At 43.2% G+C, this 118,481-nt stretch overlaps 3 protein-coding genes across 5 annotated transcripts; 1 reads left to right on the top strand and 2 right to left on the bottom strand.

Annotated features, from left to right (window-relative positions):
• The first annotated feature begins 16,034 nt into the window (after positions 1-16,034).
• On the top strand, positions 16,035-29,790 carry LOC115169642 (insulin-like growth factor-binding protein 3). Its single transcript, XM_029725465.1, has 4 exons — positions 16,035-16,464; positions 17,923-18,179; positions 19,547-19,666; positions 28,935-29,790. The coding sequence occupies exons 1-4, from the start codon at positions 16,101-16,103 to the stop codon at positions 29,058-29,060; spliced, it is 867 nt and encodes a 288-aa protein (XP_029581325.1). The 5' UTR covers positions 16,035-16,100; the 3' UTR covers positions 29,061-29,790.
• Positions 29,791-35,758: 5,968 nt separating this feature from the next.
• LOC115169641 (insulin-like growth factor-binding protein 1) lies at positions 35,759-38,995 on the bottom strand. The gene is made up of 4 exons (XM_029725464.1): positions 38,278-38,995; positions 37,796-37,935; positions 37,103-37,231; positions 35,759-36,872 (listed from the first exon to the last, which is right to left on the bottom strand). Exons 1-4 carry the CDS (start codon positions 38,624-38,626, stop codon positions 36,747-36,749), a joined length of 744 nt encoding a protein of 247 aa, XP_029581324.1. The 5' UTR covers positions 38,627-38,995; the 3' UTR covers positions 35,759-36,746.
• A 4,952-nt stretch (positions 38,996-43,947) lies between these two features.
• Positions 43,948-117,360, bottom strand: LOC115169640 (adenylate cyclase type 1-like). Of its 3 annotated transcripts, XM_029725461.1 has the most exons (19): positions 116,427-117,360; positions 107,476-107,625; positions 107,004-107,122; positions 99,175-99,286; positions 82,869-82,996; positions 77,260-77,418; positions 76,953-77,094; positions 65,038-65,193; positions 63,087-63,281; positions 62,832-62,929; positions 62,367-62,451; positions 61,672-61,761; positions 61,239-61,504; positions 51,698-51,827; positions 50,650-50,766; positions 47,768-47,914; positions 47,579-47,677; positions 47,200-47,439; positions 43,948-46,179 (listed from the first exon to the last, which is right to left on the bottom strand). In XM_029725461.1, exons 1-19 carry the CDS (start codon positions 117,033-117,035, stop codon positions 45,772-45,774), a joined length of 3,450 nt encoding a protein of 1,149 aa, XP_029581321.1. In that variant the 5' UTR covers positions 117,036-117,360; the 3' UTR covers positions 43,948-45,771. The 3 variants fall into 3 exon arrangements, with proteins under 3 accessions (XP_029581321.1, XP_029581322.1, XP_029581323.1); XM_029725462.1 differs by lacking the exons at positions 62,367-62,451; positions 62,832-62,929; XM_029725463.1 differs by lacking the exons at positions 43,948-46,179; positions 47,200-47,439; positions 47,579-47,677; ... (2 more) ...; positions 51,698-51,827; positions 62,367-62,451 and having other exon boundaries at positions 61,415-61,504.
• Between the last annotated feature and the right edge of the window lie 1,121 nt (positions 117,361-118,481).

Genomic DNA, 118,481 nt, shown 5'->3' with positions numbered 1-118,481 from the left:
TAATGTTGTATTATCCTGTAGAATACGATAGTAAATACTACAGTATTATCTCCCAAAACACCACAGTCCGCAAAAACACTTTTTTTTTACTTTAGTAAATACTACAGTATTTAATTAGCATATACACATTCCCCTCCCCTATATCCCAATTCGTGCCACCCATAAGTGAGAAACCTATATGCCATGTATAGACCATGTTGTGTTCCATAAAGGTTACATAAAAGAGCATCAGCGCTGAACTAACCGCTGAACTACCTATCTAGTATTCACTGCTGTGTTTTTGCGGACTAAAGTATTTATTCCATAATATACCACAGTATTTTTTTCATGTGGGGAGTCTCAACCGGGGCAGGGCATAAACGCTGCAACTGTCCGATGTTTTCTGATCTGCTCAAGGGCCCGTAACAGACACTGATTAGGGCTGTCACACGTACAGTAATAATAAACTCAGCTCTGCCAAACAATTTCACAAGTTCACACAAGGCTGTTTTGAGTAGGAGCTCTTCAAGTCTGGATTGGCCGGTGGTGGCCCTTGGCCAGCCACTAGAGTGTCAGGAACAATGTTCGAATGAAAGGCTTCGGCCATCAGAGGCAAGCTTCTCTATAGGACTCTACTCTTGCCTGCTCCCCTCCTCCCTCCCTCCCTCCCTCCCTCCATTCACTTGTTGTTTAATTAGGGAGGAGAGGAGGGGATGAGGAGGGAGGGGAGGGGAGGGGAGGGGAGATGAGATCCCATTTTGGAGGAAGAACAAAGGTAGGGGCGCAGAAATAGAAAGTTCAATTTTTGGATCGCTGCACAATGCCACGCACTGTTTGATTTTGGGCCGTCTTTGCCACCCAGCGCCTACATAAATACCTTGGTAGGGTTACTGGAGGCCATTTACCCTACTCTGCAGCAGCTACAGTATATTAGTAGTAGCCCCATTTATACCTGGTGGTAACTTGCGTCCTTTGTCCTGATATTGTCTGATTATACATGACCCTACATACTAGAGGTTGTATGGATGTAAAAGGGCAGGGTGCAGATCAGAAGCTTTAACTAATCATATACAACCAATAACCATGCCCCCAAAAATGACCTAGATTCCATTTTTACCATTACATATGAAACCCATATGATGTTTCATCAGTACCCTGCCGACCTGCCTACAGAACAACAAGGATCAACAGTTCCAACATATAGCAGGTTAGGAAGGAGGGAGGTGGCTGGGATGGTATCTGATGGATTGCGGTCATTTGAAGGTGAGGCACTACAGTTCTGCAGGCCTGCTGCTGTGTAACACTTGACTGTGCTAAAAGTGGAGGAGGTGACCCATTTAGACTGACTGTATGCATGTGTTACAGGCCAGACAACAGAGACTGCTAATCACTACCAGTCTCTCGCTCTAACTCACACGCCACCTCAACAACACTGTTTTTGCATCCCAGATGGCACCCTATTCCCTTCGTTGCGCACTCATTTCGACCAGGGCCTATAGGGAATAGGGTGCATTTGGGACCAACCCTGTATGGACTTGAGTGACTGCCCTCTGGGTCACAACAAGGCCAGGCCACTATTATATAGACCAGCTCAGCCATGACTGAGCTTACATTAAGTGGACACTGCAGGAATAGCAGAGCAGTGCACTGAAGGGTGTTGGAGTTTGATTGTGTGTGTGTGTGTGTGTGTGTGTGTGTGTGTGTGTGTGTGTACATGCATGTGAATGAGTGTGTGTGTGTGTGTACGTATGTAAGTGTGTAGAGATTCTAGCTCCCTCCCAAAGGATAGAACTCTCCACTACTATCAGAGGTAGTGTGGTGGTTGTACCATTTAACCCGGATGTGCACTCTCTCTGTGTCTTCTGCCTCCCTTTCTAAACTCCAACGTTTCCTTGGTGTTTAAGCTCCGTCTCCTGACTAAGTTACCGTTCCCTTTCCACAGTAGCTTTAGCAGTTTATGTCACATAACAAAAGCCATACAAAACATGAGCTGGCGCACATCCAGAAAAATGTGTTTGTGTGGAGGTGCTGACAAACGGCGAATAAACTATAAGGTATCAAAATAAAGAGAGTCGCACAATCCATATATAAACTCCCAGTAATGTTCGGCATCACTGTGCATAACAAAAGCCAGTCATAGGAATATTTGATGTGAACAGAGTCCCTATAGAAAATAAGCTCAACAAATTAGCGGATCGCCGAAGCGGTCAAAGATGACTTTAACTCTCTTTATGAAACTCTCAGCTCCCCACTGAGATTACTCTATAACTCTGGTTCTTTCCTTTCCACGTAGGCAATACACCACATCTCGCCACATACCACCAACACATCTAAAATAAGTGAACCATTGACTGGCCTACGACTGCCAAGTGGAGTTATTCCATCCACCACCTATGATTTGCATGGGGCCTGACATGTCATTGTCCACCAGCAGAGCACTGTCTTTGTGTGTCTGTGTGAAAACTGTACGTGTGTGGTTGCATGTATTGCAAGTCACCAACAGAACAAAGGCTACGCACATGAAGCTATGAATTAATTTGCATTAGTATGAGTGTGTGTGTGTGTGTGTGTGTGTGTGTGTGTGTGTGTGTGTGTGTGTGTGTGTGTGTGTGAGTGAGTTGATTATTCCTGCAAAAATACGTATGTGTGCGCATGAATGTTTGCATACATGCATGCAAAGTACACATACTGTAAGTGTAAACGACATATCTAGGCTACCGTAAGTGTTCAGTGCACGTGTGTGCATACATGGGTGCATGTACAGTACATATGAAGACGGGGCAGCTGGTCGGCACCACTCTCGGCTCACTTCCTTGCAGCTCTGCAATACATCACGTAGGGTCCTGAGAGCTGCTCCCTCTATTCCCCATCTTCCCATATCGCTCACACACACACACACACACAACACAACACAACACAACACAACACACACACACACACACACACACACACAACACAACACAACAACACACACGCACACACACACACACACAAATGCTCTCCTCCGTCTTCCCCCATCACTTTGGGCTAATTGAAGCCTTGGGCTGGGCTTCCATCCTGGCCTGGGCCTGGGCTGGCCTCCTAGAGGGGCGAACGACTACAACAGACTACTGTAACTACACCAGGACACGGCAGGCTTGCAGGGTCCCTGTTCCTCGCACAACTCGAATGGACTGCTCCAAAAATGAGACGGGAGGGAAGGGAGAGCCTCCCGAAATAGATGTATGTCGTCTGTCTGTTTGTTTTCCGTCTTCGGACTGGGCTGATGATTGGATATTGTTGCAGCTGGATTGAATATTGAGACTAGTAGTGTGTCTGAGATTGAAATGAAAGGGAATGGTTGGCTGGATGAAAAATCTGCAATGAAATACAGTAACATTATAACATATGATGTAGGAATGTAGGAATCAAGGAAAGAGCCAACACCAACCTATTAACAGTTTCTATCTTCTTCTGCAGTTTTGTACTGTACAGTTGTAAGAGAGATATACATTTTGTTCACTTAAGAGAGAGAATTTCAAAGGCACTCAGACAGAGTAAATTATCCTATGTCTGAGACCGTCACGAGATTGGTCCGGGAAAAAGAATAACAGAGAGTACCAGACATGTCATGTGATCTACCGTCTCCTTTCTGCAGGACAACCCCCACCCCACACACACACGCACACACACACACACACACACACACACACACACACACACACACACACATATACTAACTACCCTTTCCTGGGTAAACTCAGACACGTTTGGCTCAGTCGACCTCTAGCTGATTTAACTATGTGCTTTCCTCTCTGTGAGCTTTGGCGCACCTTGCAAATTCCTGGGATTTTACTGTCTCTGCAGTAATCCCATACAGCACCCAGCACAACACCACACTCGTTCCAGGACTGTCCATATTATATCTTCAGACAAGCAGAGTCAGGCACCTATCAAAGACTCATTGTTTGAATCAAGAATTTATTATGGAAATTGTACGCCTAAGGATGACACTGTTGTTGGTGATGATGATGATGGTACCGACTGACAGCAGTAGTCCTTAGTAGGCTATAGCTGTCTCTCCTACAGCAATAGCAATTTTATGCTTTGTAAACAACAGGTGCCAGTAATACGAGGTAAATGAGGAAGCTACAGTTGAAGTTGGAAGTTTACATACACCTTAGCCAAATACTTTAACTTTGTTGCCCTTAAGCCATTTTGCCATACTTCCAAAGTTGTGGCAAAATGGCTTAAGGACAACAAAGTCAAGGTATTTGAGTGGCCATCACAAAACCCTGACCTCAATCCCATAGAATATTTGTGGGCAGAACTGAAAAAGTGTGTGCGAGCAAGGAGCCTTACAAACCTGACTCAGTTACACCAGCTCTGTCAGGAGGAATGGGACAAAATTCACCCAACTTACTGTGGGAAGCTTGTGGAAGGCTAGCTGAAACATTTGACCCAAGTTAAACAATTTAAGGGCAATGCTACCAAATACTAATTGAGTGTATGTAAACTTCTGACCCACTGGAAATGTGATGAAATAAATAAAAGCTGAAACAAATCATTCTCTGTACTATTATACTGACATTTCACATTCTTAAAATAAAGTGGTGATCCTAACTGACCTAAGACAGTGAATTTATACTAGGATCAAATATCAGGAATTGTGAAAAACTGAGTTTAAATGTATTTGGCTAAGGTGTATGTAAACTGGTGTAACTAACATCAACTGTAGGTAGGATTAAAGTAATTAGGGAACAGGATAGATAATAGACAGTAGCAGCAGCAGGTAGTCATTTGATTTGCAATTTAGCAGTCTTGTTTAGCAGTCATGGCTTGGGGGAAGAAGCTGTTCAGGATCCTGTTGGTTCCAGACTTGGTGCACTGGTAGCAGAGAGAACAATCTCTGGCTTGGGTGGCTGGAGTCTTTGACAATTTTTTGGGCCTTCCTCTGACAACACCTGGTATAGAAGTCCTGGATGGCAGGGAGCACGACCCTAGTGATGTACTGGGCTGTACCCACCACTCTCTGTAGCGCCTTGCGGTCGGGGGCCTTGCAGTTGCCATGCCAAGCGGTGATGCAGCCAGTCAAGGTGATCTCAATGGGGCAGCTGTATATATTTTTGAGGATCTGAGGGCCCATGTCAAATCTTTTCAGCCTCCTGAGGGGGAAAAGGTGCTGTCGTGCCTCTTCACAACTGTGTGGGTGTGTGTGGATCAAGTTAATTCCTTAGTGATGTGGACACTGAGGAACTTCGAGCTCTCGACCCGCTCCACTACAGCCCCATCGATGTGTATGGGGGCGTGCTCACCCCTTTGTTTCCTGTAGTCCACGATTAGCTCCTTTGTTTTACTGACAATGAGGGAGAGGTTGTTGTCCTGGCACAACACTGACAGGTCTCTGACCTCCTCTCTGTAGGCTGCCTCATCATCAACAGTGATCAGTCATTGTGTCATCAGCAAACTTGACGATGGTGTTGGAGTTGTGCGAGGCCACACAGTCGTGGGTGAACAGGGAGTACAGCAGGGGACTCAGCACACACACTTGAGGGGTCCCCGTGTTGATGATCAGTGTGGTGGTTGTGTTGTTTCTTACCCTCACTGCCTGGGTGCGGCTCGTCAGGAAGTCCAAAATCCCAGTTGCAGAGGGAGGTGTTCAGTCCCAGAGTCTTGAGCTTGGAGGGGACTATGGCGTTGAATGCTGAGCTGTAGTCAATGAACAGCATTCTTACATAGGTTCCTTTTTTCTTACATCATTCCTTTTGGCCAGGTGGGTGAGGGCAGTGTGGAGTGTAATAGAGATTGCGTCATCTGTGGATTTGTTGGAGCGGTATGCAAATTGGAGTGGGTCCAGGGTGTCTGGGATGATGGTGTTGATGTGCGCCATGACCAGCCTTTCAGAGCATTTCATGGCTATAGATGTGTGCTACGGAGCGATAGTCATTAGACAAGTTACCTTGGTGTTCTTGGGCACGGGTCAGGGATAGGTTGAAAATGTCAGTGAAAACACTTGCCAGCTGGTCAGTGCATGCTTTGAGTACGTGTCCTGGTATTCCATCTAACCCCGTGGCCTTGCGAATGTTAACCTGTTTAAAGGCCTTTCTCACATTAGCTATGGAAAGTGAAATCCCACATTCGTCCGGAACGACTGGTGCACTCATGGATGGCTCAGTGTTGAATGCATTGAGGCGAACATTGAAGGCATTAAGCTTGTCTGGTAGGCTAACGTCACTGGGCAGTTCGCAGCTGGATTTCCCTTTGCAATACGTGATAGTTTTCAAGCTTGACCACATCCGTAGGGCATCAGAGCCAGCGTAGTAGGATTCGATCTTAGTCCTGTGTTGACGCTTTGCTCATTTGATGACTCATCGGAGATCATAGCAGGATTTCTTATAAGCGTTGAAAGCTGCAACTCTAACCTTTATCTCAGTGCAGATGTTGCCTGTAATCCATGGCTTCTGGTTGGTGTACGTGCTGTCACTGTGGGGATGACGTCGTCGATGCACTTATTGTTGAAGCCAGTGACTGACGTGGTAAACTCCTCAATGTTATCAGATGAATCCTGGAACATATTCTATTCTGTGCTAGTGAAACAGTCCTGTAGCTTAGCATCCACTTCATCGGACCACTTCCGTATTGAACGCGTCACTGGTACTTCCTGTTAGAGTTTTTGCTTGTCAGAAGGAATCAGGGGGATAGAGTTATGGTCTGATTTGCCAAAGGGAAGGTGAGGGAGGGCCTTGTATGCATTTTTGTGTGTGGCATAAAGTTGATCTAGAGCTTTTTCACCTATTGTTGCACAACACAAATGCTGGTAAAAATGAGGTAAAACGGATTTCAGTTTACCCGCATTACAATCACCGGCCACGAGAAACGCCACCTCTGAATGTGCATTTTCTTGTTTGCTTATGGCCCTATACAGCTCGTTGAGTGTGGTTTTAGTGCCATCGTTTGTTGTGGTAAATAGACAGTTACGAAAAATATATCTTGGTTAATAGTATGGTATGCAGCTTATCATCAGGAATTCTAACTCAGGCAAACAAAAACTTGAGACTTCCTTAGCATTAAAGATTGTGCACCAGCTGTTGTTAACAAAGAGACACACCCCTCCTCCCTTTGTCTTACTCAAGTCTGCCGTCCGGTCTTGACGATGCATAGAATAACCAGTGAGATGTATATCCATGTCCTTGTTCAGCCACGTCTCTGAGCAACATAGGATGACAGTTTTTCAGGTCCCGTTGATAGGACAGTCTTGAACGGACTTCATCCAGTTTGTTCTCCAGTGATTGCACATTCGCCAATAGAACTGAGGGCAATGGCATTCTATTTTCTCGCCGACATAGTCTTATCAGGATGCCGCTTGCCTGCCTCTCTTTTGCCACCGCTTCCCCTTTTAGTCCTGAGGAATAGTGCCTGGTCCAGAGTAAGCAGAACATCCAGAGCTGCCGACTCATTGAAGTATACATTTTCGTCCAAATTGAGGTTAGTGATTGCTCTTCTGATGTCCAGAAGCTGTTTTCAATCATAGGAAATGATGGTGGAGACATTGGCTTTGTCCCAATCAACAAGGATGGTGGTTTTTGAGGCACTCAGCCATGTAAAATTCATAGATTAGGGCCTAATAAATGTATTTCAATTGACTGATTTCCTTATATGAACAGTAACTCAGTTAAAATCGTTGAAATTATTGCATGTTGCGTTTATATTTTTGTTCAGTATACAATGCTGTATTCATTTAATTTAATATATATATATATATATATTCCTGTTTGATATGCATTTATACAATACATGACCAAAAGTACGTGGACACCTGCTCGTCGAACATCTCATTCCAAAATCATGGGCATTAATATGGAGTTGGTAACCCCTTTGCTGCTATAACAGCCTCCAGTCTTCTGGGAAGGCTTTCCACTAGGTGTTGGAATATTTATGTGGGGACTTGCTTCCACTCAGCCACAAGAGCATTAGTGAGGTTGGTCACTGATGTTGGGCGATTAGGCCTGGCTCACAGTCGGCGTTCCAATTCATCCCAAAGGTATTCAATGGATTTGTGGTCAGGGCTCTATGCAGGCCAGTCACGTTCTTCCACACAGATCTCGACAAACCATTTCTGTATGGACCTCGCTTTGTGCACAGGGCATTGTCATGCTGAAACAGGAAAGGGCCTTCCCCAAACTGTTGCCACAAAGTTGGAAGCACAGAATCGTCTAGAATGTCATTGTATGCTGTAGATTGAAGATTTCCCTTCACTGAAACTAAGGGGCCTAGCTCGAATCATGAAAAACAGCCCCAGACCATTATTCCCTCCTCCACCAAACTTTACAGTTGGCACTATGCATTCGGGCAGGTAGTGTTCTCAGATTCGTCCGTCAGACTGCCAGATGGTGAAGTGTGAGTCATCACTCCAGAGAACGGGTTTCCACTGCTCCAGAGTTCAATGGTGGCAAGCTTTACACCACTCCAGCTTGACATTGCGCATGGTGATCTTAGGCTTGCATTTCATGAAGCTCCCAACGAACAGTTCTTGTGCTGCTGTTGCTTCCAGTGGCAGTTTGAAACTCGGTAGTGAGTGTTGAATTCGAGGACAGACGATTTTTATGCACAACGCGCTTCAGCCTACCACTTTGCGGCTGAGCCATTGTTGCTCCTCTACGTTTCCTCTTCACAATACCAGCACTTACAGTTAACCAGTGCAGATCTAGCAGGGCAGAAATGTGACCAACTGACTTGTTGGAAAAATGGCATCCTATGATGGTGCCATGTTGAAAGTCACTGAGCTTTCCAGTAAGGCCATTCGACTGCCAATGTTTGTCTATGGAGATTGCATGGCTGTGTCCTTGATTTTATACACCTGTCAGCAACGGGTGTGGCTGAAATAGCCGAATCCACTAATTTGAAGGGGTGCCCACATACTTTTGTATACATAGGATATAATTATTTTGGACATGTTATCCTTTATCACACTCCAGTATTTGTATCCAATGCATGTAGCTTACATTAGGATGAAGTAGCATAGGCCTTCTTATACTGTAGATTGAATCATATCACCTTTCAATATTAGTTATCAACGAATATAAAGCCATGTTATCACGATCATCAGTGTCATTTATGCCCGGGCATGAGAGTTGTATAAATTAATCACAATGTAAGGCTACTCATAGAAAAACCATTCGGCTTTTATGCAATATTAGCTTCACAGTAAAACCCCACTATTCTGGATATGAATCATTCTTAAACAGTCTGTAAAATATCTTATTTAGTCACTTCAAAAATGTTTATCCTGTATCATGCATGCAAGGCTTCTTGTCTATCCACATCGATGGAGCTGCAGACCAAGCAACATGTAAGAGGACCGTATACTGTAGGATAATTATTCTGGTCGGTGTCAACTTTATTCATGAACTGGCACTGGGTAGATCGATTCTGTTGCTTGTTAAATTGTTATTTATATCAGATATTTCAATTTTGGGATAGTTGTTCACTGAATTGCTAGCACTAGTTGATCATGCTGCTGCAGTGGCTACAATGTAAACAAATGTCTCCCGCTCGGTGGAATGCATTGTCATGTGATGCTGCCTTCGAATCCCGTCCCAAATGGCAATTACCTACTGTTAAAGTGCTGCCTATTAAGGTAATGTGCCTATGGAGGCAGGTAGGCAGCATGCAGCTGCCTTTGGATTGGGACACATCCATTAAGTGCAGAAAAAGTTAAGATAGCAGAATTGGTCAGGAGCCCATGAGATGGCTGCTATCCACTGCAGTGCCATCTTCTGTTGCTAGTAGTGGTTCCAGTAGGAAATGGGGGCAATTCTGCTGTAGGCCTTGTGCTCTAAAAACCATAGACGGAATCATCCAAATCGTTTTAAAACGGTGGAAAATTGCTTGGGATTAGGATTTGACCGACTGTTGTGGTTGGTAGACACTGCTTCTGAAAGCGGGGTATGTTAAATACATGTACAGTAATATCCTGTGTCGGTAAAAAAGCGCATTCTTCACACGCCATCTTTATTGAGTGGCTGGCTGCGGGACTACATTCCACCGGTAAGCCTCTAACAGCATACTTCCCATGCCCAACGCTCTCCTCCTGCGCTATGCAGACTATGTGCAGGTGCTTGAGAGACCCCCTTCCAAAAAAAACTCTGACTGGGTAAAGAGGAGGAAAATCAGCACTCTTTCTTCAGCATATGAAACAAGTGTTTGGCATTCCACTGCACTGTGCTCTGCTGTAGACTGTCTGTAAACTATTGGTGTGAGGCCACATCTTGTTCGCCATGTTTGTTATTCTCACAGTGTAAGTTCAGTTTGTGGATGTTGATCCACAACACTAGTACCTCATAGTCCAATTTGTGCAACAGGTCTATTTGGAAGTTCTGGAAGCTTGGGTAGAACCTGCCAGGTGTCAAAGCAAACACCTTCTTTTCAAGAAGCGCACTTACTGTACTATATAGTTGATGTCCTCAGATCTACTTGAGATTGAGTGTTTTCCAGACTCTGGCTTCATCTCCCAGTCTTTATCAAATCGCTGCATGAGGTCTGTCTGCTCTCCAATGGTCCTGCTGATTTTCTGTGCCATGTTAAACTGGAGATTGGCCCCTTGATGTTGGGTGAGGTCTTTTGTGGGGTGCACATGATGTGTTCGTAGTTCAAGTCCAACGCTATGTTGTTTCCTGATCCACCCTCTGTATTCACTGTGCGGTTCCACCGGAGTCTAAGAGACACACTGAGGCTTTGTAGGGCTAGATCAAACTGCACTTTCAGACCCTCTAGGCTGTATTTTGTTCTCCCGGCTTGTCACAAATGTAGCATTTTTGAATTTCCACAGCCTGCAGGTTCTCTCTCCTTCACCCTCATGTATAGAATCTAGAAAGTTATTTTCCAGGAGTGACACTTTCAGCAGGCCACTGTGATAACTGAAAAGTGCATCAACTGTGTTTTCAGTGTTTCTTTTAAAGTTGGCTTAAATTTTAGCTTGATTATCGACAATTGATATATTGTGTTCTTTTTGCTCATGGTGACTCAGTTGTTTCTGACTTCGGAAGGCCGGATGGCTACCGCCAGGATAGTGACAGGTCAACGACTGTGGTTGTTTGCCCCGTGTTTGGCTTTTCTCCACTAGGCTGGCGGTGGACATCTCTGTGTCATCGTTCATGACATAGGTGTCTACTATGGCAAACATCTGAGCATCAACTACTTCTGTTTTCTTTCGGTGGCAGATGTGAACATTTTCTGGTGGACTATGTCTGTGTATTGTGTCCTGCACTGAAGCCGTGCCAAAGTAACGGAGTGTAGCTGTGATGATGGAGGCATCTGTTACATCTTTAAAAAATTCTGAACATGGCCTGTAATTGTCTCCAACTGCACTTTAGATAACATTTATTCTGTTCACCATGTTCCTTAATTGGTAGAGTTCCCATATTCTCCATTGGATGTTGTCTTGTAGATCTCCCTGTATATAAGCTCAGTGAAGTTCATTGCATAGTGGAAGTCTGCAACAGCAGGCAGTAAGGACATTTTTCAAATATCCAATTGCCTCATCTGCATTTTGTCTTGTCAATTAATCAGCTGTAAATGTCAACTTCACAAGCGGGGTCTGAACAGTCTTACCATCGACTTCTATTGAAAAATATGGGACATAACATTCATTAAGTACTTTGATCATCCCCATCATGTCTTTTGACTGTCATCCAGTAGCCCTAAAATAATGATATCAGATTTCCTTGCCATTATATCAGAGTGAGGTAAGTGCCGTTTAACAAATTGTGGTAAATGTCTCACAACGACACATCCCACAAGCTCTTTGAATTCGTTCCTGAGATATTGTTTGTCTTCAGTGTTTGGCACAAATATGGATATAGGAAATTCAAGGACTGATCTGGAGACCTGTTGTGGGAGGTGATCTGCACCAACACGTCCTGAGACGCAACCATTATGATCCAGTGGTAGCTCTTTTTTATGTCTGGTGAAATTATGTGAGGTGTAATGCTTCTGTCAAATATTTCAATTGTAAGTTGATATGGATTTCTCCATGCACAGGCCTATGAAAGGAGCCCAGCAACAGGTTAATTCATTCAAATGTTGCTTATTCCCTCGAATGCCCAGTATCAGCCTAATCTAGCTGCATTTTACACCCAAAAAGGATAGTTCATGGTTTCGGAAGTTATGTAATTCATACCATTTGATCACTGTTCAGTTGAGAGGGTCTCTCCTCGGATCCAGGTGATGGGTTGTCAGGAAGAGCTTCAATCTCTGCTAGCTGGACCTGTTCACTCTCAAACATGCCTTGTGGATTGTAAACAGTTACAGAGGTCATAACAAGTTATACTGTAGGCGATTACGTGGACGCAGCTACCATACACAGCCATATATTTAATATAACAGAGGTATTTAAAGTATTTACTTATAGTGTCATCCCTGAACAAAAAAAGGAACAAACTGTGTTTAGATTCCGTGTGCAGAAATGGAGGTAGCGCAGTTCATTATCAGTTAATTGTCAGTTAATTTTCCACCCCTAGCAGAGCCTCGGCTAAACACCCTCCACAGGCCCTCCCGTTCCATAAAGTCCCCCTGTTGAAATGCATTTCTCCATATCAAGCACCACAAGAAACATACATAAAAAAATAACTGATGCTTAAGTGTCATTGTCAAAATGACTACATTGTTGCTATTCATTCAAAAAAGGACATTCAGATTTAAATTTTTATGTCAAATCGGATTAGATTTCCATTCTCGTAAACATATTGGGCCTGTATTGCTTTATTACTGTTACAAGCGATTATTACCGTGTGCAAGCTTTATGAGTCAGGTAGGCCCTGCTAATCGGTTGTTGGGGTAGGTAGCAACCAATCAGAGCTGTAGCCACCTAATATATTTTATAAAGGACAGCTACTGTGAGTTGCCATGTACTGTACAACACGAATCCAGGGGATGGGCTCTCAGCAAGAGCTTCAATCCCTAGTAGTTGGACCTGTTCACTCTCAAACATTGGATTATAGATACTGGCAGAGATCATTACAGGTTTATATATTAAATTAATACAGCAATACTGACGTTGTGGCTTAGCGGTAACGCACCTGTCATGACTTCCAACCGAAGTCGGCTCCTCTCCTTGTGCGGGCGGCGTTCGGCGGTCGACGTCACCGGCTTTCTAGCCATCGCAGCTCCATTTTTCCTGTATCCATTTGTTTTGTCTTGTTCCCTGCACACCTGGTTTTCATTCTATCATTCAATCAATCTACATGTATTTATTCCTCTGTTCCCCATCATGTCTTTGTGTAAGATTGTTTGTGTTACGTGTATTTTGTCTATTGGAAATGTTGTTACGCGCCAGACATTTGTCTATGTTCCGTGTTTTGGGCACGTTGTTTGTGCTTTTGCTATTTTACCGGAATAAAGTGTGCGCCTGTTCACTTCACTCTGCTCTCCTGCACCTGACTTCGCCTCCAGTACACATCCAGTGACAGCACCAGATATCAAGGCATGTGCGATTAACGCTACCCAAGGACCTGTCACTCATTTCCTACTGCTTTGTTAATTGTCAAAAATCCCAATAAAAATAATCCAAAAAATAATAATAAAATGCAAACATATACATGATATCTACAAAAGTATGTGGACACCCCTTGAAATTACTGGATTCGGCTATTTCAGCCACACCCATTGCCAAGGGCGCAACTTGACACAACTGTGAGAAGCATTGGATCCAACATGGGCCAGCATCCCTGTGGAACGCTTTCAACACCTTGTAGAGTCCATGTCCAGACGAATTGAAGTTGTTCTGAGGGCAACTCAATATTAGGAAGGTGTTCTTAACGTTTTGTACACTCAGTGTACAGCCACGTATAATACTCTAGTTTGTTGTTAAAATGGTTGTATATAAAATGAACATAAACCATCAACACATTTCAATAGCTATATACATACCATTCGATCATCGTTGTGTTGTGTTGTCAGGACAAACTACATTCCCTGCAGTCTGGAGCTGGACACACTCCCTATCTCTCTTCCACTGGAGACCTTTCTCATCCCATGACTCGCCAATCTGTTTCAATTTTGTCATTGTACTCTTCCTGGACACACAGACACCGAGCCTGGATAGCTGGTCCAAAGTATCTCATTTTGGCCCTACCATGATTCATGACAAGTGCATTATGAAACATTGGTGCACACTTACATTTTGAACGTGCCCTTAAAAGGGTGGCACCTGCCATGGCCACTGTGCACTACTTAGCACAGTCTGAAGGCCTCTTCTTTGTTCCTGTAGCCACAGTCACACATTGCAAAAATTAAAGAAATCTTGGGACTTTGTCCACTTATTTCCAATTAATACACAATTGTACATGTGTGAAATAGGACAAAAACAAACACCCACCTGTCACGACTTCCTCCGAAGTCGGTCCCTCTCCTTGTTCGGGCGACGTTCGGCGGTCGACGTCACCAGTCTTCCAGCCATCGCCAATCCACCTTTCATTTTCCATTTGTTTTGTCTTGTCTTCCCACACACCTGGTTTCAATTCCATCAATTACATGTTGTGTATTTAACCCTCTGTTCCCCCCATGTCCTTGTCCGGTATTGTTTATTGTAAGTGTTTGTGCACGTTATGTCTGGTGTGCGTCGGGTTTTGTACCCATTTATTGATTGTTCTGTTTTCCGGTGGTTTTTATTATTAAACTGCGCCGTTGGAAACACAGTTTTTGCTCTCCTGCATCTGACTTCTCTGCTGCCAGTACGCACCCCTTACACCACCAAATTATTAAGTTGGTCACCGATCAGGGTTTTAAAAAACATCAGCAATTTGGTAGCATATGCGCCAAAATATATTGCTGTGTTACTATGAAAAACAGGGCTTTGTTATAGGTTACAGCTTCCCCTGATTACCGTATTAACCCCTCGTTCCATGTGTCTCTCCTCAGGCCGGTGGTGGCTGGCCCGCTCCAGGAGTCTGAGGTGCGGGAGGTTCCTCCGCCCCCTCTGGACATCGAAGGGGTCCCGGCGTACTCCGTTCGCTCCATACTCCATACTATCCTAGATAATAATTGTTGTAATAATAAGGCTTCACTGTACCATTGTTTCCAAGTGGCCTAAAGAAACTAACAACCTGGTAACTTTACTAGCATATCCAAACATTTGGGGACACAGGTGCCATCCCACTGGGCACACACTGGTTGAACCAACATGAAATAGACATTGAATTGAAGTGTCCAATGGGATCAGACTTTTAGCTCTAACTTTGGAATGCTATGGGCTATCAACTCAGTTCCAACTGCATCAGAAACATCAGACTCTCCACTTGGTATAAACATTAACTGGAAGCTAAATATGTATTTACATTCTTTTTGTTATTAGGGGTTAAACCTCTTCCACTGAGGTTGATTTAGCCACTTTTTATTTGTCTTTCAGGCAAGTGTTCTAGCAATTTCCTTGGCGTAAGGTTTTTTATTCTTGTTAAAACTGGTATTCTATGAAATTCACGTAAAATACCCTGACTGAAATCAAGAGCCCTTAGAACAGCATCAAACATCTTCTTATATTTTGTTATGTTCATCCAATGTAAGTTTGTAGAGATTTCATAAAATTAAAATGAAGCTAGTTATTGTGCTGGCATACCTAGAGAAAATCCAAAACAATCTGTTTGAGAGTAATTAGCTGTTCAATCACCTCCCTATTCTTCTACATTTGCACACACTGTACATAGATTTTTCTATTTTTCTTTTCTTTTGTGTTATTGACTGTATGTTTGTTTATGTGTAACTCGGTGTTGTTGTTTTTGTCGCACTGCTTTGCTTTATCTTGGCCAAGTCGCAGTTGTAAATGAGAACTTGTTTTCAACTGGCCTACCTGGTTAAATAAAGGTGAAATATATATTTTTTTTAATCAGATGGATTGTTTCCTATTTGGATTGCTTATTTGATCAATTATTTTGCCCACACATTTTTTTTAAGGACGTTTTTTCAGAAAATATCAGAGTAGAAGTTAAAGCAATCCCTCCAATCCCTCACTTAGGCAACTCAGAGGGGGTGTGACTTTGCAGTGGATGGCTGTATATATTGAGACGTTAAGTCCAAAGTGGCTTCATTTGTATGAAATGCAGAGTTAAATTCAGGACAATACGCACCAAGACCCTTCTGATATCATCACCATGGAGACGTGTTTTCGCAGACTTTGGCTGACAGTTGTTCTGGCATCGATTTTGCGGAGATCAGTCGCGGTAGGGCCGGTTATCCGGTGCGAACCATGTGATGCTGGAGCCCGGCTCCTGTGCAAGCCGTTGCCCAAGGACTGCGCGGAGAAAGTTCGCGAACCGGGCTGCGGGTGCTGCATGACTTGCGCGCTGGCCTTTGGAAAGCCGTGCGGAGTGTACACCGGGAGATGTGGCTCCGGGATGACATGCCAGCACCAGCCCGGCGAGAAGAAACCTCTCCAAGCTCTGCTAGAAGGACGAGGACAGTGTGCAAACGCGACCATTAAAAGAACTGTTGCCACTATAATCAATGAGAGACAAGGTAAATGCCAAGATGATGACGCAGTTTGGAACATTTTTTAAGAATGCTTTGCCAACTGATTATTACATTATTATGATGATGTGAGCTGTAAAAAGATCGATACTTTTTTTGCTTGTCATCTGAAACATCTGGATGTAAGGCAGCCTAAAGTATAATTTATTACCTTGAGCTATCCGGTAGGATTAAGCCAGTCTGCGCGTAATATGTCCAATATTTACACAATTGGATTGACAAACAATTATACTGTGTAACCCATTATCTGGCTGATATTGATGTTTGACCTTGTAATTTAACTGTATCACTGCTGTTTAGACTATTATAATTGTCACTTTGTGGAATTGTAAAACTGTGATACAAGGGTTTCATGGAGATTATTGATGGGATGAGTCTTATTTGACAGATGTCAATATTTATTTCAACCATCTATATTGTAGTTTCTAATTGTAAATCAAAACTGCTTTTCAATTTTGTAATCTTTAAAGAATATCTGACCATCAAACTCTCCTCTCTACCCTCCTTTCTTCATTAGTAATTAATGTGCAACTACACTGAACAAAAATATAAATGCAACATGTACAGTGTTGGTCCCATGTTTCATGAGTTGAAATAAAATATCCCAGAAATGTTCCATATTCACAAAAAGCTTATTTCTCTCATATTTTGTGCACAAATTTGTTACATCCCTGTTAGTGAGCATTTCTCCTTTGCCAAGATCTACCTAAAAGGTCACTCTAAAATGTGCAGTTTTATCACACAACACAATCCTACAGATGTCTCAAGTTTTGAGGAAGCATTCAAGTGGTATGCTGGCTGTAGGAATGTCCACCAGAGCTGTTGCCAGAGAATTGAATGTTCATTTCTCTACCATAAACCGCCTCCCCGTGGTGGGGTTATGGTATGGGCAGGCATAAGCTACGGACAACAAACACAATTGCATTTTATCAATGGCAATTTGAATGCACAGAAATACTGTCACGAGGTCCTGAGGCCCATTGTGAGGCCATTTTAATTTTTTATATATATTTTCTTAAGGTATCTGTGAACTACAAATGCATATCTGTATTCCCAGTCATGTTTAATCCATAGATTAGGGCCTAATGAATTTATTTAAACTGACTGATTTCCTGTAAAATCTTTGAAATTGTTACGTGTGTGTTTATATTTTTGTTCAGTATATTATTAGCTTGGCTGAACATCAAGGGATTGTCAAAAAAATGCCTGAACCAGCACATCTAGACCATTCACATGATTCTTGTGATCCATTAGAATTATTATATATGAATAATTTACTGTATGTTTTTTTTTACATTTCTTAAGGACTCTTGGAAGATGAGCCCTTGCTGGGCTAAACAAAATACAAACATTTGAATAAAAAAATATTAAGTATTGGGAATGCTTCCAAATATGCCACAACATAAACTCACAAACAAAATAATCCCCCCTCTCTGTTTTTGGCAGAAAATGATGGTGGTATTCAGGAGGAGGTGCGAAACACCACCGCCCCAGTGCTCCAAGCCTCCTTCAGCACCAGCAGACCTCCTGTAGGCTACCCCAGAATCCCCCATCACCCCCCTCTCCTCCACCCTGTCAAGGCAGAGGTCATCCGCAGGGAGCAGCTGAAGAGGGCCCAGAGTTACAAGATGGAGGAAGTCCCTGGAGCTCTCAGCACAGACCAACAGAACTTCTCCCTGGAAGCCAAGCAGGACCCAGAGTATGTAAGTGCCAGGTCCACTGTTTTCCTTTCTAGGAACATTCTGTTAGGGAATGTTCTCCCCCTCTTCCTCCTTTGCTCTGTGTTATGTTTTCATCCTCATTTGCTCTGTGTTTTGGTGTTTTTCTCCCCCTTTCTCATCCTTTCTCCCTCTTTCTTCCCCCTTTCCTCAGTGTTTTGGTGTTTTTCTCCATCCGTCTGCAGGTGATAATGTTCTGGTTATGGTTGCTGACTGCTGGTGGGGGCGCATTGGTGGTGGCGGGAGATTGGCGTGGCGCAAATTTGGACATGGTAGCTCTGCCTCTGCAGCTGACTTCAGGTCAGGCTGTTTCGCCGCAAGGCGTCCGCGTGCCGCCCAGGGGCACGGAGGGGAGCATTGGCGGGCTGGAGGGGAGCGCAGAGCCTCAGAACAAGCTGATGATGGATTGGGCCTCTGCGTGTGCCTGTTTGGACCCTCCCTCCCTCTTTCTATTTTTTATCCTGCCTTTGACCCGGCGGCAGGAAAACAAGTGCAGCACGAGGAATGAGCTTTGCTTTGCCTTGCTTTGATCAGCGACTGGAGCTGGACTTGAGGACAAGACCTGTCGGCTCCTTTCTAGGACCTCTTTGATTGCGCGGTTATCCCCTGGCCTATCCCTTTGTGTAAAGTATTAGAGTTTTTAAGCGGCTTACAGCAAAGCGTAAGCCCTCACAAGGTGGTCAGATGAATTAATTTCCTATTAGTTGCCTCTTTTTTCTTATCTCTAGTACCACCAGTGTTTGCGTACTACTGAAGGGTAGTGCTGTAGGCTACAGATGGAGTTTGGTGTTGCCTTATACCAACAATAGCATCCCTGTCTATGTTCCTAGAGCATTCTGATTGAATTACAGTACCATGTAAGCACACTGTTGGGGTTTGTGTTAGCACACTGTTTGAATTGGATAGAGTAATGCCATTAGATAACTACTTTTGGTATTTTATTAGGATCCCCATTAGCTGTTGCAAAAACAGCAGCTACTCTTCCTGGGGTCCACACAAAACATGAGACATGACATAATACAGAAGATTAATAGAAAACAGCTCAAGGACAGAACTACATAAATACATTTTTTACAAAAGGCACAAGTAGCCTACATATCAATACATACATACAAACTATCTAGGTCAAATAGGTGAGAGGCGTTGTACCGTGAGGTGTTGCTTTATCTGTTTTCTGAAACCAGGTTTGCTGTTCACGTGAGCAATATGAGATGGAACGGAGTTACATGCAGTAATGGCTCTATAATTATCTGACATAATGACATAATTATCTGAGCTGTAGTGGGCAGAGTGCTTTGGAAGGAGTAATACGGGTCATTATAGTCTGTGCTTGTGTCGTCTTGTGTGTTTAGGGTCCCTGTCGAAGAGAGATGGAGAGTATCCTCAATGGACTGAAGATCACAGACATCCTCAACCCCAGAGGCTTCCGCATCCCAAACTGTGACAAGAAGGGCTTCTACAAGAAAAAACAGGTATGGAAATCGTACAAACACACTGTAGGGAAAACGATGCAATTTTATGAGTCAGCCACCCCAGGCTACTTCGCATTACTGAATGTGTCACAATCATGCTTTCACCAAGGAAGACCAGCCCAGATACCAGACCCACCTATTTGAACAGTGTTACAAAGGCCAGGACGATCACCCCCATTAGAACATTGTAACTACTATAATTTCTGATCATCTTGCCACTTAGTCTTTCTTCATCAATGAAGACTCCAAAATCAGTGACTGACTCATGCATACAATATTCATATCTGGAGTGGATCCGTTCCTCTAGCGCTGCTGCAGTCGTCTTTCACTAGTTATTAGAGCCTCATCACTGCTCAGCCACACCAGTTGGGGTATACCATAGAGACAGACGGTTGGCGCTGTAGACCTGGAACCACAGACCCCTAAACCACAGCAAGCGTCCTGCACGGCTCAAAAGACGGCCATTTAACGTGAACCCTCCCAGGGAGACAGGCGTCAAGGTGGCCGCCGGCACCCGCCACTACCCGCCGCTCGCTCTCCATAATTGTCAGACTTTTTAAAAAGCAGTGCAGAAAATAGAAGCTTCAGCCATTTCCCACATTTGCGTGGTCCTGGTCCGCCCACAATCTGTTTATAATAAATGAGTGTCCCTGACGCATTCATATGGAGGCACTTAGTCCACTAGTGCCATCATGGCATCCACCAAAAGCAAAGCAACATTTATATTACACACCACGGCACTGAGTCTCATACCTAAAGGACATGCCTCCATTTGACAGTCATCTCGTAACCAGCCTTACCAAAATGCCAGGCTCATTGTCTTTATTTAAAATGTACGTATGTGTATCGTCAGAGATGGCAGGCAGGGAGGGAGTGGCAGACATTCCCATGAGTCTCAGACCCAACATTTCTTATTAACTATAAATGTATACATAGTTTCAAGGATTAAGTAACTTATTTTTTAACTTATTTTGTGCATAATGTTGCTGCTACCGTCTCTTATGACCGAAAATAACTTCTAGACATCAGAACAGCGATTACTCACCTCGAACTGGAAGAAGCTTTTTCCTTTAACGAGTCCGACGTGAAGGATATACTGCTTTCCCGGGAACAGACCCAAATCCCGTCATTTGCATGAAGAAAAGACGGAGAAAGAGGGGGGCGGCGGTTGGGCTGCCTTCTGAGAATTCGTAGGCGAGCAAGTAATCTCCCACTGCCATCCGTTCTATTTGTCAACGTACAATCATTGGAAAATAAAATCGATAACCTAGGATCAAGATTTTTCTACCAACGAGACATTAAAAACTGTAATACCTTATGTTTCCCCATGTCGTGGCTGAACTGTAGAACAGGTGAAGCTACGTCTGGTAAGACAAGTGTCTATTTGTCAATAACCTCCCTGGGCAAGGTGGGACGTTTGCGTCCCACCTAGTCAACAGCCAGTGGAATCGCGTCGCGCGAAATACAAATACCTCATAAATGCTATAACTTCAATTTCTCAAACATATGACTATTTTACACAATTGTATAGATACACTTCTCCTGAATCGACCACGTTGTCCGATTTCAAAAAGGCTTTACAGCGAAAGCAAAACATTAGATTGTTAGGAGAGTACCCTGCCAAAAATAATCACACAGCCATTTTCAAAGCAACTAGCATGCATCACAAATACCCAAAACAGAGCTAAATGCAGCACTAACCTTTGACGATCTTCATCAGATGACACTCCTAGGACATCATGTTACAAAATACATGCATTTTCTGTTCGATAAAGTTCATATTTATATATAAAAACAGCATTTTACATCGGCGTGTGACATTCAGAAAATATTTTCCCTCAAATACTGCCGGTGAATCAGCGCCACAATTTACAAAAATACTTGTCATAAACATTGATACAAAATTAAACTGTCATTCAAAGAATTATAGATGAACATCTCCTTTATGCAAACGATATGAAAGATTTCAAAAAAGCTTCACGAGGAAAGCACTCTGCAATAATCTGAGTACTGAGCTCAGAAAAATACACTAGGCTATACAGATAGCCGCCATCTTGGAGTCATCTAAAATCATACATTGCATTAGAAATATTCCCTTACCTTTGATCATCTTCATCAGAAGGCACTTCCAGGCATCCCAGGTCCACAACAAATGTTGTTTTGTTCGATAAAGTCCATAATTTATGTCCAAATAACTCCTTGTCGTTCGTGCGTCCAGTAAGCTACTACAAGTGTAGAAAGCGCGCGGACGATGTCGTGACGAAAAGTTAAAAAAAGTTGTATTTACGTTTGTTCAAACATGTCAAACGTTGTAAAACATCAATCTTTAGGGCCTTCAGAACGTGAAGATTCAATAATATTTCAACCGGACGGATCCTGTGTCTTGAAAAAGGTTTTGGAACGGGAGGATCCACCCTCGTGAACGCGCCCCAAGAAGTGATGTCACCCCCTGCCTCAACAACTTCCCCTCCTTCTCATTCGGTCTCTGTTTATCGTAGAAGCTTCAAACAACTTTGTAAAGACTGTTGACATCTAGTGGAAGCCGTAGGAAGTGCACAATTATTACTACGTCACTGTGTATTCAATAGGAAACGACTTGAAGAGAGCCCATGCATCCAGATTTCCACTTCCTGGTAGGATTTCTCTCAGGTTTTTGCTTGACATATGAGTTCACAGACACCATTCAAACGGTTTTAGAAACTTCAGTGTTTTCTATCCAAATCTACTAATAATATGCATATCCTAGCTTCTGAGTTTGAGTAGGAGGCAGTTTAATATGGGCACATATTTTTTCCGAAATTGTCAATACTGCCCCCTAGCCCCAACAGGATAACAGCTGGTGCGCAATGTCTAATATTAAAGAAGTCTCGAGGTATTGCTCACCTGAGGTAGAGCACCTTATGATAAGCTGTAGACCACATTATCTACCAAGAGAGTTCTCATCTATATTATTCGTAGCCGTCTATTTACCACCACAATCTGATGCTGGCACTAAGACCGCACTCAACCAACTCTATAAGGCCATAAGTAAACAAGAAAATGCTCATCCAGAAGCGGCGCTCCTAGTGGCCGGGGACTTTAATGCAGGCAAACTTAAATCCGTTTTACCTCATTTCTACCAGCATGTCACATGTGCAACCAGAGGGAAAAAACTTTAGACCACCTTTACTCCACACACAGAGATGCATACAAAGCTCTCCCTCGCCCTCCATTTGGCAAATCTGACCATAATTCTATCCTCCTCATTCCTGCCTACAAGCAAAAACTAAAGCAGGAAGTGAAGTGACTCGCTCAATACGGAAGTGGTCAGATGACGCAGATGCTACGCTACAGGACTGTTTTGCTAGCACAGACTACAATATGTTCCGGGATTCATCCAATGGCATTGAAGAGTATACGACCTCAGTCATCGGCTTCATCAATAAGTGCATCGACAACGTCGTCCCCACCGTGACTGTACGTACATATCCCAAACAGAAGCCAAGGATTACAGGCAATATTCGCGTCGAGCTAAAGGCTAGAGCTGCCGCTTTCAAGGAGCGGGACACTAATCCGGACGCTAATAAGAACTCCCGCTATGCCACCAAACAAGCAAAGCATCAATACAGGATTAAGATTGAATCCTACTACACCGGCTCTGACGCTCGTCGGATGTGGCAAGGCTTGAAAACCATTACGGACTACAAAGGGAAACCCAGACGCGAGCTGCCCAGTGACGTGAGCCTACCAGATGAGCTAAATGCCTTTTATGTTTGCTTCAAGGCAAGCAACACTGAAGCATGCACAAGAGCACCAGCTGTTCTGGACAACTGTGTGATAACGCTCTCGGTAGCCGATGTGAGCAAGACCTTTAAACAGGTCAACATTCACAAAGACGCGGGGCCAAACGGATTACCAGGATGTGTACTAAAAGCATGCATGGACCAACTGGCACGTGTCTTCACTGACATTTTCAACCTCTCCCTAACCGAGTCTGTAATACCTACATGTTTCAAGCAGACCACCATAGTCCCTGTGCCCAAGGAAGTGAAGGTAACCTGCCTAAATGATTACCGCCCCGTTGCACTCACGTCGGTAGCCATGAAGTGCTTTGAAAGGCTGGTCATGGCTCACATCAACAGCATCCTCCCGGATACCCTAGACCCACTCCAATTCGCATACTGCCCCAACAGATACACAGATGATGCAATCACAATCGCACGACACACTGCCCTTTACCACCTGTACAAAAGGAACACCAGAATGCTGTTCCTTGACAGTGCTCAACACCATAGTGCCCATGAAGCTCATTACTGGGGTGGCAAGTAGCCTAGTGGTTAGCGCGTTAGACTAGTAACCAAAAGGTTGCACGATCAAATCACCGAGCTGACAAGGTAAAAATCTGTCGTTCTGCCCCTGAACAAGGCAGTTAACCCACTGTTCCTAGGCCATCATTGAAAATAAGAATTTGTTCTTAACTGGCTTTCCTAGTTAAATAAAGGTATAAAAAAATACCAAGGATCCTGGGACTAAACACCTCCCTCTGCAACTAGATCCTGGACTTCCTGATGGGCTGCCCCCAGGTGGTAAGGGTAGGCAACAACAGGTCTGCCATGCTGATCCTCAACACTGGGGCCCCTCAGAGGTGTGTACTTAGTCCCCTCCTGTACTCCCTGTTCACCCATGCTGCATGGACAAACATGACTCCAACACCATCATTAATTTTGCTGATGACAATGATGAGACAGCCTATAGGGAGGAGGTCAAAGACCTGGCAGTGTGGTGCCAGGACAACAACCTCTCCCTCAATGTGAGCAAGACAAAGGAGCTGATCGTGGACTACAGGAAAAGGCGGGCCGAACAGGCCCGCAAAACAACAGTGCAGTGCAGTATCCGGGAGGATGCTATCATCGACGGAGCTGATTGAGAGTTTCAAGTTCCTTGGTGTCCACATTACCAATGAACTATCATGGTGCAAACACACCAAGACAGTCATGAAGAGGGCCCGACAACACCTTTTCCCCCTCAGGAGACTGAAAAAGTTCTACAGCTGCACCATCGAGAGCATCCTGACCGGTTGCATCACCGCCTGGTATGGCAACTGCTTGTCATCTGACCGCAACGCACAATGGAGGGTACTGCATACGGCCCAGGCCAAGCCTCCTGCCATCCAGGACCTATATAATAGGCCAATAGAATGTTTTTTTCTGCTACCGCACGACAAGCGGTACCGGAGCGCCAAGTCTAAGACCAAAAGGCTCCTTAACTGCTTCTACCCCCACGCCATATGACTGATGAACATTAATCAAATGGCCACCGGACTATTTCCATTGACCCCCCCCGCCCCTCCTCCATTTGTTTTGCGCTCTGCTACTACTCGCTATTTATTATCTATGTATAGTCACTTCACCCCTACCTACATGTACAAATTACCTTGACTAACTTGTATCCCCGCAAATTGACTCGGTACCGGTACCCCCTGTATATAGCCTTGTTATTGTTATTTTATTGTCTTACTTTATATTATTTTTTGCTTAGTTTATTTGGTAAATATTTTCTTAACTCTTCTTGAACTGCACTGTTGTTTAAGGGCTTGTAAGTAAGCATTCCACTGTAAGGTCTACACTTGTATTCAGCACATGTGACAAATAAAGTTGGATTTGAGTTTACGTGCAGCCTTTGAAGCTAGATGACAGAAATGGAAAAGTGATTATGTATGAGAGGTGCTTTTAAAGCAGCTTTTAAATGCATTTTTTTCTGGCTTTTGTCTTCTTTTTATTACTTTTATTAGATTCCAAGCTACTGTTAATTAAGTGGAGTCATTCTTTGACTCCAAGTCCATCTTTTTAATTACTCTGCCTTGAAAATATACATTTTTTACCTTTATTTAACGAGGCAAGTCAGTTAAGAACAAATTCTTATTTTCAATGACGGCCTAGGAACAGTGGGTTAACTGCCTGGTCCAGGGGCAGAGCAACAGATTTTTACCTTGTCAGCTCGGGGATTCGATCTTGCTATCGGTTACTAGTCCGCTCTAAACACTAGGCTACCTGCCGCCCCGTAGTACCCATAAATAATATGACCGCACCTCTCAGCATGTGGAGTTGACTAAAATGATATTACTTGATGGTTTGTATAGATAAAATTCTCATCAAACATCATTTGTTTTAGTCCAATACATACACTTTACTGTACCCTGTCACTCTTACAGGGTTGAGATTAACTTATGCTCTCTGGGGTCAGATACCAAGGCAAATGTAATATCAAGCAGAGAAAGGGTTGACTTCCATTCTGATCTACTCTTTTACAGAGTGATGCCGTTTGTTCTCCTGCCTTTCAAATGAATTCCTGCATGTTTTACTAGAGAGGACTGTGACCTTCAGTAAAATTGGCACTAAAATAACAGCACTTGGGTTGCTCCAGAGACTCTGTAAGTCATGTGTAGTACCCATAATTTGGAGCTGTGGGGTATAATCAGCAACAGATGATTTGTACTGGCCACCGGCTCACTGAAAATAGATCTTGGGTCTCAGTTGTTCACAAACGGGCCTAAGCAAATATTTGACCAGGTTTCTGTTTACCTTAAAGCTCTCTATATGTGTGTGGAACTGGAGGTAGACCGTAAAAGCAGCTGAAAATACCACCAGCATGCGTCCCATGGCCAAGTCTCCTCCGCTCCTCAGTGCAAAATGGACATTAATGTCCTTAACCATTTATTGTCCCACTTCCTTTGCATCCTTTTTTTATTGCCATTGTGCTAGATCAGTGGTTCCCAAACTTTTTATAGTCCATTACCCCTGCAAACATTCAACCTCCAGCTGCGTACCCCTTCTAGCACCAGGGTCAGCACACTCTCAAATGTTTTTTTGCCATCATTGTAAACCTGCCACACACACACACTATACAATACATTTATTAAACATAAGAATGAGTGAGATTTTGTCACAACCCGGCTCGTGGGAAGTGACAAAGAGCTCTTATAGGACCAGGGCACAAATAATAATATAATAATCAATCATTTTGCTCTTTATTTAACCATCTTACATATAAAACCTTATTTGTTAATCGAAAGCTGTGAATAACTCACCACAGGTTAATGAGAAGAGTGTGCTTGAAAGGATACACATAACTCTGCAATGTTGGGTTGTATTGGAGAGAGTCTCAGTCTTAAATCCTTTTCCACACACAGTCTGTGCCTGTATTTAGTGTTCATGCTAGTGAGGGCCGAGAATCCACTCTCACATAGGTATGTGGTTGCAAAGGTTCATCAGTCTTAACAGCGTGATTTGCCAAGGCAGGATACTCTGAGCGCAGCCCAAACCAGAAATCTGTCAGTGGCTTCTGATTAAATTCAATTTTCACAGAAACGCTTGGTGCAATTTCGATGAGGCTTTCTTGTTCAGATATCAGTAAGTGGACTGGAGGCAGGGCATGAAAGGGATAATGAATCCAGTTGTTTGTGTCATCCGTTTCAGGAAATTACCTGCATAATTGCGCACCCAACTCACTCAGGTGCTTCGCTATATCACATTTGACATTGTCCATAAGCTTGAGTTCATTTGCACACAAGAAATCATACAATGATGGAAAGATCTGTGTTTTCCTTGTTAACACAGACAGAGAAGAGCTCCAACTTCTTAATCCTAACCTCAATGTTGTCCAGCACATTGAATATAGTTGAGGAGAGTACCTGTAATCCTAGATTCAGATCATTCAGGTGACAAAAAACATCACCCAGATGGGCCAGTCGTGTGAGAAACCCGTCATCACGCAAGCGGTCAGACTAGTGAAAATTATGGTCAGTAAAGACAACTTTAAGCTCGTCTCTCAATAAAAAAAAACATGTCAATACTTTGCCCCTTGATAACCAGCGCATTTCTGTATATTGTAAAAGCGTTACATGGTCGCTGCCCATATCATTGCATAATGCAGAAAATACACGAGAGTTCAGGGGCCTTGCTTTAACAAAGTTAACCATTTTCACTGTCGTGTCAAAAACATCTTTCAAGCTGTCAGGCATTCCCTTGGCAGCAAGAGCCTCTCGGTGGATGCTGCAGTGTACCCAAGTGGCATCAAGAGCAACTGCTTGCACGCGCGTTACCACTCCACTATGTCTCCCTGTCATGGCTTTTGCGCCATCAGTACAGCTACCAACACATCTTGACCACCAAAGTCCATTTGATGTCACAAAGCTGTCCATTCTTAAAAAATATCCTCTCCTGTTGTCCTGGTTTCCAGTGGATTGCAGAAGAGGATGTCTTCCTTAATTGACCATAAACGTAACGGACATATACCAGGAGCTGTGCCAGGCTCGCCACGTCTGTTGACTCATCCAGCTGTAATGCATAGAATTATGAATTTATGCTTCGCTTGTATGCGAAGCATAAAACATCTCCTGCCATGTCACTGATGTATCGTGAAATAGTGTTGTTTGATGAAGGTATTGTCTGTATAGTTTTTTTTTGCCTTTTCGCCAGCATTATCCCAGCCATATCTGCGACAGCAGGAAGAACTAAGTCCTCCACAATAGTATGGGGCTTGCCTGTCCTAGCCACTCGGTAGCTCACCATATAAGACGCTTCTAGCCCCTTCTTATTAATGGTATCTGTTTCTTTTATACATGTCTTACTCAAAAGTCGTCTTAATTCTCGCTCAAAAACTCCCGTGGCTTATTTTTCAAATTGGCATGTTTTGTTTCTAAATGTCTGCTCAAAAGTGACGGTTTCATCAAGTTGTGAGATAGTACTTTTGCACATATAACACACTGTGGCTGAGGAAAGGCACTATTCACAATATAAGTGAACCCCAAATCAATGTAGTTCTCATATTTGCACCTCTTCGATGGTCCAATGTCCCTGTCTGATGTTCGGTGCTTTCCCGGGTAAGGGGGCAGTAGATCTCTGGCTGCATCAGATTCACAACTGTCAGTGTCCATGCTAGCTGGGCTAGCAACAAATGTAGAAATACTGATGCTAGCATTGGATGTGCTTGTGGAAGCAGAACAACTTGTGTCATCGACAGGTGCAGGTGTAGTACTGCTGGTAGTAGCAGTACTACCAGTAGAGCTGGTATGAGTCTCGATGAACGCGGGCCTTACTAAATGGACTGTTTGAAAATGTGAAGATTCTTTGGCATTTAAAAAAAAAGTTTTTAAAATGTGAATAACATTTGTATTTGGCATACCCCCGACGGCATTGGGAATACCTGGAGATGATCTCCGGTGTCTATTTAATAGTCTAAATCTTTTTCTAATATGTTCTCTCCCTGTATGTCTCTCTTTCTCACACAGTGTCGTCCATCCAAGGGCAGAAAGCGAGGGTTTTGCTGGTGTGTCGATAAGTATGGGCAGCCATTGCCAGGTTTCGACGGGAAGGAGAGAGGAGATGCTCAGTGCTACAACTCAGAGAGCCAATAAGACAAGAGCAGCGAGAAAGAAAGAGAGAGAAAGAGAGGGTGAGAGAAAGAAAAAGGACCCATGAATACACAGAGAAACTGAAGATATCGGGATTCAAAAGATTCCAAAATGGCTGGGCCTGGACATGTGTTGGCTGGCATTGATGACTCTTTGGCCCATGGGACCTTATGGAGGGCAGAGCAGGGGGAGTGGCTTGAGACGAAGACAGGACTCATCCAATCACACTCCTTGTGTCCAGCAAACTCCCCCTTATGCAATGTGCTGCTCCTATGTACTGTAAACAGTGTGTGGATGGATTCTCCATAGACTGAAAGGGCAGACCAGACTTGGTATATGTAACTCTAAGGACACATGAGATGTAATCATTCATTCCATAGCACAGGGCTAGCTTTGATGATTACAGACTTGACGACAGAGGATCATATACAGTGCTCGTCTCGACCCTCAATGAGAGGCGTACACCAACGCACAGCTAGGTGGCACTATACTCGTGTGTGCGTGTTTGTATGGCTGCATGATATGATTATATTTGTATGTGTGTTGTTCTGTATGTTTGATATGTTACTGTATGTATTTGTTTAAATGTGTGTGTTTGTATGTGTCTGTGTGTACAGTACAATTGTCTATCCGTGTAACCGTATGCTATGGGGTGCTGGTGTGCGACCAACCTGTGGCACAGTACAATGTCATAAAATGCTTTCCCACTTTGTGCCGGAGGGTACATAACTCAGATTTTAGTCCATTCAGTATCTCTCTGTAGGATCACTGTCTTCTCCTCAGGACCCTTTAAGGGAGTTGACTATAAAGCTTGGATGTTGTTCTCATCTTTCTTTTGCAACTCATATACACTGTGTACCAAACTTTAGGAATACCTGCTCGTTCCATGATGTGGACTGACCAGGTGAATCCAGGTGAAAGCTATGATCCGTTATTGATGTTACTTCCATCAGTGTAGATGAAGGGGAGGAGATGGGTTAAAGAAGGATTTTGTAGTCTTGAGACAATAAAATAAACTATATTAGTCACATGCGCCGAATACAGCAGTGAAATGCTTACTTACGAGCCCTAACCAACAATGCAGTTTAAAAAAAGAATAAGAAATAAAAGTAACAAGTAATTAAAGAGCAGCAGTAAAATAACAATAGTGACACTATATACAGTGGGGTACTGGTACAGTGTCTATGTGCGGGGGGGACTGGTTTAGGTGAGGCAATATGTACATGTAGGTAGAGTTATTAAAGTGACTATGCATAGATTATAACAACAGAGAGTAGCAGCGGTGTAAAAGGGGGGGCAATGCAAATAGTCTGGGTGGCCATTTTATTAGATGTTCAGGAGTCTTATGGCTAGGGGGTAGAACTTGTTAAGAAGCCTCTTTGACAATTTTTAGGGCATTCCTCTGACAACGCCAGGTATAGAGGTCCTGAATGGCAGGAAGCTTGGCCCCAGTGATGTGCAGGGCCATACGCACTACCCTCTGTAGACACCTGCGGTTGGAGGCTGAGCAGTTGCCATACCAGGCAGTGACTCAACCAGTCAGGATGCTCTCGATGGTGCAGCTGTAGAACCTTTTGAGGATCTGAGTACCCATTTGAAATCTTTTCAGTCTCCTGAGGGGGAATAGGTTTTGTCGTGCCCTCTTCACGTCTGTTTTGGGTTGCTTGGACCATGTTAGTTTATTGGTGATGTGGACACCAAGGAACTTGAAGCTCTGAACCTGCTCCACTACAGCCCAGTCGATGAGAATGGGGGCGTGATCGGCCCGCCTTTTCCTGTAGTCCACGATCAGCTCCTTTGTCTTGCTCACATTGAGGGAGAGGTTGTTGTCCTGGCACCACACGGCCAGGTCTCTGACCTCCTCCCTATAGGCTGTCTTGTCGGTGATCATGCCTACAACTGTTGTGTCATCTGCAAACTTAATGATGGTGTTGGAGTCATGCCTGGCCGTGCAGTCATGAGTGAACAGGGAGTACAGGAGGGGACTGAGCACGCACCCCTAAGGGGCCCCTGCATTGAGGATAAGTGTGGCGGGTGTGTTGTTACCTACCCTTACCACCTGGGCGGCACGTCAGGAAGACAAGGATCCAGTTGCAGAGGGAGGTGTTTAGTCCCAGGGTCTTTATCTTATTGATGAGCTTTGAGGGCACGATGGTGTTGAACGCTGAGCTGTAGTCAATAAATAGCATTCTCACATAGGCGTTCCTTTTGTCCAGGTGGGAAAGGGCAGTGTGGAGTCCAATAGAGATCATCTGTGGATCTGTTAGGGCAGTATGCAAATTGGAGTGGGTCTAGGGTTTCTAGATAATGGTGTTGATTTGAGCCATGACCAGCCTTTCAAAGCACTTCATGGCTACAGATGTGAGTGCTACGGGTTGGTAATCATTTAGGCAGGTTACCTTAGTTTTCTTGGGCACAAGGACTATGGTGGTCTGCTTAAAACATGTTGCTATTACAGACTCGGACAGGGAGAGGTTGAAAATGTCAGTGAAGACACTTGCCAGTTGGTCAGCGCATGCTCGCAGTACACGTCCTGGTAATCTGTCTGGCCCTGCAGCCTTATGAATGTTGACCTGTTTAAAGGTCTTACTCACATTGGCTGCGGATGCTCACACAGTATTCCGGAACAGCTGGTATTCCCATGCATGTTTAGTGTTATTTGGCTCGAAGTGAGCATAGAAGTAGTGTAGCTCGTCTGGTAGGCTGTGTCACTGGGCAGCTCTCGGCTGTGCTTCCCTTTGTAGTCTGTAATGGTTTGCAAGCCCTGCCACATCCGACGAGTGTCAGAGCCGGTGTAGTACGATTCAATCTTAGTCCTGTATTGACGCTTTGCCTGTTTGATTGTTCGTCGGAGGGCATAGCGGGATTTCTTATAAGCTTCCGGGTTAGAGTCCCGCTATTTAAAAATGGCAGCTTTAGCCTTAAGCTCAGTGTGGATGTTGCCTGTAATCCAAGACTTCTGGTTGTGGTATGTACGGTCAGTCACTGTGGGGACGACGGTCGCTGTGGGGACGACATCATCGATGCACTTATTGATGAAGCCAATGATTGATGTGGTGTACTCCTCAATGCCATCGGAGGAATCTGTACTAGAAAAACAGTCCTGTAGCTTAGCATCTGCTTCATCTGATCACTATTTTATAGATCGAGTCACTGGTGCTTCCTGCTTGAATATTTGCTTGTAAACAGGAATCAGGAGGATAGAATTATGTTCAGATTTGTCAAATGGAGGGTGATGGAGAGCTTTGCATGTGTCTTTGTGTGTGGAGTAAAGGTGGTCCAGAGTATTTTTCCCTCTGGTTGCACATTTAACATGCTGATAGAAATTTGGTAAGACAGATTTAAGTTTGCCTGCATTAAATTTCCTGTTTACTTATGGCGAAATACATCTCATTTGGTGCGGTCTTAGTGCCAGCATCAGTCTGTGGTGGTATGTAGACAGCTACAAAAAATACAGATGAAAACTCTCTAGGTAGATAGTGTAGTCTACAGCTTATCATGAGATACTCTACCACAGGCAAGCAATACCTCGAGACTTCCTTAGATATCGTGCACCAGCTGTTATTTACAAAAAATCATAGTCCGCCGCCCCTTGTCTTACCAGACACCGCTGTTCTATCCTGTCGATACAGCGTATAGCCATGATAATGTCGTCGTTCAGCCACGACTCCGTGAAGCATAAGATATTACAGTTTTGAATGTCCCGTTGGTAGTTTAATTTTCCGCATAGGTCGCCAATTGTATTTTCCAAAGATTGCACGTTTGCTAGCAGAATGGAAGGAAGTGGGGGTTTATTCGATCACCTACGAATTCTCAGAAGGCAGCCCACCCTCTGGCCCCTTTTTCTCTGCCTTCTCTTCACGCAAATGACGGGGATCTGGGCCTGTTCCCGAGAAAGCAGTATATCATTCACATCGGGCTTTCCTTGTGTATCAAGAATTGTCTACCAGCCAAAGGATATCCAGCCGACTTATCACAGCTGTGGGAAGCATTGGAGACAACACGGGCCAGCATCCCTGTGGAACACTTTCGACGCCTTGTAGAGTCCATGCCCTGACGAATTGAGGCTGTTCTGAGGGCAAAAGGTGGTGCAACACAATATTAGGAAGGCGTTCCAAATGTTTAGTACACAATCTAAGTTCATTCCCTACACATCTACCAGAAGAACATATTTCTGCTGGATTTCAATGTACAGAGAGAGGGGAGGGGTATTCCCCACAGTCAATGGTCTGGTCGTTCTTCCTCCTCTCTGTCAGTTTGCATAAGCTGGTTACTGGGATAAAGTCTTTCACGACTGTGTGCATGTGTATTTGTGTGTGTGCCCACATGTTTTTGAGCCTGTTCTTCTGTTTTTAAGAGATACATTTTCACCATTTAGCTGTGTCTAGGTTCATGCTGTATACAAATAAATGCATTAAAGCTGACACCAGCTTCAATTGCTATGTGATTTATATTTGTGTGTTGTCTGAATTTCTAAATGTCCATGATTGTTATTAATGAAGCTGAGATTCTGAATAGTTTTTTTACAAACTAACTTGATGATAACCCTCAATTTTGCCACGAGAGATTCTGTTGAGGGTGAATGTCTTTGTTAGAGGAAGTTGGAGATATTAGCATGTTGCTAGCTCTGGAAGTGTTTTGGGTTCAAACAAGGGATCTGTCAATTTTTACCCTATTCAGTATGCAGTGTTCCACTTTTGACCAGGTCTATAGTAGCACACTATAGATAATATGGTACTATTCTAGACTCAGGATCTTGTAAGTTTTTTATAATAATTTGTTGAGAAACAACTGTTCTCCTTGCCTTGGGGTTAAAGCCAGGGGATATATAAGGACCTCTGGTATGGGGGAGAGGGATTTTGTACATTTCCTCACTTCAAATAAATACTTAATTTTATGAAGCTATTGGCATTGGTGTCTTCATTCAACTCTCCCCACATTTGCCGTATCCTTACATGTCCTATGTTACCGAAACATGTACACAATAACCATTGAGGTTAACATGTTTAATGAAAGCACAGAATTACAACAGAGTAACTAACATAGCCCTTACAAAAAAAAGATTGCAGTTTTGAAACTGCAGTAAAAGTGCAGTAACTGCAGACGGCTGTGGTATTTTGGATGAAGTAATTGCAGAATGACTGCAGTGTACTGCACTTTAACTGCAGTTACACTGCAAACTTACTGCAATCCTTTTTCGTAAGGGAGGCTATACATGATTTGTAAAAAAGCAAACAAAGTATTAGCAGCATATCTCGTAACATAAACTCAGCAAAAAAAGAAACGTCCTTTTTCAGGAACCTGTCTTTCAAAGATAATTCGTAAAAATCCAAATACTTCACAGATCTTCATTGTAAAGGGTTTAAACACTGTTTCCCACGCTTGTTCAACAAACCATAAACAATTCATGAACATGCACCTGTGGAACCATCGTTAAGACACTAACAGCTTACAGACGGTAGGCAATTAAGGTTACAGTTATGAAAACATAGGACACTAATGAGGCCTTTCTACTGACTCTGCTAAACACCAAAACAAAGATGCCCAGGGTCCCTGCTCATCTGCGTGAGCGTGCCTTAAGCATGCTGCAAGGAGGCATGAGGACTGCAGATGTGGCCAGGGCAATAAATTGCAATGTCTGTACTGTGAGACGCATAAGACAGCGCTACAGGGAGACAGGATGGAGAGCTGATCATCCTCACAGTGGCAGAACACATGTAACAACACCTGCACAGGATTGGTACATCCGAACAGCACACCTGCGGGACAGGTACAGGATGGCAACAACAACTACAGGAACACCAGGAACGCACAATCCCTCCATCAGTGCTCAGACTGTCCGCAATAGGCTGAGAGAGGCTGGAATGAGGGCTTGTAGGCCTGTTGTAAGGCAGGTCCTCACCAGACATCACCGGCAACAACGTCGCCTATGGGCACAAACCCACCGTCGCTGGACCAGACAGGACTGGCAAAAAGTGCTCTTCACTGACGAGTCGCGGTTTTGTCTCACCAGGGGTGATGGTCGGGTTCGCGTTTATCGTTGAAGGAATGAGCGTTACACCGAGGCCTGTACTCTGGAGCGGGATTGATTTGGAGGTGGAGGGTCCGTCGTGGTCTGGGGCGGTGTGTCACAGCATCATCGGATTAAGCTTGTTGTCATTGCAGGCAATCTCAACGCTGTGCATTACAGGGAAGACATCCTCCTCCCTCATGTGGTACCCGTCCTGCAGGCTCATGCTGACATGACCCTCCAGCATGACAATGCCACCAGCCATACTGCTCGTTCTGTGCGTGATTTCCTGCAAGACAGGAATGTCAGTGTTCTGCCATTGCCAGTGAAGAGCCCGGATCTCAATCCCTTTGAGCACGTCTGGGACCTGTTGGATTGGAGGGTGAGGGCAGGGCCATTCCCCCCAGAAATGTTCAGGAACTTGCAGGTGCCTTGGTGGAAGAGTGAGGTAACATCGCACAGCAAGAACTGGCAAATTCAGTGCAGTCCATGAAGAGGAGATGCACTGCAGTACTTAACGCAGCTGGTGGCTGCATTACTGCAGATACTGGCTGTTACTTTTTTCTGTTAGTCACATGTCTGTGGAACTTGTTCAGTTTTATGTCTCAGTTGTTGCATCTTGTTACGTTCATACAAATATTAACACATGTTAAGTTTGCTGAAAATAATCGCAGTTGACAGTGAGAGGGCATTTCTTTTTTTTTGCTGAGTTTATTTCTGACTCACTGTCAGGAACAGGGGCTTGACAGATAATAAATAGACATTTAATCATGGCATCAAATGAAACAAAAGAGATAAGACGTCATTTCAGACAAGCAAAACAATGACTTTACATGAGGAATCTGTGTATGTGCCGACAAGTTTCACAACAAACCTCTGCTAAACCAGAAGACCTGCACAGACCAGTAGAGGTAGATAAAGACTAAACAGGGGCTTGGATGAGCAGTGACATGTTTGTGCCTGGCCAGCAGATGCATACTTGTGGCACTTTAAGTATTTCCCCGATGCCCATTGAGAAAATATCAATGGGAATACATTCCAACACTGTCAACATGTTGACTGAATGAATGGTTGTGTTGTTTCATTTACAGTGCACAAGTCCACCGGGTTGAATGAATCAAAAACAGATTCTGAAGACCCTGAACTGGGTTTGGCAGAGCTGGAGACCTGTGGTCTTCAGAGATGGAGTTATTTAGTCAGAAACACAAATGTATACACTGTTGCCCTATTTACAATCAGAAAATAGACAAACATATAAATAATCTAAAAATTACAAATGGTTCATACTAGTAAGCACAGACACGTTTTGAATAAATAAGGCGTGATACGTCATGTAAATAAATTAAGAGTAATTTCTATATTTAAAAAAAAATTAAATGTTATGTTGTGTGCTCATGTGAATGAGAGTGTTTTTGTACGGATTTGTAGAAAGAAAGTCAGTATATTTGGTGGATGTTGATGTGTGTAGGTATGTGTTAAGTAGTGTTTAAGCTGAGTAAAAAAATGACACAGTGTATGTCCATACGCGTGTGTCCATGCGTGCGTACGTGTGTGTGTGCATTCATGGGACTGTGCTTGCGTAGGTGCAGGGGTATGTGAGTGTGAGTGTGTGTTTGTGCAAATGCTTGTATGTGCCTGATTATATGAATACTGTAAATGTATGTCGGAGCGTCCATGCTTTAGTGAGTGAGCTCCTGCTGACACTCTGAGTCCCCTAGTAGGTCATTTGACCCCGGGATCTTCTTCCCATTCCAGGAGGATACACACCAACACCTGGCAGGGGGTCCCACCAGAGACGACTCACACTAAAACAAAACAGAAGAGGGGGGGGGGGGAAGAGAGAGAAAGATGTTAAACGACATGGATCAACTTAACTGCGTTGCTATTTTTGATTGAACTCTCAACTAGGAACCAGAGTCTTCCTGATCAGATCACCTGGTCCTACTATCAACCACTAATGAGGAAATGCTATTGCTAAACACACCAACCCCTCTCTATTGAGGCAGCTCCAGAAGTAGACGCATAGGCTGCTTACCTGCTTAGCCTTGTGGAAGCCATGTTTGTCACAGTTGGGGAGGTAGAAGGTGGTGAACTTCTCTCCTAGTTCCTGCTGAGAGCTGGCTATCCTGTCGAGGGCTGCATGCAGCTCAATGTGGCAGGGCCCCTAGCGGTAGAACAGAGAGAGGGCAATGAACATCTAACACATATAATACACACATAAATATGGACACAGAATACATATGAAATAAGTAGTTATATCTGACTGAAACAGATTAAATCACCACGTGATTAAATTCAAAGCAAATCTAATCTCAAGGCAATAACACTTTCTCACTGAGGCTTGGTGGTTTTTTGTTAAAATGGCAACAGCTTCCTCTGGTGGCTAGGAGCTAAATTGACCTGAACTGTAAATCAGGTTTTAGAGGCCCTTTGCTGCATTAAGCTAAAGGTAAAGATGAAGAAAGTAAGTCAGGGCCGTATAAAGCAACTGATTTAGGATCAGTTCAGGCTTTTAGATCGCAATTAATAATATTACATGGAGAGGGGGAGACCTGATCCTAGATCAAAACTCCTACTCTGAGAAGCTTTATACAATAGTCCCCAGTGGTATGTTGTCCCCACCTGTTCCACCATTACAGTCCGATTACCTAGCTACAGTAAGTCCTACCTAACTCTAACAGTAAGTCACCTAACTAACTCTAAAAGTCAGATTGAATACTGTGCGTACCTGTTTCACCAGTTTCTTGCGGATGGCATTGACCTTGGCATTGATGCTCTCCTGATCCCCCTCATCTCTGGGGTCAAAGGGGGTGTTAAGTCCCAGGAGGTAGGGCAGGGAGCTGTGGTCTGTCAACCACTCTACTTCCTCTGTGGATTAGAGAGAGAACTGAGTGGGTAAGTATAGAATTTGTAGCATTAGTTGACATGATATATTTTGTATTATGTTGTCAAAAAGGTTGAATTTGTGAGTTGGAAAGAAGGAAGGAAGTTATTGTTATTCATTGTGTATTTATTCCTTGTGTTATTAACTTTCTATTATTTTTCCATTTTTCTCTCTGAATTGTTGGGAAGGGCCCGTAAGTAAGCATTTCACTGTTAGTCTACACCTGTTGTTTATGAAGCATGTGACAAATATATATATATTGTATCAATTCATCAATGAATGAATTATTTAGAAACTAAAACACAACAACAAAAAGCTGAGTCTACCTTGTCCCTCGTCCTCGGTGCAGATAGCCTGTCCCCTGGTGAGAGAGTAGAGAGGTCTGGGGTCTCCAGATCTAGGGCTGCATTTTAACCCCTCAGCACAGTGGGCCGTGTACACCCCACAGGAGGCCCCCTTCGCCAGGGCACATGCTAAGCAGCAGCCACATCTCGGCTCCTTTAGAACCTGCTTACAGTCTGGGGAGATGACCGGGCATTCATCCAGTTTCTCCTGGGTACAGGAGGCACAGCGGATAGGCTCTGGACCCACCACGGGGGAAGACAGGGCCAGAGAGGCCAGGAGGGACAATGACACTGCTGCCAGCAGGGTCAACTTCTCAAATAATCCAAGCATCTTGAATCTGAAATCTTCAGGTGTAGGAAGAATCTTCAAGTATAGTTTTTGCTTAATTTTCGAGTTATTTTTGACTAGCACAATATACTGTAGATAGGTAGTTCTAGGTTTCCTTCTATCCTTCTGCGCTGAATTCTCCAAACAGAAGAGCTGCAGTATTTATACAGAACTCTGACCCTCAGGGAGGTTAATGTTTGAACCAGTCACTCCAGATATTAAATATTTTGGACGGACAGAGCAGCAGCAGCAGCAGCAGCTGTATTGGGTTGGAGGGTGGATGGATGGGTGGTTTGACCTCTGGTAGAGTGTGTAGATCTGAACTGAGGTTCACTGGAGCTGCCTGCCTGCCCTGTCGTCAATATTTACTCTAGGACAAGGAGTACAGTAATTGTACAAGTTGATGTTGGAAAACATTTGTGTGTGTGTGTGTGTGTGTGTGTGTGTGTGTGTGTGTGTGTGTGTGTGTGTGTGTGTGTGTGTGTGTGTGTGTGTGTGTGTGTGTGTGTGTGTGTGTGTGTTTTGACCCCTAGACGGTTATTCGTGGTCTTATCTTATGACCTGTGTCATAATGAAGATGCAAGAATATATTTAAGAAGGGTATCTATTGAAATGTAATGACAAATACATACTGTATGATGTGGTAGACAAACTAATGAGGGATTGATGATGTTGTGCATTGAGATTCATTCTTCGGTACATGATAGGGTCAGAAGTTATAGGTGAGTCATGAACTGGCTATGACTTGATTCTTAAACATATTTGTTGGTCAGTCCATGTGGTTGAAATAGGGGTCATCTGTGGGTCACATAAACACAATCATCCCCTCAATTGCATAACCATGCAACCATAACATGTTTGTCTGGAGAAAGCCTTTTGTAAATGGTCATTTCCTGGTGAAGTATTAGTTCATCACACTTTATCTAAGGTAAACATTAAACACCTCTACACCCCTTCCCCATACACACATGCACACACACATGCACACACACTTGCACACACACTTGCACACACACTTTGTCTCTCTCTCTCCCTCTGTGCCTCTATGAGATACCCCATGCTTTTCATCACGTAATGAAGCATTGTGACTTTTTGTGTAATAACTGAACTATTGGTCAGTGTGTCACGTCACACCAACTGAAGCTACCATGTCATATGTAGACGTTGACAAACACAATAGGTTGGTTAGGAGTGTCACCTGCTCTTAGTGTCCTAGTTCATGGTCATGAATCAACATTATTCATTGTGTATTAGTGGCACAGTCTTTTTTGTCTTGCAATGTTGCAATGTACCTTTTTCAAATCTACTCAACAACCAGCTCATATGTTGTAGCCTCCTCAATGCATAAGATTCACCAGACGTTGTGGGAAAGGATCATCCTAGGAAGATAAATTGAAAAAAGTATCATGGACAGATTATCAAAATGTGTGTTTGATCACTATAATTGAATTATTCAATCTCTATAAACACATTTACTGTCTGGAGGGAAATGTACATTTGATATATTTTGTTTGTCCAGACCATCATGACTACAGGCTTATTATTGGTACTTAGTGCAGTTGGTACCTTTCTCTGTCCTCTAGCCCCTCTTTTCTTCTGTGGTGGTGGTAGCTCGTCCTTCCCTCTCCTCTTCTGTGGTCGTTGTGGTGTAGTTGGTTGCTCTTCATCTGACGATCTGACGATGACCAGGAGAGTCTCCTCCTTGTGCAATGTGTTTGTTTCCCTCTCCTGTTGATGGGTAGCTGAGGCTGGAATAAATTGAAATACTTGCACCGAACGTCGACAAAAAATGTAAAGTGAAAAGAGGGCTGGGGACAGCAGCGTACTTACCTCTTCTTCCAGCTGAGCTCCATCCTCTTCCCCATTAGCCTCTCTGCTTCCCAGGGAGGTCCCCTGTTGTCTGGGTAGTAGTTGGATATGGTAGGCCTATCGAGAGATAGTCGATCTCCACTTAGGCAGCACTACTTTGGTCCAGAGAACTGGAGTCCCGACAAGGCCTCCGCACCTGAAGACTCTTCCTCTTCATCCTCCTCCTCCTTCCTGGATAGATTCTAGCTGCTGTATCATTAGTTTTTCATGAGCTGATTAATTTTAGCAAATAGATCATGTGAACCGGATTAACTGAACAGGGCAATATACACTGCTCAAAAAAATAAAGGGAACACTTAAACAACACAATGTAACTCCAAGTCAATCACACTTCTGTGAAATCAAACTGTCCACTTAGGAAGCAACACTGATTGACAATAAATTTCACATGCTGTTGTGCAAATGGAATAGACAACAGGTGGAAATTATAGGCAATTAGCAAGACACCCCCAATAAAGGAGTGGTTCTGCAGGTGGAGACCACAGACCACTTCTCAGTTCCTATGCTTCCTGGCTGATGTTTTGGTGACTTTTGAATGCTGGCGGTGCTTTCACTCTAGTGGTAGCATGAGACGGAGTCTACAACCCACACAAGTGGCTCAGGTAGTGCAGCTCGTCCAGGATGGCACATCAATGCGAGCTGTGGCAAGAAGGTTTGCTGTGTCTGTCAGCGTAGTGTCCAGAGCATGGAGGCGCTACCAGGAGACAGGCCAGTACATTAGGAGACGTGGAGGAGGCCGTAGGAGGGCAACAACCCAGCAGCAGGACCGCTACCTCCGCCTTTGTGCAAGCAGGAGGAGCACTGCCAGAGCCCTGCAAAATGACCTCCAGCAGGCCACAAATGTGCATGTGTCTGCTCAAACGGTCAGAAACAGACTCCATGAGGGTGGTATGAGGGCCCGACGTCCACAGGTGGGTGTTGTGCTTACAGTCCAACACCGTGCAGGACGTTTGGCATTTGCCAGAGAACACCAAGATTGGCAAATTCGCCACTGGCGCCCTGTGCTCTTCACAGATGAAAGCAGGTTCACACTGAGCACGTGACAGACGTGACAGAGTCTGGAGATGCCGTGGAGAACGTTCTGCTGCCTGCAACATCCTCCAGCATGACCGGTTTGGCGGTGGGTCAGTCATGGTGTGGGGTGGCATTTCTTTGGGTGGGCCGCACAGCCCTCCATGTGCTCGCCAGAGGTAGCCTGACTGCCATTAGGTACCGAGATGAGATCCTCAGACCCCTTGTGAGACCATATGCTGGTGCGGTTGGCCCTGGGTTCCTCCTAATGCAAGACAACGCTAGACCTCATGTGGCTGGAGTGTGTCAGCAGTTCCTGCAAGAGGAAGGCATTGATGCTATGGACTGGCCCGCCCGTTCCCCAGACCTGAATCCAACTGAGCACATCTGGGACATCATGTCTCGCTCCATCCACCAACGCCACGTTGCACCACAGACTGTCCAGGAGTTGGCGGATGCTTTAGTCCAGGTATGGGAGGAGATCCCTCAGGAGACCATCCGCCACCTCATCAGGAGCATGCCCAGGCGTTGTAGGGAGGTCATACAGGCACGTGGAGGCCACACACACTACTGAGCCTCATTTTGACTTGTTTTAAGGACATTAAATCAAAGTTGGATCAGCCTGTAGTGTGGTTTTCCACTTTAATTTTGAGTGTGACTCCAAATCCAGACCTCCATGGGTTGATAAATTGGATTTCCATTGATTATTTTTGTGTGATTTTGTTGTCAGCACATTCAACTATGTAAAGAAAAAAGTATTTAATAAGATTATTTCTTTCATTCAGATCTAGGATGTGTTGTTTAAGTGTTCCCTTTATTTTTTTTAGCAGTATATAATATATAGGATTCTTGTATTATTTGTGATGACTCTGAAGCTAGCAAAATCTCTGATCATTTCAATAGCACACATTATAATGACAAGGCAGCAGCACCAACAGTAGAATTTGCATACTTCCTATTCAAAATCAAGGTTTCTGGAGACATTTTTGGTTGGAGATATACCTTTTAACTTACATATTGCTGTCGAGTCTCTATAACATCAATTAACTGAGGATAAGAAGGAAAGTTTGTGCAGTTCAACACCATCTGGTTTATCTTACATTCCCTTTCTTGCTTAATCGTAACCTTAGAGACATTGATTGATTGATGGGGCACACTAAAACGCCATCATAACAACAGCAGCTGGTCAGTTTGGTTTGCCCTTATTTGTGTCAGACAAGTCCGCCTTTGCATAAACTACAGAAAATTGTGCCAGTCATGGTTATGGCAGTACAAACCGTGACACCAATCCTGGTTTGGTAGAGCCAGCATCGGCCCATAGAGACAGATGAGATTATAAAAACGTTCTCATTCATAAAATGTTCTAAATTTGGCTCAATGTTCAATTTTCTAGGACCAGCAAATATTACAATCTCGTTATCTTAATGAACCTAAAATAATCTGTTTTGGTTCAAATGTAAAATGTTTGGTCATTTAGCAGACAATCTTATCCAGAGCGACTTACAGGAGCAATTAGGGTTAAATGTCTTGCTCAAGGGCACATCAACAGATTTTTCACCTAGTCGGGTTGGAGTTTCGAACCAACAAGCTTTCGGTTACTGGCCCAATGTTCCTAACCGCTAGGCTACCTGCCGCAAATATTCAACATTCACTCTGTCAATGCTACCCAGTTACTTACAGTATGTAGCCAGTGTTTTTACCTTGGGAATCCTACAGGCACAGATCCATATAAGCAGAGCTGTGAGTGACTGACACACAACAGGATTTACTAATGAGTTCGATAGTATTATCAACTACGGTTAGAGTAACCCCCGAAAAGGCTAGTCATCCTCCAATATAACAGAACACCACAACAGACTGGGTAAACCAGGGAGTACTGTTGACCAGGCCAACTCTGTATTGACTTAACTGTTATACTGATTGAGCCCCTGGAAAACCACAAAACACTGGGAAAACATTGGAAAGCATTGGCCGCCACTCAACATTTGGGATATTTCTAGGTTTATCTGTGGAAAGTAACACAGACAGACTCAATCAATTTGCCATTGTCAGTGACTTTGGGCAGCTGAAGCTTTGCAGGGAAGTTGTTATTGTAAGAACCATGTTGGTTCAGAGGTTAACAAATGGAGCTGGAAAACCCTATTGAACATATACACTGAGTATACAAAACATAAAAACATCTGCTATTTCCATGACATAGACTGACCAGGTGAATCGTGGTGAAAGCTATGATCCCTTATCGATGTCCCTTGTTAAATCCACTTGAATTAGTGTAGATGGAACTCAATATTAGGAAGGTGATTTGATGCTTAACGAGGACTAACCTCATCAAGGACATGACTCGGCATCCCAGGACGCCAGCATTCCAGAATCTTGACCTAATTCCTAATTTCATTCCTACACACACACATTACATCAAGAAACTTAAGATTGGAGTCTTCAGATCATGTATTTTGTACATCAATAAATGTGTTTATTACAAAATCTGAGATAACTGTACAAGATACGTTGTTTATAGCCGTAGTAATCTATTTACAAAAGTACCATTGTCTGTGTATCAAAGTGATGAGCTAAAAAGGCATGTTTCAATCACTGTAAGCTTTCATAGAAGTAAGGCAAAATACTTGAAACTGGATGTACATTTTTGCAGATCAAGTGAAAGTTGTCACCTACTGTATCGAACTTATGGTCAGGCTTAATCTACGGTATGGGAGCTGGAAACTGTGATTCTACAGCTCCTACGTAGGTTGCTAAGTCTGTACTTATTTGCAGAATAAGTGTGTGTGTGTGTGTGTGGGGGGGGGTTGTTTAAAAGCATGTGTGAAGGTGCGAGCTTGTGTATGTCGCTGGATGTGTGTGTGTGTAAGACATACAGAAGGTGTGTAAACTTACTGTTAACACTAACGCGGCCGCACCAGGTTTGGCATTCACTAGAGTTCTACAGCGCATGTCAGTCGGACTCAGGGATAACGGCATCCTTATCGCTCTGTGGGTCAAAGCCAATGTACCTTACCCAATACCTCTCGTACCGACCTCACTTTCAAAGCCTTGGCCACAGCCTGCTGCATGTGTAGCCGACACAGGACACACACTCCCACACATAATCCTTATCAGAGCAGAGCAATGGACAAATAACAAGCCATGATCAATACACGAGCTCAACAAGGTCACAGAAGCAAACAAAGTGTGTGTATTTCTCCCGGTTGCCTACATTAGACATAATACTATATTACTTACCCTCATCCGATACATGTTTGTTTGGATCCATGAGCCGTAAAAAAAGTCAAATGCAGTAAACCATATATCCTGCCTATTGAGTGTTTCTGATTTTCTTTTTGCCTGAATGACTTTTTCCGTCGTTGTCCTAGAAATCCAGAGACCTAGATGGCATTTGTGCTCCTGTTGTGAAGGACGATGTACTAAACCACAGGATCTTAAAGGAGCTCATTGCTTTGGTGTGCGCTCGACGGGGAACCAGACCAGTCAATCTATCCTAGCAGTATGAGCAGCACTAACAGCTCATGAACTGCCGAAAACCTTTCAAAAGCCTTTGGAGATTTTGAGAACTCTGTGAATGTATAAAAACATATTTGTGCTAATTCGTTTAAGATTTAAGAACACCCACATGCATACACACATATAAATATTTGTGTAGAAATACACACTTGCATGCATACCATACGTACAGTACACAGATTGTATTTACACTGTGAAGGATGGAATGTATCCTTGGCATAATCAGAGAAGAAGACATAGAAAAGCATTAATAACATGATCCGTCCTCTTATATGTGGATAATACTGGGTTGTGTGTGCATGACCCCTTGTTGGGACTGTGCACACACATAGGGACGACACACTGTCACCTGGCTGCCACCCTTAAGTCATCAGGAGCATGGCGCTCCATTCCTGGAAGCTGGAATTCTTCAGTTGATTGTATGTGGTTCCAAACGGTAGCAAGTCACAACTACTGTCACAAAAACTTACACAAACCCAATCAAGTACGCAGGTTGATTGCAATCGGGATTTTATACTTGGTGTGATTGTCCAGATATCCAATCTGACCATCCTCAGAACCAGGTAGCTCCTGGAGGAGCATCCCTCCATTGTGCAGTGGACTGTCCCACTATCCCAGTGTTCCAGTTACCCACAGGAGACCTTGGTTCATTCTGTAGTGGTACCTCAGTGGATCTAGTCCTGATGGATGTTATAGCCCAGGACCCTGGAGCTCAAGTTTACAATAGTGCAGCGCTTCTTCTCTCCACCTACCTACACAGCCACTCCTCCCACATCTACCTCTGTCTCCTCTTCTTCCTCCTCCTCTCCCAGAGTAGGCACGCAGTGCGAGGGCAAGCATTGCGTGGGGTGGACGTTGACACTGGGGCTAGAGCTGCTGTTACCCATGCCACCGAGGCTAACCATGCTAGCCCGGACGGTGAAGCTGGCGACAGAGTTGACGCTGCCCAGTTTGGTGGGAACGCTGGCCTTGCCGCAGGAGTGGGCGCGGCGGTTCAGGCTGGCAGAGCGCACCACGGAGGACGTGGGGGCACAGCCGGTGCTGTGGACCTTGCCCTCCAGGAAGTATGTGAGCATCTCACCCTTACCCTTCACGCTGACCTTGCCCCGGCACACCAGGTCATAGTTATCCCCCAGGATACGGTACACATCCTCTGTTACCTTGGGGAGGGAGGGAGGTAGAGAGAGAGAGAGAGAGAGAGAGAGAGAGAGAGAGAGAGAGAGAGAGAGAGAGAGAGAGAGAGAGATTATACCACTGTCATACAATGAGATTTACTCTAGGCCAATCAACAGGCCTCAATCATAACACATAATTTAGTACAGTACACATGGCACATGCACAGATAGGGCTCAACCAGTGCCTGAGCACTTGCCGGCCTATGATAAAGTGCCCTAGCAGCTCTGTGTTTTTTTTAAAAGTAGTCTTTTAATTTTTGTTTTAATTTTGAATGTAACAAAATGCACATCAAACTATCATTTTAGAAGCTCTTAAATCTCAGAAAATACCCTCTCCCCTGCCTTCCCGCTCAAAGAGCGCACTCCTCTGACTTGCATGCGTGGCCACTGGCTGCGGGCACTGGGCGGGGAGACATGAATAGGCCAACTGGTAGGAGGCTACTGGTAGGTAGGAGGCTACTTTTGAGTTGGATCTGTCACTGTTATGGACAAAGAATGGGGCAATCTGACTGCTTGTTAGTAAGAGGCAGATGTCAGCAGCAGAACAAACTCAAATCAAGTAAAAACAACTTTGTTCCAACAGCATATCTAATTAGCTAACATATTTAGCCTACATTAGGATTTTTTTAAAACCTTTATTTAACTAGGCAAGTCAATGACGGCCTACGAACAGTGGGTTAACTGCCTTGTTCAGGGGCAGAATTACAGATTTTTAACTTGTCTGCCCGGGGATTCGATCTTGCAACCTTTCAGTTACAAGTCCAACACTCTAACCACTAGGCTACCTGCCACCCCATTCTCATTCTCTCTGGTCAGCTGATAGCCACTCTTCTCCCCATGTCAATCATCTCATGTCGTCTCTTGGCCTAGGAGTCACTGGCACTAGCTTGCTTACAATATGTGATGAGTGAGTGTGTTGTTGCAGGAAATATACTATAGGCCTATAAATGTTGACATTTTGCCTACAAAGGCAGTCGGTATGTTTGTGCACAGCCCTGACAGTACCTGTATCTTGCCAGGGACTCCGGTGCTGTCCATGCGGCTGGCCACGTTCACTGTGTTCCCCCAGATGTCATACTGAGGCCTCCTGGCCCCGATCACCCCCGCCACTACTGGACCCACGTTGATACCCACTCTCAAGACAAAGTCGTTGTATGACTGGTAGTTGATTTCATCCAGCACATCGAACATCTCAATAGCATAGTCTGCCACTGTGCTCAGGTGATCATAGACAGATTTTTTGTCCTATAGAAGGGAGCAAGGAAGTAAACAAAGGTTACATTTAATTATCACATTCATTCATTGTCCTCGTTATATTCATTTAAAAAAAAAAATTTTTTTTAACAAACACACACAAGACCGCACCACAAACACACACACTTGCCTTTGTTCCGATGGTGGGGACTAGACCCACAGCTGCCATATACGTGCTGCCAATGGTTTTGATCTTCTCTATGTCCTTATAGCATTCTTTATCCATGAGCTGAGGAAAAATTAGATTTACACCTATACACAGGAGAAGGCAACAAATAATGTTAATATCCCAGTAAACTGTAGCAGCCAACATCCTCACCTCGTCAAAATCAGCAATGATTTCATTGAGTAGTCTCAGACACTCCACTCCCATGTTGTTCCCATCCAGCTCAATGTAGAAGTCATTGAAGTTGGGGATGGAAGCAAACAGCACTCCGACTTGGGCATAGGACTGGTAATACAGATCCTATAGAAAAACACATAGCCAACCTTAGTCACTAGGCCAAATATATGTACTGTGTATTGAACAAAAATATCAACGCAACATGTACAGTGTTGGTCCCATGTTTCATGAGCTGAAATAAAATATCCCAGAAACTTTCCATACGCACAGAAAGCTTATTTCTCTAAAATGTTGTGCACAAATTTGTTTACATCCCTGTTAGTGAGAATTTCTCCTTTGCCAAGATAATTCAAGCCCTTTAGTGGGGAAAAACTGATTCTGATTGGCTGGGCCTGGCTTCCCAGGAGGTGGGCCTGGCTCCCAAGTGGGCTGCGCCCCTGACCAGTCATGTGAAATCCATAGATTAGGGCCTAACAAATGTATTTCAAATGACTGATTTCCTTATAAGAAGTGTCACTCACTAAAATTGTTGAAATTGTTGCATGTATTTATTTTGTTCATTATACAGTGCCTTCGGAAAGTATTCAGACCCCTTGACTTTTTCCACATTTTGTTACGCTACAGACTTGATTAAATAAATTGATTAAATAAAAATATTTCCTCAGCAATCTACTCACAATACCCCATAATGACAAAGAGAAAACAGGTTCTTAGAAATGTTGCTAATAAAAAATTATACAAAACAGAAATACCTTATTTACGTAAGTATTCAGACCATTTGCGATGAGACTCAAAATTGAACTCAGTTGCATCCTGTTTCCATTGATCATCCTTGAGATGTTTCTACAACTTGATTGGAGTCCACCTGTGGTAAATTCAATTGATTGGACATGATTTGGAAAGGCGCACACCTGTCAATATAAGGTCCCACAGTTGACAATGCATGTCAGAGCAAAAACCAAGCAATGAGGTCGAAGGAATTTTCCCTAGACCTCCATGACAGGATTGTGTCGAGGCACAGATCTGGGGAAGGGTACCAAAAACTGTCCGCAGCATTTAAGGTCCCCAAGAACACAGTGGCCTCCATCATTCCTAAATGGAAGAAGTTTGGAACCACCAAGACTCTTCCTAGAGCTGGCCGCCTGGCCAAATTGAACAATCGGAGGAAAAGGGCCATGGTCAGGGAGGTGAAGAAGAACCTGATGGTCACTCTGACAGAGCTCCAGAGTTCCTCTGTAGAGATGGGAGAACCTTCCAAAAGGACAACCATCTCAGCAGCACTCCACCAAACAGGCCTTTATGGTAGAGTGGCCAGATGGAAGCCACTCCTCAGTAAAAGGCACTTGACAGCCCGCTTGGAATTTGCCAAAAGGCACCTAAAGGACTCTCAGACCACGAGAAACAAGACTCTCTGGTCTGATGAATCCAAGATTGAACTCATTGGCCTGAATGCCAAGCCTCACGCGTGGTTTAAACTACTTAAGTAAAAATACATTACTATTTATATTTTTGACAACTTTTACTTTCACTTCACTACTTTCCAAGAGAAAATTATGTAGTTTTTACTCCATACATTTTTCCTGACACCCAAAAGTACTCATTACATTTTTAATGGCTAGCAGGACAGGAAAATGGCCCATTTCACACACTTATCAAGAGAATATCCCTGGGCATCCCTACTGCCTCTGATCTGGCAGACTCATTAAACACAAATGTTTCATTTGTAAATGATGTCTGAATGTTGGAGAGTGCACATAACTATCTGTAAATACATTTCTTTAAATGGTGCTGTCTGGTTTGCTTAATATAAGCACTTTGAAATTATTTATAAATTCACTTTTGATGCTTAAGTTTATTTAAAACCAAATACTTTTAGACTTTTACTCAAGGAATATTTTACCGGGTGACTTTCCCTTTTATTTGAGTCATTTCTATTAAGTTATCATTACTTTTAATCAAGTATGAACATTGTGTACTTTTTCCACCTCTGGCGTCACGTCTGGAGGAAACCTGGCACCATCTCTACGGTGAAGCATGGTGGTGGCAGCATCATGCTGTGGAGATGTTTTTCAGCAGCTGGGACTGGGAGACTAGTTAGGATTGAGTGAAAGATGAACAGAGCAAAGTACAGAGAGATCCTTGATGAAAACCTGCTCCAGAGCACTCAGGACCTCAGACTGGGGGCGAAGGTTCACCTTCCACAGGACAACAACCCTAAGCACACAACCAAGACAACGCAGGAGTGGCTTCGGGGCAAGTCTCTGAATGTCCTTGAGTGGCCCAGCCAGAGCTCGGACTTGAACCCGATTGAACATCTCTGGATAGACCTGAAAATAGCTGTGCAGCGATGCTCCCTATCCAACCTGACAGAGCTTGAGAGGATCTGCAGAGAAGAATAAGAGTAACTCCGAATATACAGGTGTGCCAAGCTTGTAGCATCATACCAAAGCAGACTCGAGGCAGTAATTGCTGCCAAATGTGCTTCAACAAAGTACTGAGTAAAGGGTGTAAAAACTTATGTAAATGTGATATTTATTTGATATATATATATTTTTTAAATAGCAAAACATTCCCCCCCAAAAAAATTTGCTTTGTCATTATGAGGTATTGTGTGTAGGTTGATGAGGGGGGAAAAACTATTTAATACATTTTAAAATAAGGCTGTAACATAACAAAATGTGGAAAAAGTCAAGGGATCTGAAGACTTTCCGAAGGCACTGTATATGGCAAGGTACTATTGATCCTTTGAAGGAAAGGTAATATCCTTTATGAAACGACAATGTTTCTGTCTGTCTGCCTGCCTGCCTGCCTGCCTGTGTCTGTCTGTCTATCTGTCCGTCTGTCTATGTAGGACACACCATGTTTCTGGGGTTGGACAGGAGGAAGTGTTGAGCCACATGAGCAGGAAGCAGGTTGAAGAGAATCCTCCTGTTGTCCAGCTTGACCTTCTCCATGCCGTCCCTCTCCTCCTCTGCCTGACAACACACAAAAACACAAACATCAATTTGAATAAAATAATTCTCCCCAAAGTACAACTCAAGCCTGCAGTTCAAAGCTTATACCACAAGGTGTCAGTATAAACTCTAAATGTACACCAGGACTGAGGCACCATGTTTGCCTGACATTGGACAAGGAGCATTTGGTAAAGTCAATAGTTAAAGGTCCAAACCTAAAGCCAAACCCTACTAGACACTATAACTGTCCTAACAGCCAAGTGGCTCTATTGTACCAAACCATGTCAATATCAGTGACTTGTGCTGACCTATCCTTACCAACCATGCCAATATCACCCCGTGTTTTATCTAGGGTTACAAAATTCTGTGAACTTTCAATAAATTCCCTGGTTTTCCATAAATCCTGGATGGAAGATTCCTGATTTCCTGCTTATTCTCCGTTGATTCCGTGTTCCTCCAACCGGAATATGGAGAAAACATATGTGTTGCTAGGCAGGAAGTTAAGTGATGTGCGTAATAAAACTGTTCCTTCTCCCTTCATGTGACCTGACCTGACCTCGGCCCACATTCCTCACAAATCCACAGATCCACAGCCCTTATCAGTGACCGTAACCATGTGATTCCTCATACATGTAACCATTACCCTCTACTATAGCAAGTATTTCAAACTCTAACCCAACACAACCACGCCAATATCAGCCCCTTGTCCTATCGTAACCAACAATGCCAATATCAGCCATCACCATGCTAGCATCTGCCAGCAGCATTAACAGCCAATAGCCTGGCACTTGGCAGCCAAAAGCCTCAAAATATGACTTGGCATGATATGGCCACAACAGAAGGTTGGATGATGAGTAAAGCATGGTGTTCATCAGCTAGCTAGATCTATGCATAGGACAACAGCCCACACAGATACACAGACACACACACACACACACACACACACACACACCTGTGTGGCCCAAAGGAAGTCCAGTCGTAGTTTGAGGTCCAGCTGTCTGGAGTGGAGGACCAGGGCACTGGTGAACAGCAACAGGGACAGGATGGGCTCATAGCCCTGGATCTGGAGATTAGACCCTCTGCTGTGGGACAAACCAACAGAGACATCAGCAACAATCTTCAAAAAGACTGTACCTCATCATTCATTAAAAGGGAGAGCTGAGGTATATGGAAAGACCCCCCACCACAGAGATATTTTTAGATTAGATTAGATTCCTGATTCCTGTTTCCTGCTTCCGGTCACAACTTGCAGACTTGTTTACGCTGTTGTGCGTTTTTACTTTGCTACCTGACGGTTTTTACTTTTTCATTACCGTATATTTTTACTTTTTCCCTCACTCAACTTTTTTTTTCATTCAACTTTCCTACCCCGGAGGTTTTATCTGGACATGGTTCGTCAGGACTTCAAACAGCCGAAGCTAAGTAACATTAACATGATGCCTTCTAATTGCAGTCGTTGTACTCATAATATACAGGAGAACGATCGCCTTACGGCAAGGATAGCTGTGCTGCAAGCCCAGCTTCAGACGCAATCGTTAGGCAAGGGTCATTTCAGTGTAGGAAAGGATGAAACAGCGTCTGTGCCACCAGCAAGTACAGATAGTAACGTTAGTATAAACCCCCTCGCACGGTCCCCGCAGCCGGACATCTTTCTCATGGCTTCTGGAGGGAAACGCTGTAGGAATGCTCAACCGGTGTCGCTTATTCAGCCGACAGAAACTTTCAACCGGTTCTCCCCGTTAAGCGAGTCGGAGTCGGAGGCCGAGACTTCTCTGGTCTCTGCTCCTCCCGCTGTGGGGTCTGAGACGCCGACGGCTCCCACCATTAGCTCTGACAAATTGAAAACCCTAGTCATTGGCGACTCCATTACCCGCAGTATTAGACTTAAAACTAATCATCCAGCGATCATACACTGTTTACCAGGGGGCAGGGCTACCGACGTTAATGCTAATCTAAAGACGGTGCTGGCTAAAGCTAAAACTGGCGAGTGTAGAGAGTATAGAGATATTGTTATCCACGTCGGCACCAACGATGTTAGGATGAAACAGTCAGAGGTCACCAAGCGCAATATAGCTTCAGCGTGTAAATCAGCTAGAAAGATGTGTCGGCATCGAGTAATTGTCTCTGGCCCCCTCCCAGTTAGGGGGAGTGATGAGCTCTACAGCAGAGTCTCACAACTCAATCGCTGGATGAAAACTGTTTTCTGCCCCTCCCAAAAGATAGAATTTGTAGATAACTGGCCCTCTTTCTGGGATTCACCCACAAACAGGACCAAGCCTGGCCTGCTGAGGAGTGACGGACTCCATCCTAGCTGGAGGGGTGCTCTCATCTTATCTACGAACATAGACAGGGCTCTAACTCCTCTAGCTCCACAATGAAATAGGGTGCAGGCCAGGCAACAGGCTGTTAGCCAGCCTGCCAGCTTAGTGGAGTCTGCCACTAGCACAGTTAGCGTAGTCAGCTCAGCTTTCCCCATTGAGACCGTGTCTGTGCCTCGATCTTGGTTGGGCAAAATTAAAAATGGCGGTGTTCGCTTCAGTAATCTTACTAGTATAAAGACCTCCTCCATTCCTGCCATTATTGAAAGAGATTGTGATACTTCACATCTCAAAATTGGGTTACTTAATGTTAGATCCCTCACTTCCAAGGCAGTTATAGTCAATGAACTAATCACTGATCATAATCTTGATGTGATTGGCCTGACTGAAACATGGCTTAAGCCTGATGAATTTACTGTGTTAAATGAGGCCTCACCCCCTGGTTACACTAGTGACCAAACCCCCCGTGCATCCGGCAAAGGCGGAGGTGTTGCTAACATTTACGATAGCAAATTTCAATTTACAAAAAAAAAAACAATGACGTTTTCGTCTTTTGAGCTTCTAGTCATGAAATCTATGCAGCCTACTCAATCACTTTTTATAGCTACTGTTTACAGGCCTCCTGGGCCATATGCAGTGTTCCTTACTGAGTTCCCTGAATTCCTATCGGATCTTGTAGTCATAGCAGATAATATTCTAATTTTTGGTGACTTTAACATTCACATGGAAAAGTCCACAGACCCACTCCAAAAGGCTTTCGGAGCCATCATCGACTCAGTGGGTTTTGTCCAACATGTTTCTGGACCTACTCACTGCCACAGTCATACTCTGGACCTAGTTTTGTCCCATGGAATAAATGTTGTGGATCTTAATGTTTTTCCTCATAATCCTGGATTATCGGACCACCATTTTATTGCGTTTACAATTGCAACAAATAATCTGCTCAGACCCCAACCAAGGAAGATTAAAAGTCGTGCTATAAATTCTCAGACAACCCAAAGATTCCTTGATGCCCTTCCAGACTCCCTCTGCCTACCCAAGGACGTCAGAGGACAAGAATCAGTTAACCACCTAACCGAGGAACTCAATTCAACCTTGCGCAATACCCTAGATGCAGTTGCACCCCTAAAAATTAAAAACATCTGTCATAAGAAACTAGCTCCCTGGTATACAGAAAATACACGAGCTCTGAAGCAAGCTTCCAGAAAATTGGAACGGAAATGGCGCCACACTAAACTGGAAGTCTTCCGACTAGCTTGGAAAGACAGTACCGTGCAGTATCGAAGAGCCCTCACTGCTGCACGATCATTCTATTTTTCCAACTTAATTGAGGAAAATAAGAACAATCCGAAATTTCTTTTTGACACTGTCGCAAAGCTAACTAAAAAGCAGCATTCGCAAATGGAGGATGGCTTTCACTTCAGCAGTAATAAATTTATGAACTTTTTTGAGGAAAAGATCATGATCATTAGAAAGCAAATTACGGACTCCTCTTTAAATCTGGGTATTCCTCCAGGGCTTCATTGTCCAGAGTCTGCACAACTCTGCCAGGACATGGCTCAAGGGAGATACTAAAGTGTTTTAGTACTATATCTCTTGACACAATGATGAAAATAATCATGGCCTCCAAACCCTCAAGCTGCATACTGGACCCTATTCCAACTAAACTACTGAAAGAGCTGCTTCCTGTGCTTGGCTCTCCTATGTTGAACATAATAAACGGCTCTCTATCCACCGGATGTGTACCAAGCTCACTAAAAGTGGCAGTAATAAAGCCTCTCTTGAAAAAGCCGAATCTTGACCCAGAAATTATAAAAAACTATCGGCCTATATCGAATCTTCCATTCCTCTCAAAAAATTTTTTAGAAAAAGTTGTTGCGCAGCAACTCACTGCCTTCCTGAAGACAAACAATGTATACGAAACGCTTCAGTCTGGTTTTAGACCCCATCATAGCACTGAGACTGCACTTGTGAAGGTGGTAAATGACCTTTTAATGACGTCAGACCGAGGCTCTGCATCTGTCCTCATGCTCCTAGATCTTAGTGCCGCTTTTGATACCATCGATCACCACATTCTTTTGGAGAGATTGGAAACCCAAATTGGTCTACATGGACAAGTTCTGGCCTGGTTTAGATCTTATCTGTCGGAAAGATATCAGTTTGTCTCTGTGAATGGTTCGTCCTCTGACAAATCAATTGTACATTTCGGTGTTCCTCAAGGTTCCGTTCTAGGACCACTATTGTTTTCACTATATATTTTACCTCTTGGGGATGTCATTCGAAAACATAATGTTAAATTTCACTGCTATGCGGACGACACACAGCTGTACATTTCAATGAAACATGGTGAAGCCCCAAAATTGCTCTCGCTAGAAGCCTGTGTTTCAGACATAAGGAAGTGGATGGCTGCACATTTTCTACTTTTAAACTCGGACAAAACAGAGATGCTTGTCCTAGGTCCCAAGAAACAAAGAGATCTTCTGTTGAATCTGACAATTAATCTGGATGGTTGTACAGTCGTCTCAAATAAAACTGTGAAGGACCTCGGCGTTACTCTGGACCCTGATCTCTCTTTTGAAGAACATATCAAGACTGCTTCAAGGACAGCTTTTTTCCATCTACGTAACATTGCAAAAATCAGAAACTTTCTGTCCAAAAATGACGCAGAAAAATTAATCCATGCTTTTGTTACTTCTAGGCTCGACTACTGCAATGCTCTACTTTCCGGCTACCCGGATAAAGCACTAAACAAACTTCAGTTAGTGCTAAATACGGCTGCTAGAATCCTGACTAGAACCAAAAAATTTGATCATATTACTCCAGTGCTAGCTTCCCTACACTGGCTTCCTGTTAAGGCAAGGGCTGATTTCAAGGTTTTACTGCTAACCTACAAAGCATTACATGGGCTTGCTCCTACCTATCTTTCCGATTTGGTCCTGCCGTACATACCTACACGTACGCTACGGTCACAAGACGCAGGCCTCCTAATTGTCCCTAGAATTTCTAAGCAAACGGCTGGAGGTAGGGCTTTCTCCTATAGAGCTCCATTTTTATGGAATGGTCTGCCTACCCATGTGAGAGACGCAGACTCAGTCTCAACCTTTAAGTCTTTACTGAAGACTTATCTCTTCAGTAGGTCCTATGATTAAGTATAGTCTGGCCCAGGAGTGTGAAGGTGAACGGAAAGGCTGGAGCAACGAACCGCCCTTGCTGTCTCTGCCTTGTCGGTTCCCCTCTTCCCACTGGGATTCTCTGCCTCTAACCCTTTTACAGGGGCTGAGTCACTGACTTACTGGTGTTCTTCCATGCCGTCCATGGGAGGGGTGCGTCACTTGAGTAGGTTGAGCCACTGACGTGGTCTTCCTGTCTGGGTTGGCGCCCCCCCCTTGGGTTGTGCCGTGGCGGACATCTTTGTGGGCTATACTCGGCCTTGTCTTCGGACGGTAAGTTGGTGGTTGTAGATATCCCTCTAGTGGTGTGGGGGGCTGTGCTTTGGCAAAGTGGGTGGGGTTATATCCTGCCTGTTTGGCCCTGTCCGGGGGTATCATCGGATGGGGCCACAGTGTCTTCTGATCCCTCCTGTCTCAGCCTCCAGTATTTATGCTGCAGTAGTTTATGTGTCGGGGGGCTAGGGTCAGTCTGTTACATCTGGAGTATTCTCTTGTCTTATCCGGTGTCCTGTGTGAATGTAAATATGCTCTCTCTAATTCTCTCTTTCTTTCTTTCTTTCTTTCTTTCTCTCGGAGGACCTGAGCCCTAGGACTACCTGGCATGATGACTCCTTGCTGTCCCCAGTCCACCTGGCCATGCTGCTGCTCCAGTTTCAACTGTTCTGCCTGCGGCTACGGAACCCTGACCTGTTCACCGGACGTGCTTGTTGCACCCTCGACAATTACTATGATTATTATTATTTGACCATGCTGGTCATTTACGAACATTTTAACATCTTGACTATGTTCTGTTATAATATCCACCCGGCACAGCCAGAAGAGGACTGGCCACCCCTCATAGCCTGGTTCCTCTCTAGGTTTCTTCCTAGGTTTTTGGCCTTTCTCAGGAGTTTTTCCTAGGGAGTTTTTCCCAGCCACCGTGCTTCTTTCACATGCATTGCTTGCTGTTTGGGGTTTTAGGCTGGGTTTCTGTACAGCACTTTGAGATTTCAGCTGATGTACGAAGGGCTATATAAATAAATTTGATTTGATTTGATTTGATTAGATTCAACTTTATTGTCAATGACCAGAAGCGCAAATAACTGAGTAAAAAAAATGTACAAGTGAAACAATTAAGTAGGATGTATAAATGTGCATTGAAGGCAAATGGCAAGTGCAAGGAGGCATGCAACTGAAATGCAGGGATAGCAGCAATGTGGTTACCGAGGTAGGCATGTACATGTACAACTGAATAATGTCCTTAATCAGACTTTGCAAAGCAATGTCAGAGTCCAGTAAAGAGTGCAAGGAGAGTAGTGCAACAAGGTCCCTGAGAGGCAGTACTAAGCGGTGGGCGGGTGGATATGGCTAGTGCCGTGCCACAGAGTTCAGCAGGGTTACAGTAGCTGGAGAGAAACTGTTCTTGAGCCTGCTAGTGCGGGAACGTGGAGACCTGTACCGCCTGCCTGATGGTAGGAGGGAAAACAGTTTGTGGCATGGATGTGAAGGGTCCCTGATGATGCTGCGCGCGCTACGCAGACGCCGCTTGCGTTGGAGGTCTACGATGGCAGGGAGCTGGGCACCAGGGATGTGCTGGGCGGTAAAAGTTCACCAGGATCTTGGGAGACAGGCGGGCCTTCTTCAGCCTCCTCAAAAGGTACAGGCACTGCTACGCCTTTTTGACCAGGGTTGAGGTGTTGAGGGTCCAGGAGAGGTCCTTGGAGATGTAGACACCCAGGAATTTGAAGCTGGGCACACGCTCCACCTCAGTGCCATCAATTAGAACTGGGGCGTGGCTGCAGCTTTTAGACTTCCTGTAATCCACAATGAGCTCCTTGGTTTTCTTTGCATTGAGGACCAGGTTGTTGTCAGCGCACCATGCAGCCAGGTGCTTGACCTCCTCCCTGTAGGCTGACTCATCATTGTCACTGATCAGGCCTACCACCGTGGTGTCATCATCAAGTTCGCAGATGGTGTTGGAACCGTGTACAGGAACACAGTCGTAGGTGAAGAGGGAGTATAGGAGGGGGCTCAGCACGCAGCCCTGTGGCACACCGGTGTTCAGGTTCAGGGTTGAGGAGGTGAAGTTGTCTAACCTGACAGACTGGAGTCTGTTGGATAGGAAGTCCAAAGTCCAGTTACAGAGAGAGGGGCTGATCCCTAAGTCATGGAGTTTGGTGACCAGCCTAGAGGGAATGACTGTATTGAATACTGAGCTAAAGTCTATGAACAGCTTTCTCACATAGGTGTTGGTTTAGCTCAGGTGAGTCAGGGCAGAGTGTAAAGCTATGGAGATGGCGTCCTCTGTAGACCTGTTCAGTGCATACGGTGAATTCGGAAAGTATTCAGACACCTCTACTTTTCCTACATTTTGTAACGTTACAGACTTATTCTGAAATGGATTAAATCGTTTTCCCCCCTCATCAATCTAGACACAATACCCAATAATGACATAGTAAAAACGAATCCAAAAAGTCCAATCTTGGTTTCATCAGACCAGAGAATATTGTTTCTCATGGTCTGAGAGTCCTTTAGGTGCCTTTTGGCAAACTCCAAGTGGGTTGTCATGTGCCTTTTACTGAAGAGTGGCTTCCATCTGGCCACTAACATAAAGGCCTGATTGGTGGAGTTGGAGATGTTTGTCCTTCTCGAAGGTTCTCCCATCTCCACAGAGGAACTCTGAAGCTTTATCAGACTAATCATCGGTTTCTTGGTCATCTCCCTGACCAAGGCCCTTCTCCCCCAATTGCTCAATTTGGCTGGGCTGCCAGCTCTAGGAAGAGTCTTGGTAGTTCCAAACTTCTTCTATTTAAGAATGATGGAGGCCACTTTGTTCTTGGGGGATCTTCAATGCTGCAGACATTTTTTGATACCCTTTCCGAGACCTGTGCCTTGACACAATCCTGTCATGGAGCTCTATGGACATCCCTTCGACCTCATTGCTTGGATTTTGCTCTGACATGCACTGTAAACTGTGGGACCTTATATAGACGGGTGTGTACCTTTCCAAATCATGTCCAATCAATTGAATTTACCACAGGTGGACTCCAAGTTGTAGAAACATCTCAAGGATGATCAATGGAAACAGGATGCATCTGAGCTCAATTTTGAGTCTCATAGCAAAAGGGTCTGAATACTTACGTAAATAAGGTATTTCTGCAAACATTTCTACAAAACAGTTTTCTCTTTGTCATTATGGTATTGTGTGAAGATTTTTTTCTAAATCCATTTTAGAATATGGCTGTAATGTAAAACAAAATGTGGAAAAAGTCAAAGGGTCTGAATACTTTCTGAATGCACTGTACATGTAACACTATGGAACCCCACTGTGGGAGAAACCAAAAGAAATGGCAATATAAGTCATACACAGTAGGACTGTACCACATCATTAATTAATAGTGAAAGTGGGGAGATGAGGATAGACGCGCCCCCTCACTGTGGGAACAAACTAACATAGATGTCAGCAACATAACACAGTAGGACTGTACCACATCATTAATAAAAGGGGGAGTGGAGGACCACATAAATACAGTGGGGAGTACAACTTCACAGGGGAGATGTGGAGGGACAGGGACCCCCCACTTTGTGAGAACCAAATTTGATGTCAGCAACATACATTAGGTCTGGACCACTACACAAAAAATGAAGGGGGTGGCCTGTGGATGAAACCACCAGTGAGAAACAACAGTGATATCATCAACTGTACCATGTCAGCCACAACCGCAGGAAAACCCGGACAGGGTGACTTAAACCAGCAGTGATGTAAACACCATTCACTCAGCACAGATACAGTATTTACAGATAATAAGACCCCTTTGGAGAACAACAAGTAGTTTTCCATCTCAATGATATCAGAGTATCCCAGCGTTATACAGTAAGCCAGGGTTCCCCAACCGGCGGTCCCCAAGTTTTTATTTGCTCAGGATTTCTGAACAAGAGTTTTATTGTTGGAAATCCTTTCCAAAGTATTGCCACACATAATAGAGAGATACTGCATGGGAATACTTTCACCAGATTTCCTGAATTAAAATCCCTTGGAGCTGATTTGCTGGTGTTTTTACCGTCTTTTATGTCCAACAATAATGTGATCGTATACAACTGTAAGCAAGGTTTGAAATTATTATATTTTAGTCAAATATTATTTTCTGTTTGGGCTTCTTGCGGTCAATCTGCAGTCTACAAATTATTTGTAATTATGTTCCAGCCCCCTGACCATCTGCTCAAGAAAAAAATTGCCCCGTGGCTGAATATAGTTGATGATTCATGCAGTAAGTGATCTGTTTGTATCTATACAATGGGTCTGTGCTCTGAGCTGCACTAGGTCCTGGGTACTGAGTAGGAGTAGCTAACATGCATGGCTGAATCAAGCAAAAGCATACATTGTCAGCTCAGCCTTTTGGTATAGAGTTAATGAACATGTACTGTGTGTCTCCTCTTCAAACAGTTCCCATGTGAGAGTGCGCAGGTCGAGGATAAGCAAAGACTCCTCTCCTCCTACACACGTCCCCACAAAATGGAAATATCCCTGTGACTGTTGTTTGCTTGTTCCCACTCCTAATCAAACCAAGAGGAAACCGTAGCTGACACTACTGTCATGTAAAATCAATCATGGCCTTAGATACGTGAGTGGCAGGGGGAGCATAGTAAATCTGAGGGCTATAGCTTCAGGACTGACAGTTGGAGGATGGTGGGTGTATTTGTCCGTTCGGTTTTTTTCCCCTCTCGCCCTCCTGTGTTTGTGTCAGTGGATGCTGCTGAGGGGAGGACGGCTCATAATAATGGCTGGAATTGAGTGTATGGCTGGAATGGATTGAATGGCATGGTATCAAACATGTGTTTGATACCATTCCATTTATTCCATTAGAGTCATTATTTAGAGCCGTCCTCCCCTCAGCAGCCTCCACTGGTGTGTGTGCTTGTTTATATACATAATGTGTGTGTGTGTGTGTGTGTATTCTCCCTCACCCGGCGGTGTATGTGTGCCTGTGTGTGTGTATATATATGTATGTTCTGTCCTCTCTCTTACCCGGCGGTGCGTCTGAATCCGCTGAGCTCCAGCACGGTGACATACAGCACCCCCAGCAGGAGCAACAGGGCCATCTTTGGCATCCAGGAGACGCGCAGGAAGAGCGCCAGTGTCAGCGTGCCCACAATGCACGACAGGAAGGCGTAGCGGATGCCGTCGCACGGCAGCTCCATCATGGTGCGGTTGGCATCGTCGCTCGTGTCAATGATGACAATGGAACTGTTAGAGTGGTGGGCACTGCCCCACAGCCATGGCATGCAGCCCACCTGGCAGAGAAACAGAGGAGAGAATGGTAAAAACCCTCAAGCAGTAACTCAGAAGTTGGTTCTTTGCATATTTGATTTGCATGACATTTACATTTATGATTTCAAGTGTATTGCAATGAATATCATGAATACTGTTGTTTTAGTGCCTTGTTGTTAACCCTACTTACCACACAGGCCTGGGCTACAGCATAGATTAAGAGCACTATGAGAGCACACAGAACAGTACGGATCTGAATGGTGAGGCAGCCTGGAAAACACTGAGAGAGAGAGAGAGAGAGAGAGACAGAGAGAGAGACAGAGAGAGAGAGAGAGAGAGAGAGAGAGAGAGAGAGAGAGAGAGAGACAGAGAGAGAGAGAGAGAGAGAGAGAGAGAATAGACACAAAGAGAAACAGATTAAGGATGAAAGGGGAGGGAGAGTAGAAAAAGCTTACCACACAGAATTTGAATTTGAAAAGAATTATAACTTAATTTATGTAATATTAGCTGAGGGGGTTGGGGAAGTTGGAAAAAGTCAATCCGTCAACCTCAACAAAAGCTGAAATTAATAGACTTAGCATTGAGTTTGAAGACAAACTGAGTGAACTTTGAAAAGTTTTCTGAAGGCCATTGACATCAACTTCATACATAATATTATTATCAACTACCGACTAAAATATTATTTCATATTTGCAGATGTCAGCAGAAAAACGTAGTATTTGCAAAATTAACTAAATTATCAAAAGTGACTTATAGCTTGGGCCAAGAGTTTGACCTACCCATGGAAAATCACTTACAGCAAATCAACCCCTCAGAAAAGTGAGTGAATAACTAAAAGAACGACATGTTAAATCAGTTGGACCAAGGCACCAAGCAGGCATTTACCTGTAATTTTGTGACATGCAGGTACATGATACAAGCTACTAGGAAACAGATGCAGAAGACCAGTAGGACCAGGACCACTGTTCCCCTGGTGACAGCAGCAGGAGAGAGGAGGAATAGGGAAAGACAGGAGGAGGAGAAGAAGTAGAGGTAGTGAGTTAGTGGACAGAGCCTGTGGAAGTCAACTCAAGATGCAGCAGACCAAAAGAAAAGAGAGAGAGAGAGAGAGAGAGAGAGAGAGAGTATACATTGCTGTTAGATATCATACAGTGAAATGAAAGAGAGAAAGAGAGACAGAGAGCTAGAAAGACAGTGTGTCGCTGTCAGATATATACTAAAATGCGAGAGAGAGAGAGAGAGAGGGAGAGAGAGAGAGAGAGAGAGAGAGATAAAGAGAGAGGCACAGAGATAGAGATAGAGGTACAGAATGTGCTGCTCTCCGATATCCTATAATAATCTAGTACATACTGTGGTAGGATGAGAAGGTAGACAAGGCCGAACAAGGCAGCTAGAATTAGAGAGAGGACCACGGCGCTGGTGAAGTACTCATCATGGAGCTGGTGGTACTGGCAGAGCAACCAGAGAGAGGGATGTCTCAGATTAAAGCATATTCTGGGTGCTACGTCTATCAAAACGTCTGATTCAAAAGGTAGTTCCTTACGTTGCAATGTTTGCGTGTGTATGTCTGTGCATGTCTGTTGTAAGTGTAGTATAGTTACTCACCCTCCGCTCGCGCTCAGAGCACTTATACATGAGTGTGAGGAAGTTGAGGTCAGCTGTGTCTGACTCGGTCTGCCTCGCCTCGATTAGACGACCAATGTAGCGGTTGACCCGCGTTCCCGGGCTGGCCTGGGTCACGTTAGCCGACATCGACGTCCGGTTCCGCAGTTTCTCTGGAGCCGTCCGCAGGGCCCTCCGCTGTGGCACAGAATTGTGGGAAACGGAATCCTGACTTAACTATGTTTAGAGGGTTTTATACCAGCTGTTCAAAACAATGGGGCACGGAGGAAATAGATTGCTGGGCCTCTACTGTCCACTGTTGGGTATCATTGTGGGTGAGATAAAGTTTATACTTAACTACAAACACCCAAATTCACCATGGAGTAAGAAGAGATGTGTACTAATAGTTCTCAAATCTTTAAATGTGAGCAAGGGAAATCAAACAAAGTCAATCCTTGTGGTTGACTTGACTTCACATGAATTGATAAGGGGCATCAACATATGAAATGCTCATCTTCACACAACAAACAAAACATAAATGATTTACTCTACAGTTATCATTGATTCTCTGACCCCAACTGAACCCCCTTTTCTTGATAGTTCTTTGGAAGCGTCATTATTGTACAGTAGGCTATGTGGAGCAGCAGAGCAAAAGCAGTGATTTGACACCAGAGAGAATGAGGACGTGCCCCAAACGGTGCTCTTCGTGGTGTTCTACTTTTGACTTGCAGTGTACTATATAGGGCACAGGGTGCCATTTGGGATGTAGCCTGATTGAGTCTTCCTGGATGAAAGAAGAAAGCCAGTGAGCTGTACAGACTGAGGCCCATCAGCATCACAGCGTGAGAGACAGTGGGTAAGCGAGGAGCGGCTGAAAAGAGTGGCTTCATAAATGGGGATGGGGGATGGGGGATGGGGCGACAGAACGAATGAGGACGGTTGAGGAAGGTTAACAAACACACACCCCACTGACTTCATCCTCATCACCCCTCACTTTCTCTCGGCTACTTTGGGGGCGTGTGTGCATTGATTACGCTAATTAGTGTTTCTGTGGCTGTGTTGTAAGCCTGTCTCTCACCCCTTTCCTCTCCCGTCGCCCTCTCGCTTTCCCTCTAGTCTCTCTCTTTAGTCTCTCCATCTCCCACCCTGCATGTGACCCAATTGTTTGGAGATGGTCCGAGGAGCATAGGACACTCATCACATCATACACCCACGGCTGCTCCGAGCGCACTCATCCTTTCACTCCTTCCTCGTCTCCCATCTCCCACTCTCCCTCTCTCTCCGAGTTCATTTGTCATTTCAGCCTGGAGAGAGTGTGTGTGTGTGTGTGTGGCCTGAATCTGAATATCTCAGTCTGTGTCGAGTATATTTTAACTTCACTCCAATCCCCTCTCTTTTGAAAGCTATGTTTACATGCTTTCATCCAGGGTTCTCACAAGCATCAGAGCTCTGTGACATATTATATAAATGTAACCACAGAGATTCTTATGCCCTTTACAGAATGATTGTACTAAGTTTGATGTTTTTATCTGAAAGGGCGAGATTTCTTTTGGCTCTTATCCGCTGCATTACATCTCCTTTCCCACACACACCTACACAGACCTGAGTATCTGGATTTAAATATCCTGAGCCAGAGTTGAACTGAAGCCAGACTTCAGGATATCTTTACCGGGACATAAGGTCAAGGTAACACACTGACAATCAGCCATATTACCAAAGGAATTGAAAGTAACAAAGTCTGGTTGGTTGGGAAGCACACATTGCACGCAGACAAGTACACGCACATGCATGCTCACACACACGTACACATGTATGTACACATGTACACACACATACCTTCTCCCTTTGTCTCTACATTCCCTTACACCACGCACACACACACACACAAACAAGCATGCATACAAACTCACCCACACATAGACAACACACACAAACAGACACTCAAAGATCTTACCTTGTCACCGTCCTCACAGTTCATGGCATTTGAGAAGGGGATCTCAGCCTTAAACATCTTCCTACAGTGCATGAGCTGCACAAGCAAGTAGCAAACCGTCTTAAACTTCATCTTTTTGGCAGGCTTTATATCCGATAGAATCAATCCTGGGAATATCTGTCAACAAACAAGCAGTGAGAGCAGGGATTAGGATACACACTATGATACATACTTACAGGAAATGTACTGTAGATACACTTCATACGGATAACTACGTTTTCGTCTCAGATTACAGTACACAAACACATGCACACAAACACCAACCCTCCCTACGGCGCCTCTTCTCGGTCTCTTCTCTTTGATGAAGTAGAGCTGTCGGCTCGTCTATCAAGAGGATTAACCCAGCATGTGTTTCAAATGGCACCCTATTTCCTATTTAGTGCACTACTTCAAAAAGGAATTCTCTAAATAGAGAGCCATTTGGGACGTAACCTTAGTCAAGTGTCCCGCATCGGACAGAGGAGGAGAGCAGAAGAGGCCTGGGTGGCTAAACGGCCCCCCGGAGACAAAAGTGACACTACTGTGAAGGTTCACATAAGGATCCACATCAAGCTCTTACATAATCTGAAACCTGACGGACAACAACGCAACAACAACAAAAAAATCATACACTCATCTCTCCTTGCTTGTGGATTTATTAACCAACGTCTCTGCTAAAGAGCCTTGGTTGTTTATCTTCCGTTTTTCCGCACCTCACCAGAGTGTGCATTGTGCATTTCTTTACAGTGTACCAGATGAATAGCCAAGCAGCACTGGATAAATACACAGGCATCAGGAAGTTAGACCCCCCTCTCCAGACCGAATAAAGTCTGCAGGGTATGAGAGGGGGATAGCAGGAGAGGAGAGATGATTATGAACTGACACGGATATATGAATGCTGCTAGTGGCACATCTGTTGGAGATGTGAAGACTAGAAGGGGATGGGGCGGGGGGGGGTCGTGTGTGTGTGTGTGTGTGTGTGTGTGTGTGTGTGTGTGTGTGTGTGTGTGTGTGTGTGTGTGTGTTGCTGCCACAGGCTGTTGACAAGACAGTGTCAGAGCTGAGGCCAAACATCAGGGAGACTGTAAGGGAACCCATCGGATCTGAACAACCGTGACTGAGTGACAACTCAATGAAAAACATACCCAACACTTTCTACAATAAACACAGCATGTTGAACATGTAGAGTACAGTAGTACAGGACTGAAATACTGTTCAGTTCAGACCGATTATGTTTCACCTTATGTTGAAAACGAAAGTTAATGAGAGGTTAAGTCTTTTTGAAATCTGGACAACATTTTACCAGGTAGGTTCCTTTAAAATGTATTATCTGTCCGTTCTAGCAGTCAAACTACATCTGTCCACATACAGTATGACCAAGGTTATGTCCAGTACTATATATCAAAGTTACTTCAGCATAGACCAGCATACATTTCAAGCTGGTCAATGCTGGTCTATGCTGGTCAGTGCAGGTCAGACGCTAGTCAAGCTGGTCTGACCAGAATGGTCTAAGTCAGGGGTCTCCAACAGGTAGTGTAGCTCGCAGCTAACCTACTGTATGAGTAACTCACCAATCGATTTTTAAAGTATACAGGACAAAAATATGTACACAACATGCAACAATTTCAAAGATTTTACTGAGTTACAGTTCATATAAGGAAATCAGTCAATTGAAATACATAAATTAGGCCCTAATCTATAGATTTCACATGACTTGTCAGGGGCACAGCCATGGGTGGGCCTGGGAGGGCATAGGCTCACCCACTGGGGAGCCAGGCCCTGCCAATCAGAATGAGTTTTTCACCACAAAAGGGCTTTACTACAGATAGAAATACTCCTCAGTTTCATCAGCTGTCCAGGTGGCTGGTCTAAGACTATCCCGCAGGTAAAGAAGCCGGATGTGAAGGCCCTGGGCTGGTGTGGTTACACATGGTCTGCGGTTGTGAGGCCGGTTGGACATAATGCCAAATTCTCTATAAAGACATTGGAGGTGGCTTATGGTAGAGAAATGAACATTAAATGCTCCAGCAAACGTTCTGGTGACATTCCTGCAGTCAGCATGCCAATTGCACGCTCCTTCAAAACTTGAGACATCTGTAGCATTGTGTTGTTTGATAAAACTGCACATTTTAGAGTGGCCTTTTATTGTCCCTGGCATAAGTTCTTGGCAAAGGAGAAATGCTCACTAACAAGAATGTAAACAAATTTGTGCACAAAATTAGAGAAATACGCTTTTTGTGTGTATGGAACATTTCTGGGATCTTTGATTTCAGCTCATGAAACATGAGACCAACATTTTACATGTCGAGTTTACATTTTTGTTCAGTATACATAAATGTTTTCATGTGTTCCATCGCAAACTGTGATAAACAGAAAGGCTTCCGGCTACTACCCAATTAATGTCACATTGACATTATCCCACCCCTGGCTAGCCACTATTCTATTTAAAAGGCCAAATGTAACATAATATCTGCCCATTAAATTCCAGCAATATTTCCCTTCTGTCTGTTTGGTGTGTGCGTTTGTCTGCTCTGTACGTAGCCAGTTAGCATTGCTAATGTTAACCGTCTTTTGGGTAGTTAAAGACTTTCCCCAAAAACCTTCGGCAAAGTAGGCTTACCTGACCATACCACATCATGATTATTTATTTGTATAAATTGAGTGGTGATTGTTTAGCAAACCCTGCCAGGATGTGCTGCAGCAGTAGGCCTAACAGCAGAAACCACACATCCTCTCTTGTTGGATGCACAATTAAAGGGAAATTACACTCAAACATCTAAAACATTTTTTTTTCTCCCAGACCTCAAGAATTGTCTTCTGATGTGATTTAAGCATTGACATGGACTGAGAACATAAATTTCGTTGTTTGTCTACTAATAATTTTAATATTGAATAAAAAAAACGAAACCAGGGGAAATAAAGCTCAGGAAACTAATTTTATGAGGCCCTTTTAGAGTTGTTTATTAACCACTATTTTATCAGACATATTAACAGAAAACACATCTCTTTCACATCAAGGACCTGGGGGAAGAGTTGCAGGGTAGAGGAGAAGAGAAGAATGTGCCTATTTGAAAGCTATGCCATTTTTTTAACAGCCCAACTAACAGATTGGATTAGTTTAGAAAAATGTATGTTATTTATCTTTGTGTAGCATAAGATTGATTAATTAATCAATCAATCAATGTGCAGTTGACGTCGGAAGTTTACATACACCTTAGCCAAACATATTTAAACTCAGTTTCTCATAATTACTGACATTTAATCCTTGTAACAATTCCTGACATTTAATCCTTGTAAAAATTCCCTGTCTTAGGTCATTTAGGATCACCACCTTATTTTAAGAATGTGAAATGTCAGAATAATAGTGGAGAAAATGATTTATTTCAGCTTTTATTTCTTTCATCACATTCCCAGTGGGTCAGAGGTTTACATACACTCAATTAGTATTTGGTAGCATTGCCTTTAAATTGTTTAACTTGGATCAAACATTTCAGCCTTCCACAAGCTTCAATATATCCACATAATTTTCCTGCCTCATGATGCCATCTATTTTGTGAAGTGCACCAGTCCCTCCTGCAGCAAAGCACCCCCACAACATGATGCTGCCACCCCCGTGCTTCACGGTTGGGATGGCGTTCATCGGCTTGCAAGCCTCCCCCTTTTTTTTTTCAAACATAACGATGGTCATTATTGCCAAACAGTTCTAATTTTGTTTCATCAGACCAGAGGACATTTCTCCAAAAAGTACAATCTTTGTCCCTATGTGCAGTTGCAAACCACAGTCTGGCTTTTTTATGGCGGTTTTGGAGCAGTAGCTTCTTCCTTGCTGAGCGGCCTTTCAGGTTATGTTGATATTGGACTCGTTTTACTGTGGATATAGATACTTTTGTAAGTGTTTCCTCCAGCATCTTCACAGGGTCCTTTGCCGTTGTTCTGGGATTGATTTGCACTTTTCGCACCACAAGTACGTTCATCTCTAGGAGACAGAACGCGTCTCCTTCCTGAGCGTTATGACAGCTGCGTGGTCCCATGGTGTTTATACTTGCGTACTATTGTTTGTACAGATGAACGTGGTACCTTCAGGCGTTTGGAAATCGCTACCAAGGATGAACCAGACTTGTGGAGGTCTACAATTTTTTTCTGAGGTCTTGGCTGATTTCTTTTGATTTTCCTATGATGTCAAGCAGAGGCATTGAGTTTGAAGGTAGGCCTTGAAATACATCCACAGGTACACCTCCAATTGACTCAAATTATGTCAATTAGCCTATCAGAAGCTTCTAAAGCCATGACATAATTTACTGGAATTTTTCAAGCTGTTTAAAGGCAGTCAACTTAGTGTATGTAAACTTCTGACCCACTGGAATTGTGAAACAGTGAATTATAAGTTAAATAATCTGTCTGTAAACAATTATTGGAAAATTGACTTGTGTCATGCACAAAGTAGATGTCCTAACCGACTTGCCAAAACTATAGTTTGTTAACAAGAAATGTGTGGAGTGGTTGAAAAACAAGTTTTAATGACTCCAACCTAAGTGTATGTAAACTCCGAGATCAACTGTACATTCAAAAACACAGATATTGAAATGAACAATTAAAAAAATCTAACTGCAATAGAGCATGCTGGAAAATACAATAATGATGGGTGTAGTTTTGGAGACTAGCAAAATCTTAAGACTTGGGAGTCAACCTCGCTTGGGATTTGAACTCACAACCTCTTGGTTTCCACAACCTGAATTTCCTGCTCCGCCACTGGTTCTGTGGGTATCATAAAGATTGTTAAAAGATTAGAACCGATAGACAATCTGTAATTTGTCCCTGTAGGCCAGAGATCATCAACTAGATTCAGCCGTGGGACGATTCTTTTTTGAGCGGATGGTCAGTGGTCCAGAACATAATTACAAATGATTTGTAGACTGCAAATTGACAGCAAGAAACAGATATAATATTTGACTACAACATAATAATTTCAAACCTTGCTTACATTTGTATATGATCTCATACTGTATATCTCCATTATGCATGGGAATACTTTGGAACAGAGTTCCAAAATGTAAATCAGTTGGAGCTGATTTGATGGTGTCTTATGTCCAACCATCCAAAAATTAATTTAAAAAACACATTTGCTCAGAAAACTTGAGGGGCCAAATAAAATCACCCACGGGCCAAATCCGTCTCCCGAACCGCCAGTTGGGGGAACCCTGCTGTAGAGGAACCCTTTGAGTCCCATTTAGAACCCTCTCTTGAAGAACCCTCTAATTCTAGGCAGAACCAATGACAGGTTCTACAGTTATACTTATAGGATAATTCAGATGTGCTTATTGCACACTTAAAAATTAACAGTAATTTCACAGTAAGTTACTAGCTACTGAGTTGCAGTACAAATACAGTATTTTTACAGTTAAATTAAGGTCTCATTGTTGTAAAATGACTTGTTTTTTTACCTTACTTTCACTGAACTTTGAAATGTAAGTCAAATCAAGTTATTGGTCACATGAACATATTCAGCAGATGCTATGGCAGGTGTAGCGAAATGCTTGTGTTCCTAGCTCCAACAGTGCAAGAGTATCTAACAATTCACAACAATCTAAAAGTAAAAGAATGGAATTAAGAAATATATAAATATTAGATCAAGCAATGTCGGAAGTGGCTTTGACTAAATACAGTAGAATAGAATACAGAATATACATATGAGATGAGTAAAGCAGTATGTAAACATTAAAGTGACTAGTTGCAGGTGTAGTGACTAGTGTTCCATCATTAAAGTGGCCAGTGTTTCCAAGTCTATTTAAACTCAGCAAAAAAAAGAAACGTCCTCTCAATGTCAACTGCGTTTATCTTCAGCACACTTAATCTGTGTAAATATTTGTATCAACATAAGATTCAACAACTGAGACATAAACTGAACAAGTTCCACAGACATGTGACTAACAGAAACGGAATAATGTGTCCCTGAACAAAGGAAGGGGGGGGGGTCAAAATCAAAAGTAACATTCAGTATCTGGTGTGGCCACCAGCTGCATTAAGTACTGCAGTGCATCTCCTCCTCATGGACTGCACCAGATTTGCCTGTTCTTGCTGTGAGATGTTACCCCACTCTTCCACCAAGGCACCTGCAAGTTCCCGGACATTTCTGGGGGAATGACCCTAGTCCTAACCCTCCGATGCAACAGGTCCCAGATGTGCTCAATGGGATTGAGATCCGGGCTCTTTGCTGGCACTGGCAGAACACTGACATTCCTGTCTTGCAGGAAATCACGCACAGAACGAGCAGTATGGCTGGTGGTATCCTCATGCTGGAGGGTCATGTCAGGATGAGCCGGCAGGAAGGGTACCATCTGAGGGAGGAGGATGTCTTCCCTGTAACGCACAGCATAGAGATTGCCTGTAATGAAAACAAGCTCAGTCCAATGATGCTGTGACACACCGCCCCAGACCATGACGGACCCTCCACCTCCAAATCGATCCCGATCCAGAGTACAGGCCTCGGTGTAACGCTCATTCCTTCGACGATAAACGCGAATCCGACCATCCTGCCTGGTGAGACAAAACCACGACTCGTCAGTGAAGAGCCCTTTTTGCCAGTCCTGTCTGGTCCAGCGACGGTGGGTTTGTGCCCATAGGCGACGTTGTTGCCGGTGATGTCTGGTGAGGATCTGCCTTACAACAGGCAGATCCTCTCTCAGCCTATTGCAGAAAGTCTGAGCACTGATGGAGGGATTGTGCATTCCTGGTGTAACTCGGGCAGTTGTTGTTGCCATCCTGTACCTGTCCCGCAGGTGTGATGTTCGGATGTACCGATCCAGTGCAGGTGTTGTTACACATGGTCTGCCACTGTAATGACAATCAGCTGTCCGTCCTGTCTCCCTGCAGCACTGTCTTAGGCGTCTCACAGTATGGACATTGCAATTTATTGCCCTGGCTACATCTGCAGTCCTCATGCCTCCTTGCAGCATGCCTAAGGCACGTTCACACAGATGAGCAGGGACCCTGGGCATCTTTCTTTTGGTGTTTTTCAGAGTCAGTAGAAAGGCATCTTTAGTGTCCTAAGGTTTCATAACTGTGACCTTAATTGCCTACCGTCTGTAGTGTCTTAACGACCATTCCACAGGTGCATGTTCATTAATTGTTTGTTTCATTGAACAAGCATGGGAAACAGTGTTTAAACCCTTTACAATGAAGATCTGTGAAGATATTTGGATTTTTACGAATTATCTTTGAAAGACAGGGTCCTGAAAAAGGGCTGTTTCTTTTTTTGCTGAGTTTATATAAAGGCAGCAGCCTCTAAGGTGCAGGGGTGAGTAACCGGGTGCAAGCCGACTAGTGATGGCTATTTAACAGTCTGATAGAAGCCGTTTTTCAGTCTCTCGGTCCCTGCTTTGATGCATCTATACTGACCTCGCCTTCTGAATGACAGCGGGGTGAACAGGCCATGGCTCGGGTGGTTGATGTCTGTGATATTCTTTTTGGCCTTCCTGTGAAGGCCATTGGGGGCAATGTGCTGGCGTGGGCTCAGTAGCATATTTGGGGGCATGGTCTAAAATACGTTGTATTTGTGCCAACCATTAGTGGAAGTGTTGTACTAGTTTAAGTGGTTTCATTGTTATGCTGAGTATCTCATTTTTCCACTCCAAATTCTACAATCAAGAGCTGCACTGTTAAGCTGTTACTGTGGATTTTCCAGTTACTTTAAAGGCAGTTGGTCATTGGGATGTTCATGTTCAATTTTCAATCATTTACTGTCAGCTTGCTGCAAATAGTTATTGTAAAATTCACAATAACTGACTGTGGCTGATGTCTGTCATGTTCACTGACCTGATGGTGTGACAGAAAGATCAGTTTGTTGCCAACCAAGAGGTTGAGGCCAGGTGAGGCTGGAGCCCAAGTGTGCTCACCACAAAGAAAGCTTATAACAACTACTAAGCTATCAGAAAAGTTCAGTGAAGGTACAGTGAGCTACTGCCAGTGAGTTGCCACTGAGTTGCTTGCGGTTACTGGCTCTTACATGACTGAACTTTACAGCTGGTTGCCAATTAGGTAAAGCAAATTCACAGCAAGTAACTTCCATTAAGGTATTGCTAAATGCACAGTAACCTCTTAACAGTGCAGCTCATATGCCCTTACAAAGATTGCAAAACTGACAGTGTTAAGAGGTGCTCAACCTTTGACAACATAGGCATCAACCACTTCCACTGACAGTTGGTACAAATAACAATTTTTGGATCATGCCCCCAAATATGCTAATTAGACCACCCCACCGGTACATTGCCCCCACCTATATTTCAAAGCGCATTGATGATTGTACCTTATATTCAAAATATTGAGTGGAAAAAGTGCCTGGATTAGGACCTGCGCCACTTCCTGTGTGAGGTAGGGTCGTACTTAACAGATGTTGTAGAGCATGAACCTGCAGGAGCGAGTCACTGCTTTGATGTTTGCATTGTCATGCCAAGGTTCTTTTCACTCTGGGCAGGCAACACCGGAGTTATCAACCGTGATGGAGAGGTCTTTGATCGGACAGACATACCCCGGGAGGAAGAGCAGCTCAATCTTGTCGAGGTTGAGCTTGAGATAGTGGGCCGACATCCAAGCTGAGATATCTGCCAGGCACGCAGAGATGTGTCACCACCTGGGTGTCAGAAGGAGGAGGGGGGGAGTAGTTGAGTGTCATCCGCATAGCAATGATAGAAGATGACGGAGCCGAGTTACTTGGTGTATAGACAGAAGAGGAGATGGCCTAGAACCGAGCCCTAGGGGACACCAGTAGTAAGAGTACGTGGTGCAGACACAGATCCTCTCCATGTCATCTGGTAGAAGCGGCCTGCCAGGTACGATGCAATCCAAAAGTGTGCAGAGCCTGAGACTCCCAGAGGAGGGTCTGATGGCTCATGGTGTTGAAGGCAGCAGATAGATCTAGGAGGATGAGAACAGAGGAGAGAGTCAACTTTGGCAGTGCAGAGAGCCTTAGTGACAGAGAAAAGCAGTCTAGGTTGAGTGACCGGTCTTGAAGCCTGACTGGTTCGGTCTGAGAGAGATAACGAGAGAGTTGATCAGAGACAGTACATTCAAGAAAATAAAGGGATACAGGTCTATAGTTTGACGTCAGATGAGTCGAGTCTGGGTTTCTAGTGGAGGGAACCATCTCGGGCCATTTTGAAGTCAGAGGGGACGCAGCCAGTGGTAAGGAATGAAGGAGAAGGGAGGGGATGGGGTCGAGCAGGCAGGTTTTCGGGCGGCCAGACCTCCGTAGTCGCAGGATTTAATCTGGGGGGTGGGGGGAGGTCAAGGCGTAGGGTAGTTCTGTGTGAGTGGGACCAGTGGACTCAATAGGCTGAGTGAATGAGTAGAGGATGTCGTCAACCTTCTTTTCAAAGTGGTTGACGAAGTCGTCCGCAGAGAGGTAGGAGGGAGAAGGTAGAAAATAATTTCCTAGGATTAGAGGCAGAAGATTGAAATTTAGAGTGATATAAAGTGGCTTTAGCAGCAAATACTGAGGAAGAGAAGGTAGAGAGGAGGGAGTGAAAGGATGATAAGTCCTCCAGAAGTTTAGTTTTCCTCTATTTTCGCTCAGCTGCTTGCAGCCCTGTTCTGTAAGCTTTTAATGAATCACTCAGCCACGGAGCAGGAGGGGAGGGCCGAGCCAGCCAGGAGGAATGGGGACAGTGTGAGGAGTCAAATGATGCGGAAAGAGAGAAGAGTAGGGTCGAAGAGGCAGAATCAGGAGGGAGAATGATTTATCAGAAGGGAGAGATGCTAGGATAGAAGAGGAGAGTAGTGGGAGAGAGAGTGAAGATTGCAATGGCATATGACCATCTTAGTGGCTAGGTAGGGGCTTAGTGGCTAGGGTTGGAGGAGGGTTGGAGGAAAGGGAGACAGAAAAGGAAACAAAGTAGTGATCAGAGACAAGGGGGGGCAAGGGGAAAGAAATTAGTCGAAGGCAGACGTCAGGAGGTTGAATTCACCAAGTACAGTGGTGAGCCATCAGGAAATTAGCTTATCAAGGTGTCAAGCTCATTGAGGAACTCTCCAAGGCTAACTGATGGGCGATAGATGACAACTATGTTAAGCTTGAGTGGACAAGTGACAGCATGGAATTCAAATGAACAGATGGACAGGTGAGAGGGAGAAAAGAGAATCTCCAGTTAGGAGAAATTAGTAGCCTTGTGCCACTACCGCGACGACCAGATGCTCTCAGACTATGAGAGAAAACGTAGTCAGATAAAGAGAGCAGCTAGATTAGCAGTGTTCTCTGGGGTGAGCCATGTCTCCATCAGGGCCAAAAAGTCAAGGGACTGAAGGGCAGCATAGGCTGAAATGAACTCGACGATCTTAACCGCAGATCAGCAGTTCCAAATGCTGCAACAGACCCAGAATTCCACATGGTTTGTGCGCGCAGGGTACACTAAATTAGAAGGGTTGCAGCCAAGGGGTGGGAGCGTCTGTAAAGCCTACAGGGAGAGGAGTGAACAGGTATAGAAAACCCACACAGTTACAAACGAGCAAACTGAGATCAGAAAAAATAACTAGGTAAGATACTCAAGTGAGAGAGCAGTGTGGAGCCTTCTCTCTTTCTCTCTTTCTCTCTTTCTCTCTTTCTCTCTTTCTCTCTTTCTCTCTTTCTCTCTTTCTCTCTTTCTCTCTTTCTCTCTTTCTCTCCTCTAAGAAACTTCTTTGTTTCAGTGACGGCCTTACTGACACAACCACCGCTTTGAACTGCCATTGAGAAAACAGGGGAGACTGAAGTACTAACACTAATTGCTAGTTGCCTAGCAGAGGTGAAGAGCACACCTCCCTGTACTAATTGCTGATTGCCTAGGAGAGGAGAAACCACTCCCCCTTCAAAACAACCACTGATTACCAAAACAAGTCACAAATTGCCCTGCCCTTTGATCCTGGTTGATGTGTCAACAATCACCTGCAAGTTAGTTTGACTTATATAGGCACATTCTTCTCTCTCATCTACCCTGCAACTCTTTCCCAGATCCTCTGTGTACAAGATATGTGTTTTCTGTTAATATAACTGATAAAATAATGGTTAATAAGCAAATCTAATAGCGCCCCATAAAATTAGTTTTCTCTGTTTTATATTTCTTGATTTAGGATTTTTTATTCAATATAAATATTACAATTATTAATAGACAAACAACGAAAATGCATGTTCTGAGTGCACGTCAACGCTTAAATCACATCAGAAGACAATTCTTGAGGTCTTCGAAAAAAGTAACACATTTAAACTAATCCAATATGTTAGTTGGACTTATTGCACCCGTTACTGAAATCGTTGTTTCAGTTTAGATGGTTTAGGTAGTATCATTCATTCATCTTTCAAACTCTGGCAGCCATTCTGAATTGTGGGTGAATATAACTTCCAATTGTTGGATATCCCCACTCAGGCTGGATTCTAATAGGAATTAGAAATCATTGGTCAGCAGTTTTCAAAACCAAGCGAAGGCTGGTCACCAGCGAAAACACAACGAAGGCTGGTCACCAGCAAAAACACAACGAAGAATGGTCACCAGCAAAAAACACAACGAAGGCTGGTCACCAGCAAAAACACAACAATGGCTGGTCACCAGAAAAAACACAACGAAGACTGGTCACCAGCAAAAACACAACAAAGGCTGGTCACCAGAAAAAACACAACGAAGACTGGTCACCAGCAAAAACACAACGAAGGCTGGTCACCAGAAAAAACACAACAAAGGTCACCATGTCTATGCTGTTTTTTTCAGCAGGGTACACACATATACTGTACTGTACACACATGCAAAACCTCTCGATCATCCTCTCTCATGCAGAAGATTTCCCATATTGTACACACACATGCACGCACACACACGCACACAAACATACATGCTTGCACACAAGTACACACACATACACAAACACGCAGCCCTGACCTTCCGTCGGTGAGATGGTACAATGAAGAAGGTCTCGATCTGGTGTTTGAGGAGGAAGGCGTTTCTCTCGTGGCCGTTGCCAGGTTCTACCTCATAGTCTCCATTCAGGGAGTCCAGGGTCGCCTTGGTGATGTGGACCTTCCTGGTGGAGAAGGAGAAACACAGAGTCAGCATCATGTGGTGCTGCCTACCGCCATTGTGCCTTCAAGCAAGGTACTTAACCACTAATTGCTCCAGAGGCTGTGTTGTGTGTCAGATTGGGTACTGTGAAAGCAAATGGCATGGCATGGTGATAACTCGTACTAACCCAGGCAGTCCCCCTGCCTCCATGACGTTGGCCAGTGTGACGTCGTTGGACCACACGTCATACTGCCACTTCCTCAGTCCCAGGACCCCACACAGCACCCGGCCCGTGTGGAGACCCACACGCATGTTCAGATTCACCTCCGTGGCCTCCGCTACTGATCTGCAGGAGCATGAGAAGGGTAATTACAATATTATATAATTGACACTACGTGTGTGGTTGTGGGCCAGAGTTTGTGTGTGTGTGTGCCAAGTGCCTACAGTGGGGGAAAAAAATATTTGATCCCCTGCTGATTTTGTACATTTGCCCACTGACAAAGAAAGGATCAGTCTATAATTTTAATGGTAGGTTTATTTGAACAGTGAAAGACAGAATAACAACAAAAATATCCAGAAAAACGCTTGTCAAAAATGTTATAAATTGATTTGCATTTTAATGAGGGAAATAAGTATTTGACCCCCTCTCAATCAGAAAGATTTCTGGCTCCCAGGTGTCTTTTATACAGGTAACGAGCTGAGATTAGGAGCACACTCTTAAAGGGAGTGCTCCTAACCGCAGCTTGTTACCTGTAAAAAAGACACCTGTCCACAGAAGCAATCAATCAATCAGATTCCAAACTCTCCACCATGGCCAAGACCAAAGAGCTCTCCAAGGATGTCAGGGACAAGATTGTAGACCTACACAAGGCTGGAATGGGCTACAAGACCATCGCCAAGCAGCTTGGTGAGAAGGTGATAACATTTGGTGCGATTATTCGCAAATGGAAGAAACACAAAAGAACAGGTAACGAGACACCTGTCTATGCCAATATCCCTCGGCCTGGGGCTCCATGCAAGATCTCACCTCGTGGAGTTGCAATGATCATGAGAACGGTAAGGAATCAGCCCAGAACTACACGGGAGGATCTTGTCAATGATCTCAAGGCAGCTGGGACCATAGTCACCAAGAAAACAATTGGTAAAACACTACACCGTGAAGGACTGAAATATTGCAGCGCCTGCAAGGTCCCCCTGCTCAAGAATACATATACATGCCCGTCTGAAGTTTGTCAATGAACATCTGAATGACTCAGAGGACAACTGGTGAAAGTGTTGTGGTCAGATGAGACCAAAATGGAGCTCTTTGACATCAACTCAACTCGCCATGTTTGGAGGAGGAGGAATGCTGCCTATGACCCCAAGGACACCATCTCCACCATCAAACATGGAGGTGGAAAAATTATGCTTTGGGGGTGTTTTTCTGCTAAGGGGACAGGACAACTTCACCGCATCAAAGGGACGATGGACGGGGCCATGTACCGTCAAATCTTGGGAGAGAACCTCCTTCCCTCAGCCAGGGCATTGAAAATGGGTCGCGGATGGGTATTCCAGCATGACAATGACCCAAAACACACGGACAAGGCAACAAAGGAGTGGCTCAAGAAGAAGCACATTAAGGTCCTGGAGTGGCCTAGCCAGTCTCCAGACCTTAATCCCATAGAAAATCTGTGGAGGGAGCTGAAGGTTCGAGTTGCCAAACGTCAGCCTCAAAACCTTAATGACTTGGAGAAGATCTGCAAAGAGGAGTGGGACAAAATCCCTCCTGAGATGTGTGCAAACCTGGTGGCCAGCTACAAGAAACGTCTGACCTCTGTGATTGCCAACAAGGGTTTTGCCACCAAGTACTAAGTCATGTTTTGCAGAGGGGTCAAATACTTATTTCCCTCATTAAAATGCAAATCATTTTATAACATTTTTGACATGCGTTTTTCTGGATTTTTTGTTGTTATTCTGTCTCTCACTGTTCAAATAAACCTACTATTAAAATTATAGACTGATAATTTCTTTGTAAGTGCGCAAACGTACATAATCAGCAGGGGATCAAATAGTTTTGTGTGTGACTGTGTGTATCCGTGTTAATGTGTGTGTGCATACTAGGATTGCAAAACTACTGTTAATTTACAACAAAAGTTATCTGAATTTCCGACTGCAATCTATGGTAACTTTGGTAGTTTATACTTTAATAACTTTTTAAAAAATGTATTCATATACAGCTTTCGTTTGTTGTATCTTTGTCCATATTGTCCATTACATTCTAGTGGATAGACCATATATACGGTTTAAGTGAAAATAGCCTATATTTTGAAAAAATCTAATCAAATATGGCATTATTTTCTCTTCCAACAATTTACTTTTTTTCACAACTGCCACGGGTTTGGTGCCAAAACACTTACAACAAATACATATTGACACAGTAAAATAAATAAAAAAGCTATGATGCAAGGACTGGCCATCCATGATATCGAAATTATGATTTTAACTATGTTTTGAGACTACAATGCCTTGCAAAAACTTGACTTATTCCACATTTTGTTGTGTTACAGCGTGAATTCAAAATTGATTAACCTACACACAATACCCCATAATGATAAATTTAACTAATGTTTTTAGAAAATGTTGCTAATTTATTGAAAATGAAATACAGAAATATCTCATTTACATGAGTATTGACAACCCTGATTCAAAACTAAGTCGAAGCAGTCTTTCTGGGTAAGTCTTCAAGAGCTTTGCACATCTGGATTGTACAATATTTGCCTATTCATCTTTTTAAAATGTATCATTGCTAGACAGTCATTTTCAATTCTTGCCATAGATTTTCAAGCCGATTTAAGTCAAAACTGTAACTAGGCCACTCAGGAACATTCAATGTCGTCTTGGTAAGCAACTGCAGGTGTCGATTTAGCCTTGTGTTTTAGGTTATTGTCCTGCTGAAAGGTGAATTTGTCTCCCAGTGTCTGTTGGAAAGAAGACTGAAGCAAGTTTTCCTCTAGGATTTTGAATGTGCTTATAACTGTATTCTGTTTATTTTTATCCTAAGAAAAACACCCTTGTACTTGCCAATTACAAGCATAACCATAACATGATGCAGCCAGCACCATGCTTGAAAATATGAAGAGCGGTACTTACTCAGTGATGTGTTGTGTTAGATTTGCCCCAAACATACCTCTTTGTATCAGGACAAAAAGTTTCTTTCTTTGCCACATTTCTTGCAGTATTACTTAAGTGCCTTTTTGCAAACAGGATGCATGTTTTGGAATATTTGTATTCTGTACAGGCTTCTTTCTTTTCACTCTGTCAATTATGTGTGTATTGTGGAGTCACTACAATGTTGTTGATCCATCCTCAGTTTTCTCCTATCACAGCCATTAAACTCTACATCTATTTTAAAATCACCATTGGCTTAATGGTGAAATCCCTGAGTAGTTTCCTGCTCAGTTTACACAGCTACCAATCGATGCCCTTCTTTGCAAGGCATTGAAAAACCTCCCTGGTCTTTGTGGTTGAATCTGTGCTTGAAATTCATTACTCGATTGAGAGACCTTACAGATAATTGTATGTGTGGGGTACAGAGATGGGGTAGTCATTAAAAAATCATGTTAACCACTATTATTGAACACGGAATGAGTCCATGCTACTTATAATCTGACTTGTTAAGCACATTTGTACTCCTGAACTTATTTAGGCTTGCCATAACAAAGGGGTTGAATACTTACTGATTCAAGACATTTCATCTCTCCAATATTTTCTACAAACAGAATTCCTCTTTGACATGATGTGGTATTGTGTGTAGATCAGTGACACAAAATCAAAATTCAGGCGGTAACACAACAAAATGTGGAAAAAGTCAAGGGGTGTGAATACTTTCTGAAAGCACTGTATATATTGTTTGTTTACATTTACCTTGTTTACAAACATTGAGGTAAAAAAGCTTACATTTTGGGTTCTGATGGGGTACGACAGTTGAACTAAGCTCATGAGGCATTTATAAATGATATTCTTCAACAACCGATAGGTACATATCATTAACTTATAAGTCCACAAATGTATGTAGCAACTGCAGATTGACCCTTTAAACACTAATGGTATTTACTAAATTGATGGTTCATAATTATAATCTTACTTGATTATTTTATATATGTTACATGTGATAAAGCCACAGAGGGCCAGAGAGAATTACAGGCACCTGTGATAATCTGAAGTACCCAAAAAGGCCACTAGATGTCATGTGATAAAATTCCATAAAATCCTTGAAAGTTACCAAAATTCTGGCAGTTTACTGGTAAACTTTGAAAGTTACCAGTAATATACCCTCCATGTGCAACCTTAGTGTGTCCACTCTAGCATTACTGTATACAAATCATTTCTTGCCTCCACACATTTTATTCTGCCATGATAAACGGTGCTGCCCCTCTTCACATAATAATACAGATAGGCCAGGCAGCACTGAGTTCCAACCTCCCTCTCTGTCTGGAAGAAAAAGTGCACCTGTTCTGGGGAGATAAGCCAGAAGGGGAAAAAAATGGTAGCTACTTCAGATTCTAAACAGTTTTTTTCTCTACTCCTGTCTGTTAGGAAAGTAAAGTTAAAGAGAATGTGAGAGTACAGACAGAGGAAAATTCAACCTGTAACGAGGGAGCAAAGTGAGGTTTAAGAGCATTATCTAGAGTCTAGACACTCAATAAACAGGGCAAAATGCTACACTTGTCACCAATATGAATATGAATGAATATGAACCTACCGCTAACATAAGAATGTGTGTTTATTGTGCATTGTAGCCCGAAATCTGTCATTCTTAAAACCCTACGTATATGGGTGTCTGTATGTACAACCCCTATATGGCATATGGAGCTAAATAACACCAAGCCAACGGCCATGCATTTATCACAGAACGGGATAAGGCTCATTGAAGTGTTGAGCTCCTTCTTCCTTCTCCAAATTGTGCAGGACATGCAAAGGAGTCAAACACTCTCAAGCTTCATAAGGAAGCATCCAAATGCATTTCCATTCCCTCTCCCTCAAATGACATTTCACCCCTCTCAACCCCATCTATCTGCAGTGTTGTCATGTATTCATAGAATCCTTCAGCCTGGACTTGTAACACAGTGGTTTAGAAGAATTGAGAATATCAATATCCCCAGTCCTCAGTCTCACTCTTATCCCTGTTCAAACCAAATGATTCAATATAATGGCTGAAGGCTCATTCCTGCTGCCTAGCTAAACTCACTGTTTATTATCTGCGCATAGTCACTTTACCCCTACCTACATGTACAAATGACTTTGACTAACTTGTACCCCCGCACATTGATTCGGTACCGGTACCCCTGTATATACTGTAGCCTCATTGCTGTTATTTTATTGTGTTATTTTTTTTTTTATACATTTTTTACTTGAGTTTATTTAGTAAATATTTTCTGAACTCTATTTTCTTAAAACTGTATTGTTGGTTAAGGGCTTGTAAGTAAGCATTTCACTGCATTTCACGGCCTGTTGTATTCTGCGCACGTGACAAATGAAATTTGATTTGATACAGCGATAAAAGGATATGTGATATAGTGTCCGTCACAAATCAACAGGCGTCAACACTGACCCTAACATCACGATGACTCATGTGGTTTATCAGGCAACCAGCACCATATACAAGTGACGTGTTTTACCATGGATGACCTACACAAACTGGAACATAACACCACATCAGTCCGGGACCTGGCCCAGAACAGGACGGCGTGGAGAGACACATGTCCAAGGAGCTAGCAAAGATTAGTGAGAGTGTCCACCATAAACCTATAGACTCACGTGATGGTGTCAATCATGTCCAGGCCCATCTCCACACAGCAGTGGGCGTGGTCAGTCTTGGGCTGGGTCAGACCTGACACACAGTAGTAACAGTCTCCCAGGATCTTTATACGCCTACAATGGTTCTCCTGTCAATCAGAGAGGGGGGGGGGGGGAGAAAGGGGGGGAGAGAAAAAAAGGGAGGGAGAGAGAGAAAGGGAGAGAGAGGAGAGAGCTTTCTGATATTCAGAGCAATATTGAGACAGATAGACTGACACAGACAGTGTGGGGGGACTAGACACATAAAGTGCATTCATTTCTAAACGGTTAAACAGATACGTATGAAAACACCCTCAAATAAAAAGTGACATTCTGTACTGTGGCCTCATATAAAACATTCAATTTCAAATCCCAAATGCTGAAGTATAGAGCCAAATAAAAAAGCTTTAGCTTCACTGTCCAAATAAATACGTAGGGGGGTGTATATACACATAAATATCACATATGCTTTCCGATATTCAGTATGTCAGACCTACGATGTTAGATTGCGGGGAGGAATTGCTGACAAGATTTCCTTGTGCTTTCTACCTCATATTCAAACCTTCTCTATCCAATATCCATTCGCCTAAACCATTCAAGTCACATAGTGTATTTTAACATCAAGAAACTCCACCCATCTGAATTAGGTCTTGTGCATCCATACATGCAGTAATGTGCAAATTCTCTATAACATACAGCATGTAACAATTTTGCTTCCATCCCTCTCCTTGCCCCAACCTGGGCTTGAACCAGGGACCCTCTGAACACATCAGCAACTGCCTCCCACAAAGCATCGTTGCCTATCGCTCCACTAAAGTCACGACACTTGCAAAGCAAGGGAAACAACTACTTCGAGGTCCCAGAACGAGTGACGTCACCGATTGAAACGCTACTAGCACGCACCGCTAGCCATTTCACACCAGTTACACACATCCTGTAGGCTACAATAGGCTACAGCTGTACACACTAATGTGAACTTTGCACGATGTACTGTACAGTACAAATCCAACTTAAAAAAGGAAATGCGTCTGAGTGCAGAAGCATAACAGTCCCCACTCCATCATATCATCGGATCAGTGTTGTAGAAGTGTGTAGATGTGTGGCCCGGGGTGGTATAGCTGGCTAAGCCGCTTCCTGTGGAGCATGTGTACCACCGCCAGCCGAGGTCCAAATCCAGCCCACTGCTCTTTCAGCACTCTCTCTCTATCAAATAAACATACAAAACACAACAACAATAAATAAGTGTGAACGTCCATGAAGTGAGTAACGCTGCCTGGCGTGATGTGAAGCTCTGCTGTGGGATGAAAGGAGCTGTGGAATTGTAAGCCATCATTAGGGATCTGTGAGCCACAGAGTTCACGGTGAGCTATGGGTTGGTGGGCTGAGCTGCGAGGGGGTGATAACATCACCCGGCTCCCATTGTTACTTCATGGAAGAGATGTGATTGTGGGTTGAGCAGAACATGTGAACTGAAAGACTCATAACTACGCGGTGTGCGTAATAGATGCTCTATTTTAACGTGCAAGTCCATTGGTGTTGAGAGAGAGCTTGTTAGCAGCATAAAATACAGTTTCCTTCACATTATTTTACATACAGGCTACACTCGCTTTGTTATTGCTCACTAGTACTGAGGGCATATTTCTTTCAAGTCAGATATATATTGATTAAGATATTGTCTTAAATTCAAAATATATATTATAATAATTTGAAAGGAAATTCTGTCTTTTGTTATGAGCTTAAATGCCATGGTGAATGATAACAATAATAAGGGGAAAACTCTGATTCGTCTTACACTGTTAAAATGAACTGCTTTGTAACACCAAAACTAGTGGCAACTGAGCATCCACCAACTCGAAGGAGTCGAAACCTTAACTTTTCTGGAGTATTAAAACACATCATCCTGAGATGTTTTGAAACATTATATGGTGTGTGGTAACACCACTTAAAACCTCTACAGGATCGGTGGGTCCCCCGCGGGACGTAGGCTAATGTGATTAGCATGAGGTTGTAAGTAACAACAACATTTCCCAGGATATAGACATATCTGATATTGGCAGAAAGCTTAAATTCTTGTTAATCTAACTGCACTGTCCAATTTACAGTAGCTATTACAGTGAAAGAATACCATGCTATTGTTTGAGGAGAGTGCACAGTTATGAACTTGAAAATGTATTAATAAACCAATTAGGCACATTTGGGCAGTCTTGATACAACATTTTTAACAGAAATGCAATGGTTCATTGGATCAATCTAAAACGTTGCACATACACTGCTGCCATCTAGTGGCCAAAATCTAAATTGCGCCTGGGCTGGAATAATATATTATGGAATTTTTCTTGCATTTCAAAGATGATGGTACAAAAAAAATACAAAGTAGTGTTATCTAATGTGTTATATTCTCCAACATTCATTTAATATTTCCACAAACGTCAAAGTGTTTCCTTTCAAATGGTATCAACAATATGCATATCCTTGCTACAGGCAGTTAGATTTTGGTATGTCATTTTAGGCGAAAATTGAAAAAAAGGGGGCGGATCCTTAAGAAGTTTAAATGAAGTGTTGTTCAACACCTTACCAGGGACTGGGAACAGTACCGGAAATGGTTGAAAACACTATTTTGGTGTTTTGAGTTTTGTTTAATGCAGAATTAGAAACCTTATTCTATGATGTCGTTTCCTCTCTCTATAGCTCTTAAACACTATTATGCTGTTTCAAATCCTGTCTAGTGGAGAATTAGATCACTTGTTCTGGTGTATTTTCATGTTTAACATTGATTTATGTACAGTGCATCAGAAAGTATTCAGACCTTTTGCTATGAGACTCGAAATTGAGCTCAGGTGCATCCTGTTTCCATTGATCATCCTTGAGATGTTTCTACAATGTGATTGGAGTCCACCTGTGGTAAATTTAACTGATTGGATATGATTTGGAAAGGCACACACCTGTCTATATAAGGTCCTTCAGTTGACAGTGCATGTCAGAGCAAAAACCAAGCCATGAGGTCGAAGGAATTGTCCGTAGAGTTCCGAGACAGGATTGTGTCGAGGCACAGATCTGGGGAAGGGTACCAAAAAATTTCTGCAGCATTGAAGGCCCCAAGAACACAATGGCCCCATCATTATTAAATGGAAGAAGTTTGAAATCTCCAAGACTCTTCCTAGAGCTGGCCGCCCGGCCAAACTGAGCAAACGGGTGCGAAGGGCCTTGGTCAGGGAGGTGACCAAGAACCCGATGGTCACTATGGCAGAGCTCCAGAGTTCCTCTGTGGAGACGGGAGAAACTCTAGGAGATGTATGTCTATCTCAGGTCTCTGCTCCCCACAATCTCCCCTTACTGTGTATACTGATTGAGGACACTCTTCTCACTTCTCTTTATTTCTGATGTGTCTTTCACAAAGCATCTATTTAATGAGGTTGATGGGGACAGATATTTTTGGAGCACCTCAAAAGTTCCAGAGTTCATCTGTGGAGATGGGAGAACCTTCCAGTAGGCCAACCAACTCTGCAGCACTCCACCAATCAGGCCTTCATGGTAGCCACTCCTCAGTAAAAGGCACATGACAGCCCGCTTGGAGTTTGCCTAAAGGCACCTGAAGAACTCTCAGACCATGAGAAACAAGATTCTCAGGTCTGATGAAACCAAGATTGAACTCCTTGGCCTCAATGCCAAGCGTCACGTCTGGAGGAAACCTGGCACCATCCCTACTGTGAAGCATGGTGGTGGCAGCATCATGCTGTGGGGATGTTTTTCAGCAGTTGGAACTGGGAGACTAGTCAGGATCGAGGGAAAGATTAACAGAGCAAAGTACAGAGAGATCCTTGATGAAAACCTGCTCCAGAGTGATCAGGACCTCAGACTGGGGCGAAGTTTCACCTTCCAACAGGACAACGACCTTAAGCACACAGCCAATACAATGCAGGAGTGGCTTCGGGACAAGTTTCCTTGAGAGGCCCAGCCAAAGCCCGGACTTGGACCTGATCGAACATCTCTGGAGAGACCTGAAAATAGCTGTGCAGCGACGCTCCTCATCCAACCTGACAGAGCTTGAGAGGATCTGCAGAGAAGAATGGGAGAAACTTCCCAAATACAGGTGTGCCAAGCCTGTAGCATCATACCCAAAAAGATGCAAGGCTGTAATCGCTGCCAAAGGTGATTCAACAAAGTATTGAGTAAAGGGTCTGAATACTTATGGAAATACAAGTGTTTTTTTATATAAATTTGCAAAACAATCTTAAAACCTGTTTTGCTTTGTCATTATGAGGTATTGTGTGTAGATTGATGAGAAAAAACAAACTATTTTATCAATTTTAGAATAAGGCTGTAACGTAACAAAATGACTTTCCGAATGCACTGTATATGATAATTTTCCAGTTTAACCCATTTTTGGCAGGCATTGTTGAGCACAGTGCTCAATCTACCAGTGGTAACTAGAGGTTGTATAGCAAGCATTGCAGTACACTGTATTTGAAAGTTGGAAATGTGGGAATGGACCGTCTCATCATTGAACATCATTTTGCCTGACGGTTTTAATATCCATTCATCATGAACCATTTTTATTTTATTTTACCTTTATTGAACTCAGAAAGTCAGTTCAGAACATATTCTTATTTTCAAAGACGGCCTAGGAACAGTGGGCTAACTGCCTTGTTCAGAGGCAGAGCGACAGATTTTTACCATGTCGGCTCGGGGAGTCGATCTTGCAACTTTTCGGTTACTAGTCCAACACTCTAACCAATAAGCTACCTGCCGCCCCTTTACACCTCATGGCATAGGTGTAAATAATAACACTAAGTATGCTTTCTTTCTTCATACAAAATTGTTTCTAAGAATATAATTACTCATAATCCTGTATAACTGGAGCCATGTGGCAATATAGGAAGCGCAAGGAGATTTAACCAGATTTCCAATGAGTTCAATCACTTAATTTTCTATATCTTTGGTAATCCTCTTAAAGTAAACTTACATTTTGAGAAACATATTAATTTTTATTTATTCTTAAATGTTTTGGTAAAATTAAGTTTAAAAAAATAATTGAAATGAATTGCATTCATTTTTTGTAAATATACAGTACCAGTGAAAAGTTCGGACACACCTACTCATTCCAGGGTTTTTCTTTATTTTTACTATTTTCTACATTGTAAAATAATAGTGAAGACATCAAACCTACAGTTGAAGTCGGAAGTTTACATACACTTAGCTTGGAATCATTAAAACTAGTTTTTCAACCACTCCACAACTTCCTTCTCCACAACAAACTATAGTTTTGGCAAGTCGGTTAGGACATCTACTTTGTGCATGACACAAGTAATTTTTCCAACAATTGTTTCCAGACAGATTATTTCACTTATAATTCACTGTATCACAATTCCAGTGGGTCAGAAGTTTACATACACTAAGTTGACTGTGCCTTTAAACAGCTTGGAAAATTTCAGAAAATGTCACAGCTTTAGAGGCTTCTGATTGACTCAAATGATGTCAATTAGCCTATTGGAGGTGTACCTGTGGATTTATTTCAAGGCCTACCTTTAAACTCAGTGCCTCTCTGATTGACATCATGGGGGGGAAAAAAATAAATCAGCCAAGACCTCAACATTTTTTTTGTAGACCTCCACAAGTCTGGCTCATCCTTTCGAGCAATTTCCAAACGCCTGAAGATACCACATTCATCTGTACAAACAATAGTACGCAAGTATAAACACCATGGGACCACGCAGCCGTCATACCGCTCAGGAAGGAGACGCATTCTGTCTCCTAGAGATGAACGTACTTTGGTGCAAAAAATGCAAATCAATCCCAGAACAATGGCAAAGGACCATGTGAAGATGCTGGAGGAAACAGGTACAAAAGTATCTATATCCACAGTAAAACGAGTCAGATATCGACATAACCTGAAAGGCCCCTCAGCAAGGAAGAAGCCGCTGCTCCAAAACCACTATAAAAAAGCCAGACTACAGTTTGCAACTGCACATGGGGACTAAGATCGTACTTTTTGAAGAAATGGCCTCTGGTCTGATGAAACAAAAATAGAACTGTTTGGCCATAATGACCATCGTTAGGCTTGGAGGAAAAAGGGGGAGGCTTGCAGCTGAAGAACACCATCCCAACCGTGAAGCACGGGGGTGGCAGCATCATAGATGGCATCATGAGGGAGGAAAATTATGTGGATATATTGAAGCAACATCTCAAGACATCAGTCAGGAAGTTAAAGCTTGGTCGCAAACGGGTCTTCTAAATGGACAATGACCCCCAGCGTACTTCCAAAGTTGTGGAAAAAATGGCTTAAGGACAACAAAGTCAAGGTATTGGAGTGGCCATCACAAAGCCCTGACCTCAATCCTATAGAATATGTGTGGGCAGAACTTAAAAAGCATTTGCGAGCAAGGAGGCCTACAAACCTAAATCAGTTACACCAGCTCTGTTTGATCCAAGTTAAAGAATTTAAAGGCAATGCTACCAAATACTAATTGAGTGTATATAAACTTCTGATGAATTAAATAAAAGCTGAAATTTTCAATGTCAGGAATTGTGAAAAACTGAGTTTAAATGTATTTGGTTAAGGTATATGTAAACTTCCGACTTCAACTGTATGAAATAACACATATGGAATCATGTAGTAAGCAAAAAAGTCCCGCTTCCACCTGTCCCACTTTCACTCTTTCTCTGTCTCTTCCTGTTTCTAATCTGTCTAAAAAAAAGCATAAAAAAAAAGGTGGATTCCAGAAAAAATATTCTCCATAGGCCCTAATCATTAACCATCATTTCGGCTATAAACCATTTCTATTTCTTAACAATTTGATGATATCACCGTAAAAAAAAATGTTTTTTATAAATACAATTCCAGGAAATTCTGTGACCTAGCTATATAAACATAAGCCAATGAGATAGGTGACACGTAGCCTAATTTCTAATAAGACAGTAATATTGATTGAACAATCGAACCACATATAGAACAAATAAATACTCACTCAAACTTACATCATCAACCCTCCAAAGCCCAAAGCTAATATCAGCTAACTACTCAGACACAGTCAGGTAGAATGAACACCGTAAATCAAATAAAAAAGAGTAGAACGCATAGTGAAAGTTCTGAAACTTCAGAGGAGAGCTAGAGTATTGGGTTCTGTTTGAGGTCTCTAGCTATTTCACTAGCTCTTTACAGCTGTGTGAATGCACAAATAACAGAAGTTATACATCTTCATCAGGACTTGGGAGACTCCCCTTCACTTCCTTTGTTCCTTCGGGCTCCTACTCACACAGAGCCATTTCAAATAGACAGCTTAGGCAATTACACTGTGCCAAAGGAGCAAGCCACAGAGTTAAGCCACCTGTGTGAAGAACGTAGGCTACGTGCCAGCTGTTCACTAACAGGTTAGCCTCTGTCTACATTCCAAATGGCACCCCATTCCCTACATAGTGCATAACATAGGGAATAGGTAGCCATTTGGGACTTTAAAAAGAAAAAGAAAGAATACATTTTCTTTAAGTGTAACACTCCAAGGTGCTACTGTATCTGCTAGCACTGGTTTAACTGGGGGGAGCCGTCATCTTACTGTACAACAGGAGAGGTACTGTACTAGTAGACCAAGCCACCTATCCATTAATATGATCCCTGAGTGTTCAAACTACTGGAAAGAGAGAGATCATATATAGCTCCAAAATGAACACCCTCTGTTAAAAGGAGAGGCGCAACTAGGCTCCCTGCTAGTGAGTATATACATTATCTTTTTAATATAAACAAACGTGAGCAAGCAGGGATGAAACTAGGGTGAAACCAGGATGAAACGTCCATGGTGTGGGTTAAGACAGTGAGGCTATAACAGATGGTGGGTTGTACACTAGAGTCTGGCTAAAGTGAGGCTATAGTAAGTAGATAGAGTCTGGAGTTGTGGATACGTGAGGGAGAGGAAAGCCCTGGTGCTTAGAAAGCCTCCTCTCCTCTCAGTCCTCTCTCTGTGCTGTGCTGCATCTCTTCTCCTGTCCCTGTGTTAGTTCATCTGATCTGCCCAGTGAGCTAGGGCTTAGGAGGCTGATTCAGACCCAAGCCGTGCAGGATTACTCTGGCCCTGTCACGTTACCATACCACCCATGCGCAAACTGTATGGCCATGATTAGAGAGAGAGAGAGAGAGGGAGAGAGAGATTATATTAAGCAAACCAGACAGCAATATTTTCTTGTTTTTTAAATGTACGGATAGCCAGGGGCACGGTCCAACACTCAGACATCATTTACAAATGATGCATTTGTGTTTAGTGAGTCCTCCAGATCAGAGGCAGTAGGGATGACCATGTGTTCTCTTGATAAGTGCATGAATTGGACCATTTTCCTGTCCCGCTGAAAAATTTAAAATAATAACACAAGGAATAAATACACAATGAGTAACAATAACATGGCTATGTACACGGGGTACCAGTACCGAGTCAATGTGAAGGGGTACGAGGTAATTGAGGTAGATAGTCGTAATAGTTGTGCGCGGCCACGCAGTCTTGGGAGAACAGGGATTACAAGAGGGGACTAAGCACGTACCTCTGAGGGCCCCCCCCATGTTGAGGGTCAGCGTTGTGGATATGTTGCTGCCGACTCTCACCACATGGGGTGGCCTATCAGGAAGTGCAGGATCCAGTTGCAAAGAGAGGTGTTTAATCCCAGGGTCCTTAGTTTAGTGATGAGCTTGAAGGACACTATGGTGATGAACGCTGAGCTGCAGTCAATGAACAGTTTTCTTATGTAGGTGTTCCTTTTGTCCAGGTGGGAAAGGGCAGTGTGGAGGGCAATAGAGATTGCGTCCTCTGTTTATCTGTTGGGGCGGTATGCGAATAGGAGTGGGTCCAGGGTGTCTGGGATGATGGTGTTGATGTGAGCCATGACCAGTCTTTCAAAGCATTTCATGGCTACAGATGTGAGTGCTACGTGGCGATATTCATTTAGACAGGTTGCCTTGGCATTCTTGGGCACAGGGACTATGGTATCAACTAAAACATACGTCAGTCCCTTCCCAAAAGACGTTATGGGACATGGGATTGCTGTGCTCAGCTGTGTCCATTGGCTTCTCTGACACTCATTTACACAATGATGATGATCTGTGTGTGTGTGTGTGTGTGTGTGTGTGTGTGTGTGTGTGTGTGTGTGTGTGTGTGTGTGTGTGTGTGTGTGTGTGTGTGTGTGTGTGTGTGTGTGTATGTGTGTGTGTGTGTGTGTGTGTGTGTGTGTGTGTGTGTGGGAGCCAAAAAGGAGCTCTGACTTGTTGAAATAATCAAGCAGGACATAAGAAGAAATATCAAAGAGTCCGATTACAAATGGAAGCCCACAAATGAGTGGAGGGAACAGAGGGATAGAAACATGAAATATAACAGGGGCATGAAATATACAGTTCAGGGAAGCAGGCTGCTGTGTGTCAATTAAACAGACCAGAAAGAAGGAGCTGGTCTAAGAGCTGAGATGCAAAGTGGCGTTGAGAGGAGATTGGAAGAGAGAAAGAGAGAGAGAAGAGAGAGGGGGATAAAACAGCTCTGTGTAAACTCTACCATGGAAACTGAAAAATCACACATGCACATACACAGACACATACACAGACACATACACACACACACACACACACAAGCACACACACACACACACACACACACACACACACACACACACACACACACACACACACACACACACACACACACACACAGAGCCAGAGTCATTAAAAGTTATTGCATAATAATGCTGTATAAATCAGCAGAGTATCTCTCTCTGCACAGAGACTATTGATTCCGGTGCTGGGTAGACAGAGAGAAACCGAGAGAAACATTGTTTAAACAGTTCTAGAGGAAGAGAGGGATGAGTGGAATGTGTTTCTTCATCACATACTAATTGTCTTAGGGCCAGAGGTTTTTCCTATAACCACATGACCTGATCAGGAAAAGGCCCTAGTTATGGGCTATGATAGGGCCTGGAGTTTTTCCTGATCAGGTCACATGATTAAGGAAAAACAAAAGGCCCTATGGGTTACGAATGTGTTATGAAGTCCTCATTTAGGTTAGATGCCCTTTAAAGACGCACTATGCAGAAAACGCTCCGCCATTTCCTGGTTGTTAAAATTTTCATAATTTGCCTAATTTCAGTTTATGTGACAAAACAAGCAAGTATAGTTTAGAGAATCATTGTTCCATCTAACAAAAAAATATTGTATTTTCAGCTGTTTGAAGCTGGTGTACAAAACCGAATGTAAAAGACTCAAAAACAAAACTTAAGAACGGGAAGCATAGAAATAGTGCACATAGAACTGCTCTATCTCTTCTTAGACTTGCTTTCAATGAGAAAGCAAGAGACAGATCTTTAACCCACATTACTATGTACATTTAGTCGGGTCGCCCCAAAAAGTTACATATTGCAGCTTTAAATAAAAGGGATAACCAATAGTTTAAGATAGAAAGGGTTAACCAAATCAACAGTAATGTTCTTTTTATCGCTTTAATTTTGACACAATCACAGAGCAACATCAATACACCCTAAGGCGCAGGGAGGGGAGTGATAGAGAGGCTGTGAGAGAAGCCAGCATGAAACTGTCAGCACAGTTTACAAAGAGACAGACTGAAAGGGAAGTGGGATCAAGCTCGTTTTTTACACGCCTAAAGTCAAATGTGATACCAAGTCATTGCTCATTTGCATTGTGCATGTCTTAGAGAGAGAGAGAGAGAGAGAGAGAGAGAGAGAGAGAGAGAGAGAGAGAGAGAGAGAGCGATGGGGGGGTGGGAAAGAAGGAAGCATGAGCAGTGGGGGAGAGGAGAGTAGAGGAGAGAAAGAAAGATATGAGTGGGAGAGAAAGAGAGGAGAAGAGAGGAGGAGTCGGTTTGAGGGAGGATAATTGGAGAGAGCGCTGTGTTCTTGGCCCACTTCCCCGGTGGAGAGACAACAAGTCCAACAGTTGGACAGGTGGTGTGGGGATGGTGTGGGGACCGGCAGGACTGACGAGCTGAGACTCTGCCCGGTGGACATGTGGCTTCGCCCGCTCCTCGTCTTTGACAGGGAGAGACAGTGTGTGTGTGTGTGTCTCAACTTGTGTATGTGTGTGTGTGCTTGTGCGTGTGAGTGTGTGCAGCCTGTTGTGGCCAGGCAGAATGAATCACTTGCGGTGCCACTTATCACAGTGACTGGGACTATGGGTCAGGACACAGGGTGGAACCTCTGGTGAGGGATTTAAAGTCTGGGGACAGTTGTCACTGTGATCTGTGGGGACACTGCCACCGGGGAGGTAGGAGTGTGAAAATGTGACAGTTGTGACACAATACACATCAAGCTTATGGGAGATAGCTTAAAGCTTGACGTGAAATGTGGTTCTTGCATGTCAGCATCTACTATATACTGTATATAATCTCTCTTTCTCTCTCTCAGTTACTCTGACTTGTGAGGCATTAGGTTGTAGGACTGTATCTGTGCCGACAGGCTGGCCATGACCTTCTTATATGAATTCTGTAGGCCAAGAGAATTGAAGGCATGGTAATATATACAATTGGGAATAATCACAAAATTACCAATGTCATAACAGTTTCTAGAAATTCCATCTGAAAATTAGACTGTACCATCATGACCGCCCTTCATCACCTTTAGACAAACTGCAGTCGTCTTGTCTGGTTTTGTTTTTAATTGCATGTAAACAAAGGGACTGAAAATAGCCGGGCCGATATGGCCAAGAAAATGTTCTATGAAAGCAGAAAAGGGTTGGGTGTAATCCTGTGGATTAAGGGATTGCACAGGCACATGTGCACAGTGTTTATAATTGGGGCCAGATTACATGTAGTTAAGAGAGGTGGGAGGATGATCTGCTGGGTGTGTGTGGTTGGGGTTGGAGAGCTAGGGATGAGGGGTGAGGGGTGACGGGTCTGACACCTCTAACTCCAACACAACACATATATGTTTCAGCCTATTATCAAGGTCTGGGATTCCCTGTAGAAGGGGAGGGATAGGGTGAGGCTACTACAGCAATCATGCCTGTTGAGAGGTGAATATACATTATAATGTTTTAATATATTAATTATTTACATTTTCTCTTGCGATAACAAGGATAACTGTAACAGCAAAACCAGGCCAAAATAGTACTAAAGTACTAAAATGTAAAAAAATTTGGTCCAAAGCAAGACAAAAGTTGCATGGACTTTCACAGCACCAACATAGCAAGAGAGTTGCTAAGAATGAAACACTAAATATTGACAGAAGGAACGTGCACATCTGTTTCCATTGACACTGGATGGAAATATTGGGACGGATATAACTCGTCCTAGTCCGCTTACCCCTCCCCTCCATTCAGATCATTCAAAACGATCACAGACGAGACATCTGGAATGGATTAAGAGTCCCGTCATCTCTTCCTCAGATGAGCGCATGTGTAATCATATTAAACATCATATGTGGCCCTGATGCTACTGATGACATTCTGGAAAGCTGTAAGGAAAGCTGTAAGGAAAGCTGTAAGGAAAGCTGTAATGACAGCTGTAAGGAACGCTGTAATGAAAGCTGTAATGACAGCTGTAAGGAAAGCTGTAATGAAAGCTGTAAGGCAAGCTGTAATGAAAGCTGTAATGAAAGCTGTAATGACAGCTGTAATGAAAGCTGTAAGGAAAGCTGTAAGGAAAGCTGTAAGGAAAGCTGTAATGAAAGCTGTAATGAAAGCTGTAATGAAAGCTGTAATGAAAGCTGTAAGGAAAGCTGTAAGGAAAGCTGTAATGAAAGCTGTAATGAAAGCTGTAATGAAAGCTGTAAGGAAAGCTGTAAAGAAAGCTGTAAGGAAAGCTGTAAGGAAAGCTGTAATGAAAGCTGTAAGGAAAGCTGTAAGGAAAGCTGTAATGAAAGCTGTAATGAAAGCTGTAAGGAAAGCTGTAATGAAAGCTGTAAGGAAAGCTGTAAGGAAAGCTGTAATGAAAGCTGTAAGAAAGCTGTAAGGAAAGCTGTAATGAAAGCTGTAAGGAAAGCTGTAATGAAAGCTGTAAGGAAAGCTGTAATGACAGCTGTAATGAAAGCTGTAAGGAAAGCTGTAATGAAAGCTGTAATGAAAGCTGTAATGAAAGCTGTAAGGAAAGCTGTAATGAAAGCTGTAATGACAGCTGTAAGGAAAGCTGTAATGAAAGCTGTAAGGAAAGCTGTAAGGAAAGCTGTAAGGAAAGCTGTAATGAAAGCTGCAAGGAAAGCTGTAAGGAAAGCTGTAAGGAAAGCTGTAAGGAAAGCTGTAAGGAAAGCTGTAAGGAAAGCTGTAATGAAAGCTGTAAGGAAAGCTGTAATGAAAGCTGTAAGGAAAGCTGTAATGAAAGCTGTAAGGAAAGCTGTAATGAAAGCTGTAAGGAAAGCTGTAATGAAAGCTGTAAGGAAAGCTGTAAGGAAAGCTGTAAGGAAAGCTGTAAGGAAAGCTGTAAGGAAAGCTGTAATGAAAGCTGTAAGGAAAGCTGTAATGACAGCTGTAAGGAAAGCTGTAATGAAAGCTGTAAGGAAAGCTGTAAGGAAAGCTGTAAGGAAAGCTGTAATGAAAGCTGTAAGGAAAGCTGTAATGAAAGCTGTAAGGAAAGCTGTAAGGAAAGCTGTAAGGAAAGCTGTAATGAAAGCTGTAATGAAAGCTGTAAGGAAAGCTGTAATGAAAGCTGTAAGGAAAGCTGTAATGAAAGCTGTAAGGAAAGCTGTAATGAAAGCTGTAAGGAAAGCTGTAATGAAAGCTGTAAGGAAAGCTGTAAGGAAATCTGTAAGGAAAGCTGTAATGACAGCTGTAAGGAAAGCTGTAAGGAAAGCTGTAATGAAAGCTGTAAGGAAAGCTGTAAGGAAAGCTGTAATGACAGCTGTAATGACAGCTGTAATGAAAGCTGTAAGGAAAGCTGTAAGGAAAGCTGTAAGGAAAGCTGTAAGGAAAGCTGTAATGACAGCTGTAATGACAGCTGTAATGAAAGCTGTAAGGAAAGCTGTAAGGAAAGCTGTAAGGAAAGCTGTAATGAAAGCTGTAATGAAAGCTGTAAGGAAAGCTGTAAGGAAAGCTGTAATGAAAGCTGTAATGACAGCTGTAAGGAAAGCTGTAATGAAAGCTGTAAGGAAAGCTGTAAGGAAAGCTGTAAGGAAAGCTGTAATGACAGCTGTAATGAAAGCTGTAAGGAAAGCTGTAATGAAAGCTGTAAGGAAAGCTGTAATGAAAGCTGTAAGGAAAGCTGTAAGGAAAGCTGTAATGAAAGCTGTAATGAAAGCTGTAATGAAAGCTGTAAGGAAAGCTGTAATGAAAGCTGTAAGGAAAGCTGTAAGGAAAGCTGTAAGGAAAGCTGTAATGACAGCTGTAATGACAGCTGTAAGGAAAGCTGTAAGGAAAGCTGTAAGGAAAGCTGTAATGAAAGCTGTAAGGAAAGCTGTAAGGAAAGCTGTAAGGAAAGCTGTAAGGAAAGCTGTAATGAAAGCTGTAATGACAGCTGTAAGGAAAGCTGTAAGGAAAGCTGTAAGGAAAGCTGTAAGGAAAGCTGTAATGAAAGCTGTAATGAAAGCTGTAATGACAGCTGTAAGGAAAGCTGTAAGGAAAGCTGTAAGGAAAGCTGTAATGAAAGCTGTAAGGAAAGCTGTAATGAAAGCTGTAATGAAAGCTGTAATGACAGCTGTAATGAAAGCTGTAATGAAAGCTGTAATGAAAGCTGTAAGGAAAGCTGTAAGGAAAGCTGTAAGGAAAGCTGTAATGAAAGCTGTAATGAAAGCTGTAATGACAGCTGTAAGGAAAGCTGTAAGGAAAGCTGTAATGAAAGCTGTAATGAAAGCTGTAATGAAAGCTGTAATGAAAGCTGTAAGGAAAGCTGTAATGAAAGCTGTAATGACAGCTGTAAGGAAAGCTGTAATGAAAGCTGTAAGGACAGCTGTAAGGAAAGCTGTAATGACAGCTGTAAGGAAAGCTGTAAGGACAGCTGTAAGGACAGCTGTAATGAAAGCTGTAAGGACAGCTGTAAGGACAGCTGTAATGAAAGCTGTAAGGAAAGCTGTAAGGACAGCTGTAATGAAAGCTGTAAGGAAAGCTGTAAGGAAAGCTGTAATGAAAGCTGTAAGGAAAGCTGTAAGGAAAGCTGTAAGGAAAGCTGTAATGAAAGCTGTAAGGTAAGCTGTAATGAAAGCTGTAATGAAAGCTGTAAGGAAAGCTGTAAGGAAAGCTGTAAGGAAAGCTGTAATGAAAGCTGTAAGGACAGCTGTAAGGAAAGCTGTAATGAAAGCTGTAAGGAAAGCTGTAAGGACAGCTGTAATGACAGCTGTAATGACAGCTGTAATGAAAGCTGTAAGGAAAGCTGTAATGAAAGCTGTAAGGAAAGTTGTAAGGAAAGCTGTAATGAAAGCTGTAAGGACAGCTGTAAGGAAAGCTGTAATGAAAGCTGTAAGGAAAGCTGTAAGGACAGCTGTAATGACAGCTGTAATGACAGCTGTAATGAAAGCTGTAAGGAAAGCTGTAAGGACAGCTGTAAGGACAGCTGTAATGAAAGCTGTAAGGACAGCTGTAAGGACAGCTGTAATGAAAGCTGTAAGGAAAGCTGTAAGGACAGCTGTAATGAAAGCTGTAATGAAAGCTGTAAGGAAAGCTGTAATGAAAGCTGCAAGGAAAGCTGTAAGGAAAGCTGTAAGGAAAGCTGTAAGGAAAGCTGTAAGGAAAGCTGTAAGGACAGCTGTAAGGACAGCTGTAATGAAAGCTGTAAGGACAGCTGTAAGGACAGCTGTAATGAAAGCTGTAAGGAAAGCTGTAAGGAAAGCTGTAAGGAAAGCTGTAAGGAAAGCTGTAAGGAAAGCTGTAAGGAAAGCTGTAAGGAAAGCTGTAAGGAAAGCTGTAAGGACAGCTGTGAGAGCCAGTCAACCGTATCTCACATCCTTAAATGAAGAAACACACAATCCATATCGCTACGGGTCAAAACCAGACCCAAAGCCTATACAGACCAGGGAGCAAAAGGACAGTCCTCTGGCCAAAGACAAACTGAAAACATTGGGCAATTGTAGGTCAAAAGGGGATCGAATTGTCTGTGACAAATAAACAGGTAACATTTTTGTCAATGATGCACCAGCAATTACTAAAATGAATGTATCAAAGCAAAAACGACCAAAGTATATGACTTGGTATTCGTACTTCAACAACAGGCACCAGGGTAGTATGTAGATGAGAATAAAATATGCTACAGTATAACAACTAAACAACCGAATGCCCACGCTAGCATGTCTAGGAGCCAGCCTTTAGAATAGGGTGAGCATGAGGAAAAGTAGACCTACAGTAACTGTCACCAGTAGAAGCTCAAAGTGAGAACAGGAAAGATAATAGACTTACCGTGGCCAGCTCATCAAACTTCCCAAAGAGCTCATTGAGAAGTTTGACCAGCTCCTGGGCTGTGCACTGAGATGCCAGGCTGGTAAACCCCACAATGTCAGCAAACAGGATACTGGAAGAGAGAGAGACAGAGAGAGAGTAGAGATTAGATATTAGAAAAATGAGAGAGAGAGTTGGGGGTAAGGAGAGACATAGAAATAATAAAATACATTCCAAGACGACAGGTAGGCATAAGCTTCCTGATATAACAGTATCTCAGACCTGAGATGTTAGATCGTGCCAACAAGGGATAGAGATGTGCATCGCGTGCCAGGTCAGATTGTCGAAGTGAGCATTGTCTCTTTTGAGAATGTGTTAAGATTGAGATTGAACGGTGACAGCCAATGAGATGATCCATGTTCTGTTCCAATGCCTGACAGGCATTGAAATCAAGCAGGACTCAGAATAGCAACATGGATTGTTCTTCCCTAGATCATTTTCATAGGGATCAAAGCAGAGCCATGCCCTGTTAGGAGTTAGACAGACAACATACAGCTCCCTAAGTAGTTAGTATCTGGTTTACCATTTAGAAATGAATACACTTTATGTATCCAGTCCCCCCCCCCCATTTGAAGAAGTCATTCACCTATAGTGTATTAAATGTAGTAAAAAGTTTAGTATTTGGTCCCATATTCCTAGCACTAATGACTACATCAAGCTACAAAATTGTTGGATGCATTTGCAGTTTGTTTTGGTTGTGTTTCGGATTATGTTAGGATTATATTTTTTCTACCAAAAAAAAACTGTATTAAACAAAATCTCTTTCTCTGAGCAATTGTATTAGTATAAAATAATATAATTACAATTTTTTTTAGCATACAATATAGGTCAGTATAGGGCTGACCTATACGGCCAAAATATCGTATCACAAAATATTTCACATTTTAATAAGTTCTAAATTTGCTTTACGAGTTGTGCATGACCCGAGGGTGGCAACACAACATAAGTGATTTCAATGTACACACTGCTACGTAGGGCTGCACGATATGTGCAAAAAAATCTAGGCCTTATTTTTTTACCAAATATTACAATTGCAATGGCACTTCGACTGAGCCTGCAACGCTGCCGACTTCATGCCTAAGTGGAATCATTTATGCCATAAGGCACCACATTATTTTGGAGTTTGCAATTTCACACAAAAGAATGGAGAAGCGTGCCTAATTATGACACGTGCATTTGTTTACTGTGTGTCTGATGTCGAGACTTGACACATGTAAAATATGAAACACCTCCCAAATTTAATGTTGAACTGTTAATGTTTATTTTTTGTAAAACGACGGGGGGGGGGGGGGGGGTGTTGATTATAATTTCATGCTCATTTTATTATTTATAAGTGGAACATGAATTGCATCATTGAAGTCACAAGTGTCCCAAAGCTTATTGATCCTCACCATTCTCTGGAAGTCACCCTCTGAGTTTTGTCAGCAACACATGACAACAGAGAACCCTCCAAGCAAGTTGGTAGGGGCGAGGCGGTGGTTGGGGATTCACAACAGTGAACAATCGGCAAATGATCGAGCGGTCGAGCAACAACAACTGAGTGACAAGGGGCGGGCTTAGTGAGACAGCGGGAAAGAGATGACTCAAGTAGCGGAGTAAACTACCTAAAAACGGAGTGGTGTATCACATTTAACAAACCAAATATTGAAATACCATTATAGAAGGTAAAGTAAAAACCCAAACCGGTCCGTGCATATAAACTGCTATACATTAAACTACGGTATATTTTATTATTTATTTTTTAGTCCTACCATATTTTTTTCTCATCTTTATCAAGGGTGCCAATAATATATCCCAGACCAGCCGTATTCCCTCCAGCCCTGACCCCAATAAACAAATCATCCTATTAGAGCCATTACTGTGAGCAGATGTTATTAGCCCAGTGTTGAGTAATATCCTCCCCCAGCGCCCCAGTCCCAGGCCTCATGGGGCATTTAAGCCCTGGACCGAGCCTCTCAGACAGCGCTGTCTCCCAGTCTGTGTTCCGCCTGCAAGACCGCATCACCAGGCCAGGCAGACATACTGTATTTGACCTCGCCATGTAATCCTCCATCATCTCACCCAGTCAGATCTCATCACATTCCAGGGGACATCTCTGCCATCTCCCTATTATACTAATGTGTGGTGGGGCTGAGTACTGCTGTGACGGCCCAAAAAAACCTGCCAAAACACATTTGTGTTGTACTCAGTGTATAATGGACCAATAAACATTGTATTGTATCGTAATGTAGCCTAGCCTTTCTGAAGCAGCCAGGCGAGCCTAGTGCTCGTGATTGGAATGTAATCATGTTGTGTGTGAAAAGGCTTGCAAAGCAACCGGAGGGGGTCAAGGCTAGAGGTGTGTGTGTGTGTGTGTGTGTGTGTGTGTGTGTGTGTGTGTGTGTGTGTGTGTGTGTGTGTGTGTGTGTGTGTGTGTGTGTGTGTGCTATATGTGTGAGGAGCAGTTGTTGACGTCAAGGCTCTTGTACAGACTGGTGGCAGTGGTAAAGAGCCTGCTTGATGAGATGGCGTGTGGGTCGCAGTGATAAAAGCCACCCTGAGCAGAGGGTCAATTATTTCCTGGATGGATAATTCTGCTGATTCTCTGTGTGAGAGGACAGGGAGGCAGGCGGTGTTGTGACACACACACACACACACACACACACAGACAGCACATCATCAACAGGTGTAAAGTTCCCAGAGGGCCGTGCTCTAGGAGATCTAGACCTGTCAAGCCAGACCAGAATGTGTCAGGTGGGATTCAGGAGATTGCTGTGATGCAACCTGCCTGCCTGTCTGTCTGGGATTACGCAACAATAGCAGACTGTCAGTAGGATTGGGCATGTTGCCAGTAATGTGGGACAATGGAGTGTGTGTGTGTGTGTGTGTGTGTGTGTGTGTGTGTGTGTGTGTGTGTGTGTGTGTGTGTGTGTGTGTGTGTGTGTGTGTGTGTGTGTGTGTGTGTGTGTGTGTGTGTGTGTGTGTGTGTGTGTGTGTGTGTTGTCCGTTGGTTTGTAGGCTGCAGGAAGTGGCGGATTTACAAAATTGCCTCAGTTTTTACAGGGCCTTCAGAGAGTATTCACACCCCTTGACTTCTTCCACATTTTGTTGTGTTACCGCCTGAATTTGAAATGTATTAAATTGTGATATTTTTGGTCACTGGTCTACACACAATACCCCATATTGTCAAAGTGGAATTTTGTTTTTAGAAATGTTTACTAATGAATGAAAAATGAAAAGCTGAAATGTCTTGAGTCAATAAGTATTCGACCCCTTTGCTATGGCACTTTCAGAGCTGAGCAGGGAAAAGAAAAAGAAATATATAACACATTTCTGGAGTAAAAACACAGGTGCTGCTGATCATGCTGCCATCGTCGTCGAGGCAGAGGACATGTACTGTATATGTAGCCCATGTATCTGATGCTGTCTAGCGAATAGTATGGCATGACAGAATCAGATACGTGCACAGTTTTTTTTTACTGTTACTGCATTGTTAGTACACAAACGAGCTAAAGGCTCTGATGCATTGCTTTCCTAATTGTCTTTCCATCTATGTTTCCCTCTCTTCCTTTCCCAGTCTAATTCTGCACACACCATTGCATATTACCTTCCTCCTTTCCCTCTCTTCCTTCTCAGTGCAACACGAACAGACACAGACTAATGTGATGTAAATTGAGAGATGAATACAATCGAAAGCATCTATTAAATGATCCAGTTTGCAAAGAAGATTCCCTTATCAAAGAGCATTGTACTCTATGGCTGGCATTTCCTGTGAGGTAATGCTCTGTAACATATAATGGCTTTTCTTAGCTCAACTTTGGCAATGTTTCATATTTTTCTTATTTATAGACACGTTTATTAGTACGGCATAATATTTAAGGGTTTAGTAACTTCCCACACCAGCACCGTACCATAATAATCCAAGCTACCTTAATCATTTCATTTATTTCAAATCCAGTCGCGGAACATAATAACAAAGTATTGACTAAATGACTGTACCACTGTGTACTTTTCAATCATAGCCGACCTTAATCATATTATTCACCCCTTGCAATAGGCTTGGATCTCTTTCAGTAGATCGTCAGTGGGCACTAACTGCATGTGAACAAGGCCTAAAGCCCTTTGGTGCAGTGAGAGGCACATAGCAATCAGCAGCACTCCATTGAGATGTGTCCATATTTAACCACACACACACACACACTCACACACACACACACACACACACACACACAAACATACACACACAGCCTTACGCTAAACAGTTTAGTGTCCATTGCATTTAATCTCCTGCAGAGGCTTAATCCCGAGGCTAAGCAAACTTCCCACCTCACGCGTCAACACCCCTCTGACAACATGAAGGAAGTAAATATACAAAGTGAAAGAGGGCGAAATAAAGAAAATGAGGAAGAGGAGGAGAGTAGAGGGAGGATACAGGAAGAAAGAGATAGAAAGCATGGAGTGGGGGGGGAGGAAGACAAGAGGGGTTGATAATCAAGTGAAGAGTAGCAACAGGAGGGTGGGAGAGGGGGAGGGAGAGAGAGAGGGAGGGAGAGGACGAGTGAGAGAGAGAGAGATGTAACACTGTACATAGCCATAATATGACATTTGAAATGTCTCTATTACTTTGAAACTTTCGTGAGTGTAATGCTTACTGTTCATTTTTTATTGTGAATTTCACTTTAGTTTATTATCTATTTCACTTGGTTTGGCAATGTAAATATGTTTACCATGCCAATAAAGCCTTTTGAATTTAATTGCAAAGAAAGAGGGAGGGAGGGAGGGAGGGAGGGGGGGGAGGGAGGGAGGGAAGTGGAGAGAGAGAGGGAGGAAAGGAGTGAGGGAGGGAGCCAAAAAAGCTCTTTGAAAGTGGAAGAGTTACTGACGAAGGAGCACTCAGTCAACCCACTGAATAAATCGCTGGTCCCCCTCCAGCGAAACCAGTGTGTTGGTCGGTAACACTCTGTGCAAGCTAACGCCATCTGGCAAACACTGACACCAACCACTGACTGAGACACAATGCCCCTCTGTCAGCTCACAAGAAGCTTTGCTCAATGCCAATTTAACCATTACAACAGCAAACCCAAGTGTCAAATCTGGAGGAAACCTGGCACCATCCCTACGGTGTGTTCCATAACGGTGAAGCATGTTGGTGCCATCATCATGCTGTGGGGATGTTTTTCAGCAGCAGGCACTGGGAGACTAGTCAGGATCGAGGGAAAAGTGAATGGAGCAAAGTACAGAGAGATCTGAAAACCTGCACCAGAGCGTTCAGGACCTCAGACTGGGGCGAAAGGTTCACCTTGCAACAGGACAACGACCTTAAGCACACAGCCAAGACAACGCAGGAGGGGCATCGGGACAAGTCTGGGAATGTCTGTGGCCAAGCCAGAGCCCGGACTTCAACCTGATCAAACATCTCTGGAGAGACCTGAAAATAGCTGTGCAGCGACGCTCCCCATCCAACCTGACGGAGCTTGAAAGGATCTGCAGAGAAGAATGTGAGAAACTCCCAAATACAAGTGTGCCAAGCTCGTTGCGTCATACCCAAGAAGAATGGTGATTCAACAAAGTACTGAGTAAAGGATCTGAATACTATGTAAATGAGGTCCTGATATTTCAAACAAATCGAAAAAACAGTTTTTGCTTTGTCATAATGGGGTATTGTGTGTAGATTGATGAGAAGATATATATATTATTTTAATCCATTTTAGAATAAGTATGTAATGTAACAAAATTTGGAAAGAGTCAAAGGGTCTGAAAACTTTCCGAATGCACTGTATATGGTACATTTCAGCTGCAGAGCAAGAATGTCCTTTGCCAAGAACCCAAACCCTCTCTCGGCACATGACATTCCATTGCTAATGTAAATTGAAAAGTTAATGTGCATGTTATGCAAATTGAAATAACGTTAATCACTGCAATCACATGTTCAAGTAATATGCCAAACACTAGTTACAGTTGAAGTGGGAAGATTACATACACCTTAGCCAAATACATTTAAACTCAGTTTTTCACAATTCCTGACATTTAATCCTAGTAACAATTCCCTGTCTTAGATCAGTTAGGATCACCACTTTATTTTAAGAATGTGAAATGTCAGAATAATAATAGGGAGAATGATTTACTTCAGCTTTTATTTCTTTCATCACATTCCCAGTGGGTCAGAAGTTTACATACACTCAATTAGCATTTGGTAGCATAGTATTTGGTAGTATTGCCTTTAAATTGTTTAACTTGGGTCAAACGTTACCGGTAGCCTTCCACAAGCTTCCCACAATAAGTTGGGTGAATTTTGGCCCATTCCTCCTGACAGAGCTGGGGTAACTGAGTCAGGTTTGTAGGCCTCCTTGCTCGCACACGCTTTTTCAGTTCTGCCCACACATTTTCTATAGGATTGAGGTCAGGGCTTTGTGATGGCCACTCCAATACCATTGTCCATTTAGAAGACCCATTTGCGACCAAGCTTTAACTTCCTGACTGATGTCTTGAGATGTTGCTTTAATATATCCACATAATTTTCCTTCCAGTCCCTCCTGCAGCAAAGCACCCCCACAACATGATGCTGCCACCCCTGTGCTTCACGGTTGGGATGGTGTTCTTCGGCTTGCAAGCCTCCCCCTTTTTCCTCCAAACATAATGATGGTCATTAAGGACAAACAGTTCTATTTTTGTTTCATCAGACCAGAGGACATTTCTCCAAAATGTACGATCTTTGTCCCCATGTGCAGTTGCAAACCGTAGTCTGGCTTTTTTATGGCGGTTTTGGAGCAGTGGCTTCTTCCTTGCTGAGCGGCCTTTCAGGTTGTTTCGATATTTGAGTCGTTTTAATGTGGATATAGATACTTTTGTACCTGTTTCCTCCAGCATCTTCACATGGTCCTTTGCCATTGTTCTGGGATTGATTTGCATTTTTCGCACCAAAGTACGTTCATCTCTAGGAGACAGAACGTGTCTCCTTCCTGAGCGGTATGACGGCTGCGTGGTCCCATGGTGTTTTATACTTGCGTACTATTGTTTGTACAGATGAATGTGGTGCGTTTGGAAATTGCTCCCAAGGATGAACCAGACTTGTGGAGGTCTACAATTTTTTTTTTAGGTCTTGGCTGATTTCTTTTGATTTTCTCATTAACTCAAGCAAAGAGGCACTGAGTTTGAAGGTATGCCTTGAAATGCATCCATAGGTACACCTCCAATTGACTGAAATTATGTCAATTAGCCTATCAGAAGCTTCTAAAGCCATGACATCATTTTCTGGAATTTTCCAAGCTGTTTAAAGGCACAGTCAACTTAGTGTATGTAAACTTCTGACCCACTGGAATTGTGAAACAGTGAATTATAAGTGAAATAATCTCTCTGTAAACAATTGTTGGAAAAATTACTTGTGTCATGCACAAAGTAGATGTCCTAACCGACTTGCCAAAACTATAGTTTGTTAACAAGAAATTTGGACAGTGGTTGAAAAACTAGTTTTTATGACTCCAACCTAAGTGTATGTAAACTTCCGACTTCAACTGTATGTAGAATACTATCATAATGTGATCTCGCAGACATTCATTCAGCTTTGATCTAATTAAACAAGCACCATTCGCCAAAGTAACTTGTTATCTGGGCAGCCGAACGAGTAGAGCAGACACTGTTCTGTAAAATAGAGAATCCTGCACATGCGCAGAATCATCATATTTTAAGCTATCGGCAAGAGACTTCCAGAGAATTCCAAAACGCAGCCATTCCGTTAAAATGGACCTAACCAATGCCAAGTTTCTAACCCTGACGCTGGGTTGGGAGTTTTGGAGTTTGGATGGGTGTCCTACCTGACGTTGTCGTGACGTTGGATGTAGATCTTGTGGAAGATCCTTTCAGGAGGCTTCAGGAAGTCTTCTTTCATCTCCATCGCCACGTTTCTGGGCAACAAACTCATCAGAAGTCGCTCCTGTGTGGGTGGGTGAGAGAGAGAGAGAGAAGGACAGAGCGAGGAGAAGGAAAGAGAGGTATACTTAAAAGTCAATCAGACTTGAGAATATGAGAGGAGAGAGTGTTGGTGGTGGTGCAGATAAGGAAAGTGAGAGATAAAAGGTGGTGGAACAAACGGAATTGAAAAAAAGTGTGAATGAGTCACTAAGTGTGTTTAAAGAAATAATATGAGCGAAATAAAGGAGCCAGGCATTAAGGAGCATGATTTTACCCTTATGCCTTCTGTTAATGTGTGTGTGTGTGTCTGCATGCTGGTGTGTCCGTGTGAATTTGTGTGTGTGTGTGTGTGCGTGCATGTGTGTGTGTTTATACCTGTTTCTCATTCTCATCCTCCATACGTAGCCTCTCCTCGATGCAGTTGCGTGCCTGTAGGAAAGCTTTCCTCTGTGCTCGCTCAGTCAGGATGCGCACAAACAATCCAGAGAGGTTCACACTGGTAAACAGCACTGTGTTGGCCACCAGCTGCAAGCACAAACAACACAACATTATGCCACTTAGGATACACTTCATAATCTTTTATCCAAAGTGACATAGGTTCCCTGCAGAAATTGAACGTGTGACTTTAGTATTGCTATGCCCATGCTCTCACACCAACTGAGCTGCACAGGACTACGCTCTCAAGTTAAGACTGTCTTAAATAACAAATACATGATGCAGCTTTTTCCAAAATCCTAGGGAAAACACGGGCACATTTCTTTTGTAGAACGAGAAGGTCACTTTTGGTGATTTTTTTATTACCACAACCGTCAACACGTCAATCTGACTGTTTAGAATTTTTGGTATTTTAATAACTTCCTTTCAATAAAAACCTTGAATCGACCTGTCTCTGACTTTTCCAAATGATGTGTATTTAACACTCTAGCAGTCCTTTGAGATAAATATCATAAAAGACAAAAACTTTCGGGGTATTTCTACCTGCATATTTAACAGTAGAATAGCGGCAGTCAAATAAATCAATGTAATATCCACAATCACAGAGAAATCATTCATATTTAGTTTAGGAAGGTCATATTAAACATGATACTAAGACAATTTATTTCAAAAGAACAGAATAGCATGTTTTGAGTTTTATGTATAGGTACTTACAGTATTAGCCGAGGCTATATGGTTTCGCCATGCCAATGAAATCAACTTGTCAATTTAGCATACATAACACGCTTGTATTCATTTCCCTGCCCAACCACAGTCAACACATATACTGTATTTTACAGTAAGAATATAAAGGAATATAACAGAATACAAGGAATTGCTGATTGCCACCAGTACTCGCAAGAGGGAGAGTGGAACAGTGGTTATACAAGGAAAAGGTTATATATACCATATTCTGTGCCATTTTAAGAGTTGTTTGGCAAAACTAGGTGAATTTGGAAAGCTCAGAATCTGCTCTCTCCAATAGGGTATAGCAATCAAAACATCTTGCCTGCATCGACCTCTGTAGGATGATTTGAAAAAGTGCTTTTTGGTTTAGCTCTTTGTCAATGGATGCTGGTCATCGGTCTCAATTTGGCAATTAAAAATGTTGTCACCCATCAGACCATTATCTATTTAGTCTTGTCTTTGGACCACATCTATTATTATATGTGTGAAATTTGTTTCAATATACTGTAGTTTAGGTATGGTCTGGTTTGGCCGTTAGCTATTTGAACATAAAAAAAAATGAATTAGTTTAGCTATTTATTATGAAATAGTTACAAAATTTAAATATTGAAATATCAAGTCAAAATGACTGTCATGGCCATTCTAGTAGTTATGGAATTCCGGCGCTCCAAGTGTTAAAAAGCCATTATGTTGACATCATCTGAAATATAGACTTACTGATGCGCGCCACAGCGATGTGGTGAGATAAGGAAGAAGCGGCTGTGCGCGTGTGGCTCTAATTCACACCAACGCTCACTCTGTTTGCTACCAATATGTTGTAGCCTAACTTGTCACTCTGGTCTCAAAGGGACATTGCGACATTTTTGCAATCAAGCCCTTTTTGTACTTATCCAGAGTCAGACGAACACATGGGTACCATTTATGTCTCTGTGTGAAGTTTGAAGGACGTTGAAGGTAGTTTCACTACCGTTAGCAGAACGACTGGCAGGCTGGACCCATTCAATCTGGCCCAGGGGATGTTTGAATAAAAAAAATTCATGTTAATAGGAAATTATTATTTTGGGTTAAAAAAACACTCCGGGCCACTCTTGAACGTCTACAACGAGATAGAAAGTATGGAGAAATGGGCTCCCAAGTTGCGCAGCGGTCTAAGGCACTGCATCGCAGTGCAAGAGGCGTCACTACAGACCCTGGTTTGATCCCGGGCTGTATCACAACCGGCCGTGATCAGGAGTCCCATAGGGCGGTGCACAATTGGCCCAGCATCGTTCTGGTTCGGGTTTGGCCGGTGTAGACAGTCATTGTAAATAACAATTTGTTCTTAACTGACTTGCCTAGTTAAATAAAGGTTAAATATAAAATAAATGATAATGGTGTTTTAAATTACTTTTAAAGTACTGCCATTTTCAAGTAAGCTTGTTTTCCCCTTTGTTGGTAAACAATGTAATTGAAAACAAACACTGTATAGCCTCAAAACATGGTTAAAAGTATAAATGTATCTCATGGAAGGTCAGTCCTTGCATCCATAGCTCTGTCTATGAATTTTCCAGTGGTTACATTTTCCAGTCCCATTCCTCAGCTATTTACCAAATCAGTGGCTGGGTGCTCCGCTTTGGTATTCTTTGAACTGCTGATTGCCCCTTTAATGCATAAAGTGCCAAGTGAAGCTGAGGTATCAGAAACCACCTGGCCTAAACACATTGACAGACTGATGCATAGTATAGATAAAGGAAGATAAAAGAGATTCACATTCACAACCATTAATTTGAAGCCAAAAACGAAGTATTTGCTTTGTTTTGTCAATACACATTTGGAAGCAATCCATCAGTGTGTGTGTGTGTGTGTGTGTGTGTGTGTGTGTGTGTGTGTGTGTGTGTGTGTGTGTGTGTGTGTGTGTGTGTGTGTGTGTGTGTGTGTGTGTGTGTGTGTGTGTGTGTGTGTTTGAGAAAAAGCATAGAGGGGTAAACATAAGTGGGCTGTGCTTCCAGCTGAGTGTAGGTCAGGTAGCAGAGTACAACAGATAGACAGAGCCTGATGTGGCCTGTGCTTCCAGCTGAGTGTAGGTCAGGTAGCAGAGAACAACAAATAGACAGAGCCTGATGTGGGCTGTGCTTCCAGCTGAGTGTAGGTCAGGTAGCAGAGAACAACAAATAGACAGAGCCTGATGTGGCCTGTGCTTCCAGCTGAGTGTAGGTCAGGTAGCAGAGAACAACAGATAGACAGAGCCTGATGTGGGCTGTGCTTCCAGCTGAGTGTAGGTCAGGTAGCAGAGAACAACAGATAGACAGAGCCTGATGTGGGCTGTGCTTCCAGCTGAGTGTAGGTCAGGTAGCAGAGAACAACAGATAGACAGAGCCTGATGTGGGCTGTGCTTCCAGCTGAGTGTAGGTCAGGTAGCAGAGAACAACAGATAGACAGAGCCTGATGTGGGCTGTGCTTCCAGCTGAGTGTAGGTCAGGTAGCAGAGAACAACAGATAGACAGAGCCTGATGTGTAAACTGTGTTTTCCATGTGGCTGAGCATGCCTGGGCCTGGAGATGTGACCTTTAACACCCAAACACACACACACACACACACACACATAGACTGTATGTCAGCCTGCCTTCCTCACCAGGAGTCATTTTGTTCTATAGACCCTGATTGGTGATTCACCACTGGTGTTTACAAGGTCTGCTGTAATACAGTTGAAGTTGGAAGTTTACATACACTTAGGTTGGAGTCATTAAAACTCGTTTTTCAACCACTCCCCAAATTTCTTGTAACAAACTATCGTTTTGGAAAGTCGGTTTGGACAACTACTTTGTGCATGACACAAGTAATTTTTCAAACAATTGTTTACAGACAGATTATTTCACTTATAATTCACTGTATCACAATTCCAGTGGGTCAGACGTTTACATACACTAAGTTGACTGTGCCTTTAAACAGCTTGGAAAATTCCAGAAAATTATGTCATGGCTTTAGAAGATTCTGATAGGCTAATTTGCATCATTTGAGTCAATTGGAGGTGTACCTGTGGAAGTATTTCAAGGCCTACCTTCAAACTCAATGCCTCTGCTTGACATCATGGGGAAATCAAAAGAAATCAACCAAGACCTCAGAAAAAAACTGTAGACCACAAGTCTGGTTCATCCTTGGACGCAATTTCCAAACGCCTGAAGGTACCACGTTCATCTGTACAAACAATAGTACGCAAGTATAAAACACCATGGGACCACGCAGCCGTCATACCGCTCAGGAAGGAGACGCGTTCTGTCTCCTAGAGATGAATGTACTTTGGTGCAAAAAGTGCAAATCAATCCCAGAACAACAGCAAAGGAACTTGTGAAGATGCTGGAGGAAACAGATACAAAATGATCTATATCTTCAGTAAGAAGAGTCCTATATCGACATACCTGAAAGGCCGCTCAGCAAGGAAGAAGCCACTGCTTCAAAACCGCCATACAAAAGCCAGACTACGGCTACTGCACATGGGGACAAATATCATACTTTTTGGAGAAATGTCCTCTGGTCTGATGAAACAAAAATAGAACTGTTTGGCCATAATGACCATCATTATGTTTGGAGGAAAAAGGGGGAGGCTTGCAAACCGAAGAACACCATCCCAACCGTGAAGCACGGGGGTGGCAGCATCCTGTTGTGGGGGTGCTTTGCTGCAGGAGGGACTGGTGCACTTAACAACATAGATGGCATCATGAGGAAGGAAAATGATGTGGATATATTGAAGCAACTTCTCAAGACATCAGTCAGGAAGTTAAAGCTTGGTTGCAAATGGTCTTCCAAATGGACAATGACCCCAAGCATACTTCCAAAGTTGTGGCAAAATGGCTTAAGGACAACAAAGTCAAGGTATTGGAGTGGCCATCACAAAGCCCTTACCTCAATCCTGTAAAAAAATGTGTGGGCAGAACTGAAAAAGCGTGTGTGAGCAAGGAGGCCTACAAACCTGACTCAGTTACACCAGCTCTGTCAGGAGGAATGGGCCAAAATTCACCCAACTTATTGTGAGAAGCTTGTGGGAGGCTACCCAAAACATTTGACCCAAGTTAAACAATTCAAAGGCAATGCTACCAAATACTAATTGAGTGTATGTAAACTTCTGGCCCACTGGGAATGTGATGAAAGAAATAAAAGCTGAAATAAATCATTCTCTCTACTATTATTCTGACATTTCACATTCTTAAAATAAAGTGGTGATCCTAACTGACCTAAGACAGGGAATTTTTACTAAGATTAAATGTCAGGAATTGTGTAAAACTGAGTTTAAATGTATTTGTCTAAGGTATATGTAAACTTTCGACTTCAACTGTATATACTGAACAGAAATACACTACCGTTCAAAAGTTTGGGGTCACTTAGAAATGTCTTTGTTTTTGAAAGAAAAGCACATTTTTCATCCATTAAAATAACATCAAATTGATCAGAAATACAGAGTAGACATTGTTAATGTTGTAAATGACTTGTAGCTGGAAACGGCTGATTTGTTATGGAATATCTACATAGGTGTACATAGGCCCATTATCAGCAACCATCACTCCTGTGTTCCAATGGCACGTTGTGTTAGCTAATCCAAGTTTATCATTTTAAAAGGCTAATTGATCATTAGAAAACCCTTTTGCAATTATGGTAGGTGTAGGCTGTATTACATGGATTTATTAGACTTATTAAAATGTAGATGTTCCAAAGGTCAGTATCAGAGACGTGTAGGCTATCTGTTGAAGCCAGGAGATGCTAAATGTGTTTATTTTAATTAACGGTCAATTACCGTGAGGCCGACAGTTATTTGCTTGAAAATCACCAGCTGAAGAAATTTTGTGACCAACACAGCCCTATTCACAACCACAAATCACGTGTAACCACGCCAGCCCAATACCTCCACATCCGGCTTCTTCACCTGCAGGATCATCTGAGGAGGGGGAGCGGAGTGCTGAGGAGTATTTTTGTCTGTAATTTTGTGGGTAAAAAAAATATATGATTTTTGTCTGCCCTTTTGTGGGGAAAACAAATTCTGATTGGCTGGGCCTGGCTCCCCAGTGAGTGGACCTGGCTCCCAAGTGGGTGGGTTTATGCCCTCCCAGGCCCACCAATGGCTGTGCCCCTGCCCAGTCATGTGAAATCCATAGATTAGGGCCTAATGAATTCATTTTCAATTGGCTGCTTTCCTTCTATGAACTGTAAATCAGAAAAATCTTCGAAAATGTTGCATGTTGCGTACATATTTTTGTTCACTATAGGTCAATGATAGACTAGTAAGAACAAGCAGCTCATTTAGACAACACAATACAGGAAACAGCATCCAATAAGTTAATTAGTTATAGAGTACTGTACTGTACTCGGGGGTGTGTGATTGTATTTGATGAGGACAAGATTATATTGTCAACATGAATAGCAAATGGCAAAAGCTGGGATCTGACCTGATCCCCAAGGCACAAGAAATCCATGGTCTCATGAGACTGCAATGCAGATGACGAGACTCAAATATCATGATCAAACATGATTGGTGTATTGGTGGACTCCTATAACAAAATTTAGCAATGCTGTAGTGGATAATCAGGAGAGGGAAAATAATAATTCTATGTCCTTCTCTCTCTGACTGAGGTTTGGTTATTATTGGTTTGTTTACACCACACATAGCCTCACTGTGACCCCGAAGGGAAGGGGGCCTATAGGCTTGTTTGGTGGTTGTTGGTTGGTTGAAACACAGGTCCTTTACGGTCATACCACTGAGCTAATCTCCAGGCTTAATGGATTAGCTTTCCCTTCCTAGGCTGTACTCTGCTACTGCTAGCGCTGTCCTTCACACACCGTCCTCCTAACACACGTATAGGCTACACGAGAAAGATATTCTATGCCACATGCTAAAGGAAGAAAGCAAACTAGAGCTGATATGATTGAGGGCTAAACCTCTCCGTGACAGAGCGAGAGCAAGACCAAGAGAGAGAGAAATAACTTGTTGAGACTGTCAAGACATTTTTGGTATTAAGTTCTCTGGGTTTGCTTGACCTTTTATTAACTGTCTGGTTGTCTAGTATCTGTTTGGGGTCATCAACCATGGCCTACTTTGGTTCTGCATCAAGTATTTTCAGCCTAAATGGACCAGATATTCCTTATGAAACAGAGGTACACTGTATGTGAATCCTGACTGAGCACTGTCTGTCTGGTCTCTCTGTGGTCCTGTTTGGTTTGTTCCACTCTGTTGGCAGTATAGGATGATATGAGGTTGGGCCATATTATTAGATATACAGTGCATTCAGAAAGTATTCAGACCCTTTCCTTTTTTCCACATTTTGTTACGTTACAGCCTTATTCTAAAATGGATGAAATAATTGTTTCCCCTCATCAATCTACACACAATACCCCATAATGACAAAGCGAAAACAGGTTTTTATAAAATGTATGCAAACTTATTACAAATTAAAAACGCAAATACCTTACAGAATTATAAATATTATAATTTTCCTTTTTTTTGCATACAATATACTGTAGCTTAGTATTTTAATTATTTATTTTATAGGCCTACAGTCATTACTGCTCATCTTTATTAAGGGTGTCAATCATTTAGGCACACACATCACGGATCCAAGTCAAATCCGTCACGCAGGCTATTTTGAAGTCAATGGTGTGAGACAGATACAGCTCTATTGCCTATTTGTATGCCCCCCTACGTCAGTAACATGAGACTATTAGCCTGGATCTGAAGCAATGTCAACACGGAAAGCCTGCTTATTATTCTTTGACTGACCAGACATGCGCCCGGTTTCCCAAAAGCATCTTAAGGCTAAGTTCATCGATAGAACCTTCCTTCGTATGAGAATCGTTAAATCTCCGAGCAGTTCCCCAAAGCCATCGTTATTAACGTTGCTCTTGAAAACACTCGTAATCTAACGCCTGCCTCAGACCACTCGTAGAACAGCCAAGCGCGTCGTTTTTCGCCCTCCTGCGTCACTTTATACACAGAAAGGTCGCTGCTAAACATAGAATCACATGGTTCGTCCGTCTCTCTGTGACCGCCGATAACTTCAGAACAAAGTTGACTACAAATACAAAGTTGCCAATGTCTTTGTAATTGATACAAACAAGCAAAGTATAAAAATACACTTCAAATGAAAACCGATATGACTGCATTAAAACATAGCCGAAACAGTAGGCTATAGGTCTATTTCAATCATATTGAAATACATTTCAAGTTCAATCAATTAAGTTCATACCACTACTTGTAGGTTACTCTCTGTAATTTGTCGCAATATATTATATGATGTGTAGCCTAAAATCATTGATTTATTGCTGGGCACAGATGTCAATTCAACGTCTATTCCACGTCGGTTCAAACGTCATTTCATTGAAATGTCGTTGAAACAACGTTGATTCAACCATTGTGTGCGGAATGGGAATAAGCCGCCTCAATATCTGCAGCCGTAGATGGTAATATGAGCTGATCCGTCGTCGGTATTGTGAAATAATTCTAATGATGAGGGAAGATTTGATTGGAGAAAGCTAATATGAGAGCAGCTCTCCCTTTCTTCTGATTTTATCAGTAGGATATTGACACACGCTCCAACAACGCACTTACCGACCATTCTCTCTGCGCGGTGTTTTGGGAAAAGCATGTTACATGTTCGGCCATTGTAGGAAAGATGAATCGTTAAAAACACTCGTAAACCTAAATTCGAGGCCCTGCTCTCCTGTCTGCAGTTGTGATCACAATCGGCCACACGTCATTGAAGTCCGTGTTTAGGTTGAACTACGGACCACCTCTCCGCACGTTATCGCACACGGTTTTGCACTTTCTACTAAAGCATACATCCAGCACGCGCTCGTTTTAAAAAACTGCACGCCTTGATTTCACTGATGTTTCTTTCCCACATAAATCTAGGGCATTACAGATATAAAACCGAAACATATTTCATTTTAGAATGTTCTCTTTGTATGTCTTTCAAAAGCAAAGCAGACGGACAAGCAGTGCTCAGACATTGTCTGAATCGCGCGCCAGTTGTTGACCCCCGCCGGTCGCTGTCCACTTGATGGTGCTGAACTTCATATTGACAGGCTCATTGCTTCGTCTCGCTTTTCCCTTATCTGTTCTAGATTAAAGCCCCATTATCCATGCTTCGAATAGCCTAGCCTGGCGGTTAACTATGTATAGCCTACATGCACCCACTACTTACCGTTCTCCATAATTTCTGCGTCTCAACTGTCACGGAGGTGGCTGTCACAATTATATGAGAGATGGCAATCATTATTCCAAACATTACTGCTAACAGAGTCCGCACCGGCAGGAGCGAGTAGGCGACGAATGTAACCAGCATGAGCTGCCACATGCCCTGCTCCGGGTTGGTCGGGGGCTCCAGCCCCACCGCGCCGAGGGAGAAGGGACAGCAGAGGAACGAGAATGTGAAGCCGAAGAGCAAGGTCAGGTTGACGATCTGCTGGAGCTGGGTCACCTGAAGGTACTTGACATTGGTGACAATGAAGAGGGACACGAAGACGATACAGTGGACCGGATGGGACCCCTTGGAGATGGTCAGATTGGGGCCGGACAGCAACTCCACCACCGCCAGCGTCGATGCCATGACGATGAGCACTGCCAGGGCTTTGAGAGTGGACGTCTGCTCCAGCTTTAGGTTGTAGTTCTGGAACAGAGACTCCAGCTCCTTGCAGTCGAACTCATCCTCGCATGCGATGGTAGTCAGAGGGACGCCTGGTGGACAATGGCTTTTCTTCCGCCGGGTTTTGACTTTCTGAAACGGAATTTCCTCCATGTCAGGGCCATTCATAAACTAGACACTGGACCACACCGCGCGCCACAGACCGACGCCGGGAAACAATCAAGCACGCAGCAGTCTAGAGAGGAGAGCGTCCCGGATCACTAAGGCTGGAGGACTGGCCTCCCACTGTAATCTCCTGACGCGCGACATGCACTATCCACAGGTTGAAATCCGTTGTTCGTCGAGATCAGTCACCAAGGAAACGTGCAAGCATGTTCTCCCCTTGAGCAAGACTCCAAAAAGTATTTTTCGTTTCACTTGGGCAAGGACAACATCATGGAAACAGAGTCCCGCACACGACGGTCGAGTTCTGAATCTAAGAGCTTTTCGCAAGGCTCAGATTGGATCACGCATGCGCATTATGCGGTGGAGATAAGACACGTCTCAGTAACTCAACAGACAACAAGACGAAACAGACTTGAGATGTATGGAGGACCAAACCTGCCAAAATAAGAAATACATAAATGCACATAAAAATTGATAAATAAATGAATAAATAAATCCACACATAATTAAATAAACGAGCAAGTTAACAGAAAAATAGTGACTAAAATGTATTAATTTTCTCTACATATCTACATGAATGTAATTATTTATCTATGTATTATCTAAACAGTCTAACCTTAATTCATATATATATAAATATATATATATAGACACACACACACACACACACACACACACACACACACACACACACACACACACACACTCTACCGGTCAAAAGTTTTAGAACACCTACTCATTCAAGGGTTTTTATTTATTTTTACTATTTTCTACATTGTAGAATAAATAACACATATGGAAACATGTAGTAAATATATTTTATATTTGAGATTCTTCAAATAGCCACCCATTGCCTTGATGACAGCTTTGCACACTCTTGGCATTCTCTCAACTAGCATCACCTGGAATGCTTTTCCAACAGTCTTGAAGGACTTCCCACATATGCTGAGCACTTGTTGGCTACTTTTCCTTCACTCTGCGGTCCAACTCATCCCAAACCATCTCAATTTGGTTGAGGTTGAGGTATTGTGGAGGCCAGGTCATCTGATACAGCACTCCATCACTCTCCATCCACAAATTCACTTTTAAGAAGCACACCTGTTAATTGAAATGCATTCCAGATGACTACCTCATGAAGCTGGTGAGAGAACGCCAAGCTGTCATCAAGGCAAAGGGTGGCTATTTGAAGAATCTCAAATATAAATATATTTTGATTTGTTTAACACTTTTTTGGTTACTACACGATTCCATATGTGTTATTTCATAGTTTTGATGTCTTCCCTATTATTCTATAATGTAGAAATCTTTTAAAACATAAAGAAAAAACCCTTAAATGAGTTGGTGTTCTAAAACCTTTGACCGGTAGTGTATATATATATTTATTGCTGTATTTCTTCCTCTAATATGATAATGAGGGGGTGTCAAACAAACATCTGTGGGTATCTAACA

The sequence above is a fragment of the Salmo trutta genome, chromosome 31, assembly GCF_901001165.1.
Source record: "Salmo trutta chromosome 31, fSalTru1.1, whole genome shotgun sequence".
Taxonomy (NCBI): Eukaryota; Metazoa; Chordata; class Actinopteri; order Salmoniformes; family Salmonidae; genus Salmo; species Salmo trutta.
Note: the sequence above shows the minus strand (reverse complement) of the source record. Positions and strands in the feature narration are given on the sequence as shown.

Excerpts from the sequence above, each read along its gene's own strand:
- LOC115169641 (XM_029725464.1), bottom strand. The coding sequence starts at position 38,626 with ATGCTTGGATTATTTGAGAAGTTGACCCTGCTGGCAGCAGTGTCATTG. Across the intron at positions 37,936-38,277 it reads CACCGAGGACGAGGGACAAG|AGGAAGTAGAGTGGTTGACA; the intron begins GTAGACTCAGCT and ends TCTAATCCACAG. Across the intron at positions 36,873-37,102 it reads GCTTCCACAAGGCTAAGCAG|TGTGAGTCGTCTCTGGTGGG; the intron begins GTAAGCAGCCTA and ends GTTTTGTTTTAG.
- LOC115169642 (XM_029725465.1), top strand. The coding sequence starts at position 16,101 with ATGGAGACGTGTTTTCGCAGACTTTGGCTGACAGTTGTTCTGGCATCG. Across the intron at positions 16,465-17,922 it reads TATAATCAATGAGAGACAAG|AAAATGATGGTGGTATTCAG; the intron begins GTAAATGCCAAG and ends TGTTTTTGGCAG. Across the intron at positions 18,180-19,546 it reads CCAAGCAGGACCCAGAGTAT|GGTCCCTGTCGAAGAGAGAT; the intron begins GTAAGTGCCAGG and ends TTGTGTGTTTAG.
- LOC115169640 (XM_029725461.1), bottom strand. The coding sequence starts at position 117,035 with ATGAATGGCCCTGACATGGAGGAAATTCCGTTTCAGAAAGTCAAAACC. Across the intron at positions 82,997-99,174 it reads AGTTTGATGAGCTGGCCACG|GAGAACCATTGTAGGCGTAT; the intron begins GTAAGTCTATTA and ends TCTGATTGACAG. Across the intron at positions 47,915-50,649 it reads TGTCCAACCCCAGAAACATG|GATCTGTATTACCAGTCCTA; the intron begins GTGTGTCCTACA and ends GTTTTTCTATAG.